This window comes from Trachypithecus francoisi, unplaced genomic scaffold (assembly GCF_009764315.1).
Source record: "Trachypithecus francoisi isolate TF-2019V2 unplaced genomic scaffold, Tfra_2.0 Lachesis_group1, whole genome shotgun sequence".
Lineage (NCBI taxonomy): Eukaryota > Metazoa > Chordata > Mammalia > Primates > Cercopithecidae > Trachypithecus > Trachypithecus francoisi.
Genome location: NW_022681454.1, coordinates 94,874,821 through 95,018,999, shown reverse-complemented (window position 1 = coordinate 95,018,999; position 144,179 = coordinate 94,874,821).

Sequence of the window (144,179 nt, the reverse complement as noted above, 5' to 3'; positions counted from 1 at the left end):
GTATTACTATCTGTGAATGTAATTGCCTGGTATTGCACCTTCAAGCTCCTTCAAACTATTTACTTTTTCTAAAAGTGTTTATTGCTCCATATTTTGTCTAGATTGAAATGAAGATATTGTTATGTAAACAGTGTTACTCGGAGCAGAATCCTTTATCTCCACTTATCTCTTTCTATCATGGTTGTTTTTATCCATGAAAGTCAGACCAAAATTATATCATGTATCAAACAGAGCAGTGTAAAATAACGCATATTATTAGAGATGTCGAACATCATTAGAAATGTTGGCTTTGTTATGGCACCAGCCATGACCAACCTTATGCAAATATGTTACTACACATAGTAAAAATACTTTAAATATTAACCTTAACTCTGCCTTTCAAGCCAGCTGTAAGCAAGAATTTGCCATATTATATTGTTTATTATGTGCAGGTACAATTTTGTTTATTTTTCTATTGCGGACTCTTCAGATGCCAGGGCCATAACAGATCTACAGTTTTCAGCACCATGCACAACTGAAGAATTAAATAGCTATTTCTGTTGCTGATGATACTACTAATAATGATGATTTCATGTAAAGATAGTTCGGGCCACATATCTAACTGCATAATTGGAACATAAAAGTCCTCTGAAATTTTACACTGAAGGAAAGGATGAAGTACAAATTGTGTAAGGGTTGACTTTACCATTTTCTTGGGGCAATAGTCTGCTCTATGAAAAACTGTTAAGCTCTTTTCATGACGGAATATCTTTATGACATCCCATTCATTCCTCATTGCCATCTATGTACTGTCTTCTCATTTTCTAAATCATTTCTGAATCATGATGAAAACAACATTTCATTATTCTGACAGATTTCCAGAGGAAATCACACACATGTTTCTGTGTGCACGCACACAAACACACAGAGCACTATTTATAGGAAAAGAGTAGCTCTGTTAGTTTCATGACTCTGAAGCAAAGTTAGATTCACTTATCAATTCGCGATCCATCATCTTTCACCAGTCTTTGAAGTTCAGGGCTGAACACTGCATGGGCTACTTGCCGTTTAGACCAAGAAAGAAATAAAAAATGATATATACCAATTTCTCTGGACAGCAGAGACACAGATGGAGAAGTTGTTTGGACCATATTGTCTGCTTTAAGGTCATCCCTGAAGCCATTAGCTATCATAATGATGAAACTGGAGTTAACTTATTTTTCCACAATTTTCTGATGTGGCAGAAACAATGTTACACTGGGGGCCTGAGTATTCTTCTAAGAGGTTATGTTGTCCTTGAGAGGAAACAACACACATGACAGAATATTTTTGGCCTTTAGAAGTAAAAATTAGAGATTAAAAACATTATGCAAAATACACTAATATTAAGTTTATTTATTACCATGCAAAATTAGACTTTCATACTATTATTGGAACACTTATGAGGTATATACGCTGTTTTTGGAGTTCTTGACTCAGTACTTTTAGTTGCTTTCATCACTTAAGGGTAGTATTTAACATCCTCTGTTTATTTATCTGTTGATTTTGTTTGTCAGACAGTAAGCAAATATTTCTGATAAACAATCTAACATATACCAGGGTTGGTGATATGTTAGGAAGCAAAACAGACCAAAAAGAAGAAAAAAAATATTACCTGCACTGGTAGAGCTTGAGTCCTAGTAGGAGAGACAGACAGTAAAACACAAAACAAAACATTCATTTTTATAATGATTAAAAGAAGAAAAGTACTATGCAAAAACAGAGTGAAGCAAATGGGAACAGAACCACTATGGCAGAAGAGGAAAGAGAAGGAGGCTTGGAACTGCAATACTATGAGGTTGTCAGGAGAAACTTTCCTGAAAATATGGCATCTGATCCAAGTCCCAAAATAAGGAGTCACCACAGGAATGGCTGGGGAAAGAGCATTCTGGGAGGAAGAACAATCCATGCAAAGGCTGAGAGGTGGGGGTGTGCTTGGCATATTTGAGAAACAGCCAGGAGGCAAGTGTGGCTGAAACAAAGTGAGTAAGGAAGAGAATATAGAAGAAGACAGCACAGAAATACCAGCGTAAAATTAAAAAGGGTATTTTAAGGCCATGGTAATGATTGTGGCTTTTAGTATGAAGGAAATGAGGAGCCATTGAAAGGAGTTCAAAAAGAGCAACTTGATCTTAATTTGTTTTTAACCAACTAAAGGAGGGGCAAAGGTAAGTGCTAGGAAATCCTTTAGGAGCACTGGCAATAGTCCAGATGACGAAAAGAGATAATGTATAAAGAAATAAACACGACGTGTGCCCTTAAGTGCCCTTAAGGCATTCTTTGTAGGAAATACAGGCATGTGAAAATTTCATCTTACTATAGACTATTATATGTTATAACTAGTAAGTGTACTTAACCTGGATTTTGGCACCAGGAAGGAATGATCGATTGTGATTTGGTGGAGAGGAAAACGTTTCATAAAGGAGGAAACAGAACTCCCCCCTCTTTTTTTTTTTTAGAACTATTCACATTATACAAACTAAATTTAGGTTTTATCAAATAATACATCAATGTTCTCAAGTATTACATCAAAATATGCTATTAAGCTCATTGAAGGGGTGAGAATAAGAAACATATGACTTTACAGATTGTAAAATTTGAAAAAATTCCTGAAGTTAGTGCATGCCTCTGTGTGTGTGTGCGTAATAGCTCATTTGGCTCCAAAAGGCTTGTTAAAGTAAAACAAACAAAACTAAACAAAAAATGAAACCTTAGCTATCTATATTCAAGAAATATTTCAATTATAAAATATTAGCTGTATTATAAAGACAGAATGACTTATTTTCTTTGTGTATTTTTTACATGCTTTCCTCTTGACTTGTCATTTAAGTCTCTCTCCTCCTCTTCTTTGAGGTCTTTCTTTCTTCTTGAGTAGCATCAAAATCCATACTAATGATTCAGACTTGCAAATATTTACAAAAGATTAAACAGGCTATCAGAGATGTCAACCAAACCACATTTCTACAGGAGGAAAACAGATTGTACAGAATATAAATTTCATGAATTATTGCTTATTGTAAGTTACCATTGAAAAGGCTTCATAATTCATTGGTTTCTTATTGAAAATGTACTCATTCAACTTTGAGAGATGCTAATGTGTTGAACTCTGAAAGTCAAGATCTGTTTTGTGGTTTCCAAAATGCAAAACTGAAAGAATTAAATTAAGTTCAACTGTATTTTATTTTCAATTAATGACATTCATATTAAAGGTGTCTAATTCTATTGAAGTAGGTAAGGTTACATCATAAATTATATAATATCCATAAAGTGTATTTAGCATGTACTATAAAATATTAAGCAACCAATAGGTTGGATATTACTTTCTGACTCTCTATTACCAAGTGTTCATAGAACATCCATTACTGGTTCTAAAAAAGGACTAAATTTAGAGGTTTAAAAGTGCAACTTATAGCAATCATTCAACCTAGAATTTCATATATGAAATTATCAGAATCATAAAATCTTCTCATCTACATATCATATAATATTTTATTTTATATAAATATGTATTACTAATTATATATTTATAAAGACATTTATAGCTCAATAATTGTAAACATAGTATCATATATTATAATGTTTTCATCAATGAGTACTTATATCTCATATGCAAGTTTATCTGAAAATATTTTTCATCAAATCATCTTTATAATTCGTGATTTTTAATAGCAGAAAATTAGTTTTGTATTTTCACTCAGAAAAATAACGAAATAAAGATCAGACATAAAAAATCTTCATGCAAATGAATCATTTTCAGTGAAGAAGTGGTCTAGCTTGTCATTAGCTCCCTTGGAATAGGCAATCCCATGGTATACTAACATTCAACCACCTTTAGTTAATGAAGTTCAGAGTAGCTACAGCAGTCTTATAGTTTACATATTACGCCCCCAAAAAGTTCAGGAAAACATAAACTGTTTTCACGCAAAAGAGAAGAAGCTTTGGTTCTGAAAGTCCACATCAAAGGTATCTGGCCTCAGGTATGTGTACTACATTTATTCCATTTGGGAAAGTGGCCATTCACAGATTATTTTTTAAGGATGCAATGTCCAATGTCCTTGTGCAGTAGTGGATTTGATTCAAGCATCATCATATACATGTCAAGCATGACTGGACAGAGTAAACTTCCTTCTTTTTTTTTTTTGTTTTGTTTTGTTTTGTTTTTTGAGATCGGTCTTCCTCTGTCACCCAGGCTGGAGTGCAGTGGTTCAATCTCAGCTCACCGCAACCTCTGTCTTCCAGGTTCAAGTGATTCTCCTGCTCCAGCCTCCCAAATAGCTTGGATTACAGGCACATACCACCATGTGGGGCTAATTTTTATATTTTTAGTAGAGATGGGGTTTCACCATATTGGCTAAGCTGGTCTCAAACTCCTAACTTCAAGTGATCCACCCACCTCAGCCTCCCCAAGTGCTGGGATTATAGGCATGAGCCACCATGCCGTGCCAGAGTAAACTTCTTTCTAAATCACACCTTGACTAGAGGACTTGTCTTTCCAATTACAAAATAATTTAAACACTTCTGCAATTCCACATCTGTGTCCTCTTGAATGAAACTACCTACTTGCTCCAATCTATCTTTTAAAGGCTGTTGTTGAAAGGTCAGTTGAAAAAAACAGACCTACTTGACAGACTTTGAAAGTACATTGATTGAGGCCGCCTAGGACTTCTGTTTTACCACTGCAATGGCAATTGCCGGTAAGAATAAAAAAAATGGAGAGCTAAAAAGTAGAACCAACTTTCTTCTTTTAAGAAAAATACTTAATAACGTAATTGACATAAAAGAAGTAAGGTCTTGATAAAGCTTTGATATATTAACAGAATGTATCTTTTTCAGTTCTGAAAATTGTCAAAAGAAAAAAGTCCTTCAATTAAATATTGTTTTTGTGACTCCCTTTTTAGGTAAATAGTTTTAAAACTCTCAGAATTCCACATATTTATTTTAGAATTTTTGACACTTTTATAGAAATTTTGACACTTTTATAGAAAAAATAAGTTGTTCAATGCATGCAGAATTTCTGTTTGAAATGATGAAAAAGTTTTGAAAAATCGTAGTGGTGATGGCTGCCCAATAATGTGAATATACTCAATTCCACTGAATTGTATATGTAAAAATAGTTAAAATGGTACAAAAAAGAAAATTTCTGCAATAAGCAAAAAAAGTAAGGCACATATGTGAATAAAGTTGAAAAAAGCATTCGTTTTTCAAAGTGCACCTTTTTAACTCCTCTAATAATGCTTATTTATAAATAGAAGCTAAAATATACTTAGGAGAGCTGGTTACTTTCACTGAATTGACATTCACTTATGAATTACAGTTGGGTCATTTTATTTGTAATTCATATTAGCTTTTAAATGTGCATTTACAGATCCTAATATCTATATTAGTCCTGAAAGAAGAAACATAAAAAAGAAAATTAAAAGGAAGAAAGGAAGGGAAAGAGAGAGGAAAGGAAAAGAGAAAAGTCTCTCCTGTCCTTCTTGTCCTTTCTCTGGTGACTTGAAGACTCTTCACAGATCTGTTGGATGAAATAATAATTGTGCTTTGTAGACAACGTTTGAAGCACTTCTTAGGTATTAAAAATACATTTTTTTAAAGCTACAAGTTTTAAAATACATTAACTAGTATAAGAGGGCATTAGCACTTCAGTAATCTCTCTTGATTACTATAAAATGTTTTCCCATATATGTCATCATTTGACCATAACTGGGAAGAAGTCTTACAGGAAGAAAAGACATTAATACCTGGGAGATATTACGTGGTTCAAAATAGGGAAGGAAATGGAAGAAGGAAGGAAGGAAGAGAGGGAGGGAGGGAGGAAGGAAGGAAGGAAGGAAGGAAGGAAGGAAGGAGGAAGGGTGGGAGGAAGGGAAGAGGCTAGGCCTAATTGATTACAGAACTAAAAATGCAGTTTGAAATAGCTATATCAAGGATAACCAAAAAGAAAAGATGAATATGTTCCAACACAATGTAGAAAAATTGAATAGTTTTGTCTTTCATGTCAGAACTTCCTTGCAAGAGAAGACAGGAGAAAGAGTAATAGTCAGAGAGGTCAATAATCCAACCATTTACTGATAATTTTTTACAGAGCAAACAAATAAAAAATTAACTAAAGGAGCCATATCATCTGGTTGGGTACCTAAGAAATACGGACATTAAACAATTATAGAACTGGATAATAAATTTTGTAAAAGACAAGAACTGAAAATCTGTTATGCATGAAAAAGCTCAGGAGACCAATGCATTCTCATTTTATCTCTCTTTCTAACTCTTCCTCTTCCTTTCCGTCTTTCTTCCCTTTTCTCTCTTCTTTCCCATTTTCTGTTCCTGCCATGTCTTTTTCTTGAAAGAACTTTATTTCCTCCATAAAAACATCATACAAATACACATGGAAATGGTATACATACGTATAGCAGTGGGACAAAATCAAAGGCTGCCTCCTAGACTCATGCCGTAGAGGTATGAGTTTAGCTTCTTTTGGTTGTTTTTTCTAGTTTGTCTTCGTGACTTTAACAATAAAAATAACAGTTCTTAGTTTATCGATGTAGGCAACATCTATTGTCTTTTACTATGGTTGCAGAAATTTAGCTTCCTTTCTTGAGAAGCTCACCTTTTTGCCATCTTTCCCATACATTGATATCTCAATTTTTGTTTAAATCAATACTAAACTTATGTTATGATAATTAAGTATTAATTACTTCTGGGCAAGTGACACAGTAAATGTTATTTTTTTTTTTTTTTTTTGAGACGGAGTCTTGCTCTGTCGCCCGGGCTGGAGTGCAGTGGCCGGATCTCAGCTCACTGCAAGCTCTGCCTTCCGGGTTTACGCCATTCTCCTGCCTCAGCCTCCGCAGTAGCTGGGACTACAGGCGCCCGCCACCTCGCCCGGCTAGATTTTTGTATTTTTTTTTTAGTAGAGACGGGGTTTCACCGTGTTAGCCAGGATGGTCTCGATCTCCTGACCTCGTGATCCGCCCGTCTCGGCCTCCCAAAGTGCTGGGATTACAGGCTTGAGCCACCGCGCCCGGCACTTTTTGTTGTTTTCATTTGACCTGGATATATAACTACTGTTTTTCATTCGTGATATATTTTATAGCTTAATGGGAAACAGTATCAGGATCCATGGAGAATATAAAATATTCTGTGCCGATAATTCTATGGTGGAACTGGGTGGGGCTGGATTAAAAAGGAAATAATTTTTATAAATTGTCACTTGCTGTTTGATAAGCAGTTTCCATAACTTACAAATTACTTATAATTACCCATTTTATGCAACTGTAGCTCAATCCCACAGGGAACATTTGGAGACCGCATAGAGTAATCCTTGGAGTTGGCTCAGGGACAAACGGTTTGGGGATTTGGACATCAACTCCTATCAGTTAGTGGCTGAAAGATACTCCCAGGAACACAATTTCCCAGAACTTTTAGGATGTATTCACACAGCATAAAATGCTTTCCAGTGGTCAGAGAAACCTTTCAAGCAAAGGTTCACAAGTGTTTGCAGTATAAATCTGTTGGGTTCAAGAACACACACAGGGACAGTGATTGCAAAAGGGAAATGAGTTAGGCACCATCAACTCCTGCTTTTTTCTCTTTCCTTCACACTACTATAAGTAAAAGGGAAGCAGAAAGCCAGATCTCTAATTGTTCCTCAAAGACCTCTGCCTTTCTTTCACCCACAAGACTCATGGCCTTACCAAGTGGTCTGCATGAAGATGGTCAGTCTGAAACTAATTTTGTTCTTCATTCACATTTACTTCAGGCACGATGAGAAACTTCACACTTTTAGATTATGATTTATCACCAGGACTCTCATTCCACAAGAATCTGAACATCTTCTAATAAAACTCTTACACTTAGTCCAAAGTACTCTGATATTTACACCCAATCATCAGGGAATCTCCCATACCCTAAACTTTTCCTCTGGTAGTTCTCTTCATGTTCTTGTTCTGATTGAAACCCTCCCCTCGCTGAGCAAGGAGGCCCAACAATTCATCTGTATGCCATATCTTTGTGCTTTTGCTCTCCCAGCTCACTTTTTTTGTCCTTCTCTCTTAAAATTTTTAACACCCATTTTCCTCCTTCCCACTGTAGTCATTACAATGATTTCAATTTCACTGAGAAAGGAGAGAAATTAGAAGACTTTTCCCACTTATTTCTGCCACCTCATCTGCCAGCTTCCCTGTTATGTACACATCTGTACTCACCTCCACCCCGATAATCTGGAAGAACTGTCGTTACTACTACAGCCTCTCCACCTAACACACAGTAGTTATTCCCTATCGATAACTCAAGATGATCACTTCAGCAATTCTACCCTCTCACATTAATTTTCCTCTTCTGTCATATCATCTCCATTCAACATCTCTAACCTTAAAAAATATATACACATATACATACATGTGCATATACATATATATACATATATGTATACATACGTGGTATACATATATGTATGTTATATATTTACATGTTTATATTATTCATGTGTATATAGAGATATTAAATAATAATGTGATATAACCCATATGAAAATAAATTTTAATTTTAAACAAATCTCAAACTCATATATCCTAGAGGCGACGGCCTCATTTTTATTTCTTTTCTCAGCAAGTTCCTTGAGTTTTCTGTATATATTGTGAGGATTTCTTTACATTCTCACTTAAACTCAATTTCATTCAACTTTTTGATACTATCTGCTCATGCGTTCTACTTAGCTCTATTAAGGTCAAATGATAATATCAAAATAATATCAAAAATGTGAAAAAGAAGAGACAGGTTATGTTTTGGTTGTGCTGAATTGCATGAACTTAACAAAAATACCTTTCTGCTCTTGAAAGTTTTTTATTACCTTTGCCCTTTTGCAGTATCAAGTCCACCTTTGTTCAGTCTCTTCAAACCCCCACTTCACTTCTGCAACTGAACTTTCATACTTATACCCTAAGTGCCAAGGGCAGTGGACATTTTATGGCATTCATACTACCTGTGTTGCTTGCACTACTATAAATACATGAGATTGAGTAATTTAGTAATTTATAAAGAAAACAGGTTTAAGTGGCTCACAATTCTGCAGGCTGTATAGGAAGTGTGGTGCCAATGTCTTCTTGCCTTCTGGGAAGCACTCAGGAGCCTTAAAATCATGGTAGAAGGTGAAAGGGGAGCAGCCATATCACATGATGAAAACAGGAGCAAGAGAGAGCACCCGAGGCGCACATATGTTAAATAATCAGATCTTGTGAGAAGTCACTCACTATCAGAAGTATAGTACCAAGGGGATAGTACTAAACCATACATAAAAAGCCTGCCCTCATGACCCAATCACCTCCCACCAGGCCCCACCTCCAACATTGGGGATTACATTTCAACATGAGATTTGGGTGGGGACACACAACCAAACTATATCACTACCTAAGCCCTCTGTCATATGATGACTTCAGCTTCCTCCTTTAGATTACAGAAAACCATGTTCTATTGTTTCTCCTCATTCTTTCTAACATCTATTTCTAATTTTCCTTTACTGGTTGATTTCTAACGTCAGCCCCCTAAACAGTAATCTGATCTCCACTGCCCCGAGTTTGCGTTCTCTGTCCTCTCCCCTTAGTAGTCACCAGGTGATCTCATTAATTCCCCTTTCTTATTATCTATCTCTTCCTTTCACTGACTCCCAAATATCTGCCTTTCAAATTGTATCTTTATGCTGAGCTTCTGAGTTAAACTTTTAGTTTTGTATTGAGTACTTAAAACCTTTTTTCTTATACAACATTTTAAAACATAAACTCAATCTCTCTCTAACACCTACTTATCTTCTTCTACCCTCTGCCTGAAATGAAAGACTTATCATGCATCCATTACAGGGTCAATTACCAACCATACAAATCATACCACAAATAATTCAAAATCATTATTTTAAATTTCTCTTGAATTACCTCTCTCATCTTCATTCCCGCTAATTTTCCTTTATTTAGGTGCATCCTCATTTCTCACAACAATTATTACAACAGGTTTCCTTCTGGTTTCACTCACTGAAATGGTATCGCCTCATGACAACTCCAGCTGACTTTTTAGGTTAATGATTCAGTCCAGCACTGCCTTGTTTAAATATTCCTGGCCTCTTGTTTGTTCTAAAATAAAGTCCAAGCTTTTTAGCTTGGGACGCATGGTCTTCCTCTACTCTTTTGCTGATCTTTTCCCTCCTTCCTGTGTTGCTTCTGACCACTCCTTCTCTTCTTCCCTATCTTCTCACCAGCCCGACTGGTCTTTCCCCACCTGTCCTCAGGCCTTTACATCTGTATGACTTTGCCATGTTTTTCACCATTATCTGAGTGTTCTTCTAAATTCTTCTTCTCCCAAACCTCTTTTTAAGATCCAAGTGACTACTAACTCTTATGCAAAATCTAAAGAAGCCTTCATTCTTTCTGGAGGTTTGGTCAGAATAAAGAATTATTTCACCTTCCATGCTCCTGAAGCACCATTTATATATCTCTATTATAGCATGTATTTGTTGTTTAATTGTTATTTATAAGTGGATCCCAAATATAATATCTTCAGACTCAGCAACCACATCCTAATCATCCCTTGACAGAGAGAAAGAATAAGCGTGAGTCCTAACTCAACACTGAGCCTTAAAAACTACATTTGTACCTTACTTCTACTGTTTACCAATTATGTAATCTAAACAAAACACATAACCTTGCAGCTACCCAGTTTCTCTTCTACCAAATGAAAATAATAATTATACCTTCTTTTCCAGTTATTTTAAGAATCCTTTGGGAAAATATATGTAAGGTACCACAAATCAGTTCCTAGATCATGGTATATAGTCTTCCTTCTTTGGTTCCTCTTTTTATCCCCAGCACAAAGCGCCATCATCAGCTCACAGGGAGTGTTAAATATAGTAAATATACATGAGTAAAACTATCTGTGTGCTGCATTCAGTGTATCCAAATCTCTCCAAGACTAAATGACTTAAAACAAGGACAACTTTTATTTTGTTCATGAATTTGTGATCTGGGCTTGGCGAGGACAGCTTGGCTGTGTTCCATTCAGCATCAACTGAAGGCTGGGAAGCTTGAATCATTTTAAGATTTCCTTACACATCTGCCTGGCATTTGATGCGGCCTGCTAGATCAGACCTCTGCTGGAGCTGTGGCCAGAACTCCTACACACAGGCATTTCATGTTGCTGTGTGGCTTCCTCACAGAATGGTGAATAGGTGCCAAGAACGCGTGTCCCAAGGGAGAGCAAAGGGGAAGTTGTGTAACCTTTTGTGACCTCGCCTGGAAGTCATACAGCATCACTTCTGCCAAATTCTGTCAGAAGTGAGTAACTAAGGCTGGCCTGTATTTAAGTAAAGAGGAATTACACTTTGTCTCTTAATGGACATAGTGTCAAAGAATTTGCAATTTTTAAGTCCCTGTGCATCCATCTATCAGTGTCAATATCTATACCAGGATGTTGCGTTGAATATAGAAATGAGCCCATTTAAGAATATCAGGGACCCAACATATGAATTAGGGATCTAGTAAGGCGAAAAATAAAACAAAACAAAAAACAAACCTAGACCAGAATTTCAGAGACCTGGGTCTTAATTCCAGATGTGCTCAGCTAAAAGCTAATTGGGTCTTAACTACAAACAAGCTACAACTTTTATTTATTTATTTATTTATTTATTGAGATGGAGTTTCTCTCTTGTTGCCCAGGCTGGGGTGCAATGGCACAATCTTGGCTCACCGCAACCTTCGCCTCCCGGGTTCAAGCGATTCTCGTGCCTCAGCCAACTGAGTAGCTGGGATTACAGGCATGTGCCACCATGCCTGGCTATTTTTGTATTTTCAGTAGAGATGGGGTTCTCCATGTTGATCAAGATGGTCTCAAACTCCTGACCTCAAGTGATCCGCCCACCTCGGCCTCCCAAAGTGCTGGAATTACAGGTGTGAGCCACAGTGCGCAGTCCGCAAGGCACAATTTTTAAGCCTCACTTTTTCCATCTCTAAAATAGTGATAATAATTATTCTGCAGTGAGTCTCACAAAGCTCTGAGAATCAGAAGAGATAACACAAGTAAAGACATTATGAATGCTACTACCTAGGTAAAATGTTCTGTTAGAGTAGGGGATGAAAGAGCAAAACCATTCTTATTTGACACAACAATAGCAATTCACTCTTATCTTCATTAGATTTACTTTTACCTCTTGGGAGTACTAACTCTTTGTTCTTTAATTTTCCTTTGTATAAGAAGTGAATTGTGATAAATGCCACCACTGTTATTTAGGTACGAGAAAAAATATTAAGCTCTTGAAGCAGGTGTTTTGCAAGCATCCATTGTATCATTACATATACCACTGCAGTGATATACCCCATGTATCCTAAGTTATACATTTCAAGGAAGTAAAGCAAGTGACATTTCACAATCTAAGTTTGTCCTGCTTAAAAAAACGGATTCTAGGTTTGCAGAAAATGTCAAAGAACATCAAGGAAAGTATGTGATATTTAAAATATCAAGCACCCCAATATCCAATATATAAAACAAAAAGGGCAACTACGGTGTGCACTCTGAACAATATATGACATTTTCAATCCTTCTGTTTAATCATACCTTGCATTTATATAGCTCTCTTCCTGAAACCAATTTAAATCATTCCATAATTTCCCTGTTAAAGAATATTATGCCTTTTTCTTCACCTTTATCCGATTTATTCATTATTCAACCTATAATACACTTGATGGTTCTTTTGACATTCCTTTATCTATCCAGATGTATACATATGAAGGATTCTAGTAATTGGGAATTAATTGAAATGTTTATGGATCTATGAAAGAAAACATTCTATGTATTTGGCTGCATTTAAATGTAAAATGCCTCTTTGATATAAAATATGGTGAACAAAGTTCAAAGAGAAGCCACAGCCTAGAATGAGATGTATCAAACGCATAATAGGCAAAGAATGTGAATTAAAAATATATGAAATATTACTAAAAATATATGATAAAATAAGAAACAACTAAATCAAATGAGTATAGAATACAAACAAGAAAGTCACAGACAAGAAAGTTCAGATTGCAGTAAACACAGAGAAACATTCCTGAAATTACTAAATGAAGGACCTATGAATTGAAGCAATAAAGGAATGCCATTTCATATCCATCAATGGTCCAAGTTCTAAAACTTGACAAAACCAAGTTTTGCTGTAAAAATTGGAAACTCTCATACACTGTAAAAGTTGGAAGCTCTCATACACTGCTTTATCCTAGCTTGCAATATTACATAATGACAAGTGAAGATGAAAATATGCAATGAAAAATAAATATTTTAAGAAATAGCTCTTAGTAGTAGCTACATCTGTTATAATCATTTGCTCAATCATAAAAGATACATTGAGTGCATTCTATATGACAGAATCCATGTTGGATGTCACCTAGTTCTAAGATAAAATGGCTTTAATGGCTAAGATAAAATGATAATGTATATATAAAGGAATCTCTTAAATGTGGAGCACACAACAGGCACTCAATATAAGGCATATTTAATAATATTTCCTGAAATTTTGGGCTAACAGTTACCAATGTTCAATGTCATTGTACATAAGTCAGTTTGTGATCATTTACAAAAACAATATACTACATAGGTGTGTAAGTTTGGGGGTTAGATTTTGTACTATTTCCAATCCTGTCCTATAGGATAAATTATTTTCAGAAATGGGGTTCTTGCAGCTTGGAATATAATTTCCAATGACAGCTTTAAATATGAATTCACAACGTGTTATATCTCATACAACTTTTACAGAAATGAAGTGACATGCTCAGTGAAAGTATGTTGGCCAACTCAAAAAGCATCTTAAGTGAACTGAAAGGTGTCAGTGCCACAGATACTGAATAGAGAGTTTGAAATGAGAAAGTGAAATAAGGCAATAATTCTAAATCAGTTTGTTATTTTATATAATGTTATACTGCATAAATACATATCTAAAATAATAAAAGTGTACCATCTTTACCATAAGTAGGAAAAACTTATTTTTGTCTGTACATATTTTCCAGCAGTGAAAGTAAAGGATAATCTTAAATTTTGACATGTATTCAGACACACAGTGTACGTCTCCCTTGCTTTAAAATTCTTCAGTGGCTCCTGACAGCTAAGAGGACAAAGTTCAAGCCTCTTACGAAAACATGGAAGGATTCTAGAATCTAGCTTTTACCTAGCCCTCCAGTTTTTATATTTTACTTTCCCTTAAAGTTCAGTAAAACAGGCTATTTGAGATTCTGTTAAAGGGCTAGACTCTCTCGCCACTGTTCTTTGCTCTGTCTTACCTCCTGGCCCAAGGCACTTCAAAGCTTCAATTCCTGTCCTGCCTCCTGTCTGAAAAATTCCCTGAGCAGAACCATTAACCAACTCCTTCTTTTCTTGCAGACCATCCTTTTCATATCTTTTACATAGTACTATATCATAATTTTCTCTAAAACTCTAACATGATTTATAAGAGTACACAGTTCAGAGTCAAGACAGGCAGAAACTAACATTCTAGTTTTGTCACTTAAAAGCTGTGTGACCTTTGTCAATTCACTTAACTTCTCTGATTGTAAAATAGAGATAATAATATTTACTAATGTAGTGTTATGAGGCTTCAATTACTTATAAAAAGATTGAGGACAACACATGACATAAAATGGGTATCAATAAATGAATGGTAGATGTTGTCATCACTATTATTGCTGGTACATCATCATTTTTATTCCTTCCCCAAAATATGTAATATTTGTAATATTTGGCATAGATGGATTTTTTTTAAATTTTTGCATTGCTTGATGTTAATGTTTTGACTGGAAAACATACTTAATTCTTAGGTGGATAAATGAATGAATGAGTAGGACCTCGAGAAATGAGCGAATTCTCGTATTATAGTTTGTCTCAGAGAGCAGTGGAGCATAATCAAGTCTCTTTTCCTCCATTATACATCTACATCACAAACCATGTACTCTTATGGAGGGTATAAAAAAATCTCATTATGTCATTTTACTATGTATTATTGCTGAGAACTCTCACATTACCTAAACATGAGAAGTGTTTTGCACATGCAGAATCCTAAATTTTGTCTTCTGAATTTAGTATCATTTTTAAGGATGATCTGAAATAGTTTGAGTTCTTACTAGGAATGTACGCATCTGAATTCTTTAGGCCAACAGCTCTCTAGCTGGTCTGACACTTAGATGCAGATTCTGAGGATTCCAGGGTGAGGGGAATGAGTGTCACAGTGTCAGGGCTACCAGCCACAGGACAGGTGAGGGAAGGGGTGAAAGGACAACTCAATGATTCATGAACAAATGGATCAAATGGGAAATGGAATAACTGATGACAATAAGAAAAATGAGAAAGCCTCCAAGTCCCAATGCCTCTGTTTCCCAGCATTTTATTTAAAAGGTTTCAACTATGATATTCATGATGTTGACATTGACTTACTTGAATGGATTAAAAGAACTCTGAGACTTTCTCCTTCTTAGGTGGCCAGATTATTGAACAGTCTAGTGTAATTCTGATAAACATTTTCCCAGTGAGGATTGCTAATATCCCCAGTGGACAAACTGGAGATGCCACTGAAGGGCAGATAGATATTCTACTGTAAATAAATTGGCATTGCCATTTATCACTACTCCCTTGAGAGTTTAGTCAGCATTGAATTCACAGAGCATATAAACCCTGGTAGAGCTCAGAAAAATTGAATTTCAGTATCTATAAGATTAAGTAGTCCCTGAAGTAGAATCAGGAACAACAACAACAACCGTCCAACTCTCCCTCCTTTTCCAACTTAAGAAAATCACACAAACACATCATTGTCATTATCCTCTTCAGCTCACTTTAATTAAAACACACATTGCACTTCTCATGTGTCTACTATACACAGGTCTCCTAATTCCAAACTCCTGGAACAAAATGCCCAGTAGATACAGTGATCAGGTACAATGTGTTTAAGTCCAGGTCCACAAGGACAGATATTACAAATAAAAATTGACTTCATTAATTAAGATGTGGTGAAAAAGAAATGACCACAGTCTCCACCATTCTATTAGTATCCTATGAAATCAAGTGTGCCCCAGCCTCTCACATTTCCACAGTAAGAGAAAAGCTGTGGATTTTTGTTTGCTTGTTTCTATCATTATTAGTTGAGTTGTCTCAAACTCATCTCAGAGAGTAAGACAATTGATATGGTTGGACTCTATGTCCCCACCCAAATCTCCTCCTGTAGCTCCCATAATTCCCATGTGTTGTGGAAGGGACCCAGCAGGAGATGACTGAATTATGGGGATGGGTCTCTTCCACGCTGTTCACCTGAGAGTGAATGGGTCTCATGAGATCTGATGGTTTTAAAAATGGGACGTGCCCTGCATAAGCTTTTTGTTTGTTTGTTTGTTTGTTTGTTTTTATTTTTGTTTTGGCTGCTGCCACCCATGTAAGATGTGACTTGCTCCTCCTTGCCTTCCCCCATGATTGCGATGCTTCGCCAGCCATGTGGAACTGTGACTTCTCCATTAAACTTCTTTCCTTCATAAATTGCCCAGTCTCAGGTATGTCATTATCAGCAGCGTGAAAACAGACTAATACAAAAATGAAGGCTTGCTTTGCTTTCCCTGCAGCAAATCACCTTTTACAGCCTGGGCTGTAAAATCTTATTCTTGATTCTCAATAATAGCATTCATTATTACCCCAAGGTGGATCCACCATCACAAATACTATTACAAAGATACAACAGCACAATTTCTCAGAACACTTCTGAAATGCATTCTTATTTATTTTTCATCCGTTTCTAAAAAGAGTAGCTTCACAATGAAGTCCCAAGCTTTCCAAACAGATTTTGGATAAAGTCCCTATCGAATTACATTCATCTAAATGCTATACATAGCTCACCCACTTTTATCAGGGGAGTCTTTCATTTGAAATCAGAAGTTCTAACAAGGAATTTCTGGGACCATGTGTATTACATCTATCACTAGAGTGCACTGCTTTGTTTCAGGGCTCTCATTTAAAACTCTGTTTAACCATCCTCAAATCATCTTATTCCTTATGAGGACCATATGAATAGCCAGTAGGTCCCTTTCATGAGTGTGAAACTGATCCCTTTATTGATGTGGCCCCATTGTTTTGTCTACTCTCCTGGAGTGATGCTCTGGAAAAACAAAGTTGCCTGCAATGCAATTTCATGTCAAATTAGCATATGGCATAGCATATGGAATGACAACTAGAGGACTGGTTTCTCAGACCTGAGAAGGTACCAAAAACACATTTTCAGAAGAGACACATCTCTCACTGAAAAGGCAGCTGCCCAACACACAATTGTCTCCCAGTAGACTGGTACTGGCAAAGACAACTGTCTTGACTGAAAGAACACTGCCAAGAAACTGACCTTAGGGGGAATGGAAGAGAGCAGAGCATGATATTTACATTTCTTTGAAGTCTCTTTCAAGTTTTGAAAATCACTCCTAAAAATACACTCAACTGTGACTAGAAGTATATATTTTCTAATATTTTGCACAGCCTGGCTTAAAATAAAGCAATTCAACAGATTAACAGTGTTAAACCTATGCAATTAGGTTTTTTTTAATCTTTCTCAATTTAATAGTTTAGGGCTTTTTTGGAAAACTGCTAAACCGATGGTGTACTTTGGTATCCCACACATTCTGAAGAAAGAGCACTAATCTTCTCTGATTCTTTCTTTAATTTATAACTATTGCAAAGTATTTCAGCATCACACCCTTTATCATACAACTGTCAGTAAAGAATATTTTGAAGATATTGTCAAATCCGTCATGTGAGTGACAAGTTGTTTCACAGCTTTTTATTTCAATCAACTTTTTAAATCTCATTAACCAGAAAACTCATTCTGTCTCAAAGAAATGAATTTTAATGTATTAAATATGATACGCTATAGAGACTTTCAGTGGGAAGAACATATGTACAAAAACCTATAATACGTAGACAGACTATCACAGCACATTTATGAAATTCTTGTCTCTATGAGCCCTTAATAAAATGCCTCTGGTTGCCCAGGATACTCCTCATAAACCTTTCCCTAAAATTCTAGTTCACATAGACTTGCCTCAAAAGGTTTCTTTCCTTTGCTACCAAATGATGACTCATTTCCACAGCATCTAATTAATATTTACAACTCGAATTGCCTTAATAGATAAGCCTAATTTTTTAAGTACTACAGTGCTCATTCTCCCATTTCAGTAAGGCTGACCTTCATTTATATGATATTCTAATATTTCAACCACCACACCTTAGTCATTTTCAACATCTCACTGCCTAGTTTAATATGTAAAACACAGAAGAGGTTCAATTTAAGTGTACCGAATGATATTGAACTTTAATATCTGATCCTTTCCAGTTGTCCTAACACATGTTCAACTTTGTCTTCTTTTTTTCCCCATCTAGTCAGGATTCTAAGATAAGCCATTTCATTAATACATCAAATAATCTGAAAACCAATGTCATTTTATAAACTATTTGGCCTTCCTCAAGTTACTTAGCCATTTGAGCCTCAATTTCCTCACCTGTAAAATTAGAATATTATCTTTAGTCTTAGAGTTTTTGTGGGAATCATAGAGTCATACTACACGGGTTATTTAACTTACCTAAAGTGAAATACATTTGCTTGAGAAAGAGAATAAAGTAAATGGAATGAATGGTTCTATCAGTTTTTCTACCCAATAAGTCTCTGCCCTGGAGTAAGCCTGAGATGAGGGATGTAAATCTGTTAATCTCTTTCTCTTAGTCAAAGATAAATATTTTTTATGCAACATAGTTCCAAAATGTAAGCTGCCAATTTCAAACAGAACTAGCAATCTGTTTCAGTGCTGAAGGAAAAGCTGGCTGCATTAGATTTAATGAAAAGTGTTCAATCTATGTCTTTCTTTGGAAATTCTCCAAGAAATTCTCCATTTCAGTATATGAAATGTTCATGCTGACTGACTTTAGAATCTAATACTTGTGAATGATACAATTTTGTTTTATTTTGCAATATTGTTTATTAGGCAGGGCGCAGTGGCTCATGCCTGTAATCCCAGCACTTTGGGCACTTTAGGAGGCCAAGATGGATGGATCACGAGGTCAAGAGATTGAGACCATCCCGGCCAAAATGGTGAAACCCTGTCTCTACTAAAAATACAAAAACTAGCTGGGTGTGGTGGTGCGTACCTGTAGTCCCAGCTACTTGGGAGGCTGAGGCAGATGAATCACTGGAACCTGGGAGGCAGAGATTGTAGTGAGCAGAGATCGCACCACTGCACTCCAACCTGGAGACAGAGTGAGACTCCATCTCAAAAATAATAATAATAATAATAATTTTTATAAATTGCCCTGCTCATCACCTCTCACACATTAATGACATTCAATCACATTCGAGGATTATGATTCATTGTTTTATTACACAATAAAATAACTGCAACTGCTAGGCATTTTAGCTCCTTGATGGTTTATCATGTTTCTTACAGTGAAATTTCCAGTTTTCTCAAGTCCTCTGTTTATTTCTCTCCTTTCTTTTGTAACAGATATTCAATATCCATTGTCACTCTTCAAATTAAGGTTATCCAGCATGAATATACCATTTTTACATGTTTCCATGACAAAGCATTCCTTTATATTTAACCCACTCTCTTACATTGGCTAGTCTATGAGAAAAAATAAAGCTTGTCCAACTTAAGTCAATGACTCAAGATCTGTGTGTGGATCCCACCCACTCATACATCCTCAAAGGCTTTGTTTTACTCACTTTCATAATTTAATCTATATTGTCTTCCTATTATGTGAAACCACCATCAGGTCTTCTTGGTACTAACAGCAAACTTCCTTCAATCTTGCTTAAAAGGAAGGAACAGCAGCTGGTCTATAACCCATTGCCTCTACCTTGGACACATCTGGGGAAGGAATCTGTTACTCAAAAAAGAAGAAAGTTCTGGGAAAATCTCCTCACAAACACACTAACCAGACCTCTTGGTAGTATGCACTAAAATACCTTTATAGGAATATATCTATTCTATCTAGGTTGGAATTATTCTACTTTTGTCTGCTAGAATTTATCTGTGTCCACTATATAATTATCAGAGGGCAAAATTATTAGAGTATGAAATGGAGATGTTTTGTGATCAAAATAGTACACTTTGTGTGACTGATGTCATGCATGTATAATTCAGATACCCCACATGTTAAATCTGGGTTGGTAAGCATTTTAATGCAGAAATATAGACCTGGAAAGCTGCATTAAGTATTTTCATATTTCATCATTCTTTCCCTGTGGCTTGTGATTACTCATTATTTTTTAAGAAAGGGTCAACAAATAACAGCCTATGAGTTAAAGAGTTGTTTAAAAATGAAAAGAAAAAATGTGATATCAACCATTTGTATCCTGTAAAGTCTAAAGTATTTACTATCTAGCCATTTGTAAAAAAAAATTTTCATCAACCTCTGCTTTAAATTATTAGTGAAAATTATTCTGTGGGTAATACTCTGCATTTAGTAAATCTGACTTCACAATTGACGCTTTGTGCCATCATACCTCCTATCCTCACTGAACTTCTTGAAAGCAGCAAGAGTCAGCACCACAAGTTCAAAGTACTCATGAAAATAATAATTATTTAATTTGCCCAGATACAGATCCACTTATGCATAGTCATTTGATTTTCAACAAAGATGCTAAATCTTCAAATAGGAAAAAAATGTATTTTCAACAATGGAGCTGGAATAAATAGTGTGATGGTTAATTTTATGTTTTGACTTGACAGAGCCACGGGGTGCGCAGATATTCGGTCAAACATTATTCTAGATAAGTCTGTGATGGTGCTTCTGGATAAGATTAACATTTGAATCACAGACTGATTAAACCAGAATACCCTCCTTGATGTGAATGTGCCTCATCCAATCAACTGAATAGCTGAATAGAACAAAGACATTGAGTAAGAAGAAACTGTGCCTGCCTGACTACTAAGTTTGGACATCAGTCTTTTCCTGCCTTTGAACTGGAACTTACACTATAATTATACTGGAACTTACATCATCATTTATCTTAGTTCTCAGACCTTCTGACTCCAGCTGGAACAGTATTAGCTCTCTTGTCTTCAGCTTGTTGAATACAATTGTTGGGACTTCTTAGTCCCCATTATTATATGAGCAAATTTTTCATAATATCTATCTATCTATCTATCTATCTATCTAGCATCTATTTGTCATCTATCTATCATTTAGATTCTTTCTCTGGAGAACCCTGACTAATACAAATGGGAATTTTTTCCCTTTGAGGGAAAAAAAAATGTACCTCAACCTTGATTTCAAACAATACACAAAAAGTACATTAGAATGGAAAGTAAGCCTACAGATAAAAGGTAAAGCATAAAGCCATAAGACAAAAACATAACAAAGTATCTTAGTGACTTAGTGTAGGCAAATCATTTTGAGAAATCACAGAAAACAATATTCATAAATAATTAGTAAATTAAATTTTCAACAAAATGTACAACTTCTGTTCATCAAAAGACACCATGAAGAAAATGAATTAGCAAGATACAGGCACAGAAAGAAAAATATGAAACAGATATATGTGAGAGAGTACTGATATCCAGGATATACAATGAATTTTTATAGCTCAAAATAAAAAGTTTCTACAATTAAAAATACAAGACAAATATCTTACTAGACATCTCATAAAAGGAGATACAGGCATACCTTGGAGATATTGTGGTTCAGTTCCAGACCATGGCAATAAGCAAATATCACAATAAAGGAAGTCATGCAACTTTTTTCATTTCAAGGGCATGTAAAAGTTATGTTTACACTGCATTATAGTCAACTAAGTGTATAATAGCATTATGTCTAAAAAATCCAATGTGTTTACCTGATTTGTTGTAAAAAGTGCTAACAATCATTTGAGACTTTAGCAAGTCATAATCTTTTTGCTGATGAAGGATCAGCCTCATGTTGATGGTTGCTGACTGATCAAGGTGGTAGTTGCTGAAGGTTAGGATGACGGTGACAATTTCTTAAAATAAGACAATAATGAAGCTTGCCATATCAATTGACTATTTTTCATAAACAGTCTCTCTGTGGTATGTTGTGTTATTTGAAAGCTTTTACCAATGGTAGAAACTTCTTTCCAAACTGGAGTCAATCTTTTCAAATTTTGCCTCTGCTTTATTAGGCTTATGTAATATTCTAAATTTTTTGTGATTATTTCAACAATATTCACAGCATCTTCACCAGGAGTAGTTTCCATTTCAAGAAACCACTTTTTTTGCTCATCTGTAGAAGCAACTCCTCATGCATTGAAGTTTTATCATGAGATTGCAGTAATTCAGGCCCACGTTCAGTCTCCACCTCTAATTCTAGTTCTTCTTCCATTTCCATCCCATCTGCAGTTACTTCCTCCACTGAAGTCCTGAACACCTTAAAGTCTTGCATGAGAGTTGGAATCAACTTCTCCCAAATTCCTGTTAATGTTGATATTTTGACCCCCTCCCATGAATCACAAATGTTCTCAGTGGCATCTAGAATGGTGAATCCTTTTCAGAAGGTTTAAAATGTATTTTGCCCAGATCTCAGAAAATTCATTATCTATGTCAGCTGTACTTTTATGAAATATGTTTTTTAACAATAAGACTTGAAAGTTGAAATTACCCTTTGACTCATGAGCTGCAGAGTTGATACTGTGTGAGCAGGCATGAAAACATTATTCTTCTTATACATCTCCATCAGAATTCTTGGATGACTAGGCACATTGTCAATGAGCAGTAATATTTTGAAAGAAATCTTTTTTTCTGAACAGCATTTCTCAACAGGAGGCTTACATTTTTCAGTAAACCAAGTTGTAAACAAATGTTCGATCATTGATGCTTTGTTGTTCTATTTCTAAAGCACAGGGAGGTGTAGATTTAGCATAATTCCTAAGGTACTTAAGATTTTCAGAATGATAGGTGAGCACTGGCTTCAACTTAAAGTCACTAGCTGCTTTAGCCCATAACAAGAGAGTCAGTTTGTCCTTTGAATCTTCAAAGGCAGGCATTGACTTCTTTTTAACTATAAAAGTCTTAAACAGCATCTTCTTCCAACAGAAGGCTATTTCACCTATGTTTAAAATCTGTTGTGTGGTGTAGTTACCCTTGACAATAATCTTAGCTAGATCTTCTGGATAACTTGCTGCAGCTTCTATACCGGCAATTGCTGCTTCACCTTGCACTTTTATGTTATGGAAATGGCTTCTTTCCTTAAATCTGAGGCCCAACATCTGCTAGCTTCTAACTTTTCTTCTGCAGCTTTTTCACCTTTCTCAGCCATCATAGAATTAAAGATAGTTAGGGCCTTGCTCTGAATTAGATGTTGGTTTAAGGGAATGTTGTGGTTAATTTGATCTATCCAGACCACTAAAACTTTCTCCATATCATCAATAAGGCTGTTTCACTTTCTTCTCATTCACATGTTCACTGGAGGGGTACTTCTAAAGTCCTTCAAGAACTTTTCCTTTCACAACTTGGTTAACGGGCCCAAGAGGCCTAGCTGTCAGTCTATCCTGGCTTTGGACATCTTTTCTCAGTAAGCTTAATCATTGCTAGCTTTTGATTTAAAATACAAAATGTACCATACTTTTTTTCACTCGAACACATACGGGCATTGTAGGGTTATCAACTATTCTAATATGAGTATTGTTTTGTCTTAGGTAATAGGCCCAAAGAGAGAGGGAGAGGAGAGATGGGGGAATGGCCATTTGGTGGTGCAGTTAGAACTTATGGATTGTTTGCCATCTCACATGGGCACAGTTTGTGGTGCCCCAAAACAATTAATTAACAATAGTAACATCAAAGTCACTGACCACATATCACATAACATATATAACAATAGTGGAAAAATTTGAAATATTGTAAGAAATACCAAAAACTAACACAGAGACACAAACAGGGCACAAGCTGTGAAAAAAATAATAAAAAATAAAAAAATAAAAAAAAAATGCTGATAGACTTGCTCAAGGCAGGGTTGCCACAAACCTTCAATTTGTAAAACACACACTATCTGTGTAGCACAATAAAACAAGTTATGCCTATACAAATGGACTATAAGCACATAAGAAAGTGCTCAACATAATTATCATCAGGGAAATTTGAATTAAACCAACAATGAGATATTACTATGCATTCATCAGAATGGCTAAAATTTTTAAAGACTGATAACAACAACTAGATGTGAGGATGTGGAGGTGGTATCACACAGTGTTTGCTGGGAGTACAAAATGGTATATGCACTTTGAAAAAAATCTGGCGTTGCTTTTCAAAACTAAATATATACTTAAGACCCAGCAACCTGACGTTACATTGTTACCTAAAAGAAAAGAAAATACACGCCCACAGAAAACTTTTGTAACTTTAAAACAGCTTTTTTCATAATACTCACAAACTAGAAATGGCCCAGCTTCCTGTCAATAGGACACTTGGTAAATAATCTATAATATATTCATACAATGGGATACCATTCCACATTTAAAGACTTCAGCTACTGACAAACCCAACGACATGGATAAATCTCAAAAATGTTATGCTCAGTGAAATGAGCTTTACAAAAAACAGTATATTTTGTATTGCTCACTTATGTGAAATTCTAGATCAGGTGACTCTAACTGATGGCAGAAAAGCACTAGAACAATGGTTGCCAGAAGGCAGAAGTAGGAGTTAATTTGAAAAGAGGATGAGAGAAATTTCTGGGATGATAATGACGTTCTATATCTTGATTGAGGTTCAGTTTACTAAGGAACGGGTACTTGCCAAAATTCACTGAATTGTACATTTAAGATTTGTGCATTTTGTTAAACGTAAATTTTACATAAAAGCTATCACATTTTGAGCTCCAATTAATATTGCATATGGTAAGGTATTATGGGAAAACTTATGGCTCTCTATAATGGGGCACTTTCTATGGGAATGTTCATGGCCCTCCTTTAAATGAATCAAATGTAAGATCGCTGGATGGATAAATAAAGGAATGGAGTTGCATAAACATCTAACAAAACATTTTTATCAGCCCCCAGAATTGTGAAAATAAATTTTTGTTGTTTAATCCGCTCAGTCTGTATTATTTGTTATGGCAACCCAAGCCGACTAAGGCAACAGGTGTTTATTGTAAAAATCTTTCAACTCTGTTATATATTTGAAAATTCACATAAAAAAGACTAAAAAATAAACCAAAAATTCAAATGGAGTTAATGATTAAGAGCACCACCTTTGGAATCATAAAGAATTGCACCCTAACTGTAGCTCTGCAACTTGCTAGTCGGGTGAAAATTAGTGTGTTACGTAACCTATCTTAGCCTCTTGTTCTCATATGAAAAATGGGTACTATAATAAAACGCCTCTCTCAGTTTGATGTAAACATGAAATAAAATATTATATATGCTAGCACCTAGCACAATGCCTTTGACATGCAAAGTGCTCAATTAACATTTGCTGCTAACAACATTTTTTACTACTACCTTGCAAATTTTAATATCTTGAAATAAAAGAAAAAAATATGTAAAGTACTGATCTCAGTTTTCGAAGACAAAGCATTATGTGTCATTATATGTGCTTTTATTTCTTCTCTTCAATGTTGGTATACATTGAATCACTTATCAGCACTTTTCATTTGAACCACTCTCAGGGTGAAAAAATGGACTATAAACCAAAATAACAGGAAATTTCATTACCAAATGTGTTAATTTTTAAACACTTTTTTTTACTTCATTAAAGAAAAGTAGACTTCTGTTACCACAGCGATTTGATTAATTCTGCTGAGAGTAGCAAGATTCTCAGATATTCTCTTGTAATTGTGAAATATATAAATCTAAATAAAAATATAAAAATTCGATAAACGCTATATGTAGCATATAAGTGTGTTTTAAAAAGAAATAATAAAATGAACATATATATATATATATATATATACACATATACTGTCTAAAAGAAAAATATCTTTACTTTAAAGCTTTCTCTAAGTCCCTTCCCAAACGCTTTATCCCACTGCTTCCCCAACTCTTCCAAGAAGTAAACACTATGGTGAATTTTGTTGATTATCCGTTCTAGGCTATAGAGGACAATGAAAGAGCACAAACTCACTGAGCCAGGCTCATTGAGCTAGGCTCAGAAACTTGTGAGCTAGGCTGCTAGATTTAAGTCCTGGATCTCCTACTTTATAATTGTGTGACTTAGAGACTGTTGCTTAACCTCTCTGTATGTCATTTCCTATATTTGAATGGGAATCATAATATTAACTAAGAACATATATTGTATTTTGTTGAAAATGTCTGCCACATAGTGCTTTAGATATATTTCTATTATTTTGCCTTTCTACTTAGTTTAACCTATTTGTATGAATCTCTATAAAAAGATATGCCCTCACGCCAGTAATCCCAGCACTTTGGGAGGCCAAGGCGGGTGAATCACGAGGTCAGGAGAGCGAGACCATCCTGGCTAACATGGTGAAACCCCGTCTCAACTAAAGATACAAAAAATTAGCCAGGCATGGTGGTGGGCACCTGTAGTCCCAGCTACTCTGGAGGCTGAGGCAGGAGAATGGTGTGACCCCCAGGAGGCAGAGCTTGTAGTGAGCCGAGATCTCACCACTGCACTCCAGACTGGGTGGCAGAGCAAGACTGTGTCTCAAAAAAAAAAAAAAAAAAAAAAAAAAGTATATATATGTGTGTGTGTGCATACACGTATATATATACGTATATATATTTTTATATGTATTCTTGAATTTTGGCTGGTTTTGACATTTATAGATAAGGGATTATACTGCTATCAAGTAGAATTTGCTTTTACCTTTCAAAACAAATTTTTGATAGTCTTTCAATATGTGTGATTGTTTGGTTTATTCATTTTTTGCTGTCATATAATATTCCACTGTATAAATACACGACTATTATTCTTTCTTTTGTTGATAAATGCTTGAACTACATCTACATTTTTATATTACAAACAGTAGTACTCAGGCCATTTCATGTCAATATCTTGACAAAATGTGTACATGTGGAATGGTAAACATCATCTATCAATTTCCTCTCAATTAATGTAGAACATTATGAGTTACTGAATAACAGTTCTTTTTTGTATTTAAATCCTTATGTATTGATCATCTATAGAAATATTTCTCCACATAAATCAATATTTAAGAAAAAAATCTACCACCTTGGGAAGAGTTATGAATTTTCAATTTGCTTTTCATCAATCCTATTTTATTTTTATAAAAATAACTGAAGAAGTCACAATTAAAGTGTAATTATTGGGTTAGCCAGCCACAAAATGTATTTTGAATGTATTGAACAACTTTAACCTTCATGAAGGACCAACTTTTAATTAACACCCAAATCATTCAAATGCTCCTAAATTTTTGTGTCTGTATGGCTAAAACGTAGTGAATGGTTACAGTGTTTAATGAATGAATCTATTAAGAACTTGTCAATAACACAGATAAATGTTTTATTTGCTTTACTAACAGCCAGTAGAACAAAAAGCTCTCGATATCTTTGACTAAATTAATGGGCTAGTATCTGATATATAGACAGCAAGTGGTTTAATCATTACAACACGTGATTCTGAGTTTAGAGCTGTAGGTTTAAATTCTTTTGAGATTTTTTTCTTAGCCCTATCATTAGCATATATTGATTGCTCTGATTGGCTAACCATTTAATTAGGAAATAGATAACCTTTGTTACAAAACTGGTTCAGTACATAGTTTTCAAACTTTGGGAGAGAATTAGTAGTCAATTTTGTGTAAATATAGCCTTGAGATTTAATGTGTTTTTCAATAGAAGTTATTAAAAAAATAATTCTAGGCCGGGCGCGGTGGCTCAAGCCTGTAATCCCAGCACTTTGGGAGGCCGAGACGGGCGGATCACGAGGTCAGGAGATCGAGACCATCCTGGCTAACACGGTGAAACCCCGTCTCTACTAAAATATACAAAAAACTAGCCGGGCGAGTTGGCGGGCGCCTGTAGTCCCAGCTACTCCGGAGGCTGAGGCGAGAGAATGGTGTAAACCCGGGAGGCGGAGCTTGCAGTGAGCTGAGATCCGGCCACTGCACTCCAGCCTGGGCGACAGAGCGAGACTCCGTCTCAAAAAAAAAAAAAAAAAGAAAAAAAAAAATATATATATATATAATTCTAATATAAATACATAAAACACCTAAATACACAAAATATTGTTATTAGTGAAATAAAATATCTGATTGGAAAACTTGAAACAGCCAGAGATATATGTTGGTTGATTGTGTTTATTATGTATTTGAGCCCTTTATTAAAATCCATCTGTATAACAAAATTCTGTTTTCTAGAATACATTAAACTAAGTAATGATAACTAATCCTATTGCTCGCGTGTAGAAATGTTCTGAGATACAATGAGAAAGGCCTTAAGAGACATTGGTTCACCGAACAATTAAACTATCATATGTATTCCCTAAAGAACTTCTTCTATTACAAATAATACCGACATAAGAGGAGGGGTTGAACATTCTGTTTAAATAATAATGGACGATGCAAAATATAATGCTGTATAGGTATGAATAAGACATAAGGAAATTGTTTCAAAGGCCAGCCCAGTGGCTCTTTGATACAAACCCAGGGGCCCTTCCCTTTCCAATGAGCTCAATTAGCCCTCTGCTCCATGACATCACAAAGTAACTGGTTTAAACTGTGCTTCAAGTGCCTTTTATATACAAAAATTAAACGAGCCTGTCTCATTTAATTTCAGTTAATGTAAGTGAGCTTCCGAAACTGAATTGCTCAGTTATAACACTGAGCTTGAAGCCAGGCTGGCTGATTAATTCCTAGCTGTTTGAAGTGCTTTCTTCTCTTATCTTGAGCTATGCAGGCCTTACTACAGCCTGAGGACAGCTGAGCCTAAGTCTATGGGAGAATTTTGTTTCCTCTCCACAGAGAGGAGTGGAGACCAGATAAGCACTGTGGCATAAAACTGAAAACAACCAAAAACTTGTTGCCAATTTTAAGAAACGTGCGGGATGTAGGGCTGATTAGAGAAACCAAAATGTCCATAATATTGCATCCTTCTATCTGACTTTCAATTCACTGGTACACTGTGCAATTTTAATTGAAAATTACTATTGCCTAGAAACTGACATTACCCTAAAGATGTCCTAGTTAGTTCCAGTTGAGGTTTTTACATAAAATAAGCATTAGTAGCATGAGAAAGGAAGGGAGAGGCTGAATATGGTGAGTCATTAGGGCAACAATTAGGACACTTTCCCAAATTTTACTGTATAACCTTTAGAAATCCTCAGATAATCTGCTTTGCTATTCCCAGGAGAGTTCTTTGATGATCTTCAAAGCAAAATATGCCTCAGGATGAACGTCCTAAAAACATAACATGGTGTATCTTCCAGCTTGCGATGAAAAAGCATTGGCTTTTAGGAGGTAATTTAGTGACTACACCCAAAGATTCCCCCCACCACACACACATACTCACCCCCTTCTCCCGTCTCACACATACTTTTCATATCTTGAGTGCATCTTTTGTTCTAAATAGATGTTGCGATACATGGTGGTGTATTAGTCTGTTCTCACATTACTATAAAGAAATACCTGAGACTGGGTTGGGCATGGTGACTCACTCCTGTAATCCCAGCACTTTGGGAGGCTGAGGCAGGTGGATCACGAGGTCAGGAGATTGAGACTAGCCTGATCAACATGGTGAAACCCTGTCTCTACTAAAAATACAAAAATTGGCCATGCATGGTTGCTTGTGCCCGTAGTCCCAGCTACTCAGGAGGCTGAGGCAGGAGAATCGCTTGAACTCGGGCAGCAGAGATTGCAGTGAGCTGAGATCATACCATTGCACTCCAGCCTGGGTGACAGAGCAAGACCCCAATTAAAAAAAAAAATCAGAGCTCATGATAACTCACTCACTCTCACAAGAACAGCATGGGGGAGACTGCCCCCATGATTTAATCACCTCCCTCCCTCCACAGTGGGGATTACAGGTCCCTCCCTCAACAGGTGGGGATTACAATTCAAGATGAGATTTGGGTGGGGCACAGAGCCAAACCATATCACTCTGCCCCTGGCCCCTTCCTCCCCTGGTCTCTCATGTCCTCACGTTTCAAAACACAATCATGCCTTTCCAACAGTCTCCCAATGTCTTAACTCATTTCAGCATTAACACAAAAAATCCATAGTCCAAAGTCTCATTTGAGACAAGGCAAGTCCCTTCTGCCTGTGAGCCTGTCAAGTAATAAACAAGTTAGTTCCTTCCAAGATACAATGGGGGTACAGACATTGGGTAAACACACCCTTTCCAAATAGGAGAAATTGGCCAAAACAAAGGGGATAGGCCCCATGCAAGTCCAAAATCCAGTTATCAAATCTTAAGTTTCAAAAATTATCTCCTTCACTTCCATGTCTAGCATCTGGACATGCTGATGCAAGGGGTGGGCTCCCATGGCCTTGGGTGGCTCCCTCATGGGCTGGCATTGACTGCCTATGTCTTTACTAGGGGCACAGTGCAAGCTGTTGGTGGATCTGCCATTTTGGATTTTGGAGGGCTGTGACCCTCTTCTCACTACTTCACTAGGCAATATCCCAGTGAGGACTCTGTGTGAGGGCTCCAATCCCACATTTCTCTTGGATAAACGTTTTCCCTGTACTCTCACACTTCTCTTTTCCTTGCCTGCCACCATAGAAGACGTGCCTGCTTCACCTTCCACCATGAGTGTGTTTCCTGAGGCCTCCCCGGCCATATGGAACTGTGAGTCAATTAAAACTCTTTCCTTTATAAATTATCCAGTCTCAAGTATTTCTTTATAGCAGTATGAGAACAAACTAATACAGCAGACTAAGCAGGAAACTTGAGACTATGTAAGCTTTCTTCCTTCCCTCCATTTAGCAATGCTGCCAGGCCAAAGCAACCAAAAGGAACCATACAGCTACTGTCAGTAGAGAGCCCTATGGGGCTGAAGACTTGAACAGCAAACCAGACCATTGCCAGGGAGTCCATCAGAATGGTTTCAGCATCAGAGAGAGCAAAACTATTAAAATAAAGCTGGCTCGAAGGAATGTTCCTTTCCATTGCCTGTGATGTTTGCTGAAATAAACATCTGAAGCACCGTAACAAAATAAGAAAACAAAATACCCAAGGATATAAAACAAACAACAGAACCATTCTTTCAACCACTCTTCCCACCCTGTAAAGAATTTGAAGCTGCAGTAAATCCAGATAGTCGCTGTGCAAAAAGCCAAATATATAAGTTCACTATAGACATTTTTCTTATTTCCTGATCAGCAATGTACTTTCTCATTTTGAGAAATTTTCATAAATCTGATGAGATGCTATGTGATATCATATCAAATTTCCTATAAAAGTACTTCTAGAATGATGCTCACCATAGCAACTGAACACTCCAATTGTGTTATCTGAATGTGGGCTATATGAGGAAGAGAACATTTCTCTCATCTTTATTTCAGGATTGTGTAAGGTTAAAATAGTAATGGTTAGAAAACTATATATATATGGATTGTGATACTTGGAGATTAGCATCAACTTATGAGAAAGGATGTATTTTATGTCACTCCTTAGTAATACACCAATAGTTTAAGAATTCATGTTCATGGAAGAAAATTCTTTACTTAAGGAATTCTGTCCTAGGAGGACATTCAAATTCTGATAAAGTGAAGAGTAAATACCTTAATAATCTGATACCAAAAATTTTAAAGTGTCACAATATAATTGTAACATGAAACTGTATCCACAATTAAATGTTCAAAATCTTGAAATTTCTTTTCTCTGTGTCATAAACACAAAAACCATAATCATGAATTATATTTATAAATTAATGAGACTAATTTATCTATGGTTCATTAGTTAAATTTAAAGTTATTTTCTGAAACTTTTAAAAAATTATTTGATGGTTGGAAAATGTATATAATAATCATAATTAGTATTTATTTAGCATCCACTGTGTAGAGGTGCCTTACCAAATGGTCTCATTTGATGACAACACTATTAGAAGAAAGCTATTTGATCCTGTTTTTAGAAACTGAAGACCTAAACAGCAAACCAGACCATTGCCGGGGAGCCCATCAGAATGGTTTCAGCATCAGAGAGAGCAAAACTATTAAACTATTATGGTGCTGATAGAATAAATAACACATCCAAAGTCACATAGGTAGTTAAAACCAAAGCCTGAAATTTCCTCTCTCAGTTCCTTTCATTATATCCTTCTTTATATTCATCCATTTATTTCTCTTCCTGCTATTGCACCCTCATCTCCTCCCTATTTTTTCCTTTCTTCTGTTGCACTAATTACTCCGTGGCATTCTGTTGAGATTAAACCAAAAAATTTTTGTCTCCGAAAGCACAAGATTACAGGTGACGCCATCTCTAGTAAAGTGTACACTTTCCCAGGGATTTCAGAGATGCTTTTCTTCTAATTTCAAAAGGATAAAGCAAAATGACAATCTGTACCTGAAACCTAATCCAAATGTATGTTCTCCATGGCTAACCTTCATTGGAGGCAGTTTTTCCTTCCAAAACCTCTTTTAGTCTTATGATTACTACAGGAAATAAGTAATATTTTGGGTTTGAAACCACTCTCAATATGAATTTTATAGCTTTAAGTCATTAAAGCCAATACAATTGTAATTTTTGGTATTAATTATGAAATAAGGAATTATTATATTTTGTAAGTTTCCTTATAAAATAACAAGGTGGTTATAATGTTTTATAATACAGCAGTGAGTATAATACTGCAGGATTTACCTGTCAACTTGTAGGATTACATAAATGTGTCTTTCATTTATGTTACTAAAAAAAATCTATCACAGTGAGGGTTTTTGGTTCTGGAAATAAATTTTAATCAACTTAGCAACATAAGTAAAGCAAGTTAGATACCACTGTAGAGTTTAGGCCAATATTTTCTCTCTTTCTTTCATATCCTTGGCTAGTATAAAAACCTCAAGGGAAATTAGACCAAGAATGGTTTCTGTAAAAACTTCTGGAGCTTCTCACAGAGAACCAAGTAATATCTTGAGTAAACCATGGGCTCAGATTTTTTTTTCCTGGCCAGAAACAATTCTCATGTTAGTAAACTAAACCAAAATGACTGGCTAATGACTTAACATATGTAGTTTGTTTTGTTTCTTTTTTCTTTTGCTGACCCATCTACCATGTTCAGCAAATGTATGTTTCATTAGATGTGTAGATCACAAGGAATAATGATGTTGAAGTAGCATAGTGTATTTATAATTTCATTTAATCAATCAGTCAACAGTGTTTTTGTATTAGCTATCTTTCTGACATTTAGAATTTCCCTTTGATCGTTTGTCTGATGTATGAAATACTAGAATTATTGGAAATCTTTTGTGCAATTTGAGGGTTAATAGTATGATTCAAATTAGATCATTTCTTATCTTTTGACTTAAAACACAGAGAATAATCCCAGGAAGAATTCCTCAGAAAGCCTGAAAGAGTAAGGGCCATCTAAATTTCAGGCTTCAAATTTGAGTAGAATGTTTACAAACTTCAAAAAGCAGAAGATACAACATTAAGTCATTTTAAGAGCATAATTGTGTATTTATTATTATTTATCTAGAAGTCATTTAAAAGGTATGTTTTATAATTTGATGTTTTCACAATACCAAATTATTTTCTCATATTATTGAGTGCATTATAAGCAGTGCATGTGTGTAGTGTGCGTATGTGTGTGTGTGTGTGTTCTTGGAGTATTTTTACATTTAACTTGTCCTATGTGCTTGAAGAAAGCACCAATTATAGTCTTTGGAGTTGTATTATCCTGTAAAAAAGTCATATATGTGTATATACATATACATACATACATACGTGTGTGTGTGTATATGTATACACACACACACACACACCACACACACACACACACACACAGGTGGGGCTGTATGGGAAGGTATATGGATGAAACAAGGTGGGCCAAGGTTGATAACTTTTGAAGCTAGATGATGGGTACAAGGAAGTTCATTATACTATTTGCTCTTCTTTTGATTTGTATACAATTTTCTAACACTAAGAAATTTCACATGATATTGGCAAAAATGATCCCATATCTCTAATTCCAAGTTATAATGATTTCAGCCTCCTAGATGCTCAAATAATTCTTACATGCTTTCATTTTATGTATGCACACATACATAGAAAGAAAAAATGCTTTCTCATTTATTTTTTCTATCTCCTTTTAAAACCCTAAAATTTAACACATAGTTAACCATATTCTATGTGGTTCTATTTGCTATACCAAATCACTGCTATTTTTGTAACCATACGATTATTTCTGATTTTTCTCAAAGAGTTTATGCTCAGAATTCAGGTAATTTTCTTCTATGTTCTTTAGTAGTTCCTCAAAGAGTTCTCTTGGCTCTTATCTGTACTTATCAAGTCATAAAGCCTGCTGGACAAATTTACAGTAGGTCAGGCAGTGTCACTGAAATGATTTCCTCATGATATATAATCTTGTTCTTATTGCAGAGCAATCACATGTTTCAGAAAAAGGAATTCCTTGTTCGAGCCAGTTGCCCATTATGGTTCATTATTTAAGACTAAACTTTGTCACTTCAATCAAAATACTCAATTCTAAAATTTTCTTGATAGAACATTACTGTCCTTCTGAAAAATTCAAAGGGTTCAATAATATCTCATGGTATTCATTTAATATGGTCTTTCATATCATTACAGTATGCCAGTTACTACTTTCGTTTCAGTCCCGTTCAGGTTGGGGCAGGGTAAGTTAATATATGTAGCTGCGCTCACATTTTCAAACAGAAGAATCCTAGGTTGAAAAGCTGATTAAAACTTTGCCCCCCTGGAAGAGCATCTAAAGTGAGTGAATGTCTCACAAAGATGAGTATGTTCCCATGAATGGCACACACACAGGCCTCAACAAGCATGAGTACCAGCTGATGCTGCAGCAAAACCAGACTTGGACTCCACAGGAATCAGGTACTGAAAACCATGGTGTTTGAAAAGAGCCTCTGGTGGGAATTTCTAGACAAAAGGCACAAACAGCTTGTAATGTCCTCATTATCTTCAAAACAAAGCATGTTGTTAAATGTGCCAGAGGACTTACCACTTTTCCATAGACATTGTGGTGCAGAATTTCCCTCTTTAAGTCAGGCAGTTAACATGCATCACCACCTTTAAAGAGAAAGAAATATAAGAGGACATTACTCACACATTTCTGGTTATGTAGTAATTTCTTAGAACATCAAATTCCCCAGATGATTTCATCATCCTAATGTAAATATTTTTATGGAATGTTAGATGATATAACTATAAGAAGGTCTCCCTAATAAATCTCAGAATACTTTTATAACTTGATTATCTATTTTATACATTTATCACCATATGTTTGTTTTGCTTTGTGTTTTATTTTTGTTGTTGCTTTAATTTTGATCTACCCTGATTTTCAGCTTAGAACTTCACTGTAGATTTTAATGGTGCTGTTTTCATTTTATAAAGCCTTTCCTTGAGATGTAAATGTTAAGTGTTTAGCCTATTCATTCTTAGAAAAGTAGTTAGTTTCTCAGACTAAGGCTTTCTGGGATATGCATTATAGGTAGATATTTGGGGAAAAACAATATATAAATTTTCTTATTACTTTATGAATCATTTTATATTTGTTAAATGCATAACCTACTAATTCTATATTTTAGGAATTCATTATCTTTATTTATAATAGACACTTATCCAGTACAGACTATAGCATAATTAACTAATGTGTTTTCCAATATTGTCTCTATTTTAGGTTAATGAAATATTTCACTGTGAATTAGACATTAGAATTGTATTTTAGTGCTTCCCAACTCACAAAATTTATCTTATTTTTAATAACCTTAAAAACCATATTGTAGAATGACTAAAAGCTAATAGGACACCTAAACCATTGTCTACAACACAGGCATTACATGCAATATATTTTATTTAATTTCAGTTTCTAATAGGTTTAAAATTATTGATGTATATATTTATTAATTTTTAGGTGTAAAATTTATTAAATTTTAGACATGAACATTGAAGATAAATTATAAATACATATACTCATTTTGATATCTTTAATAATATTTATCAACCAGTTATATTTTCTCTGAATCTGGCTTTATTTATTGTTACAAGAAATATTTATTTAATTTGCGTGATAATCAGTTGACCTATAGAAAGTGGGCATACCAAATTCATTTTGATAGAAAATTTTCAGAGTATTATTTTCCTGATCTGCCTACATGCTTATTCTGTCAAGAAAGTGAAATAATTTACTTCCATATATTTGAAGTAAACTGTGCTAATGTAAACTGTAAACAGGCTGCTTTGTAGGTATCAGTAAGAGAATACTGACTTTCTATTTAGAAATAAATCTTACAAATTGACATTAGTTTAAGAAAAAAAGATCTGTTGTGTTATTAGTTGCCTCAAAAAGATACTGACTGCTGCATATAGACTTTGCCATTATCATAATGACAGTATTCTAGTAATTATTTAATAGAATTATGATTTTGTTATATAAGAAATTTTATCACTTTATACTAAATACATTTGTTTCAGTACTACATGCTAAATGGTTTCATATTTTAGAAACTATACTTTCAGCAAGTTAAGCAAGAAAAATAGTCAACACTTTTTATTTATTCACTCATTCAACCAGTATCACCATTAAGCCACAATTCGCTAGACACTGTGCTAGTTAGTCCCTGAGTGCTCAGTGCTGAGAAGAATAGATAATACCATTGAGGAAAGACAACACCAATGTTCTGTGATACAGGAAAAAATCAATCAAGTATCATTTTTTAAAAAGAGATAGGGAAATAGAGGGAAGGAGGTGAGTTAATGTTTCGATGAAGAAATGCGGCAACTAAGCAAAGTGTCAAAAAAAGAGCAATTCTGGACAGAGTGAACAGCCTGTGCAAAGCTCTAAGTTAAAATATGTCTTTGCATATTTGCAGAACTGAGAGAAGACCAAGATAGAGAAGAGTAAGTGAGTTAAAAAGAAGCACAAAATCAGGTTGGAGAAGTAGGTATATTGAAAATCTTAAATTCAATCATGGTTATTGTTGCTGCTGTTGTAATTTTTATACCTGTGTACCTACTTCCATCACCATTTTATAATTTTTCTTAAAAAAGAAATTAATAATATCCTTTCTTGTTTTAGTTTCCTGGAGTAGAAAATCAAGATTCAGAAAGACGTTGTGAGCAATGGGATTTTTTCTGAATAAAGACATAGGTTACTTTGATGGCTCCACTTGGGGATCTCTCAGCAGGAATCAAACTGATCACCTAAAACTTTAGCAGCTGATGCTTAGCACCATGGTCTACAAAACTTGTGTTTTTTACCAAAACTTTAAATATAAGTTCTTAGATAGATGTTTATTTGGTGATTGTTTTCTCCTTCAGCTTCTGGAATTCTGATTGCTTTTTCATTATTCTTCTCATATTGAAAGACCACTGCACATTGGTTACTTGTTTATATGTTTTTATGTTTGTTTAGAACAACTTAGAAAGGACTTATTAGATACTGTTTTCCTTCTGGGAATTAACTTAATATGACTATAATGAAGTGAATTATATAAGTTGGCTTTAGAGGGTCACTGTCCCTTCTGATGTCAAGGAAAAGAGACCTATCAAAAATGTCACTGAGGACACTATAGCTGCCTCCTCATTTGCTTTCCACATGTTCACGCCTTTCCTGTTTGACAATATCTGCATTTAGTTAATAAAAAAATCTATTTTGCTTACAAATATACTAATTTCTGCTTACTCTAAACCTTTAACTAGAATGCGTAGCACCTCACAATTTGATCCAAAACGATGTCTCTCAGCTTTAAAGATCACCAATCCTTTCTTACACACCATATATCCATATCACATTGAATGAAGAGGGAGTCTTTATGGAATTTTGTAGAATGGCTTTGAAAATCCTATCACCTCAGACATCTAAGGAAGACAGCAGGGAATCGTTTTGTGTGGTGTCAAAGACTGGCCTCTTGTGAGCAATTCAGTTTATCAAAGGTCTCATTCTGAAAGGCTTAGGTTCACTATGTCTTATATTAGGTCCTGGTAAATGCATTATTAATTAACCATCAGCACAAGACCCAATACAAGGCTCTACATCACACAAGATTGTGGGCTCTAGAAATGAACAGGCTGAATAATTCTATTCCTGCCCTCTCCCAACCTTTTCCACTAGAATATAAGCTGTATGAATACATGAAGTGTTTCTGTCTGCTTCACAACATCAAGCAAGGTGACCCTTAACAGTGCCAAGAGAAAATTCAGCATATTTAAAATTATAGTATATTTTTCCATTCATGTTACAGGATAGTTTCATGGTAAAAGTGACTAATAAGGTAGCTGCATAGATTTTGCAGGGACCAAGTTGTTCTGCCATGTTCAATACACAAAATATACTTAATGATCCAAGATGGCTACTTGAGCTCCAGCTACTAAGTTTACATTTCAGTCAACAGAAGGAGCAAGAGAGGAAGAAAGGTTATCATCCTCGTTTGAAACAAGGTAACTGAAAACAGTACACAACACTTTTGCTAATATCAGTCAAAATTTAACCACATCTGGCTATAAAGAGAAGCTAGGAAATGTCTTTCCTCCTGGAGGTTATAAGCGCAGCTAAAGCCCAGAAAATACGTTACTAAGAGGAGACAGATACTTAACACTATTTCCCCTCATTTGTCACAGTATGTAGCATATACATATATCAATTGAGTTAATATCCTGTTGAATTTATGTCTCTGCTCAATCAAGCATGTTATCTTATTAAAACTTCACACCAATCCTCTAAATGATGCATTATTCCAACCATTTTAGAGGAAACAAAACAGAAGTCCAGAACACGTAAGAGACTTGCCCATAATCATGCACTGAAGTAGTATTACAGGTCCTAGCATTGAACCTTAAAGACATTCCTGGTGTCTCAAGGGTAATGACAGTCTTTTTATAGCCTTCCATGGACTCTGGCAGGGAAACTGACGTTTTTTGGCTGTCCCTATTGCACATGGATGGACATGCTTCCAAGAAACCTATGTTTATGTTTGCTTTGTCCTGCCCTCTTTGGCCTGCTGGTTTGCCAACTTGGTGCTATCAACTGCATCTGCACCTGTGCAGGTTTACAAAAATTTTTTGCCAAATTGAATGGAAGATTTGAAACACATAGATAGAGGTGGTTGAAGGATAATGATGATGATGCTGGCTGCTTAGGTGCAGATCTGTGATTCATGCTAACTCTCTTATCAGAATAAAGGTTGGACACAAGTTTATAATATCTATGATACTTATTAAATAACTGCAATTGGCCGGGCGCGGTGGCTCAAGCCTGTAATCCCAGCACTTTGGGAGGCCGAGACGGGCGGATTACGAGGTCAGGAGATCGAGACCATCCTGGCTAACACGGTGAAACCCCGTCTCTACTAAAAACTACAAAAAACTAGCCGGGGGAGGTGGCTGGCGCCTGTAGTCCCAGCTACCTGGGAGGCTGAGACAGGAGAATGGCGTGAACCCGGGAGGCGGAGCTTGCAGTGAGCTGAGATCTGGCCACAGCACTCCAGCCTGGGTGACAGAGCGAGACTCCGTCTCAAAAAAAAAACAAAAAACAAAAAAACAAAACAAAACAAAAAAAACTGCAATTATGTTAAAGAGAAATAGTGAACTTAGAAGAGTTATCTAACGAGAGCCGCTAAAACTAAGATCATCTTCCTAGACCTAAGGTTATACAGAGGAGAAGTTGTAACTCTGAGATTCCATTCTGTCACTTAGTTTATTGAGCCATCTGGCTGCCTTAGTTTCCAACCACTACTTGAAATATGTGTTTATAGAAATAAATATGAAACTGTACCTAAAGTAATATGAAAGCTGCAAATGTAAAAACATGGTTCTGACAAATAAAAAAGTCTACATTCTAAAAGTAATTAGTTACTCTGTTAGCATCAGCCTCTGATGTTATAGCTCATAACTTTTTTGCAAACATGTACTTTTTATGTATCTATCATGGTTGTAATAAGTTCGTTAATTTTTAAGTGTCTTAGTAGTGAATATATTACTTGTCTTTTCCTCTAAATCAACACTTTCCATTGTCCCTTAAGTAAATATTTTTGAAATGAAAATCAATAAAATGACTTCCTATTCAGCTATCTAAGTGTTTTAAATGAGGTTTTCTCTTCGGGCAAAAGACTCTAAGTGTGGTCATGTATTTTTTTAGAATTGAAATTTCAAGTTGCTATGGTAGAGTTGTTTTTTGTTTGTTTGTTTTATCTGGTTTTAAGAAACTAAACTGAAACCTGTATTTGATTAGATAACTTCAGTTTCTAACAGGGTGCTTTGATAGGAGAGAGTTCTGTTTTCCGTATTTCAGTGTACTATATTTGTAATTCAGTGCTAAACAGTAATAGTAACATTGATAATAATAGTAATAATATCAGCCAAGATTGGCCAATATGTGGAGACCCCACATCAACAACACATAGACACACACACACATACTTTTGTGCTATCTTCATAGCCATCTACTAATGGCTACTTTTGAATGCTGTTAGTCTTCTACTTGTACAGAAAACTGTGTGCTTCAATCAACCAGTCTTCTAATCTACTGAAAAAATGAAAAGACCTTGGAAACTCTCTTTTCATAGGTGAAGTAGAGGTGCTTTTTTAGTACCATATGGCAGCTGTAGACATATTTATGGCTGAATAATGCTCTACCACATGGTAGAGTGGCATAAAAAATGTGAGTAAGTGATGACTTCCTCCCTGAAAAAGTTTATGGTCTATAAAAAGAATATAAACAGATACATTAAAATATAAAAAAGTAAATACATTTTGTAACTGCTTCCAGATATAATGGAAGAACCATTAGTAACATTTATTCAGCATTCACTGCAGAGAAGGAGCAACACTTTTTAATGTCAAGAGACATAAGAGGAACAGTACAAATTAGATACCAAGTATATATAAAAAGAAACCTTAGTACATCAAAATCTAGATTGTGCCTAAAGAATTCAACAAACTGGGTTGAACAAAGTTAAAGATCCTTTTACTGTAAGTCTTCTCAGAGCTGACAATATACTATTTTGCACCATGTAACTCTGAAGGGAGAATTTAATTTGAAGCAGTTCTCCCCTCTCCCTCCCCAACCCCCTTTTTATATAGGAGTGTAGAGGCTATTGCTCTACACATTAGCAAAACCCCAAAAGACTGTGAAAGAAGACTTGTTCATTTTCTCTTCAAAAATGTTACAAATTCATGATTTTAAAAGTATAAGTATTCATTTTGACACACTTCATAAATTCATCTTATCTTTTAAGATTTTGTAATAGTATTACATTGTAATAGTATTATGCTTTCTGAAAAAATTTACTGAGGTAAAATATACATATAAAAGTAATCATCTTTTTCATTTTTAAGTGTATAGTTCAATGGTAATAATTATTTTTATATTCTTTCTCTCCTTTCATGCCACCTCCTGCCACCCTTCCTGGCCTCTGGTACCCACCAGTCTGTGCTCTATCTTCATGAGATCCAATTTTTAAGTTCCCACATATGAGTGAAAACAAGCATTATTGATCTTTCTGCGTTTGGCTTATTTCATTTAACATCATGACCCCAGTTTCATTAATGTTGCTGTAAATGACAGTATTTCATTCTTTTTTTATGGCTGAATGATATTCTATCATGTATATATACACTTTTAATCCATTCATCCATTGATGAATAGTTAGGATGATTCCATATTTTGGTTATGGCAAATGGGGCTACAATGAGCATAAGGGTGTAAATACTTCCTGATCATATTATTTTCCTTGCTTTTGGATGTATACTCAGTAGTGGAACTATGGATCATATGGTAGTTCTATTTTTAGTTTTTTTTTGAGAAAACTTCATACTGGTCTCCACAGTGGCAGTAGGAATTAACATTTCCATCAACAGCGTATAAGTGTTCCCCTTTCTCCACATCCTCACCAGCGTCTGTTTCTGCCTGTCTTTTTGATACGAGCCATTTTAACTGGGGTGAGATGATATCACATTTTGTCACATATCCATTGGCCATGAGTATGTCTTATTTTTGAGAAATGTCTGTTCAACCCATCTGTTCATTTTAAAAATCAGATTATTAGCTTTTTCTCCTATTGGGTTATTTCAGCTCCTTATGTAATCTAATTATTAATCTCTTGTCAGATGGGTAGTTTGCAAATATTTTCTTCCATTCTGTGGGTTGTCTCTTCACTTCGTTGATTGTTTCGTTTGCTGTGCAGAAGCTTTGTAGCTCCATGTAGTCCCATTTATCTATATTTGCTTTGGTTGCTTGTACTTTTGAGGTCTCACACACACAAAAAATAGTTGCCAAGACCAATGTCCTCAACTATTTTCCCAATGCTTTCTTCTAGTAGTTTAATGGTTTCAGATCTTACACTTAAGTCTTTAATTCATTTCAACTTGGTTTTCATGTATGGTGAGACAGAGGGGTCTAGTTTCATTCTTCTGTATACAATTTTCCAGTTTTTCCCAGAACAATTTATTGAAAAGACTATACCTTTCCCATTGTATGTTCTTGATGCCTTTGTCACAGATGAGTTGGCTGTAAATGTGTCAATTTATATCTGAGATCTGTTTTCTGTTCTTTTAATCTAAGTGTTTGTTTTTATGCCAGTACCATGCTGTTTGGGTTACCATAGCTTTGTAGTAAATTTTAAAGTCAGGTAATGTGATGCCTCCAGTTTTGTTCTTTTTGCTCAGGATTGCTTTGGCTATTCTGGGTATTTGTGGTTCCATACATATTTTAGGATTTTTTGTTTAATTTCTGTGAAGAATATTATTGATACTTTGATGGGGGTTCCATTGAATCTGTACATTGCTTTGGAAAGTATTGAGACATGAGAATAGGGAACTGTGGTGACCAAGGGTTAAGGTAGAGGCAAAAGAACAGCAGGTGCAGCAGTTCTAGGCAAGACTGGGCAGCATACAGGCCACACCTTCACTCCTGTGACGACACAGACAACAAGACAGAAGTTTCCACTTCAGTCTCTGATTGACCACAGGCCTTCGTAAGTTGTAACTAATTGGAGGATTCAAAACAGCCTCTAGTGGTGTTGCCGGATTCTTTTAGCTTAATAAAAACCCTAATGGTGGAGAAGGGTCCTTGAGCTGCAAGCTCCAGCCCACTCCCGCTCTGTGAATTGTACTTTCACTTTTTTAGTAAATCTGCATCTTTTTTTCTCTTTCCTTTCGTTGTTTTGTCTTTCACTGCTTTGTTCTTTTGTTTCTTTGTGCGTTTTGTTCAATTATTTGTTCAACATGCCCAGAACCTGGACAACTCACAGTAAAGACCTTCCATCAGGTAACAACATTGCCAATTTAACAATATTCATTCTTCTAATCCATAGCATAACATATATTTCCATTTTTTGTGTGTCCTGTTCCATTTCTTTCACCAACGTTTTATAGTTTACCATGGATAGAAATTTTACTTCTTTGGTTAGATTGATTCCTAAGTATTTTATAATTTTTGTAGTTATTTTAAATGGGATTGGTTTCTTGATTTCTCTTTTCATATTGTTCGCTATTAGCACATATAAATGCTTATGAGTTTTGTATGTTAATTTTGTATCATGCAACTTTAATGAATATATCAGTTCTGTTTTTTTTCTAGGTATAAGATTATGTTTTCTATGAACAAATGTTAATTTGACTTCTTCGTTTCCAATGCGGATGCCTTTTATTTTTTTTCTTCTCTTGCCTAATTGCTTTCACCAGCACTTCTAGTGTTTTGTTGAATAAAAGTGGTGAAAGTAGGCATTCTTGTTTTGTTCCAATCCTTAGACGAAAGACTTCAAAATTGCCCCATTCAGCATTATGTTAGCTGTGGGTCTGCCATATATGACTTCTATTATTGTGAGGTATGTTTCTTCCATACCCATTATGATGAGGGGTTTTGATCAAAAAAGGATATTAGAAGTTTATATGAGCTTTTATCTTTAAATTTTTATTTTCTAATTTTATAACTAAAAGATTATAGATATTTTAAGTTTATGATAGCCCAAATAATATGAATTTAGAACATGTTATCTTTTGGAGAGAAACAACAATCTTCCCCATAGAATACATAATAGAAAGTGAAACAGAAGGTGTGAGAGAGTAAAATATAAAAAAACACATACACACGTTTTCAGTAGTGTCTGTGTTGTATTATGTTTATTCCTTTATCTTAAGGACTGTATGTTGTATTATATTTATTCCTTTACCTTAAGAACTATATGTCATATTTATATTTATTCCTTACCTTAAGGACTGTCTAAAGGCAAATATTTAAATTACATTAAGAGCATAATTTTATGTAAAATATCCTAAAGTTGACTCATAGACATGTGGCAGACATTTGCATTATGTGAACTTTTTAAAAATTGGATTTAATTTGGCCTATATATTTTTCTCTTCGCTGATGGAGTAACTTTTTGAAGCTAATTCCCTTTTTATTTTATGATTTCTGAGTCATCCAATTTCACCCAAGTTTTCCTTCATAAAATATTTTCATGAACATATACATAGCAGGAAATTACTGAAATGGCCCAAATTATGAATTATTGTTTGCACATATTTTAAGGCCAACTTTGAAAAGGAATCATCAATGAAGCTTTATGTATCATCAACAAATGCTAAGGAATTACCTATTTCTATCAAATCTTGATCTCTCTGTTAAATTTAAATCACAGATTTCCAACATCTACCATTGCCCCCACCCTACCAGGCCAGGGGTTTTCAACTGGAATGAATCTATTCGCTCAGGGAATATTTGGCAATGTGTGGAAACATTTTTTTATTATCAAAACTGTGTGACTAGCAGAGGCATACTATTGGCATCTACTTGATTGAGGCTAGAAGTGCTGTTCATGCCCCCAACAAAGACTAATCTGGTCCAGACATCAACACAGCAGCCAATGTGAAAATCCACCCTGGACAATACTAGCTGGATATACCAGGGTCATCTCAAATGCACAACTAAGATCAAAGTCATCATTTCTCCTCTCCTCCCAACAAACTCTGCTCCACGTTTTTCTGACAGTCCTCGAATCACCCATTAAGATTTAAAACCATAAACTCAATCATGAGACCTGTCTCCCCATTTGAATAAAATTCCTTTCAGATCAGATTCAACCACTGCAACAGCTCTCATATGCATCTTTCATTCCCTCCTTTCAGAAAGACTCATTGTCCAGTTGTGGACTATGTCATAACTTTTCTAACTCATCCTTCCCCCACCCTCCCTAGCACTCCTTATTTTTCTTCCTTTATATTTATGCCTAGGTAATCTTTCTAAAAAACTAAGCAAATTGTGTAACCTTCTCAAGATTGTACAATGTTTACATGTTGTCTAAATTACAAAAGATGAAAGATGAAACCATTAATTTTAATATCCTTTTTCCCACCTCAGTCTTCACTTTGACCACTTTTTGATCTGTAACATTCACCTCAGCTAAAACGATCTGTGTATGTTATTATGAAACTATAATTTTATATTATAATTATAATATAAATATAAATTATAATTTTATATTTAAAAACTATAATTTTGCACAGAAAATGTTTTGAACAGAAAAATTGGTTTGTATGTTTAGCTATCTGGACTTCTATTTCATCTACATTTTTGAACTGGCAAAATTCTCCTAACATTTAAAGACCATCACCCAGTTGACATGGGTGAAATAAATTTCTTTCTTTTTAGCACTTTTGTAGCACTTTCTCATTCTTATTTTATTATATATAAACATTCTCCTTTATTTTATTGATATACTTATTCATTTTATATCATGTCTCTAGCATAAGCTTTTCAAATATGGCATTTTTTAATTAAACTTTTATTTTTGAGAAAAGTATAGGTTCAAATGCATTTTAAGAAAAAATACAAAATGATTCCATGTATCCTTTACACAGTTTGCAAATAATAAAACTTTGCAAAATTATAATACAATATCACAACCAGGACATTGGTATTGATAGAATATACCAATTTCACATTGGCCCAGTTTTATTGTATTCATTTGTGTTTATATTTTGTTCCTTAAATTTTAACAAATATGTAGCCATGTATCCATCACCAGAATAAAATACATAACAGTTCCATCATCCCAACAATCCTTCATGTTGCCTTTTATACCCACATTCACTTCCTTTGGGCCCTCTCCTATCTGCTCACCCCATGCACACACATACTTTTCTCTAAACCCTAGCAATCGCTAATGTGTTCTCCATTTTTTCTAACTTTGTTTTCCCAAAAGTGTTATAGAAATACAATTATAGACTATGTAAACTTTTGGAATTGGCTTTTTCACTTAGAATTTCTGGAGATTTATCTAAGTTATTAAGCAGATAAATGGTCTATTCCTCTTTCTTGCTGAGTAGTCTTCCATGGTATGTATATACCACTGTTCAGTTTAAGTATTCTTCCACTGAAGGACATTTGAGTTGTTTCTGGTTGTGGGGTAATATTAATAATGTTCTATAAACATTGGTGTAAATATTTTTGTATGATCACAGTTATCAATTTCTCTGGACTAAGTGCCCAGAAGTATAATTGTTGGACCATATGATAATTGTATTTTTTGTCATATGATAAATTGCACTGTATTTTATAATCTGATAATTGTTTATTTTTATGAGAAACTAACATGTGTTTCAGAGTGACTGTACCATTTTACATTCCCATCAGGAATGTATGATCCAGTTGATGCAGCTTCTCTTGATGTTCTCCAGCATTTGGTGCTGTCACTATATTTTTATTTTAACCATTCTGATAGGTGTATAGGGATCTCTTGGTGGTTTTAGTTTGCATTTCCCTAATGGCCAATGGCATTGAACATATTTTCATGTGCTTATTTGCCATCTTTATATCCTCTTGAGTGAAATGTCTGTTTGTGTCTTCTGACCATTTTCTAAATTGTGTCATTGGTTTCTTTTAATGTTAAGTTTTGAAAGCTTGTTGTGGATTCTAGATAGCAGTCCTTTTTGGACACGTGGTTTGTAAATATTTTTTGCCAGCTTATGGTTTGTCTTTTCATCTTGTTAACAGTCTTTCACAGAACATTTTTTATTTATTTTAATGAGGTCCATTTAATTCATTTTTCCTTCTATCAGTTGTACACTTGGTATTAAGTCTGAGAACGCTTTGCATATACTTAGACTCTGAAGATACTCTCTTTTGTTTTTACGTAAAAATTTTATAATTGCAGATTTCTCATTTAAGTTAATAATCAATTTTGGGTAATTTTTGGATAAGGTGTTAAGTTTAGGTCCAGGTTCAATTTTTTTTTTTTTTTTTTTTTTGTAAGTGCAGTGGCAAGATTTATCGCGAAGAGTGAAAGAACAAAGCTTCCACAGTGTGGAAGGGGACCAGAGCGAGTTGCCCTCAATATTTTTTGATACTTGTGGATGTCCAATTATTCTAACACCTTCTGTTTACAATTCTAACCTTCCTCCATTGAATTGCTCTTACACATTTGTCAAATTCAGTTGGCATATTTAAGTGGATCTCTTTTTACATTTTCTATTTGTCCCATTAATCTATGTGTATATTCCTTCAATAGTACTATACAGTCTTGATTGTTGTAATTATGTAGCAAGCCTAAATATTAGATAGAATAATTTCTCTCAATGTATTAACTTTTTTTCAAGATTGTTTTAGTTGCTGTAGGTTTGTGCCTTTCCATATAAATTGTAGGGAAAGCTTGTTTACGTTTACAAAAATTTCTGTTGAGATTTTGATGGCAATTACATTTAACATATTAATCAACCTGGGAGAAATGCTTCATAGAATCTTTATTTTGTTGAGTCTTCTAATCTATGAACATGCTACATCACTCCATTTATTTAGATTTTCTTTAACGTCATTCATCACCAACTGCCACATTGCCCACAGTATCCGCATTGTCACTTTCTGCTTTTCATTGATATATTAAAATTATTTAGATTTTCAGTAATTATTGATATATTTGTACCTAGCATGTCGTTTTCAACTTTTTTTCTTTTTGTTTTCTTTGCTTGGGGATTATTTTTTTAAATATACTTTAAGTTCTGGGATACATGTGCAGAACCTGCAGGTTTGTTACATAGATATGCATGTGCCATGGTGGTTTGCTACACCCATCAACTTATATACATTAGGTATTTCTCCTAATGCTATCCCTCCCCTGGCCCCCCAACCCTCAACAGGCCCCGGTGTGGGATGTTCCCCTCCCCGTGTCCATGTGTTCTCATTGTTCAGCTCCCACTTATGAGTGAGAACACACAGTGTTTGGTTTTCTGTTCCTGTGTTAGTTTGCTGAGAATGATGATTTCCAGCTTCATACGTGTCCCTGCAAAGGACATGAACTCATCCATTTTTATGGCTGCATAGTATTCTGTGGTGTATATGTGCCACATTTTCTTAATCCAGTCTATCATCGATGGCCATTTGGGTTGGTTCCAAGTATTTGCTATTGTGAATAGCGCTGCAGTACACATATATGTGCATGTGTCTTTATAGTAGAATTATTTATAATCCTTTGGGTATATACTCAGTAATGGGATTGCTGAATCAAATGGTGTTTCTGGTTCTAGATCCTTGAGGAATCACCACACTGTCTTCCACAATGGTTGAAATAATTTACACTCCCACCAACAGTGTAAAAGTATTACTATTTCTCCACATCCTCTCCCACATCTGTTGTTTCCTGACTTTTTTTTTTGTATTTTTAGCAATAAAGCATTTTTTTTATTATTATACTTTAAGTTCTAGGGTACATGTGCATAACGTGCAGGTTTGTTACATATGTATACTTGTGCCATGTTAGTGTGCTGCACCCATCAACTCGTCAGCACCCATCAATTCGTCATTTATATCAGGTATAACTCCCAATGCAATCCCTCCCCTCTCTCCTCTCCCCATGATAGGCCCCGATGTGTGATGTTCCCCTTCCCGAGTCCAAGTGATGTCATTGTTCAGTTCCCACCTATGAGTGAGCATATGCGGTGTTTGGTTTTCTGTTCTTGTAATAGTTTGCTAAGAATGATGGTTTCCAGCTGCATCCATGTCCCTACAAAGGATGCAAACTCATCTTTTTTTATGGCTGCATAATATTCCATGGTGTATATGTGCCACATTTTCTTAATCCAGTCTGTCACAGATGGACATTTGGGTTGATTCCAAGTCTTTGCTATTGTGAATAGTGCCGCAATAAACATATGTGTGCGTGTGTCTTTATAGCAGCATGATTTATAATCCTTTGGGTATATACCCAGTAATGGGATGGCTGGGTCACATTGTAACAAACCTGCACGTTATGCACATGTACCCTAGAACTTAAAGTATAATTTAAAAAAAAAATACTTTATTGCTAAAAATGCAAAAAAAAAGGGGGGGGCGGAGCAAGATGGCCAAATAGGAACAGCTCCAGTCTCCAACTCCCAGCGCAAGCGACACAGAAGACTGGTGATTTCTGCATTTCAAGTGAGGTACTGGGGTCATCTCACTGGGGAGTGCTGGACAATTGGTGCTGGTCAGCTGCTGCAGCCCGACCAGCGAGAGCTGAAGCAGGGCTAGGCATTGCCTCACCTGGGAAGCGCAAGGGGGAAGGGAATCCCTTTTCCTAGCCAGGGGAACTGAGACACACAACACCTGGAAAATCGGGTAATTCCCACCCCAATACTGCGCTTTAAGCAAACGGGCACACCAGGAGATTATACCCACACCTGGCCAGGAGGGTCCCACGCCCACAGAGCCTCCCTCACTGCTAGCACAGCAGTCTGCGATCTAACCGCAAGGCAGCAGCGAGGCTGGGGGAGGGGTGCCCGCCATTGCTGAGGCTTAAGTAGGTAAACAAAGCCACTGGGAAGCTCGAACTGGGTGGATCTCACAGCAGCTCAAGGAAACCTGCCTGTCTCTGTAGACTCCACCCCTGGGGACAGGGCACAGCTAAACAACAAAAGGGGAAGCAGCAGAGGCCTGTGCAGACGCCAACGACTATGTCTGACAGCTTTGAAGAGAGCAGTGGATCTCCCAACACGGAGGTTGAGATCTGAGAACGGACAGACTGCCTGCTCAAGTGGGTCCCTGACCCCTGAGTAGCCCAACTGGGAGACATCCCCCACTAGGGGCAGTCTGACACCCCACACCTCACAGGGTGGAGTACACCCCTGATAGGAAGTTTCCTGACTTTTTAATGATTGCTATTCTAACTGGCCTGAGATGGTATCTCATAGTGGTTTTGATTTGCATTCTCTAATGACCAGTGATGATAAGCTTTTTCTTATATGTTTGTTGGCTGCATAAATGTCTTCTTTTGAGAAGTCTCTGTTCATATCCTTTGCCCAGTTTTTGATGGGGTTCTTTCTTTTTTTCTTGTAAATTTGTTTAAGTTCCTTGTAGATTCTGGACATTAGCCCTTTGTCAGATGGGTAGATTGCAAAAATTTTCTCCCATTCTGTATGTAGGATACCTGTTCATTCTGATGATAGTTTCTTTTTCTGTGCAGAAGCTCTTTAGTTTAATGAGATCCCATTTGTCAATTTTGTATTTTGTTGCCATTGCTTTTGGTGTTTTAGTCATGAAGTCCTTGACCATGCCTATGTCCTGAATGGTACTGCCTAGGTTTTCTTCTAGGGTTTTTATGGTTTTAGGCCTTACATTTAAGTCTTTAATCCATCATCAGTTAATTTTTGTATCTCACTTTTATTGGCTTACCATGAGGTACTTACACTTTTTTTAGGATTTTATCTTGATTTATTTGTAGTGCTTTTAAATGCACCTTCTTTGTACATATTTCTTGGTGGTTGCTATGTGTATCACAATATACATGTGTTATGGACACCTTTATTTCTAATTTTTCTCTTTACCTTCCCCACTTTTAAATATCATCACTTTGTGTATTACATGATGCTACAATTGTTCTTTCTGTCATCAAATACAATTTCTAATACTTGAGGAAAGGGAAAGTCTACTCTATGGACTTATATTTTTGTTCTTTTCATTATTTTTCTTACTTTCTGATATTTCAGGATTCTTTTTTATTACTTTTCTGTACCAAAAAAAAACTTCTTTCACCCATTCTTTAAGGATGGATTTGCTAGCTGCAAAATCTTTTAGTTTTCTTACATTTTAAAAGGTCTTTACTTTCCTTTCATTTATAAAGATTAATTTTATAGCATATATACTTTACTGCAAATTTTTTTTTTCTTTTAGCACTTGAAATATATGCAATTTCTGGCCACCGTCATTTCAGATGAGTCTGCCATCATGCAAATTGTTCTTTCCCTGTAGGTAATGTGTTATTTCTTTCTGTGTGCTTTCTGGATTCTCTTTTGATCTTTAGTTTTTAGAAGTTTAATAGTGATGTTTGTGTTTTGGCATGGGTATTTTGTGTTTCTCATTTGAGGTTCAGTCACCATCTTGAATCTGTAGTTTACATCTTACATCAATGAAAACTTAACTTTTAGAACTTTTGTGGCAGTCTTTTGGTCTGCTTGGTTTATTTGGTGCCATTGGGACTCCTACTGGGCCTTCTCATGCTGCCTGAAGGGGAAGAAGGAACTTCCCCAGGCCATGTCACCTCTAGGTTGGAGTCACCATCCCTTAGCAAAAAAAGGTTTCACATGTGGACCATTTTTTGTGTGTGGCTGGATCCGCCTTACTGTTACTGTCCAGTTGCCTTGGGTGAAGGACAGTGTTCCCAGGCCCACAGGAAGAAGTTTCCTGTGGTTGGTGATTGCTGTAGCAAAATTTTCCTAGTTGATGCTGCCCAGTCAGCTGTGTCATTTCAGTGGGTGAAAGGATTCCCCATTCCTGCTGAGGAAGGAGAGGGTGTACTTCCCCTGACTGTTTGTTAATCGAAGGACTCCCAGGTGATGTCCTTGCTGGTGTCGCCAGGCTTGTCTGGTGTCGACACGACTCCTATTAGATCCAGGGAGGAGCCTATGTGAGCTGCCTCCTCTTGCTAGATGGATAGTCACAAAGGCCAAGCTTAGGCTACTTTATTCTGTTAAGTTAAAAGGCACCTGCTGCTCTATTGCTCCTCCAGTCTGGGTTTCCTAACCATTGCCACCTTTTTCTTCATGCAGTTTCGAAGTCTCATTTGGTTGCCTCTTGCATTGTTTCCAGGAGTTAGACTTGTACTTTACTGAAAGGATCTGGAAAAATAATATCTAGGTCATACTATCTGGATCAAAAAACTCTCATATTATTTGGAAACTGTCATAGCACCTTCTGCATAGTATATACCAAGTATATATGTGTGGAGTAAACACATGAAGAATGCCAAACTAAAATTTGTTGATGTTGGACCACAAGTATTTCTTGAAAGTTGCTAAAAATCACCAGCTTTTGCTTTACTATAATTCTTATTATGGCTGGGGAAAAATAGACCTCTAGTTATCTACCCTTTTGCACATCTCATAATAGATTCTAACTCCTGGCTATTCACCACTGATTTACCTTGGTTAACATACCAGTCTACTGATTGTCTGCATACCAATCATAAAGCTAAATTTCCCTCAGAGGGATTGATTGCTACAAAGCTCACCTTACACCTTGAACATGTATTGAATCTATGGCTCAGCTATGATAACAAAAATCCAGTAAAACTCTAGTAAGTGAAATTGTAAGAATATGTCTACAAATACTTTGCTCCTTTTGACCCCACTCTAAGGTCCGTGTTCATTAGCATAAAACATCAGATTTATTATCAGATAAAACATAATGCTAAACAGATTTGCATGCTTAATTTCTCACACTGCAAAATTACCAACTTCTAGTGTCTAGTTAATGTGTATTTTGTATGTTTTTTCATTATCCTCAGTGATTAAATTACTTTCACAATTTATAACTTAAAATATAAATAACCAAAATCATAAATAACTTCAGGATCCCTATAAGGAAAATGTTAAATGATCTTAATAAACATTTTATTCTAGTATTAGAAAACGTGTTTTTTGCCATAAAACCAGAGGTATCCTATGGTAGAGTATATTACTTTCTACTCTAGGGATCATATTTTCTATCCTAAATAACAGAAATATGATTAAAAACATTAAGTGGACATCTGATATCAGACATGAAGCTATCATATTATTCAGTAGTTTGCATGACAGTTCTTAAATGTTACCTCATATTAGTGTATTCATTTGATTACTCAAATTGAGCATATCAATATGATGCCTTTCACAGTATACAGAATTAAATTTTATTCATCATTAAATGGTTTTGCAAATTTGTTAGATTCTAATTATATTTTAATTGTACTCAGCAGGTAAAGTGTGTGTTTTTCATTCTTTCTTAGTAAAAACTACATTAAAATCTTGCTGAAAAGGCACCCTCTTTGCATTTAACTGGGGTTTCAATAAAAATGTTGACTGGATATAACAAATAAATGGCCTAATGGCAGAGATCTTTTTGACTAACAGGATTAGAAAAGACTGGATATAGTAAGTGGTATATATGCAATATAAAGAGACATTATACATCGTCTTTCCTATCTGTTTTAATTAGTTAAAGCACTCACTGCAGACTTATTTCTCAATTTAGGGAAAGTAATTCTGCTCTCATTACTAGCATAATACCCACCCAGTAAAAATTGCTTCCCCAAGTGCTAGAGAAAAGAAAATATCTCTATAGAATTTCAACCTTTAAAAATTAGTAGCACTTCTGAATATGACTCCAGATGATAGAAATCATCTGTATCTTCATAGATTTGCATTTCCATCCACAAACACTAAAATGATACAAATTTGACAAATAACACTTTATATTTTAAACATGAGATTTATTTTGTCTTTGTAACCATTAGCAGGCACACGGACTGAAGAGTCCTTAATCAGAACCTATTTGATTGCAATTACTAGATAGTTTAAAACAGTGGAGGTAATTTTTAACCAGAAATAAGAAAGGTTTTTCTTTACTTTGGAATTTCAAAAGAGACACACAGAACATATATTTGAAAATAGAAACAAAAAATCCAATCTATGAAATCAACTCTCTGTAGTGTACTAAAGAATTAAACATAGTTCCTAAACAGTTAAATATATATCCACCAATTTATATATAATGTCTTTTATAACTATGGTGTTGTTCTTATATTAACAACCAAACACAAACTACTAAGGAAAAAAAGGTCTTATTTGTACAAGAGAGTTTTTAATAGAGCTTCTAATTTGGGGCATTTTGCCCCCATTAAATGTCCTTCTGGTTCCTTCAACATACCATAGTGAATCTATAAGCTGCAAAACACCAGTTTTGTTTTTGCCTCAATAGCTCAAACCTCAGACTTTAGGTTCACAGTCTTCCTTCTTTGCTGCCAATTGCAATGGCAATGATAAGGATATGATGCTTTCCAGCCATGTCATCAGTACAATGACAAAACTTAAGGAAATTAACTTTCCTATCCCTGTACTTTATATAATCCTTTCTATAGTTCTGTCACTTAGGAATAGCCTTTCTAAAGTGTTAGCTTAATCTGGCATAGTAGTGGCTAAGGTGGGAGATAAGGATGGTTGAAATCTACCCTGATATTTGCAGAAGGAAGCTTGTCTATCTTCTTGAGTTAGTATATAACTTGGAGACTCCTCCAAACTATGTAAATATCTAAAATTTTCTATACTACTCTCTCATTTTCTCGTTAACTTTTCAATTTCATCATTTATGTTCCTTCTCATCTTTATTGCACTCTAATCGCACTGGCCTCCATGCTGTTCCCCTGCTTCAGGGCCTTTGTACCAGCTGAACCTTCTGTCTGTGATACTCTGTCTCCTGATCTTCAGATGACTTGCTTCTTCAGCCCTTTCAAGTTTTTATTCAAATGCATCAATACAGATTTTTCTGAGTACCCACTATAAACGGTAAACTCTCTACACAGAGCATTCCTCATTGCTTTCCCTAGCTTTATTTTAGCCATAATACATAATAGCTTTCAATATACTATATAATTCATTCAGCTACTTGTTGATTGTCTACCACATCCATGGTAACTAGAGCTCTACAAAGAAAACCGTTTTGATCTCTTTTGTTTAACTCTGTATCCCTAGTGTCCAGACAAGTACCTGGAACATAAGAGATGCTCAACAAACATTTCTGGAATAAATGAATAAAATGTCAATTGAAAGTCAATATATATGGGTATAATGAAAGATATAAAAAATACATTATTTTTAATATATGACATGTATACATGTAAGAAAAGGAACTACTCCTATTAAAACTTTAAAACCAACAAGAATACTATTAAAAATTTAGAACTCTCAACAAAGTGAAAAAGACTCTGAAATATTTACATTTGAATTTATTTTTACAATAAAATGTAAACAAAAGAATTCCATGTTAATAAATCTAAGCATCTAAAAGAGAAGAACATTAAAATTGACATCTTCTTTTTACCTCAAAATGGTAATTATAAGAACCACATTTCCCGCTGATAGATGAATAATCTGAAGGAGATTTAGCCTCATTGGTATCTTTCCTTTAGTTAGAAGAAATTTGCCTATTTAATATTTAGGGAAATCCCAACACCCATGAAAAATTCTTCTTCTTTTTTTCCCTTCATTATTATATTATGTCCTTCAAGTTGTTAATAAGGTATATTGATTTATTATGGGTTTTACTTTTGCTATACTTTAGTCATTTATTCACAAACTATATGTTACCTGTTTTTAAGAGATTCTTGTTCTTCGAAGCATTCCATTTAAAATAATTATTTCTCCTAATTCCTATCAGCATTTCTATATTGGATATATTCTCTATTTTTCTAACTATGAAGCAACAACAACAAAAAACCTTGCCAATGAGTCAGTAATCACAAATTACTCAGAAAGCTAGTATAGTAAAATCCTGTAAAACAGCATTGTGGGCTGAATTGTGACCCCTCCAAAAGTTTGTAATTTGAAGTCCTGACCCTTAGCAATCAAAATGTCACCTTGGAAGTAGGGCCTTTTCCAGACGTAATCAAGTTACAATGAGGTCACTAAAAAAAGAGGAAGTTGGCTGGGCGCGGTGGCTCAAGCCTGTAATCCCAGCACTTTGGGAGGCCGAGACGGTTGGATCACGAGGTCAGGAGATCGAGACCATCCTGGCGAACACGGTGAAACCCCGTCTCTACTAAAAAATACAAAAAAAAAACTAGCCGGGTGACGTGGCGACCGCCTGTAGTCCCAGCTACTCGGGAGGCTGAGGCAGGAGAATGGCGTGAACCCGGGAGGCGGAGCTTGCAGTGAGCTGAGATCCGGCCACTGCACTCCAGCCTGGGCGACAGAGCGAGACTCCGTCTCAAAAAAAAAAATAAAAATAAAAAAAAAGAGGAAGTTTAGAGACAGACTCATTCAGGGAGAATGCCAAACAAACTTGAAGACAGTCACTTATATGCCCAAACAGATCCTTCTGTCATACCTCTTAGAAGGAATCAACACTGTTGACACCTTGATTTCTAGCCTCTAGAACTGTTGAAATAAATTTCTGTTGTTTTAGCCACCCAGCTTATGGTACTTTGTTATGTCAGTCTGTGAATATATAAAAAAAATACATTTATATGCAGAAAAGTCATTTAAATCATGTTTTAAATTTGGTTCAAGGTCAAACATTATCTGGAAGATAGAAGTGTTTCTAATCTGCTAAAAAGAATGGCAATAAGGAAGATATTTCAAAGATATTTTTCTCTATTTTCTCAAATCATTAAGAGAATTCTGTCAAAGTTGTATGTTAATATACACATGGGGGAAGTCCACAAAACTTTAAAGTTGTCATTTTAGAAAATCAGCAATGTCATAGAAAGTAATCTTTTTCAGGAAGGCCTATAACATTAGATCATTCCCAAAATAAACCCCTAAGCATTTGACTTTCCATAGTTTTCAGATATGAATTGTGATAACTGCCTTGGCTAGCAGCTCAGAAACTTGAAAGGGATCCACCTTCACTAACACCATGGAACTGTGCATTATGTTAACCAGTGAAAAAACTGAAAATAGCAGAAATATATAGGTACCAATCCCTTAGGCTTGATGTGCTTGCCACTCCTCTGGGGACTTTTCTTGTCCTTCATCCTCATACCGAAGGCTGGTCTCCAATGTTTTCTTTCTTCCTCACAGCCAAAGGTGAATCAGACATGAAATGCACAAGTAGGAAAATAAAGCTCTCTCTCACACACACACACACACACAGAGAATTGTAGTTCCTCTCCAGTTTTTTTCTGAAATTGCAGGGTTTCTAAGTAGACTAACTACTTAGAGTTTCTTAAGTTGTGAAACAGTAAATTTTGAAAATAGAGAATTTTCTGGTGCCCAGAAAGTGTGCCTCTGTTCCTTATATTCTGTGGATGGTTTCAATGCATTTATTTCTAAATTATTAAATAAAATTATTTTTTCTTTCACATGTTTTTTGTGACATTCATATGAGATACTATAAAAGAACTCTAAAAGAACCTATATGAATATTAATTATAAATATGTTATTAAATTTTTATTTAATCACATCAAATTTAATTCTAATTATTGCAATATCATATTTAATTATGATTGAATTAATTTTCTTAGAGCTTGTCTTAGTCTGTTTGGGCTGCAATAACAAAATGCCATAGATTGAGTGGCTAATAAACAACAGAAATCTGTTTCTCACATTCTGGAGACTGGGATGTTCAAGATCAAGGTGCCCAAATATCTGCCCTCTTCCTCGTTCTCAGATGGCAGCCTTCTCCCTGTTTCTTCACATGGCAGAGACAGTAACAAACCACCCTGGTGTCCCTTCTACAGGGGACCTAATCTTAATCATCTTTTAAAGTTTCCACTTCCTAATACCATACCTTGGGGATTAGGATTAAAATACATGCATTTTTAGAGGACGCAAACATTCAGTCTATGGCAGGGCTCTTTAATTTGTTTCGGTTACATTATTGAGAATAATATATGTTTCCCTAATGCTCCAAAATGTAAGCCAACCTGAAAAAGTTAGTTCTTATATTCATACTGAAGTAGTTGAGAGAAGGTTCTAGAGCCAGACTGCCTAGGTTTAAATACCACCTTTTCTATCAATACCTAAGTGAATTTTTAATTTTCCTCATCAGTAGAATGGAGTTGTCACATACAGAAATGAAGAGCAAATGAGGTAGTAAACGTAATATTTTACAAAACATAGTGAATAATAAAAAGCTAAGCATTGGTTGCTAATTCATTATTATGATGTCCTCTTTATTAATATGCCTACACTGAATTTCATTCTCAAATAAATTAGTCCTAACTAGGTGTTGCAACTGTCTTTTAAAGTAAGCCCTTAAAATAAGAAAGAACTGCTACTTTCTTTTTAAGAAACAAATCCTGTTAAGTTTTGTAAGTATTTGGGAGATGAACTTTTCTGATGCGTTCAAACAAGTGTATAGCTTGAAGGAAAGTTGAGCAGGCATAGGAGAGGCACAGGGGTGCTGCCTCAGGGATCAGCACGGGGAAGGTGTTCTGAGCAGGGGGAATGGACAAGGATAGAAAGCTGCAAGGAGTTTGCTTTCACTGGATTACAAAGCAAGAAAGATGCAGTGAAGGAAGTTGGTATATTTGGATCAAGAGGCACCGTACCAAAAATCCAAATGGGCTTTTGATGCTATAGAAGTAAATTGAAACTTCATCCTGGTGCTGAGGAAGATTTAAACAGGCGAGTATAATCATTATATCTGTTTTTTTTTTTTTTTTTCTAAAACTCTCAGGAGTAATGAGAATATTTCATTTGAATACTTTATTGTGAGCAGGGTGGATGTGTGTGTATGTGTGTGTATGTGTGTGTACGTGTATGTGTGCGTGGCAGGGGGAGGTGGCTGGCAAAGGCAGAAATGGAAGAGGCTGAAAACATGAAGAGTAGTAAAGATACTATATTAAAGGTATAGAACAGTGAGGGTGTAGTGGGCTTAATGATGGGTATTCCCTAAAAATAACAAGTCCTAATCCTGGGACCTGTGAATGTTACCTTATATGGTAAAGTTTTACAGATTTGCTTAAGTTAAAGATTTGGGGATAAGGAGATCATTCAACTATCCAGAATTATCTGGGTGAGCCCTGAATGCCATAAAATACGTTCATATGAGAGAGAAGCAGATGACTTTGATATACACAGAGGGAGGAGGAGGAATCAGAGTGACCATGGAGACAGAGACTAGTTGATGTGTCCAAAAGCCAGGCAATGCCAGCAAACACCTGAAATTGGAAGAGGCAAGGAACTAATTTTCCCTAGAGCTTCTAGAGAGAGCACAGCCCTGCTAAAACCATAATTTCAGCTAATTGAAGTTGATGTCTGATTTCTGGACTTCATTACCGTGAGAGAAAAATTTTTGTTGTTTTAAGCTACCAGGTTTGAGGTAATTTGTTACACTGGTCACAGAAAACTAATACAGGTGTTCAATAAAATTTGTCATAAGTGATAAATCTACTTGGTTTTGGCACTTTTGTTTCTCAGATTGAGAAGGCTTTGGAGTGCCTGAGACAAAAATAACTAAGTTATGAATGCCTTTATTACTCATTTAAAGGTTTTGACAAACAAAGCTAGAACATTGAGTAAAAAGAGGTGAATATGAGGACTGTGAATCAATTTAATTTACTATAAGCTACTCTAATATTTGTAAAATAAAAAATACTATCAGTCACTTTTCTTCACTAGTAAAGCCTTTTGCTGACTAGCTTCTTGTGAGAATCAAAGACATTGTCTAGTAAATGACTCATTCAATTCACATATGTAAGAAACAATCAATTTCATATCCATATGCCTTCTTTTGAAATATTCTGCCCTTTTATTCTTATTGATGAGCCTTACAAAGTTGCTTGAGTTTTGTTTTTAACCATCATGTGTATCTATGTACAGTCTTTCCTGAGTATCCGTAGGGGATTGGTTCCCAGACCCCCTGGATACTAAAGTCCTCAGATGCTGAAATCCCTTATATAAAATAATGTAGTATTTTCATATAACATACACATATTCTCTAGTATACTTCAATCATATCTAGATTGTTTATAATAAAGTATAAACAGTTAATATGTCATTTTTATTGTTGCATTGTTATTTTTATTGTTTTTTTCCTGAGTGTTTTTGATCCATATGTAACTCTAATATTGGTAAAATAAAGAATACCATCAGTCTCTCATTTGAATTCACTGATGCGGAACTTGCAGATATGGAAGGCCAACTCTATACATTTAGGAGACTGAGTTCTAAGAAACTAGGTACTGATGCAGACATTTGTTTTGTATCAACACTCTTTAATCAATTTAATTATCAGAAAGTGAAGGCTAAGTGCAACCCTGTTTCACCAATCACCCACCTAGATATATATGTAGAAGTCTTTATTTCCAGGATGTAAGCATTGTAATTTAAGGTCAATCCATAACCAAATCATCCTTTTCCTTCTCAGGAATCTTCCAATACTGATTATTTCTTATATTTCCTGGATCTTCAGCAAATATATTTCTATGAGCATCTTCTAATGTATATATAATTATGCTGGAATTTTCCCAACTTAAAGATAAAACTCCCCGGCCGGGCGCGGTGGCTCAAGCCTGTAATCCCAGCACTTTGGGAGGACGAGACGGGCGGATCACGGCGTCAGGAGATCGAGACCGTCCTGGCTAACCCGGTGAAACCCCGTCTCTACTAAAAAATACAAAAAAAAAAAAAAAAACAAAAAACACACACACACACACAAAACTAGCCGGGCGAGGTGGCAGGCGCCTATAGTCCCAGCTGCTCGGGAGGCTGAGACAGGAGAATGGCGTAAACCCGGGAGGCGGAGCTTGCAGTGAGCCGAGATCGCGCCACTGCACTGCAGCCTGGGCGACAGAGCGAGACTCCGTCTCAAAAAAAAAAAAAAAAAAAAAAAAAAGATAAAAATCCCCTTATCCTGATTTATCTCTAATTAAAATTAAAATCACACCCAGCATCAGCAAAGAGATTTTACTGTTACTGTCACCACATCCTCCCATGCAAATACTTACTGCTCAGAAAATTCTAATAATTATTATCCATCACCTTTCCCACCACTATTGCACAAAACGTCTCTCTTTGAGGTAATAATGACTTCTGAATCATTCAGTACAATGAATGTTTTTCAGACAACATCCTACTTGATTTCATTCAAAACTATCTACACATCTACACATACTCTTTCTTAAAACTCTCATTATTGACTTCCTTAAAACTGCAGCCCTAAATCCTCTGTTTTATACTTCTTGTCTCATTGCTCCTTCTCAAACTTTTCCATGGACTCACCTTCATCTACTTAATCTCTATGTATATGAATTCCCACAGTTTTTATTCTTGGCCTTAGTTAAGCATATTTCCTCAATATCACCAACAACTTCAGCGGCAATCTAGTCACAAATGACTTCAAATGCCTTTCTTCTGTCCAGGAATCTTCTCTAAGTTCTAATTGCTGAGATTCTCAAAGACATTTTAAACCACTTTACTGAGATATAATCACACAAATTCAATGAATTTTAGTATATTCAAGATATAGTTGTCCCTGGGTATCTGTGGGAAATTGGTTCCAGGATCTTCCATAGATACCAAGATCTGTGGTTACTCAGTCTTTTATATAAAATGTGTAATATTTGCATATAACCTATACACATCCCCTTCTATAGTTTTAAATAATCTGTAGATGACCTATAATACCTGTATGTTGCCTACATTTCACTTCATTTATGTGGATTCAACATAGTACTCAGCATGCAGCAAATTTAAATCTTGCTTTTTGGAACTTTGTGAATTTTATTGTTTGAATATTTTTGCTTCATAGTTGGTTGAATCCACAAGGTGCTGAACCCATATACACCGAAGGCCAGCTATATGTGCAACAATCACTACAAACTAATTTTAGAATATTTTACATCTTCTCAGAAAATAATACATAACCTTTATCTATCATCTCTCAATTCTCCCAATCACCTTTCCAGGCTTACAGAACTACTAATCTACTTTCTGCCTATAGATTTCACTGTTCTGGGCACTTTGTATGAGATGGAATCATGCTGTGTTGTTTTCTGTGACTGTCTTTTTCCTAGTTACATTATGCTGGAATAATATTTCATTGTATGAATATACTACATTTTATTTATCATTTGTTACTTAATAGACACTTAGGTTGTTTCCATCATTCGGCTGCCATCACATTGAGTACAGGTTTTTATATGGAAATATATTTTCTTTTATTTTGGGTATATGCTTGGGAGTAAAATTGCTGGGTCATATGGTAACTCTACATGAAATCACTTGGGGAACTGCCAGACCATTTCCTGAACTGGCTGCACCATTTTGCCTTCCCACTGGCTGTGTTTGAGGGTTCTGATTTTTCCATATTCTCACCTTCACTTGTCATTATCTAATTTTTAAAATTCTAGCCATCCTAGTGGATGTGGAGAGATCCTCCAAATTTAACATGACTCAGTCTTAACTCATCATCTTTTCCAATCATTTAAGTTTGGTCTTCCTTCAGGGCTTCAAGTTTCAGACAATGGTACTTAAGCTAAGAAAAAATATTGCTTGTTCCATCTCTGTCATTCTCTATATTTTCATCAATCATGGAGTCCTGCCCAATGCACTCTTTAAATATCTATGGAATTTATTTTTCTTTTTTCAAGTGTGTCTACCCTTATTCAAGCTATGACCATGGCTCACCTAGACCAGTAAAGATCCTCTTAACCAGTCTTCTCAGATCTGTTCTCTTTCAATTCATTTTCTGCTGCAAAGGCACACATTTTTCAAAGAAAATATATGTTACTCTGATGCCTAAAAGTCCTCATTAACTCTCCATTGTTACTTATGTAAGGAATAAGGGCCTTAAATTAACCTTCAAGTTGTCAGCATGATCTGGACTGCCTCATAGCCACTCACTGTCCTGCATTCATTTTTCTTCATCACACCATGTTACTCTCAGGACTTTTTAGTAATCACTTTCCTATGACTTGAAGATTTTTCATCCACTTCTCTCTGTGGATTTATTTCTTATTCTTCCTTAAAAGTTCAATTAAATTGTTATTTCCTCAAGAATAGTTCCCTATGATAAACTTTAATAGCAATATTTATATATCTGTAACATTCATCATAATTAAAATTTCATGCTAATTGCATAATGAATGCTCACTTATTTTACCACTAGAATGTAAGTCCTGTGAAGGCAGGGGAAAAGAGAATGTTTGTCTTCTTATCTGCTCTAATTCTAGTCATTAATGATATATAGAGATAGATAGATAAAATGTGTTTGCTGAATGATTAAGTTAATAACATTTTTATCTTAAGCAAACTGATATAATTTGAGGAGTTTGCATGATATTTCATACTTAAATTTCTTACCTTCAAAAATGATCAAATGATTTATTGTGATGCTGAGTTATAATGATGACTAATAATTATAAAGGGATACAATCTTGCCTCTTCTTAATTCTTTAAGTCTTTTGATTCAAATGTGCTTTATAGGAACAAGAAGCAATGTTGGACTCTTAGCAGAGTACTCAGTAATATTCCAAGTAAGGAAAACAAAGATATCTATGTAATTCAATATAATTGCCTATGTTAAATATCACTATGCATGTAGATAGTATTTTTCTGAGTTTTTTATTTCAATTCACGTAAAGCTAAAAGCTTATAAAACAATTCAGTATTTATTCAATGCATATATGCCTATCTCTGCACTGTACAATGAATTGTAATTGCACATTCATAAATATTTTGTTACCAGTGGTTTTAAGCCCAATTCATTCCAGAAGCAACTATACTGAATTATGAGAATGGCTGAAGAGGTTATTTAATGTATTTAACCTGAATGCATTTTCATTTTAGCTATTTTAATAACAATTATTCATTTAAATTACAAAGATACCATTTTAATAAAAAAAAAAGTCCCATATATTATCTCTTCCCTCGAGGGTCATTATATAAAATTTCCCAATTAATTTAGGCTTGCATCTTGAGTGAGTCTTTCAAACTACTCTGATTTTGAATGTCAAAGCTTTCTGGGTCAAACCAGTATATCGTTCATGATTCCAAGCTTTTTATTAGAAATCATGCTGTGAAGGGTGGAAAGACTATCTTAAGTACATGAAAATATAGAACAACATTGTGCAAAGATTTTAATAAGGAATCCTAGAAACAGATAATACACATTTACAGCACAAAAGAAAAAGGTTCTATACATATATTCATATAGTTTTTCCGTCTACTCAAGTTTTACCAAAACAATGCTGATCCCATTCTCTCTCTCTCTCTCTCTCATTAGATGCTATGGAAAATATTATAAAATAATGAACAAATAATAATCATAAAAGTTCCCTTTTATATTCAAAACAGAGGCACAATATTCATTTTTTACAGAGTATCAGATATTTGTATAATAAAAATTCTAAAATACAGTGTTTTTGACCAATAATTTCTATTGAATCAAGTGACTACTTAGTGAAATAACATTCCATCCAGTCAGGTATTTTCACATGAAGTAAAGTAATATTTTAGCACCAAAATTTTAAAGTAAAGAAGTTGCTTTTCTTTCTAAATAAACAATTTTCATTTGTATGATATGTAGTTTTGGAGAATCAAACAATGATTAACTGAGATAGATATTTTAAGATACTCTTCATTAATTAGGCATTTTTGCTACCATATACATAATAGGTATAACAGTAGAAAAAAGTTGCCAAGGAGAAAATACCATAACTTAAAAAATAATAACGAATAAATTTCTAAGAAACAATAGCAAATGTAAAAATATCTTCAGAGTACTAAGACAAAAAAAGTCTACAGTTGTCTGCCTTTTGTGCCTACAAAACCTTACTAAATGAACTTCTGAGGCATGTGCTTTAGAAAGAAGAAAATTATTCTATAAAGCAAATATGAAATTCTTTTAAAAATAGAAGTATTAGTAACCAAAAATTTTACTCTTTCAAAATATCCTGTGTATTCTATTTTACAAAATGGCTTTGTCTTTTCCCCTCATTTGCCATGACTTATAATGCTATGAAGACCTGGAGATAGCAGCACTAATTAAACCACACATGTGTGCTAAAATACAATTTGTCAGTGATATGGTTTGGCTATGTGTTCCCATCCAAATCTCAACTTAAATTGTAATAAATCTCATGTGTTGCAGGAGGGACCTGCTGGGAGGTAAATGAATCATGGGGCAGGTTTTTGCTATGCCCTTCTTGTGACAGTGAATAAGCCTCACAAGATCTGACGGTTTTATGAAGGGGAGTTACCCTACACATGCTCTCTTGCCTGCTGCCATATAAGGCATATCTTGCTTCCCCTTCACCTTCCACCATGATTGTGAGGCCTCCCCAGTCATGTGGAACTGTGAGTCCACTAAACCTCTTTTCTTTATAAATTTCCCAATTAGCAGCATGAGAACAGACTAATAAAGTAAATTGGTACTGGTAGAGTGGGGTGCTGCTGTAAAGATACCCGAAAATGTGGAATCGACTTTGGAACGAGGTAACAGCCAGAGGTTAGAACAGTTTAGAGGGCTCAGAAGAAGACAGGAAGATGTGGGAATGTTTGGAACTTCCCAGAGACTTGTTGGATGACTTTAACCAAATTCTGCATATCTCAGATGGAGATGGGCAACTTGTTGGCAACTGGAAGAAAGTTGACTCTTACTATGTTTTAGCAAAGAAGCTGGCAACATTTTGCCCCTGCCCTAGATATCTGTGGGGCTTTGAACTTGAGAGAGATGATTTAGGGTATCTGGCAGAATAAATTTCTAAGGAGGAAAGTTTGTGAGAGGTGACTTGGGTGATGTTAAAAGCATTCAGCTTTACATATTCAAAAAAGGGTTTGGAATTGGAACTTACGTTTAAAAGCTAAGTAGAGCATAAAAGTTCAGAAAATTTGCAGCCTGACAATGAAGTAGAAAAGAAAAATCTGTTTCCTGAGGAAAATTCAAGTCAGCTGCGGAAATTGCATAAGTAATGAGGAGCCAAGTATCAATCCCCAAGAAAATGGGTAAAATGTCTTCAGGGCATGTCAGAGACCTTTGCAGCAGCCCCTCCCATTACAGACCCAGAGGTCTAGGAGGAAAAAATTGTTTTCTTGGGCCAGGTGCACGGCCCCCTTGCTGTGTGAAGCCTAGGGACTTGGTGCCATGCGTCCCAGCTGCTCCAGCCATCGTTAAAAGAGACCAAGGTACTGCTTGGGCCATGGATTTGGAGGGTGCAAGCCTCAATCCTTGGCAACTTACAAATGGTGTCAAGTCTGTGGGCACACAAAAGTTAAGAATTGAGGTTTGCGAGACTCCACCTAGATTTCAGAGAATGTATGGAAAAACCTGGAAGTCCAGGCAAAAGTTTGCAGTGGGGCAGAGCCCTCATGGAGGACCCCTGCTAGGGCAGTGTGGAAGGGAAATGTGGGGTTGGATCCCCGACACAGAGTCCCCACTGGGGCACTGCCTAGTGGAATTGTAAGAAGAAGACCACTGTCTTCAGACCTCGGAATGGTAGATCTACCAACAGCTTGCTCCATGCACCTAGAAAACCCACAGACACTCAATGCCAGGCCTTGAAAGCAGCCAGTAGGGGAGGCTGTACCCTGCAAAGCCACAAGGGTAGAGCTGCCTAAGACCATGGGAACCCACCTTTTGCATCAACATGATCTGGGTTTGAGACATGGAGTCAAAAGAGATTGTTTTTGAAACTTTAAGTTTTGACTGCCTTGCTCGATTTCAGACTTGCATGGGGCCTATAGCCCCTTGATTTTAGCCAATGTCTCCCATTTGGAATGTGTATATTTACCTAATGCCAGTACCCTCGTTGTATCTAGGAAGTAACTAACTTTCTTTTGATTTTACAGGTTCATAGGCAGAAGTGACTTGCCTTATCTCAGATAAGTCTTTGGACTCATCTAGGTTGAGTTAATACTGGAATGAGTTAAGACTTTGAGGGACTGCTGGAAAGGCATTATTGGTTTTGAAATATGATGACATGAGATCTTGGAGGGACCAGGGCAGAACGATATGGTTTGGCTCTGTGTCCCTACCCAAATCTCACTTTGAATTGTAATAATACCCATGTGTCATGGGAGGGGCTGATTGGGAGGTAATTCAAACATGGGGGAAAGTTTTTACCATGCTGTTCTCCTAATAGTGAGTAAGTTTCATGAGATCTGATGGTTTTAGAAAGCGGAGTTCCCCTGCACATGCTCTCTTGCCTGCTGCCATGCAAGACATGTCTTGCTTCCCCTTCACTTTCCACTATGATTGTGAGGCCTCCCCAGCCATGTGGAACTGTGAGTCAGTTAAACCTCTTTTATTTATAAATTATCCAGTCTCAGATATGTCTTTATTAGCCGCATGAGAGCAGACTAATACAGTCAAACTCACTCTACAATCTTCATCACTATTTGGCTTACTTACTATAGCCGCTAAGTTCTTATTAAACATGTACTCATTCCATTTTTATCCTAAGTTACCTCTTCCTTCATGTCAATGTCCTTCACTATGCATTTGTCCAATCTGTGTCATCACATTAAGGGAAAGCTTGCCTGCCTCTTGTGTTCATTTTTTTCTTTTTTTAAGAGTGTCATACACCAAAGTTCACTTTCATTCCTAGTACTAAACATTTTTCATTTCTGCTTTATTGTACAAGCCTTCCCTTCTCTTTGTTTTTTTTTTTTCTTCCAAAACCCTTAAAACAATCTGTATTTTGTTCTCTGACTTTTTTTATTACCTTTTTCTATTCTTTTTGCAGTCAAATTTCTGACATGGTTTGTGTCCCTTACCCCAATATTCTATGCACACACACCTTCAACCCCTGTACAATATCTTCTGCTCCTACCCACTAAAGTGGAACTGTTCAAGGTCATCACCCAAGTTGGTTCACAAAATCTAACAACACTTTAAATGGCATATCTTTCTTTCCTTTTGCTCTCCATTTCATTCAGTTGGTGACCTTTCTCTATCATAAGAAAAAGAAAACAAAACACCTTTATTACATTTTTATCAATGGGTTCTCTTCCTAGTGTCCTATCCTGTATCTTTTCATGTTCTCAACAATCTGTTTATGACAAGGATTTCATAGTAGTGCCTTCACCTCAAGGAAAATGGAACCAGCTGATTCTTTAATTTCTGTACAAATCTTCAAGTCCTGGATCCTCTATTTTTGTGTTCATCTGGATGTCTGTGAGATTAAGAAATACTTTCTAATAACATGTACTGCAAAGACTTGTTGTCTGCATTCAGAGAGATAGTGTGCACACAAAATTCCTGACACATATTAAGCATTCAATAAATGCCAGATAAGATTGCTACTAGTGGTTGGGCACGGTGGCTCATGCCTGTAATCCCAGCACTTTGGGAGGCTGAGGCAGGTGGATCACGAGGTCAAGAGGTCGAGACCATCCTGTCCAACATGGTGAAACCTTATCTCTACTAAAAATGCAAAAAATTAGCTGGGCATGGTGACACGCACCTGTAGTCCCAGCTATTTGGGAGGCTGAGGTAGGGGAATTGCTTGAACCCAGGAGGCAGAGGCGGAGGTTGCAGTGAGCTGAGATAACACCAATGCACTCCAGCCTGGTGACAGAGTGAGACTCCATCTCAAAAAAAAAAAAAGATCGCTACTAGTATTGTTTGTCAAATACACAAATACATAAAAACTAGTTTCTTCTTTTGTTGTCTATCACTTCTACCATGCCAAAATATTATATCACCTCTTTTCAACATAGTAATTATCAACATCCACTCATTGTTATCCAATAGGCCCAATGAATTGTTCTGTCTTCCAATTTTATAGTGTAAAGACTTTTTGAAATAAAATATAGGACCAAAGTAAAATATCCATTTGTATTTATGTCAATGGTGGTATTTAGTATTGGTAGGGCAGGTGTTGGTTCCCATTTACTGTCTATTTTATTCATGCCATATTTATATTTTGGCATTAATTGCATATGGTTCTATGTATTCTATAGCTCCAGACATATTGAGCTATTAATAGCAATATTCTGAGTGCCTCTGATTGACTAAATTGACCAGATGAGGATCCACTTAAGAGCAATGAGGACTTCAGCACACTTTTCCCCATTTCTTGATTAATACGTGGTACAAGACTGAATCAAATTCTTTCTGAAGTCAAGATAAATTACATCTAATGCTTCTCCCTGATTTACTATCCCATTATTCTGTCAATAGAAAGATACCTGCTACCACTGTGACAGAATTTGTTCTTCATAAAGACCCGTGTGTTTCCCAGTATATCATTCCAGTCTAGGTGTTTAAAAATAGGATTTTAGCTCCTTTTTTGAATATTATTTTATAGCTGTAATTTTAAGGGTGGTGCCTCTTTACTTTTCTTTTTAAAAAAAGTCTTTATTTTAACCCCAAGAGCTCTCAAAGAAGCTGAAGACTCAAATTCTACTAGACACTCCTTGTTTAATTTTAGCAGCTTAATTAAACAATCTTTATATATTCTTCCTGTACTTGCATTTTTCATTTTGCTCTCATAAATTCTGTATAGCTCCCCATAGTTTTCAGATAAAAATGGACTGTTTCTGTAAAGATTCAAAGAAAGCACTAATTTTTTATTTTTAAGTAAGCACAGTCATACTTTAAATAAAGACTAATGCTTTTTTTAACCTTTTGCGCATGACTAATATGTTTACAGAATGTCTGTCGTATATTGCATCCCTTACTTTTCTGTATTTTATCTAAAGAATGATATTGATATTTTGTATATCTTTACTTATTCTATATTTTGTATGATAACTTCACTTCAGCTCTGATTTATTAAACAAGTTGTCATTTTTGCATGGCATTCATTTTTTGGCAAATATTTGTTCACTACATTCAATTGAGTATTAATAATAGAAGATGATGAAAGAACAAAGATTTTATTTAATGGGAAATACCAGTTAAGGTATTCAACTATCAGCTGAATCTATACAATGTTAATTCCTACCTTAGCATTAATTTTCTTCATTTTTATTTATATGTTGTTTATATTTGATATTTATATTTATTTTCTGCCTTTTGCTGTAGATAAATTCAAGGTGATACACATAAATATATAGATTAGCAAGAAGAATGAAAAGCATTTAAAGTTAGGACAAAGAGAAAATAAAGTTTGGAAAGAAACAGAACCAAAATGACCTTAGAATAAAACACCTGTTCAGACATGAGCCTCAGTTTTAAGTATAAGCTTCTGGCAGCCAACACGGAGAAGGAGACCAATCAATTACAAAATATAAAAAGCACCTATTGATTCTTCAGGACAATGCTAATATTGCCAAACTGATATTGGAGAAGAATTTCCATTGTTCGATGTCAACCCCAGGGCCTGGCTCCTAAAAATTCTTCAAAGATTAGAAATTTTAAAAATGAATGGATAAATATGTTAATTTTTATTATCACGTTTATAAAGTACAGCAATGAGCTTTAAAAAGCAATTTCTTATGAGAGACTTCATAATGGGCTGATGCCATTACTCCAAACCCTATTGTTTGAGAGCGGGTCCAGAATGAGGTGAGAAGGATTCATTCTTTGTAGTGGCTTTCTAATGGATAGATGTTAGAATAGCTGAGGAAGCAAGGCACGGCTTTCAGGTGTACCTTCATAACTATTCAGGCAGTGAGTTTAAGATCTCTGCTCACATTCAGGCCAGTATGGGCCTTGCATTAAACAGCCAGATAAGAGTGAGAAAACTGACCTCCTGAAAAATTTCAAAGAATCTGATACAAACACAAATGGACAGAAAGGTTATTTCATTCAGAAGATAGTCTTAGTCTGCTCAGACTGCCATAACAAAACACCACAGACTAGACGGCTTAAACCACAGTCGTTTATCTCTCAGAGTTCTGGAGGCCAGAAAGTCCAAGATCAAGGTACAGGCCGATTTGATTTCTGGTGAGGGCTCTCTTCCTAGCTTACAGACATCCCTGTTCTCACTGTGCCTTCATATGGTGGAGAGAGAGAGCAACCTCTGGCCTCTCTTCCCTTTTCTATAAACACTCCAGTTCACCCTCAAAACCTCATCTAAACCCAATTACCTCCCAAGTCCCTATCTCTAAATACCATCACATTGGTAGTGAGGGCTTCAATGCATGAATTTATGGGGAGGACAGGAGCGCACAAACATTCAGTCCATAACACACAGAAAGGGTATTCCTTTCTCCACAGTTTGACAACAGTGATTAAATAATGTTTACTACATTTAAGTATCATTGGTTGGATATTTTCTTTGCTTATTTCAGCCCCTAAGTTATCAATCTTAATCTTGCTATATGATTATGACAAAGAGGGTAGGCATTTAATTGATACATAGTATTAAAACACCTATTTATTATTATTATTTTTTTTTAGATAGAGTCTCGCTCTGTCATCCAAGTTGAAGCCCAGTGGAGCTATCATAGCTCACTGCAGCCTGCAGCCTCGAACTCCTGGGCTCAAGCAATCCTCCTATTCTGGCCTCCCAAAGTGCAAGGATTACAGGCATGAGCCACCATGCCTGGCCTTATTGTTAAAAATAGTGAACCAGGAGCAGTGGCATGCTCCCATCATTTTGGCTACTCAAGAGGCTGAAGTGGGAGGAATGTTTGAGCCCAGGATTTTGAGGCCAGCCTGGGCAACATATTGAGACCCCATCAAAAAAAAAAATTGATGGAAATTTTATGATTCCTGCTCACCTGACACTCCCTAAAGTTTTTCCACCCTTAGACTACCAGAAACTATTGTGTGATCATCAAGAACTAAATGGTAAGCACTTGACCAAACATTTAGGTGGTCCAGAATTCTTGCACACAGTACTTAATAAGTGATTATTATTATCCTCAGTTGTCAGGAAAGATTAAATTAAAAATACTTCCAAACAAAACGGGAACCAATAAATTGGACCTTAGCTTACAGGTTAAATAATATTGATTCTTCTTCATAATGTCAGTCATCATCATCATCATCATCATCATCGTCATCATTATCACTGTCATTATTGTTTAAGTCCTTATTTTGTATCAGATCTTTTCCTAGGATTTTCATATTTGATTATCTCATCTAATAGTTAGAAAATATATCTGGAGTGGATGTTATTATGCCAATTTTACAGATAGAGAAACTGAAACACAGATACTAATTATTTGCTAATATGTGACAGAGGTTGGGTTGGAACTTACAGCTTCCGAACAGGAAATGGTTATCTTAAGTAACCTCAAATGAGAATCAAATGAAAAAGAGACAATCTACCCCTTTTCTGTATTTACACTTTAGTGAAAAACACCTATAGGTCTAATTAGGTTAGGGTTAGAGATTACAAGAAACTAGCCTGCTCTCCCTCTAATATTCTAAAAAGCTTAGCAAAATTCTTTAAAGTAGATTTTGTTTAGCATAACTGAATAACTGAACAAATGAAATGATCAACTGAATGATCTGACATTTTATTCCATGTAGACATATACATGAGAGTGGTAGGTACAGAAAGCCACTTGCTGGCAGATTTTGGAGAAAATAGTAGTATTGTACAGGGCACTTTTGGAAAATGATTCCATGCTATCAACAAAGAGTGGGAGTTACTGTTAAACTTGTATTATTTCTGGGTATAACCAAGTGATTCAGGTACCAGAGCTATAAATCTGGCCTTTGTCAAGTACAATAAATTTACCTGCAAATATAATTTCAACAGGGAAAAATTTGAGCTTATGGTGCTGGATACTAAATGTAAAATCTTTATCTTAAAAGATGACAAATTGAGAATCAACACTGAAAATGTTTGTCCTGGAGACAGTCATAAATTTTAGAAAAATTCCATAAGTTAAAATGTAGTCCCAGTAATAGTGTTTTGTGGCTCTCATATATTTTTTGATAGCAACTTTTAACCCAAATATCAAGCCTTTTATGACCATTACAAATCTCTGACTCTCTATTTTCCTGGTTAAGGCTTTAATCTTGTCAACTTCCTATCCTTCATCCACAGAGAAAAATTTTACTTTTGAGCATGTTTGAGTTATAGATGAATCGAACCAGATGTTGACACAGAGCAGAATGTTCTAGTGGCCTCGTTCTGAGTTCAGAAAAACTCATTCATTCATTCATCATTCAGCAATATTAACTGAGCATCTAAAGATTCTACTATTCTTTGGAAGGGCTCCATAAATAAACAGGGAAACACTTGAGTATATAACTTGCTTCTCCTTTGTATCTTTTTTGTTCACATCCTCTTGTTTTGATTCTGTCCATGGGGATTCATAACTTGGAAATTAAGCAAATCTTAACTTTCTATGACCCAACTTCTCTGTCTCCCCCATTGTTACCAAAATTCCAACAAACGAGTAATAATCTAATGATTTCCAAAGGAGAAAGATGCTATTGGTAAAATGGTTAATCAAATTTCCAGGACTCAGAGAGAGGAAAAACAAATAGCTTAGCTTAAATATAAACTGGATAGGCATCGTCTATTAAAATATGTTTTTAAATGTGTTTTTAAATATCTTGAATATTCATGAAATTTTCTAGAATTGTGTTTTTAAAATAACCTATAAATTATAGTTCCCTTCAGGTAGAGACATTGAGGGGCTAGGGATCAAGAGTAGGAGAAAAACTTTTTTGTGCTATTTGAATTTTTACCCTGAACTTAATTTACTATTCTAAAAATACAAGAGAGAATTAATTTATTATTTATTTTCTATGTAAATTTACCAAAATATTTTCCCCAAATCTCCAACAAACTAAACAGCTTTTTGCATAATCCAAATGCAAAATTATATAAATTCCAGTAGTATATAGTCAAAATATGACAATTAATAACAACCCCAATATATGCACAAGTAAATATTCCTTAAAATGCCACTTATAACCAAAGGTAATTATTCATTTCAATACTTCAAATTTTAATTTGATTTATACAATTTGCCATTATTTTTATTTCAAAAAAGTATGTGTTAATTTTATATTCATGGTAAAGATGTTGAATATATTATAGACAACTTTCCTGTTGCTTGAAAACAAAGTTGACATGTCTATATAAAGATAAAAAAAGTAATATATATTTCTGAGAATTATCTTAAATGCATACATTTTACAGGTCAGGTGAAAAATTTAAAGATAAGAAAAAGGAAAAACTTTCTTTTGCACAAGGTCAAAATAAGTAAAATGACTTACATGTTAAAATTGTTCAGTGGCTCATGCCTGTAATCCCAGCACTTTGGGAGACCAAGGAAGGTAGATCACTTGAGGTCAGGAGTTCAAGATCAACCTGGCCCACATGGCAAAACCCCGTCTCTACAAAAAATACAAAAATTAGCCAGGTGTGGTGGCACATGCCTGTGGCCTCCGCTACTTGGGAGGCTGGGGCAGGAGAATTGCTTGAACCCAGGAGGTAGAGGTTGTGCTGAGCCAAGATTGCACCACTGCACTCCAGCCTAGGCAACAGAGTGAGACTCTGTCTCAAAAAAAAAAAAAAAATTGTTAATATGGAAATAAATCAGAAATAACATATCTTCTTACATGTAAATTGCTAATAAAGTTGCATTTGGATATATTTCATATTATTTGATTATTTTAACTGTGGACCCCAGTATTCAAATGACACAGTAACAAGTATTTTCTAGTCTCTAAATTGCTCTATAAAGAAGTAACTGATGGCCACAGTGTTTCAAATATCAAAAACAAGATAATATCCAATTTCACTATTTTTTCTTCAAATAACATAAGAAGAGAGTTTGAGTTAATAATCAGTTTGCTTCGTTTGCTGAGGTTGCATTCACTAGATTACACATGTCAAAATATGCACAAATGTGAACACATGAATACTTCTTATGAAAAGAAAAATGAAAGCCCCTCCCTCATAAATGATTTTCTCACCAGCAACAGATTTTATATGAAAGGGATAGTAATTTCTCTACCAACTTTTTTATATTGCTTTTCAGGTAGCAAATAGAGACTTACTAAAGTTAATAATAGATATGATACAGTATTTGCTTTACTCTAACTGAAATAATGTGATATGCTTCAGTCCCTTCCCCCACCAGGTTTTTTTTTTTTTTTTTTTTTTTTTTTAGTTCTGAGTAATGTTTGTTCAGTCACCATAATGGAAAGACGCTACTAATATGGACTGCGGCCAAAGACCCTATGTGCCTATGGTGTTCAGGACAGTTTCATACTATGAGGGGTACTATTTAGGTGGATCACTTTGGTGCAGGTGTATTGGTTGTTAAAATATTGAAATGGTCTCTTACAGGTAGACAAATAAAAGCTGTTCTGCTAAGTGCAGGCCTCTACCAGGTGCCCAGGTCCTGCCAGCATGTAACCATCTGGCTACTTTATGCTATTGTCTGGCCTCACAGAAGTCCCTTGTATCCAGTTCCAGCAATAACAGTGCTCTCAATCCTGATTGGATAGAATGGTAAGTATTTTGAATATCTTCTCATTGAACAATGAAAACTATTTTCATGTCCTACAATGACTTTGAAGTGTCCAGACATTCAGACACCAGAGCTTTTACTTGGGCTCTCTGTGATATATTTTACTGCAATCACATCATAACATAATGCAATTTTAAATGATACTACACATACAAATACAGTGTGACACATTTGCATGAATACAGTACCTCATTTTTTTCTTCACTTCAAGTAATGTATCTTGGAGTGTAAATTCTACTTCAATTGGTGTTATATTCTGCTTTCTTCTCCAAGTAGTATGTCATTACTCATTATAACACTAATTTTATTTCAATATTCTATGCCGTTGCACTTTTTCTTTTTCTATATTCTTGAATGTAAAAGGTTATGACCTTTTTTAAATTTAAATTTACTTGTTACAAGCAAATAAAAACATCAGACTACACTTTGTCTTCTAGTGTATTCATGCCTGGGATTATGTTTATATCAAAATTTATATTAATTTATGATAAATTATTTTTCTTTTACATTTATATTTTACATCAACCACTATATTTTTCTATAATTATTTTTAATGTAGATTATGTTATTTAGGGACTTTAAGTTAGTAGATGAGTCATTAAAATTGCCTTTTAAAAAGAGGACAATGAGTTTAATAGGATTAAGAACTATTAGGATAAGTTAATTTATTACAAGCAAGAACCTTTTCAAATTAGTATATGAAATGAAAGATTATCTATACAAATAATCTGATTTCCTGTGCTCTGAAGTTGTCTTCAATTAGAATAGCTAACACTTACTATCCCATCTCTTACTGTCACCAAGTACCACTGTAAGCATTTTACATATATTGACTCATCCAATTCTCACAATACTTTTATGAGACAGTATTCTGATTAGCTTTATTTAATGGATATGAAACTGAGGCATAGAGAAAGTCAAAGCACTTAGCTAAAATACCTATCTAAAGATTTTTTTAAAAAATAAAATCTAGTGGGTTGGTTAGAGTAGTTAGGCAAACACTCTGAGAACAACTAGGAGGAAAGTATATGTATATGTGGTACCTATTAGCCCCTATGCTCACTACCTGGGTGCAATACACCTATGTAACAAACATGCACATGTACTCCATGGACCTAAAATAAAAGTTGAAATAAGTTAATAAAGCAGTACTTACTGTAGAAACAAAGATGAGACAGAGTACAATTTCAGAGAGGTGAGTTGAGGGCTCAAATTTTTCCAGGGGACAGTTTTTAATTCTAAACTCTGCTAGAGACTGAGATTCTGGGCACTAAGCAGACCAAGAGGGACATGGAAAACAGGAGAGGTTTAGGTGGCCCCACTCACTGGAGTGGACAAAATGGGGAAATTAAGGACACTCAGCTACATGGCTGGGTTTCCCCTCAAGACATTTGATAAATTATGCAAATTCATAAAGCAGGAAATTAGGAAGCTAAGCCAAAACCTCAGAAAAGCAGAGTGGTATTTCCTAAAGTACTTGAAAAACAATTCTGTTGGGAGGACCCAAGAATGCTAAGTAAAACAGCTGGCAAGGAAGTGGTGAATTAGGGTCTGCAGTGGCTCTTCACCTGGTCACATTTGCCAATTGGCCACAGCTAGTAACTGAGAGTCCAGGCTTGACCCCTGGTAGAGAGTCACTGCTGCAGGGAAGTAATACTTTGAAATAAAAAGTTATTACAACAATGAATCTATGCCTTTTTGGTCCCATTGAATTATTGTTTTTTCTGCTGAAGCTTTCTGTTCACTTTCCGTGGCTTTTCTTCCCTTTTCATTGTCCATCCTTTGCTTGTCTCACATATGCCATATGCAGTCAAAACTAGTATTTAGTTATTTTTGGATAAGAAACAATAGCTTAGATTTGTTTATTTTTCCCTATGCTATGGCAATATTCTACACACTTTAAATGTAGAAACTAACCACAAAACAACACCATGAAGGGGTGCAATTACTCTTTTTACATAGACGTAGAGATTGCAGCACAGAAAGGTGAAACAACTTGCCCAAAGTCAAAAGCTAATATATAGCAAAATTGGGATTCAAGTCAGGAAATCTTGCTCCATAGTCCATGCTCATAACTAAGGGTCTGTACATTCCAACTCAACAAAAGTCTGAAAAGAGAGGTACGGAAAGGGAAAGTTTCAATAAGTAGAATAAATAAAGAAATACATAGTATTACAACCACATCAATGACAGAATCAGAGCATTCATCCTGTACTAACATAAAGATTTTTCACTCCACAGGCTATAGTTGGTCTATAAACCAAAGTTCAGTTTATTAATATGCCTTTTAAGATAGGGGTTGTGCTGGATATTCAGTCAACAGTTTTTTAGTGAAGTACAGAGTTGCTTTTGAAGGCATGTGAATCAGAAATACTACATTGGAAACCCTTACTATTGTATTTGTCCGTGTGACAATGGGCTAAACTTAGCCTCTCGGAGCTTTGGTTTTCTACTGAAGCGGGATCTTTCCCTGACACCTTCATGGGACTCATTATAGGGGTGCTCCATTTACTCAGCCTACAGCTCTCAACTCCTCCCGTGAAGTAGCACAGGAGCAAACGAGGCGGGAACTAGAGTACATGATGGCTGGAGTCAGCCAGCCACTCTGGTACCAGCAGGAGAGAGCTCTGCTCACTCAGACCTGTGTGTTCCATCCCTCACGGGAGGGGGCACACAGGTGAGTGGATGCAGGGGCTGGTACATGTGTTGTTGGGCGCCAGCAGGAACCAACTCCATGCCAGCCCTGCCACAGCATCTAGGGGGCTGCTCATGACCCCTGAAGCCCCAGAGGGAGTGTTACAGTGCTCTTTTTGCTCAGCCATCCATGGATAGCTTAAGTGTTAATAGTTCAGTGGACCCTCTGTATTTTCACATGAGGCAGCTTTCTTCCACCAGTGAGGGCAAAGGGTCAATGTGACAGCCTTTGCATCTGATCTGCACTTATGGCTTCCAAGCTCTTGTCTGGTGGCCAGGGGAAATTAGGTTGCATGAACGAATTGAAGGATGGTAAATGTGGGGGATTTTATTGCTGATGAAGGCGACTCTCAACAGGAAGGGGAGCTAAAAAGGGGACAGGACAAGAAAGTAATCTTCCACTGAAGTCCAGCCATCTCTGTCTGGATTCTTCTCTGCAGTCAAGCTGCTTCTCTCCAATATCCAGCCATAGTCTCCAATGTTCAGCTGCTACCTCTCTCTGCCAGCTGAGTTCTGGGGTTTTATAAGCACAGGATGGGTGGGGTGGGCTGGGCCATGGGTGGTTTTGGAAAAGGCAACATTTGAGCAAGAAAACAGGAATGTAAGTTTTCACTTGGGGCTGTGGTCTCAAGCCTTTCAATTTGAGGTTGGGACTTCACCAGGGACCTGCACTTTTCTACCTAGAATTTCTCTGCCTCCTGTCCCTATCATTATCTATAAAATTAGAAAAAGAATAATTTCATCTAATAAATTTGTTTTGAGGATTTAACAAAATTATATAAAAGACCCTTTTAGTGCAGTGCCTGTCAAAAGTGCTTAATATGAAGTAGTTATTTTATTATATGTGTGTGTAGGTAGATACATGGCTAAGAAAACAATAATTTCTTATAAGAAATGCCAATGAAACAATAAAACACCTTAAAAATAAAATGCATTTTAGCATGCTTTTCCTCTGGAGAAATAAAGAAAAATCTTTAGATCTATGATTTATAGCAATCCTCATGTAGACAGTATAGTAATTGGAACTATGATATTCTTGTATCATGATAATCATACTTTCCAAGAATGTGTGAGAATCCTTTTATGTTGGCTAATAGAGCTTCAGCTAACACATTATGAACTTGGAAGAAGCAAAGCTGCAGGATAGAAATATGACTGTGAAAGCATAATTTCTTAAATAATAAATTTAGAACTCTCCCCTAAATAACTTTTGCTTCATTTTAATGTAATTGCCTCTCTTTTTGCCTCTTTCTTTTTCTCAAAAAGCTGAAAAATGCAATGCAAGAGGTTACATGAATATTTTGAGAGAATGCCAATGACTGAAAATAAAATTTATTCCATGCTTGATGTATTTCAATATTGCTTTCATATTTTTATTGTATTTGTTCCTCAGATGGAGAGACAGAGGTATAGAGGGGCTTGCTTTATGTCGGATTTTGTGCTAGGAAACAAAGAAGGAAATTTGAATTAGTCATGATCTCAGCCTTCAAGGAACTCTTATTCTAGCAATGCATATAGGCACATACTAGAAATGATTATAAAACTGGATGGATATATAATGGGAATGAAAGAGACAAGCAGGATGGGTCTCAGGCATTCCAAAGAAAAGGCACCAAAGGCATCATGGAGAATCAGAAAAGGCAAGTTAGCAGACGGGTAGACCAGTTTTACTTTAAATCCTCTCCTGTTAAGAGATTTTCAGCATTGGGGAGTTATACATGATATAAACGTCATGCACATGTACCCTAGAACTTAAAGTATAATAAAAAAAAAAAAAAAAAAAAAAAAAGAGATTTTCAGAAGCCATTAAACCTGAGAATCTATACATTCAGTATTGCTACCGTGAGGAGTCACTCTTTGTTATTTAATTCAGGTATTTTGACTCAGAAGAATGATGTGAAGGATCTTTTGAGCTATTCATTCCTTCTTGGTTCTCAAAGAGAAAAGGAAGAGATTTCAAAGAGATCTCAAGAAGTTAGTAATGAACTGTTCACTTGTCTGGCATATCCTTTTTACTGCCTTCTTTTTACTCAATACATATGTCTGGTTATAATTCTAGGACATTTGGTATATATAAAAGCATAGTTCCTGATAAAGCACGTTTTGCAGAAAAATAGCCAGTTCCTGCTCCTAATCTATTTATTTTCTAATTGGAGAACTTACATGAATACAGTAAATAGGAAACAAAAACTATTTTATATCTGTTAGAATGGCTTATTAAATTTGACTATTAAGTGAGCAGAAGGAAATTTTTACACAATAGATTCATTATATAAAATACTAAATCTTGACTGGGCACAGTGGCTCACGCCTGTAATCCCAGCACTTTGGGAGGCCGAGGCCCATGGATCATGAGGTCAGGAGATCGAGACCATCCGGACTAACACGGTGAAACCTCGTCTCTACTAAAAATACAAATAATTAGCTGAGCGTGGTGGCGGGCACCTGTAGTCCCAGTTACTCAGGAGGCTGAGGCTGGAGAATGGCATGAACCTAGGAGGCGGAGTTTGCAGTGAGCCGGGATCATGACGCTGCACTCCAGCCTGGGTGACAGAGTGAGACTCTGTCTCAAAAAATAATAATAAAAATTAAAAATAAATAAATAAAAAACCTATATCTTTCATATTCCAACTAAAAGTATAAACAAAATAAACTAACAATGGCAGATACCCAGTTGACAGTCCTCTGCTCTAGCTATCTATTGAAGGTAGTAAGGAAGAGAAAGGAAGGGATGAACAGAGGGAGTATAGGGGATTTTTCAGGCAGTGAAATTCTTCTGTGTGATACTAAAATGGTGGACAGGTAACATTACACATTTGATTAAACTCAAAGAACCTTAGCATAAACTGTAGACTCGACTTAATAATGTTCCAATATTGCTCCATCAATTGTAACAAATGTACTACATTAATGCAAGATGCTAAAAATAAGGGAAACTGATGGTGAGGCGAGAGGGAGTATAAGGGAATTCTCTATACTGTCAGCTCAGTTTTTCTATAAACTGAAAACTACTCTACAAAATGAAGTCTATTTAAAAATTAAAATGGCAAACCAAGGGAAGTTTTCTAATGAATTGATAAAGAATAAGTAATATTCTTGACAAATAGAGATCTAATAAATTGATGATTTCAAACATACTAAGGACATAAGCAGATAAATAAATCAATAATAAACATGAAAAATGTTGATATCATTAATGAAAATTAATGAAAAATTACACATTTTTCACTTATTAAACATTTTATAAAAATATGAATTATATAATTTTAAAATGTTTGAGTACAAAAATGCTCAATATACTTAAATGTGCAGATAAATGGGCACTTTCAAATCTGCAAGAAAAGCATAAATTAAGTTTGTAAAAGTTTAGAAAGCAATTTGGTAATATATATCCAGAACATTTATTCACTCTTCTCCACATACTTTTTTTTATTCATTTATCCAACAACTATTCTGAAGTACCCAATGAGTCTATAGAATTAGAACACAGCAGGAAGCATGGCAAAAATTGTCCCCCAATATCATGAAGCTTAAAATTTAGTGGAAAAGACAGATGTTTAAAAAAATTCAAAAAAAATAATTCTTCATTATGATTGCTGTGAAGAAGGGGTACAAAAGGGTTTAACTTGATCTGGATTGTTAAAGAGAAGGGAATCAAGTTCGAGGGGAGACTAGAAAGATAAGCAGGAGTTAACTAGATGAAGGGAGGGTGACTCACTATATGAAAAATAAGAGCATAATTGAAACACTGTGTCATAGAAGAGCATGGTACACTCAGGGGAATGAAAGGGCAGTACAACTGAAGGGAGACAGCTGTAAGGAGGATTTTGCCACTGTGAAACTCTCGGATACTAAGACCTATCAGGGCATGTGGAGACCTGAAGTCTCATGGCAAGTGTGCCTAAGAGTCTTGAGAGAGGAAATTGGTACATGTGGTGAGGGTTGGGGCATGTGAGGAATGCTGTAAGGGCACCATAGTGGAACAGACACATAAAGAATAATTTCCAGTCTACACTCCAATATTCAGAGGCTCGGTGTGTCTTAGTTGAAATTTTCTGGGCAACTATATGCCTTAGATTGAAGTAGGTGATCCTGTGACAAAAGAGAATAGGCCACAGTCCCATAGAGATTATATTTAAGATGCTGGGATGAGAGAATATGAGATGAAACTATGGACTATGGTGTTTAGCAGGAGTAAAACTGTGTGCAGTTTGTGGGTGGGGAGAGGAAAGGAGACATTAAAGTCTATTTCAGAGAAATTTTAGAAAGCTAGGCTTTGAGTTGTAAATACCACTGACTAGGAACTTGGTATGTGTACATTGATGGGAAACATGCCAGTCACAGACTGTTTGTAAAATATAATTAAAGGGGAGGGTTTCTAGATGGGTGGAGCCCAGGGTTCTCTAGAAAGTGGTATAACAGTTGGGAGTAAATGGTGCTGTCTTCCCAGCATATCATGCTGGAGGATTTTTTTTTTTCTTATGCTGGAATCTGCATCTTTGTTCTTTAAATGATTTGGTGGGAAAATTTTACTGTAGAAAATGCTTGATGCCTGTATGGAACAAACTAAAATTTAACTGGGTCAAAGGCTTCTAAAATGGGAAATGGGAGAGGGTGGTGAAATGTTTATATGCTACCAACTGTTCTGTATTTGAGCTTGAATATTGTGCTTTCTCCTAATATATTATTATTGAAAGTAAAATATTCTGAACCACTTTGCTTATTTTTGTCCCTTGGCCCTTTATCTGACATCTATCAGCTACAAGCAATGCGTAAATCACAAGTGGTATAGTTTTTCTCCATCTTGTAGGCATTTGTAGATAAGCTCAGATCCACACTACCATTTTTAACATTCCTTACTGCCCTTTATCCCCACCCAGGAGCATCCAATTTCTGGGTTCTAAAGAAACTTAGCTGTAAGTTAGGGACCACCCATAGCTGACTGCTTAACTCAGCTAGCCAAAAAGAAAAAAGAAAAGAAAAGAAAAGAAAAGGAAAAAGAGAAAGAAAGAAAGAAAGAAAGAAAGAAAGAAAGAAGAAAGAAAGAAGAAAGAAAGAAGAGAGAGAGAGAAAGAAAGAAAGAAAGAGAGAGAGAGAAAGAAAGAAAGAAGAAAGAAGAAAGAAAGAAAGAAAGAGAAAGAAAGAAAGAGAGGGAGAGAGAAAGGGAAAATGTGAAGAATAAATCAAAGTAGTACAGAAAAGTCGTATTTTTAAGATCAGATATTAATAAAATGTTTAAAAATAGAAAAATTAGCACTATGCAGTCCATCATGATGTACTACCTGTTATTTCAAAAATGTAGTTGCATGCTTTTCACAAAAGTCTAGCATTATTTCTTTAGGAGTTTGCTCTCAAATTATTTAGAGAAAGAGTGATCTGTAGATTTCTGAGTCCAGCTCAGTTTGCAATATGAGCAAATGATTTCTCTATTCAATGTCAGAAATTAAAGACTGGATATTTTCCAAAAGATGGTTGTCTAGTACATTTGTTTTGAATTGAGGGTTATATTTTTTCCTTTTAGTGTCTGTGCATGTGTGTGTGTATGTACTTTTTATACCTATTTTTGTCAATGTGTTTTCTTTGTAACTATGCATAGAAATCTAGAACTGTGGGAGTTTACGGGAAATCTTAAACTAAGGGAAATCTAGTATTTATGTGTTAGGCAAGTTCAATGCCAAATGTCACAGCGCAATTACCTGCCTCCTTCCATCTTTGACTGTTTCTGGTATAATAGTGGACCACCTGCGTTCTCCACAGAAGAATGCCAAAATGGATTTAAGACAATTATTTCTTTCAAGCAAAGTCAACCCCCAGACCATCCTGAACTGAAATCACAAAGTACATATTGGATTTCCAGACCCGCTCTCCATTGTATTGCTTAAGGGACACAGCTGAGTTCTCTCAATCCATTGTATTCACAATTTCTCTCTGCATTCAGACTGAGAAAACTGGGGATAAGAAGGTGTGACATTTCCTTCATTCAAATCATAGCCCTGAAAGTAACATTTTCAACAAAGTATTCAGACATTGCCTTAGGAAATCATTGAAAAGGCAAAACATTAGAGGTTTTAAGGTTAACAGTACAATCTAAATAGAAGTTGGTACTGAATACAGGAGCTTTTACTTGAAAGGAGTCAATGGCTCAGAAATATGATCTGCATGCAGCCTAAGTGACAACTTAAACAAAGAAAGCTGCTAGGCTTAATTCGAATGGATTCCATGAATGTGTTGTGGTATTATGAACTTGTTTATAATAATAACACTAATGCATCTGCTCCATCTTTGTGCAGTTACCTAGACTACATTGTTTGACACTACCATTTTGTATTAACCTCCATCTGCTGTGCTATGTCTGTCATTTCTTTCACTATAACATAATGTGACAGAAGCTTCATTTACCTAAACTTATCTTGGCAACTTGTACTTCATTAAAGAGAATCCTGCAAGCATCAGTTAAAGCTTTCTTATCTGGCCATGCATAGCCAGGCTTCATAAATCATTCTTTCACTTTCCATTTTGCAGCTTCTCAAAAGGTAACATTATTGAATTCAGATCACTGGAAAAGAGCAGTACTAAAATGTTTATTGAACAGCTTTTAGACACTAAACTCAGCTTTAAACGTGAATGGTAATATTAACCAAAGCTTTTGAATGTAAAACTCAAGTCACTAGTTTACACAATCCTATAAATACTCTTGATAGCAGTCACTTTAGCAAGTTGGTATCAACCTAGTGAAGAAAAGAATATTGTTAGCCCTTGGCTGCCCATTTCTTACTGCCTGAAGTTCTTTAATATATTTATATTAATTTAAGAAGATAGTGTTATCATTTACCTATGACCATCCACTTCGACTACTCTAATGGTTGGATAGTAAAATCCACGTATATTTTTTAGTTTCTCCATGTACGTGAGATCATGCTGTATTTGTTATTCAGTGCTTGGCTTATTTCACTTAACATCGTGTCATCTAGGTTCATCCATGTTGTGGCAAATGACAGGACTTTATTCATTTTATGACTTAATATTATTCCACTGTGTATATATCACATTTTGAAATTTATTCATCTGTTGATGAACACGTAGGTTGACTTCCTATCTTGGCTATTGTGAATAGTGTAGCAATAAACATGAGATGGAAGATATCTATTCGACACACTGATTTTCCTTTGGATATATACCCAGTAATGTGATTATTGGATCATATCATAGTTGTATTTTTAATTTTTTGAGGAATCTCTGTATTGTTGTCCATAATGGTTGTACTAATTTAGATTCCCACCAACAGCACGTAAAAGTTCTCCTTTCTCCAAATCCTCCTCAGCATTTATTTTTTGTCTTTTTGAAAATTGCCATTCTAACCGGAGAGAGATGATATATCATCATGGCTTGATTAGCATTTCCCTGATGATTAGTGATGTTGAGCATTTTTGCATATACTTTGATCAACTGCATATCTTATTTTGAGACATGTCTGTTCAGATCTTTTTCCTATTTTTTAATCTGATTATTTGGTTTTTTCTTTTTGCTATCAGATTGTTTGGGTTCCTTACATGTTCTGAATATTAACCCCTTGTCAAATGCGGAGTTTTTGAATATTTTCTCCCATTCTGTAGGTTGTCTCTTTACTCGGTTGATTGTTTCCTTTGCTGTAATAAGCTTTTAAATTTGGATGTACCCTCGTTTTTCTATTTTGCTCTTGTTGCCTGTGTTTTTGAGGACTTATCCAAATAATTCTTGCCCAGAACAATGTCTTGAAGCATTCCCCTATGTTTTGTTCTAGTAGTTTCATAGTTGTTTCAGGTCTTCCATGTAAGTCTATAATCCATTTTGAGTTGATTTTTATAAGAGGTAAACTAAAACAGTGGTTGTCAGAGTCTGGCGAGAAAAGTGGGGGAATGGGAGAGGTTGGCCAATATACAAATTACAGTTAAAGAGGAAGAACATATTGCACAACAGGGAACATAGTTAACAATAATATATATTTCAAAATAGCTAGAAGAGAGGATTTTGAATATTCTTATCACAAAGAAATGACAAGCATGTGAGGTGATGGATGAGCTAATTACCCTGATTTGATCATTACATAATTTATATATATATCGAAACATCTCACTGTACCTCATGAATATGCACAATTATGTGTCCACTAAAGGTAAAATAAAACTGAAAAAAAAAACACACATATGAAGTCCCTTTTATGTCCACTTACTGGTATAATGTGCACTCTGCTTTACCAAAGTTTGTGCGTCGGGTTTGTTTAACTGAGAATCAACAATGAGTCTTCTTCAGCACATTCTGGCTGGCCTTTTACTAAAAGGCACCAAGGACAAATCTCATCCCATAGGCTTGTATGCATATCTGTAGAAGCATTATCATGTTTATGCTTGAAAATGTATGGTCTTTGAGAGCACTAAAGATTTGTAATCATAGAAAAAGGAAAAAACCTTGAGAGCCAGAAATTGTATGAAGTTTGTTTTTGTGGGAAAATAATTATTTTCATGTATCTAATATATTAGTCTGATCAAACAAGAAGTACTGTCTTGCTGCCTTCATCTTCATACCTGAGTCTCTTGATATAAAGTCCTTAAATGAGTACATGCCAAGTAATTAAGGTTTATTTACTTTGGGTCATGTAGGTGAAACTCTATTTTCTGCTGCATGTATGTCTAGTCAGCTGCAATAGACTTGTGTTTTTATTGACAAAATGAATGGAATTGTGATTTTAACACTGTTCATTGTTTTAAAAGCAAATAATTACATTATGATTTTAAAGGAAATCCCTAAAATGATAGATTACAATCACTAAAAAATTGTATCTAAATAATGTAACTTTGAAATCATAGGACTTTAGATCTGGAAGTAAACTTATGGAAGATCTGGCTCAGTTGAGTTGTTGTAACTATGAGGAAAAGGCTTTTAGGTTTTTGTTTGTTCATTCATTTAGAAACAGGGTCCCATTCTGTCAAACAGGGTGGTCGTAGCATAGGTCACTGTATCCTCGAATTCCTGGGCTCAAATAATTCTCTCACTTCAGCCTCCCAAGTTGCTGGGACTACAGGCACACCCAACAATACTCAGTATTTTTTTTTTTTTTTTTTTTTTGTAGTGATGGGGTCTCACTACATTGTCAAGGCTGGTCTGGAACTCCTGGCCCCAAGAGGTCCTCCTCAGCCTCGCAAAGTGCTGGGATTTCAGGTGTGAGCCACCACACCTGACCTCAGGTTCTTAGTTTTAAATGATTAGCCCAATGTCATAGAGCAAGCAGATGGCAAAGGTGGAACTTATAAAATTCTGACAACAATTACAACGTTGTGATCCAGATTATTTTTAGGTGCTAAAGAATATCAAGATGATAATTTAATCTCTTAAAAATGAGACTTTGGTAAGGAATATCAACTACAAACATGTGTATTTGTAACATAAAGGTTATTTCTATTGATGGATTTGCAATTATTACAGGCAAAGAAAATCAGAACTGCATACAGAAAATTACTTTTTTTCCTTATGCTACATCTGTAGACATTTGATTTTTATCATGATAGAGAAGGTTTGAGTTCTTATATTGCTTGGCATAGTAGAAATAGCAAAAATAAATAAATGTAGCAAAAGGTCATTTCTCAGTGATTTCTATGTATGCTTTCTAGTGACAGTAAAAACAGCACTTGGGTAAATCAGACAACAGTAGATTTAGAAATAATATTGGAAAGTATCTAGCCCAACACCCACCACTTACAGAAGAGAAAATAGAGGTCTGGTTAAATGACTCATGCAATTATAGTGTTCTTGCCATTATAACACACTATCCCTTTAATCCACATAAATGAGAGAGATTTATCACCCGTTTATTAACCCACTGACTGTGAGCAACAATTGTGAAGGGCACTGAGGAATTCCTCAAGGAACTCAAAATCCAGCTGGGAAAATGAACATTTAAATAACGAACAATAACATAACACATTTCTAATAGATCCAAATTGCAAAGAAAACACAATAGGAGCAATGAATTATTCAAAGGATGAAAAGAAAGAGTGCAGAAACAAAAAGAAGAAGAGTGAGAGTTTATCAGGCAGAGAAGGGGAGAAAGGCTTTCTAGATAAGAAAATACACAGGCAAAGGTACTACATGGGAAACCTTGATAGTGTTACCAAATAATCAACGATCACAAGGGACACTTTAGACTGCTAGATCATTATCTTTTAAAGAGTCTAATTTCCAACACTAAATAAATGTAAAACCACGATTTGCTTAGTTTCAACTTCCTATGCTATCTCCAATATATTAAATGGATGGTAATATCTTTTTTTTTTTTTTAATGTGGCTGATTGGGAACAGATTGTGGAGTGAGACAGACCTGGGGTTCAATCCCTGCTCTGTTTAATATTTGTTTGGGTTTTGGTGATAAAATTTTAGTTCCCCATTTCTCTGGGATTTAAAGTTGAACTAAATAGTACTTAATCCCTAGGGTTATTTGTGCCTCGTTTTTGCTACATTGCCTACCTAAGAATAGATTCTCAAAACATGGTAGCTGTAAACATTCACTTTAATGATGCTTTAATCTACAATTAGAGGTAAGATATTTTTTAATAGAGAGTACAGCCAGATACTAGAAAAACCATCTGCTCCTAAAATTAACATTGAAAGATATGGCATAAAAAGAATGTCCAGATACATGAGACAACCTCTATATCTGTTCCCTGCAGAGTAATTGTTATGCAATTAATATTAACAAATTCTTTGAATATCTCAAATGAAATATCTATGTAAGTTCTAAGTATAATTTTTATTTCCTCTAATTATACAAATTAGAGGAAAACATTATTGCTAGTGTTTCTAATTATAGCAGTCTGGATTACTAAAATTATCAAGTGAACTGTTTCCTTTAACCAGTGTAGCCTTAAACAGATACATATAAAGTGAGTTTTCCAAATAGAACTATGCACAATGTCTAAAATTAATATGGACCCTAGGTGCAAAGCAATTCACAAACACCCTCATATTTCCTCAGAAGCATTCCTTTTTAACAGCAACCTCAATATATATTTTAGTGCACTCAATGAAAATCAAAACCTTGTCCATTTTGTAGCAGTCTTTTACAACCAAAAGATAGCAAATACTGGGGAATAGGTATTTTCTTATCACATATTCTGCAAGAAGATGGTTCTCACATTGCCTGTGATACCAAAGTTTTTCATACAGCGTTACTCAAATAACATTTGTTGTATATAATGTTCCCATATTCTGATTCCCACTCAATAGAAAATTTTTAAAAATATATTTATTCCTGCTTTGCTGAGATTACAAAAGTCTAGAAAACTATTTAACAAAATGACCCTCTCTTTCATCTGGATCCTAATCCTCTGAAACATATGCGAATTTATCCCTTAAATTAATATTCTCTTCCTGAGTCAAAGGGCCCTTTGTAGCAGACAATGAGATTTACTTATAATAAAAATGAAATTACTTCAATAAATAAAAGTTTATTCTTCACATACTCAGGTTATCAGGAAGCTATGGAGTTGAGAGAGGGAATATTTCTCTATGTAGTCAAAAGCAGTAAGCTAATAATTCACCATTCGATAAATCATTTTGACTTCTTCAACATAAAGTGTTAAGAGGTTTTGTTGACTTTTCTAGAGTTAATGACCTCTTTGTCTCTATTAAGGGACTTTCTGTGAAGTCAGAAGGAAGTGTAGTGAGATGTTTTGCTTAAAGAATTAGAGTTCATTTAATCTGTGAATAATTACCAGAAGTCTATTCACCACTTTTTCCTAGGTATTAGTGAAATTTCTCAACCTCTCTTGCAGTGAGGTGTGGCAGAATGACTGCATTTTTGTCAATGAAATATAAATGGAAGAGATGTCATCACTTTCAGACCTGGGCCATAGGATTTTCCTATGTGTAAGCCTTATGCTTTCTCTCAATCCAGCAGCTGCTTGAAGACTCTGGAGTGGGATAGAGTCAAAAAATGCAAGAGAACTGGGTCTCCAAATGATGATGTGGAACAGATCACTGGAGAAACACAGCTGTGTGCATGTATCTACACACACATGGGTGTGTACACATATGCATTCATGTGCAGTCACACAGTGACAGGAGCAATGCATTTGTGTGTGTGAAGTCACTGAAATATTTGGTTGTTTTGGAGAAGGCCTTACAACTGCTCACAAATATTTCTTTTCTTATGTTTCTATGTTCGTGAGAAAAATGTTCTTCTCCCCTCCTTTGAAGTTAATTGTGCTCATGGGAACTGTTTTGGCCAATGACATGGGTGTAGAAATGATGAGGGTCACTCATTTTAATGCATTTAATTGGTGATATAATGGTCTCCAGCGAAATAAATCAGTGTTTCTTTAAGTCTCTGAATTGCATAGGTTTCATATTTCTGTAGAATAAGCTAGTGTATCTGAATTTTTTTTTAAATTTTAATTTTAGATTGAGGAGGTACATGTGCAGGTTTGTTACCAGTGTATATTGCGTGATGCTGAGGTTTGGGCTTCTATTGATCCCATCACCTAGTGCCCAAAGGAAGTTTTTCAGCCCTTTCTCTTCTTCCCTTTCTTCCTCCTTTTGGAGTCCCCAGTGTGTATTGTTCCCATCTTTACGTCCAACTGTAACCAACATTTAGCTTCCGCTTATAAGTAAGAACATATGGCATTTAGTTTTCTGTTTCTGCATTAATTTTCTGAAGACAATTTCCTCCAGCTGCATAAATATTGCTTCAAACGACATGATTTTGTTCTTTTTATGGTTGTGTAGTACTCCATGGGGTATATGTACCACATTTTCTTTATCCAGTCCACCACTGATTAGCACCTAGTTTGATTCTGTATCTTTGTTACTGTAAATAGTGCTGTGACAAATATGCAAGTTAATATGTCTTTTTGGTAGAACAATTTATTTTCCAGTAATGGGATTTCTGGATCAAATGATAGTACTGTCTTAAGTTCTTTGAGCAGGGGACACTATTCTTGTATCAGATAAGACAGACGTTAAACAAACAACAATACAAATAGACAAAGAAGGTAACTACATAATGATAAAGGGTTCAATGCGGTACAAAGACATACCTATCCTTAATACATATGACTTGCAAAGTTTGTTTCAGTAGTAGCCTGTCTTGACTAAAGTCTCAAGACTCACTTCTGAAATTTGATTTCCCATCTTATAAACTGCTGAATATACCTTGCAAAAGTGAATACCCTACTCTGAGAAAGGTAGTATTCTAATTCTGAAATTTAGAATCTCATCTTAAGAGAAGGACTCTTCTTTGGTTAGTAATTTTAAAATCTAAGACAATAGTAAGAAAAATTCTCATTGATTAAACTATGTGGAAAATTAAGCTGTACATTTCTCACTTCTTTCCAAATTCCTCTCTCACCATGTAGGTGCCTCAACTCTGTGGAAACATACAAAATATCATACATGTTACATGCTAGGTGGTATCTAAGGAACACCTTTTAAAATAGCCTGACGGATTCCTTACACATCGATTCTAATTCATGAACTCTCATCATGCTAGTGCATTTCTTCTCTTCAAGCACCTTTCTCTTTACTTTGGAATTCTATTCTCATTCCTAAGGCTTATTGAAGAGGCCTTACCCCTTATTCCAATGACGTCAGCCACATTCCAAAATAGAAGCCTCTCTAGCATGCATCATCACACTGTTCTCTTCCCAACACTGCTCTGTTCTGCTTCTGTAGTGTCTCAAGGTCCCACTGTTGCCTGCATCTGACTCTTTCTGGATGCAATATAGTAGAGTGGAGAACAGGCTCTGGAGTCAGATACAACTTTAAATTGCAGTCATGCCATTGATCAATTGCACAAATGTGAATAAACTGCCTAACCATTGCAATCTCATGTATAGAATGACAGACTCCTTTTCCATGTATACAACAACTGATTTGTCAATAACTTTATCATTTAGTTATAGCAATAGCTACCAAATTTGCTACCCTTTCCCCAGCTTAACACTATGCTTTTATTCAATGCAATCTACAGACTATAACAAAATAAATTTCCCTCATGTTAAAATGCCTTATACTTTCCTACTTTAAATCCCTCATTTCAAATCTTTAGCATGCTATACCAAATATGCTATTTTTTTTTTTTTTTTTTAATTTCAGCTTGTTCTGTCTTGGCCTCTTATCTTTCCAAAGACTCTTCCTATAACATCCCTAAGCCAAACCTAAGTCAAATAACCTGCTTACAATTTCCAAAAGGAATCACAACTTCCTATACTCTCTCGGTTTTATAATCCACCCTATCTAGACTACAGACGTTTTGTTTTCTATCTTGCTCATTCCTATTTTAAGACTCAGCTCTGAGGTCCTGACTTCCCTGGTTCCCTAGCTGAGTTAGTCTGTTCCTCTTCTGTGCATCTAAACTGTCTTGGACATCCCTCTGCTCAGCATATGGCACAACAATTGCATTTGTTTATGTTCTTGCCTCTTTTCTCTTTACTGGAAACGTCAGAGCATAATACAATATTTTCATATCTGTCTCTTGACCACTTAGAATATTATCTGTCACTTGATAGGTTTCTGTATTAGTTTTTTAGGACTGCCTTAACAAACTACCACAAACTGGTGGTTTAAGCAACACAACTTTACTATCTTTCAGGTCAGGTGTCTAGAAGTTGGAAATCAAGGTGTTCTAGGATTGGTTTCTTTTAAGGGCTGTGAAAAAACGATCTGCTCCAGGCTTCTCGTGCTTGCAGATGACTATTCATGTTCACATGGAATTCTCCCTCTAAGCATGTCTCATGTTCACATGACATTCTCCCTCTAAACGAGTCTGGCTTCAGATTTCTTGTTTTTATAAGTATACTAACGATATTGGATTAAGGCCCATCTTAATGACCTCATTTTACTTGATTACTCTGTGATCACATTCTGAGATACTGGGCATTAGGACTTCAATATTGGACATTTTAGGAGACGCAATTCCACCCACAACAGTGACCAACACTTATTGAATTCATAGATATATGGAAGTTAAGGGAAGGCATTAGTAAATTTGTTACATACAAATTTACCAACTTAGATCATATACGTATTAGTTACATGGCTATATATCACAAAGAAAACATAAGAACTATCTTATACCCCAATATAAGATCCTGAGATAGAGAAGGAAAAAAGCCTTTAACAGGTGTCTTTAGCCATTGGATGTAACCTCTTTTGCTGCACTGATTCAAAGTTTATGAAGCCATTTACTTCTCCCTCAGCTGAGACTTCTCTGCTCTGTTAATTTTCATCCCGTTCCTCCTTTATTCAATTTTTAAGTGTTTAGAACTACAGTGGACCCCGAGTATACCACAGAGAAGAAAATTCAATACTCTGTCCACTCAGCAAGCCCATCATATGGAATAATGGCATTCATATAAGAAAATAACACTTATACAAATTATAGTTTGTCATAGGTTTGCAAAACCTGTAAAGCCTCTGGGAATCAAGATATATTGAAAAATCCATTCTGCTAGCTACATAAAAACACTTAAAAGCACCACGATTCTTTGTGCCAAGTGGAGAAATTGCAAGGAAAGGTGAAAGGATATTACTACCTAGTAAGGCATTTGCCTTTAACAGGTTTTCCTTTATTTTTATTAAATGTCCATGGTTCCGGCATAGTGATTTCACTTTGTATAAAAGCCTAATGTGTCACAGCATAATATATATGTGAAAATCATTACTGGATTTTTAGATAGGATCCAATTTTGTTCTCATCTAATCATCACAAGTAACCTAAAGTAGATCATGCATTAAAAATGTATATACATGAGATTGGTACCTAGAGCTTCATGCTGTACATAATGGTTCTTCAAGAGTTCAGAATAAATATTTGAGTCATGTAATAATCATGTGTTTCCTCCAATGTTGATTATGGGGAAAATAGCAACACTTATGTACTGTGTACATTACAGTGATCCTGTTTCATTGCCAAAAATGTAAGTGGCATGTTAGATCTAATTATTTAATGTGTGAGTACATCTATCACACATAAACATGTTTTATTTGATATGAATTCATAAGCACACACATCTTTTTAAATATATTAGCCAGTGAGAAAATCACCTAGATTCCTTTTGAGCATGTTTCTTATGAGAGTAGATCACCCCAACTGTTCTAGATTGGAATCTCATGGAGGCAAGGAGAACATTTACCCAAGGATGAAGAGGGGTGGGCACAGAACCAGCCCCTGAGCTCTTACTGCCATCTCAGTGCCACCATGACACTCAGCAGATGTATGTATTTGGAAACAGAAAAAACTGCCTTATGAGAACCTAGGTGAAAGGCAGTCATACTCTGCCAGCTTGAGCCATGGGAGAATTAGACTGTGCCACGCATTGTGCAGCAGCAAGAAGCTATGATAGTGATAAGCTGATCCTGGATTTTCTCAGCATTTGGTTTGGGAAGCCCAGATGAACCCTTTGTTAGATTGTGTAATTGCTTGAAGTACTGGGAGAGGGTTTCCTCAAGAAGATAATAATAAACTTCTTATTAATGAGAAGTAGGGTTGCTCAAGCATTTAAGAAGAAATATAGAAGAGATGTGAGAGCATTTGCAGTTAGAACTTGCGGAGTTCAGGACAGATGTACATATGTTCAGGCATCACATGCGAGTACATATTCACACACACATTTCCATGATCTGGCTTTTTTGTCCCAGCTACTCAATCAACCAAACCTGAAGCAATAAAAATTTCAAGAATAAAAAAGAATTACAAATAGCCATAATATAATTAGCATCAGATGGTTCTACCCAATGTAAAAGATTAGAGATCTCCCACATCAGCAGTATAGTCTCTGCTTGCACTTTAGTTAGAGAGACAGGTGGATATTTTGAGCTCTGTTAAGCAGTAAAGTTTTTATGTGTATCTCTGGAAATGAATTTGGATTGACAACTAGTCTGTCATCGGTTGCTTGGAAATACTGAAGCATTTGGTAAATAATGCAGACAGATTCCCATCAACCTTCTCTATATTGCTGTCTTTGTTGCTTATCTAACACAAAGATTTGTTTGTAATTAAACTGGAGTTTTGAAAGAAGTCAAGTTGAGGAGTGGATACAAATTAATTTGATCATGGAGTGGAAATACTAGATAAATTAAAAAAGCTTCCAATGTCAAGAGACAAAGAACAGAGCATGAGAAATAACAGAAAGGATTACCCTGTGTTGTGCCATAGTAATTCAGGAGACAGAAGATAAAGCTTTATTCTGTCACTGTTTCTAAAATGAAGTGGAATATAGCCTAGTGTTTAAAAGAGGCTTCACTTTCTTCTACAAAGTCCTATTTGGCAAATCCAGATGGAATCATTTGAATCTGAGCTGACCGAATAGCTACAATTAATTCGAGAATTGCTTTTAGCAAAATTTGAGCATTTTGCAAGCTAAGGGGTTGGACTGACTCACCAGAGTAATGTGCTGTCATTAACGCACTGACCTTGAAATAGAGGACACGTCTTGGTAAAGGGGGCTCTCTGAGGAAACAAAAATATATTGATACTAGTTACAGTGTGATTTATTTTAGTGGACAGTAGCAAAATAGAGGCTGAGAATATTATAAAATGCCACTTCTTCATTCTAACCTACAAACTGAGGATTTAATCTAAATATTAACAAAAGTGTCTATACTTATATCTGTATATTTATGTATAAATAATAAATAAGTTGACCATTTTTGCTTATGAATTTAACAAATTCTGTCAATCTTCTGGCAAATTTTTATCAAACTGAGAAAAGTAACACTACTTATTTAGTGCTATTTATTATCATTATGCTAACTTTCTGACAATTATGGAAGGCAATAAAGAGAGCACCAATTAAAAAATATTTTTATTCTAAAATCTCATTATTAATTCCAAAATGTAGTTTGGACAACCAGTGACAATGAAATTTTTCTATGTCCACGTAAAATCATTTAGGTGTGTATGGGTTTGATTTAAATTATTTCTTCCTATTTGTGCATCACTATAAACAGATGTGGAGGATGAGATATAGGATACCTTTTAAATTGAAATATTGTATTGCTTTGGGAAAATTCAAGACATTTAGTGCCTCAAGACCTCCAGATCTTGAGATTTAAGAAAATGGGATCCCACAGCATTAACGGTTGAGCCAGCATCCTCAGTATTCTTGCCGATATTCCTGCCCCTACGTTATCAACTTCAATTTCTGCAAAGAGAAGCACCTAGGACAGAGTTTGGAGACAGCAAGAAATATAGCAAATTGGCCAGTCTGCTGACTTACTTTAGGATTTGGCTACTTCTCATGTCTTTCTTTTGAAAAGGAGGAAAACATTTACCTAGAGGTTAAGACCTCTTATTTAGCACAGAAGCTTCCAATTTTTAATAGCATAAACTTCATAATGAACAATTCTAGGCCCCTTACATTGTAGTAGTTGTTCTCTTAGAATCTACTGATTAAGACAATTCATAATGATATAAAAGTCTCTATTAAACCACTATGCACTTAAAGAATATAGATTTTGTTAATATCCATGCGTCCATATTCATTATTCATGCTACATATTTTATTAGAGCTAAATTAAGACCAAACTGACAGTGCTATGGGTACATATGAATTGTTGGACGCTCTTCTTCGAGTACCTGGTACCCTACTGATTCTGAACTCTTGCTCTAGCCCATTCACTTTGCAGTAAGTTATTTTTCTCACTCAGAATTGCTCTGAGTCACTTACCCTATTCTCATCTCACCGTAGTCTGTCCTCAAGCATAGTGATTATCTTAAATTGTCAGTCTGATCCTGGCATTCCTCTTCTCATAACCTCCTATCTTAGAATAGAAGCGATACCATTGCCATGGCCTATAAGATATACAGGATGGTGTTTCACCCCTTGGCATCATCGTCTAGTGCTCTCTCACTCTCTCACCCAGTTCCAGACACATTGTCCTCATTGCTCTTTCCTGGATAACTGACCTCAACCACTCCCACCACAAAGCTTGAATGGGAAATGACCATTGTCTGGAATATTATTTCACTTCCTAATCATATGAAACAATATAAAAGTGATTTGTCTATAGTTTATTGTCTGAGTTTAGCGATTTTATTGAATGTGTTAGACAATGAGAGATATTTTATTGAAGGCTTTACAGGGCAGAGAGGCATACACGTATATGTTTGTATTCACCACTCTATCTCTCCTGGTTAGAACAGTGTCTGGCACATGGTAAGCACTCAATAAATATTTGTGAATAAATGAATAAATAAATGAATCAGTGAAAAATATATAATATGTCTTTGAAAGTTTTTGGAGAGCCTGAAACACTTTGAGGGTGTGAAAGGACGTTTTTCTAAAAACATTGATTTTCTGCTAACTTAAAGTGCAATTCTTGATTAAGAAATATTTTTAAATCTTTTTTTAAGATGGGGTGGAGAGACAAATATTAAAAATACAACACAGTTCTTCATTTAAAAATAATAATACTTAACATGTATACAGGATTTGTTATTTCCAGACACTGTTGTAACTCCTTTACATCTGTTAACTCGCTTGAATGATAAAATTATCCTGTGGGGTATGAATTGCTATTTAATCTAAATTTTACAAAAAAGGAAACTGAGGCATAGAGATGTTGTATGACTTTCCCAAATTCAGTGATTATAAGGGCTAAAGATGAAATTAACATGTGGACCATCTGGCTTCTGCATTTTTACTCTTGTATTACATTACTCAGGATTCTCCAGAGAAACAGAAACAATAGGAGATATATATTAGAGGAGAGTTATTGTGGGAATTGGCTTACATGATTATGGAGGCTGGAAATACCCACAATATGCCATCTGCAAGCTGGAGACCCAGGAAAGCCAGTGGTGTACTTTGTTCCTAGTCCAACACCCTAAAAACTTGAGTGATGGAGTGTAGGGGTGGAGGAGGAGACACTCGTGTGAATACTGGAGTCCAAAGGCCAGAGAACCAGGAGATCTGCTGTCCGAGTGTAGGAGATGAAGTTCCCAGCTCAAGAAGAGAAAGAATTTTCCCTTCTTCCATGTTGGAGCCCTATCATATTGGACGACACCCACCGACATTGGTGAGGAATGATTTTCTTTACTCAGTCTACTGATTTAACCACTAATCTCTTCCAGAAACATCATAACTGTTAACCACCATATTGCAACACTGATTATTTTAGCTTTCGTTCTCTCTTTCTTCTTCTTTCTTTACTCTAAGCTCCACTGCATATATTAGGCAAAGGTAAAATGTATTTGAACTGCAAGTCTCTGTATATCTGGTTACCTAAAGTATAGTCTGGAAATTATCATTTTAGTTCAGTTAATATTATATTACATTACAATCCTAAGTCACTCACAACTTTAATTCTAAAACCAAATCTAATGAGAAAGAAAAAAAAAAAAAACCTTATATATCAAGTATGGTTCTTCTACAATCAGATTGTTACTTTAAAAGTATCAATAATTATACCTTTTAAATTTCCTATTATAATAGCTTATAACTATTTAAATATAAGTGAATATGTGTAAATGCTCTCATTTGAGTGACTATTCCGTTTAATTTGATATTTACCTGTAGGTAAGTGCTATGTTTCCTAATTACTTCTAAATAGGATAAATATTAAAACATATCTGCCATCTATTAACCAGCCAAAAATGTCTATAAAAATTAAGAATTCAATACCGAATAAAATTAAAATGGAAAGCAAGACTGTTATTTCATTACAAGAGAAGAGAACACCAAAAAGTCAAATGAGGTGGAACTAAGATAAATCTGAGAGTGCACTTAAGATAGGAAGCCTTTATACAATGGTCAAGTTCATCTGAGTCAGAAAAGCTTGAATGGTCCATTAACTGTGGACCTTTCTACCCTAATCCCTATAGGAAGGTATCCTAGGATATAAGAAAGGAATTTACTTACCTTAACTAAGTCCACAATAAGCAGATGGACTCCTTATTACATACAACTCACAGAATAGTTACAACCCATAGGGGGCAGCATAATGTTTTAAACTGTTACTCTACTGAGCCCTCAATAACTATTGTGCCTTATTCTATCCTAAGATACTATCATTCTACCATTCCTCGTTTTTCAATACACTAACATTTACCTACTTCTATCATGTGAATCACATTTTCCTGTGTATTTTCTTATTTATTCCATCCGTAAACCTTGTTTTATTGCAAAGATGGAAATATGATATTCTTTCAGGAACTCATAGCTTAGTTGGGGAGGCTGATATGACTGTTTTTGTGTCCTGGTGATAAATGCAAAAATAAGCACATATACATTTTACAGAGGTAAGGTAGAGGATGTATGGATTGGCCTGTGGAGGTATTATCTGCAAAGATTTTTTAACAATGCAATGTCTAAGTTGGAGTGTGAATGTACTTTTTTAAAAAATTTTCTTAAGTAGGAAGGATAGAAAAACATTCCAGAAAGAGGTAACAAATAGTGTGAAAAATGTAAAAGTGTAAAAGGAATATAATGTATAGGAAACTTGAAAAAAATCAGATTTCCTGAAGTGTAAGTGAAATAAAAAGCATTAGACCTGTGGAAAATGATTTTTGGGAGATAGTAGTTAAATATAAAAACACTTCAGATGTCATGGTGGCGGGCGATGTCGTCTTCTCCAGCACTCAGAAGGTAAAGACTAGACTTGAGTTTTAGAGCGGTCTCTTTGGCAGCAGGATGAATTATGGATGATTTCTCAGTAAGAAAGTAGCAGTGGAAATAGGAAGTAACAGAAAGCATTTGAAGGTAAAAGAGATTTGCTAAATAGTTAGCTACTGGGTAGGAAGGATTTATATAAGATGGTTCTCAATTTTCTTGTATGGGAATTAGAATGAATCTACATTATTGTTTACTAAGAGAGTGAATATGAGAGAAAATAGTTGGGAGAAAAAAGAAATTTTCTTATTTTAGACATTTTATATTTGTAGGCTATCCACATTAAAATCCATTTGGATATTAAGTTTATGTATTTATTTTTGTTTTAAAAACCTTAATTTCCAGGATGAACGAGTAATTAAAGCTAAAGAGTTTTAAGTCTTGAAAGTAACATTATATTTATGCAGGAATTTTCAATATAAAAAGTTCTTGTTTGCTTTTTCTCAGAATTGTTATTGCTTAATAATGATTATAATGCAGCCATAGAAAAGAATGAGTTCATGTCCTTTGCAGGGACAGGGATGAAGCTGGAAACCATCTTTCTCAGCAAACTAACACAGGAACAAAAAAACAAACACCGCATGTTCTAATGCATAAGTGGGAGGTGAACAATGGGAACACATGAACACAGGGAGAGGAACATCCCACACAGGGGCCTGTCTGGGGATAGGGGGCAAAGGAAGGGAGAGCATTAGGACAAATACCTAATGCATGCAGGGCTTAAAACCTAGGTGACGGGTTGATGGGTACAGCAAACCACCACGGCATATGTATACTTATGTAACAAACCTGCATGTTCAGCACATGTAACCCAGAATTTAAAATAAATTAATAATAACGATAATTATTATAAGTATGTAGCTATGAAATATAAACCCTGTGCAACCAGCTTTTAGAGACATTTAACTTTGAAAAATCTTTTTTTCCTGTCACTCTAGGACCAGGATGAATAACAGTTTCTCTTAGGTTCTTCACCTTTGTTCATGAATATCATGAAAAACAAAGTCTCTCAAATAACTCAGCTGAATGTCAGCACAAAAGCATTTTTATTTTTAGGAAAAGTGCTAGTTTCTAACCTTGTGACAACTATTATAAAAAGTAAAGTAACCTGTAGGCTTTTCTGGATACCTAATTTATCCATCTGAATAGCTATGTAATAGGAATACTTGAATGGACCTGAAATCTGGAAGGGAGGGATGGATTTGGGATCTAGATTAGGGTGGGATCAGATTCACAAACCGTTTTGCAAGCAGAAGGAGGTAATAATGACTATTGAATTAGCTAAAGGCAAGGCAGCAAGAAAAAAGCAGGGGCATGACGAGAAAAGCCCAGAATAACAACGTGATGGTATTATTTCATGTTTCTGAAAGAAATAAGAAAACGACAAAAAGTACAAAAGCTAATTCAAAAGTCTTTGTACTTTGACAAAAAGTACAAAAGACACACTATGTGTGTCTCTGGGTTTTATGAATATCAACATTGTTCATGAATAAAATAAGAAAATTATTTGCTTTCATGGAACCCTTTTGGTGTAACCTGCTATTCTTTTATAAGTTTGGGTTCAGTTTTCTTTTGTATTTTAATATCCCTCTTCCCTATGGAGGTATGATTCCGAATTTGATATGTGGAAGAAAGAATCACGCAGATGTCTAGAACTCTTATCTCTCCTCCCAGTAGGTTTGTTTTTAATTCACTCTCCCACACTTGTACTTCTAACCTCCTTAATAAAAAATGAAATCCCTTTTTATTCATTAGCATTTTAATAGAAAAAGAAGACTACAATAATAGTATATTCTATGTCCATATGCTATGTTAAATAGGACAGAGCATTCTGTAATTCCCAGAAGAAAAGTTTCGTGCAGACTAAATACAGCATTTTGATTGTATCAGCACTGGATATGACACTATTTTCTATCCACAAAGCAATTATGATTAAGGCACCTAAATTTCTAAAATTAACATTTGATAATTTTCCCTATGTTGTAAGAGTATATGGCATTCCCAAAATTCTTTGAACTATTATGAGGCACAATTGAAATATAACTATTTTAGATCTAATGAAATCCTAAAGTAAAATAGCCATTGCAGTTCTCCCTCAGGCTATACAGGGCTGTGTCAGCCATCCCAACAATGCTCCAAATGTATTACCTTGGAAAAGCTAATATATTAACATGTTTCAAAATCTGTCTTTCTCTTTGAAAGGCATATGTATGGAAAGCTTCTTGTCAAACCCATTATAGTTTACAATGGCCATCATGAGTCAAATAAATTATTCAACTGTGATCCATCCAATGATTCTCTAAGTACTAGACTGTGACACATACACTCCATTGGCTTGGGGTTGGAGTTCTCGTCAAGGAAAAAAATAGATAAAGGACTAATAAATAACTTGCCATGATGTATAGGCTTTATTAATACAAACCAGATAAGTAAATAGAAAAAGCAAAACCTAGGTCTACCAGACTATTTTTATTTGATATTTTAATTTATTCTTTTAAAGCATGTTTGGGATTACAACAGTTTTCACTTTCTGGTCAATTGATAGCTGCCTTATGATTAATATTTGAAGCAGTCAGACAGGTATTCCCAGTTTAGAAATAGTGCTATCTCTCCAGCTTTGAAATAGCATCGTCTTATATGTCCAGTGGGCCTCTATGAAAAAGCCTTACAAAAATGAAGGATTTAATACAGATCTGCATGAGAAGAATGAGCATCTCGTTACCTTAGACCCTTTTGCTTTCAAGATATCTTTATTGGTTGCCTTATAGCTCCTATTTATCTATTAACAATAATAAAAACAATCAAAAATAATAATCTTTGGAGTGATATGTTTTATACATTCACAATAATAAAAACAATCAAAAATAATAATCTTTGGAGTGATATGTTTTATACATAATAATGACCCAAATAAATTTTCTTATTTTGATTTCTGACAAATAAATGGCACAGGTTTAATTATTACCATATTATAGATAATTAAACTGAGACTCAATAATCCATCCACTGTCACTCAGCAATTAATGGCAAAGATTAAACATGAATCCAAATCTTCAAATTCCTGATTCCAATCTCTTCTTTGTGTATGTATCAAATATTTCATGTCAAAGAACTTAGAATGAACCAATCGAAAGCTTACTAGTTGAATAGAGTTGCTCTGCTTGGGACATAACATTTCTACCTCATTTCTCTTTCTCCTTCTAGGTCATTTTTAGTCATAATTCTTCTCAAGACTGCTTTGCTTTTATATGGATCTCTTGTTCACATGATTAGTGTATTAGGGTTCTCTAGAGGGACAGAAGTAATAGGATATATATATAGAGAGAGATATAGATTTATATAGATATACATTTCTCTCTCCATATACATGTGTGGGTATGTGTGTGTGTATATATATACACACACATATATGTATATATACACGTATATAAATAGGATATATATGTGTATATATACACAATATGTACATATATAATTATATATACACACATATATGTATATATACATATACATATACATATATCATTCTTACATGTTGAATGGCATTTTTTATTTTTAAGCTATTGCAAATAAATATGTATATGTATATATGTATATGTGCATCTATACACATATATATGAAATAGGATATATATGTGTATGTATATATATCTACACACATACATATATAAATACACACACACACACATATATATATCCTACTTTTACAATGAGTTTTCTCATTGTTGTTTACCACATGATATGTGGTCTGGACTCCCAGATATCATGTAGCAAGTGAAAACTGCCCAGTCAGAGTCATTACTGTCTAATGGATGTTAGCCACAGACCAGTGAATGTAGACTGGGAAGAGAAGACAGTGTTCCTTTCCTTGCAGTTCCCACCATCCAAACTTCTGTTTTTGACCATAAAGAACCCTGGCATTCAACCTCCCTCTTCTTTCCAGTTCTCTACTCACTTATTCTCAGGCTTTATATCTTCAAATTCTATCTATCTATCTATCTATCTATCTATCTGTCTGTCTGTCTGTCTATCTATCTATCTATCTATCTATCTATCTATCTACAGAGAGAGAGAGAAAGATTCATTCTGTCACCTGGACTGGAGTGCAGTGGCACAATCATGGCTCACTGCAGCCTCAATCTCTTTGGCTCAAGCGATACTCCCATCTCAGCCTCCTGAGTAGTTGGGACCACAGACATACAACATCATGCCTAATTGATTTTTATACTTTGTAGAGACAGGGTCTCTCTATGTTGCCCAGGCTGATCTCAAATTCCTGTGCTTAAGTAATCCTCTCACCTCAGCTTCCCAAAATTCTAGATTACAGGCATAGGCCACCACACTCAGCTGAGGCTCATTTATGGAAGCTTTGTGAAGTTTTTTTCTTTGAATCCGTCTTGAAAAGTGGTCTTTGAGGGAGTCCAGATACCATGCGGTAAACAACAATGAGCAAACTGAAAGTGAAGACTGCCCAGCCAGTCTTAGACCAGTGAATGTAGATCGGAAAGAGAAGAAAGTGTTGCAGATGGGACATTGAGATACCAGAAGAATGGAAAAATGCTCAAAGATGTTGGCTAAGATTTGTGATGTTTTGGTTAAAGTCTTAAAGAGAACTGGAACACTAGGAGTTAAAGAGTAAAGCCAAATGCTGATCTTTAATTCCTGGTCATCCTGGGTCAACTCTGGACCTGGCATTGCAAAGCCACAGCAGGCCTCTAGGGTACACCCTGACCCCAAATCTTCCTCATCCCAAACCTAGTAATCATTGATATGGTTTGGTTCTGTGTCCCCACCCAATCTCATACTGAATTGTGATCCTGAGTGTTAGAGGTGGGGTCTGGTGGGAGGTGATTGGATCATGGGAGTGGTTTCTAAATATTTAGCACCATCTTCCTAATGCTGTTTCATGATGGAGTTCTCACAACATCTGGTTGTTTGAAAGTGTGTAGTACTTCCCCTTTGCTCTCTCTTCCTCCTACTCTAGCCTTGTAGGACATGCCAGCTTCCCCTTCACCTTCAGCTATGATTGTACATTTTCTAAGACTTCCCCAACCATACCCCCTGTACAGCTTCTGAAACTGTGAGCCAATTAAACCTCTTTTCTTTATAAATTACCCAGTTTCAGGTAGTTCTTTATAGCAGTGTGAGAATAGACTAATATAATCACCTTGCTGTGGAAACTGCCCCCTGCATCCTCTGGAATAGCCAGCTTCCTGACCAAGGAGCCCTCAGCAACCTTGCAGTTCCCACCATCAAAATTTCTGTTTTTGGCCATAAAGAACCCTGCCATTCAACCTCCCTGTTCTTCCCAGTTCTCTACTCACTTATTCCCACTCTTTATATCTTCAAACTGTCTATTTGTTTCTTCCCATCAACACTAAAACATATTTAATTTTTCCATCTGCAGATAATACTTTTGGACTACAAATTTCCATACAGCCCCCATTATTTTCCCATTCACAGTCAGACTTTTGAAATAATTGCCTTCACCCTGTCTTGCTATGTTGCCTCCTACTCATCATGCAACTGGCAATGATTAATCTGCATTCAGTCACTATAGATTAGTCTGCCTTTTCCAAAATTTTACATAAATTGAATAATGTAGTATGTTCTCATTTTTATCTGGCTACATGCAAACAACATAATTTATTTGACATTCATCCATACTGTTGCATGTATCGATAATTCATTATTTCTTCTTTTAAGGATAATTTTTTATCATTTTTACCTGTTGAATGCCATTATTTTATTTTTGAGCTATTACAAATAAAGCTGTTAAGAATATTTCTGTATAAATCTTTGTATGAATGTATGTTTTATTTTATTGACACATGTGGATTATGGGGATTAAGAGGATTATAATTCAAGATGAAATTTGGATGGGGACACAAAGCCTAACCATATCAATCTTAATGTAATTTTCGTTTGTATTTTCTTAATGACTGATAATGTTAAACCAGCTTTTCACATATTGACATCTGTATATCATCTTGCATAAATACCAAGATTTGAAATGGCTGTATCATATGTTTGTTGTAAGTTTAACTTTTCAAACTAGTTACTAAACTGTTTTCTCAAAGTTGTTAAATTTCCACCAGGTATGTATCAGCATTCCTTTGCTTCACACCAATGGCAAAACTACGTATGGTCAGACTTTTTAATTGTAGACATTATGGTTAGTATATATAGGAATATCTTTCTATTAGTCTATTTTCATACTACTATAAAGAACTACCCAAGACTGGGTAATTTATTAATATAAAGGAAAGAGGTTTAATTGACTCACAGTTCAGCATAGCTGGGTAGGCCTCAGGAAACTTACAAACACGGAGGGAGGCAAAGGGGAAGTAAGTACCTTTTTCACAAGGCAGCAGAAAGAAGAAATGCTGAGTAAAGGGGGAAGAGCCCTGCATGAAACTATCAGATCTCATGAGCACTCACTCCCTGCAGTGAGAATAGCATGGGTGGAATTGCCTTATGATTTAATTACCTCCACCTCGTCTCTCCCTTGACACGTGAGGATTATGGGGATTATGAGGATTGTAATTCAAGATGAAACTTGGGTGGGGACACAAAGCCTAACCATATCAATCTTAATGAAGTTTTAGTTTGTATTTTCTTAATGACTGTTAATGTTAAACCAACTTTTCACATATTGACATCTGTATGTCATCTTTGATGAAGTGGTACAGATTTCAGCCCATTTTGCACTAGGTTGTATATTTAGCCCATTTTATACTAGGTTGTAGGTACAGATTTTAGCCCATTTTATGTTGGCTAGTATGTTTTGTAATTATTTATTTGTGAGAAATCTTAAAATATTTAGAGTACAAGTCCTTTATCAGATATTTGATTTGTAAATATTTTCTCTGTGCCGATGTTTGGTCTTTCTACTCTACAGTGTCTTTTAAAGAGCAGCAGTTTTTAATTTTGATGAAATCCCATTCAATTCATCAATCCTTTGTCTTGTGAATCATGGCTTTGGTGCTATATATAAGAAATCTTTGTCTGACCCAATGTCACAAAAAATTATCTTGTGTTTTCTTCTACAAGTTATACCAGTATTATACTAAGTTTTACCATTAAGTCAGTGATTCACCTTGAATTATGTTTTCCATATGGTGTTAGGTGTAAATTAAACAATAATTTATTTGTAATGGTGGTATTGTCATTTTCTTTCCATGGTTTTACTGTTGTGCCAGCAACACCTATTGAATAAAGAAACTGTCCATTTATTTGTTATATTTTTTTGTTTCTCTCACCAGTGTTTTATAGTTCCCAGTGCATAGCTATTGAACATTTTTTGTCAGATAGATCCTTAAGTATTTCATACATTTTGATACTATTTTAAATGATATTCTTTTTAAAAATTATGTTCTCTATTCATTGCTACTATATAGAAATATAGTTCAGTTTTATGTATTGATTTTGTATTATACAACCTTGTAAAACTCACTTATTGATTCTAGTAGCTATTTTGCAGATTCGTAGATTTTTCACATAGATTATTGTGTCATCTGCAAGTAAAGCCAGTTTTACTTCTTTCTGCACAGGATATCTGTCTATCTCTCTGATCTGTCTATTTATCTGTGTATTCACCTTATTGCACTGACTAGAATGTTAAATTCAATATTGAATAAAAGTCATGAGATCAGAGATCTATTCTTTCTTTTTAATATATGGTAAAAGCATTTAATCTTTCAATATTAACTAGAATTTTTTGTAGAATGCCCTATCAGGTTGAAGAAGTTTCACATTCCTAATTCAATATATATATATATATTTTTTTGGTCAGGAATTTATGTTGAATATTTTAAGTGCTTTTTCTACACCTACTAAGATGATTGTACAGTTTTTCTTTTCTAATCTTTTAATATGACTATAGCAGTCTGGGTCCAATCAGAAGACAGGAATCACAGAGGAGGTTAAATGTAGCAGAAGTTTAAAATAAATAATTATTAACTATGATAAAAGATTAACCAAAAAATGCAAAGAAACTAGATATTGTAACCTAGGGCTATGGTAGAGCACTGAAGGAGAAAAAATTTGGAAGCAGTTTAGAACAGGATGGAGGAGGTATAGTTTAGCACCTCAAAAAGAAGAGAAGTTTGCTGCTTTGGCCAAGTTTCTGGAGCTGACCTTTTGTAACAGGACAAACAATGGGAAACTCTCCAGAACATAGGTGGAGAGCAGAAAATCAGTAACAGGGTATGAACACTCAGTGGGCACACAGAGGGAATGTGATCCTTCTAAACACCAGGTGAGCTGCACAAGGGCTTGCAGAAAGAGCAGTAGTTTGGCTGGTGTAAAACTTCTGAGCGGCAAACAGGCTGCACTGGGACCATACAGGAACTAGAAGAGAGAGTGAGGGTCCAGGTGTAGGACGGAGGTCTTTGGTTGTCAGTTTCCATGCTGAAAGGGTTTTGGAAAGATTATTTTGAAGCTGCACAGCTCCAGAGGGACCTGGTTCTAGGCTCATGGTTCATGAAGGTAAACCAGATATACTCGCAACCACCCTTTCAACTCCTGTGCTGCAGCCAGAAACTGCAGGAGAGCTTCTTCCTTCTGCAATGTCCCTCCAGTGCCTTTTACCAAGAAAAATTGATATTGTGTTCACTTTAATTGAGTAAATGCTAAATATAATTCCCTTGTTTATCACGGGGCATATATTAGAAGTTGCACTGAGACCTAAGGGGCAAATTGATTATTGATGTAGTCTACCCCTTTGGCTATTTAGCTTGGATATGTGTCTTCCACACATATTTTAACTCTCTTGTAACAGTAAAACAATATAACCAGTTATTCTCACTTAACAAGAAGGGTATATCTTTTTTTTTTTTTTTAAGGTGAAGAAGTTCTCACTCTACTCCAAGTTCAAAACGCACAAAATCCCAACAGGTTTGGTTTCCATTGAGGACAATATTGTTTACCTTTTGAATTTAGACATGGTCCTACTGAATATTCTGTTACCTAAAGACTGAATTGTAAATTTCATCTCTAATAATTCATGCAGAAAATAAATTTTGAAAAAAGAAGTGGGAAGAAGAGAGAAAATAGCCAGCATAGAGAAAATATGCAAAGCAAATACATTCCCTGTTGCAACTACATTGTCCACAAGGTTATAGTTGATATCCAGGGCTTTCTTCTTTAACTATCCATTCAATATTTTCTTTGACTTCAGCCAGAACATATACTTCCCTTGTTTCTTTTACCTGGTGGAGCAACCCAAATATTTATTTCCAAATGTTGTGAATCTTCAGTCACCATGCTTTTACTTAGGTTGCTTTAGTTTTTCATTTACCTTTACTATTAGATGTGACAGTGCTAAGAGGCACCCTAGATAATCTCATTGGTTCCAGACTTGGTTCTGTTGTGCAAGCAGCAACCACAATTTCCCCTTGGTAATTAGGATCAATCATTTCATCTAGTAGATTATTTCCCTTTTTCTTTTTTAAAGAGATGGAAGTCTTATTCTGTCACTCATACAAGAGTGCAGTAGTGGGATCCTAGCTTACTGAAACCTCAAACTCCTGGGCTCAAGCGATCCTCCCACCTCAACCTCCCAAGTAGCTGGGATTACAGGCATATACTACCATGCCCAGCTAATTTTTAAAATTGTTTGTAGAGACAGGCTCTTGCTCTGTTGCCCAAAGCTGGTCTAAAACTCCTGGCTTCAACAATCCTCCAACCTTGGCCTCTCAAAGTACTGGGATTACAGGAATGAGCTACTGTAACTGGCCTATCTCTCTTTTTGCCTTTTTGGTTCAATGACATAAGAAGCCCAAAATGGTCCGATGGAATTCTTAGCTTCTGATTCAGCAAAATCTTTGTTGTTTCTCTGTTGAAAGCATTTTCCTTTTGGGGACTAAAGTCTTCAAGCCAGTAGAATGTATAGCTGCCAGGGTAAGAAAACCCTGGAAGTATAATTAGTTGTAATTGTGAGAGTCACCATTCCCACTTCTGTCACTTAATTCCTGGACTCATGTATTCTGCCTGTGGGAAAAGTAGCACCATAAAACAATCTGTGATTCAAAGCATAAAAGATATTCTCTAAAAGATAACTCCATCCTTTCAAGGTGTTGTTTCTTAAGTGGAGCCATAACTGTGTCTTTACTAAACCATTCTACCATTCAATATGGATAGCTACTTATGGATGATGGGATGTATGAGAAGATAGTTGATTCCATAGATAGGAGCTCATCACTTCACTTTCTTTGCATGGAATGACTTTCTTGATTTGCCACAATGCTGCATGAAACATCATAATGGTATATAAGACATTCTATAACTCTACAGACAATGGTGCTTGTAGAAGCATTATGAGAAGTGAAGGAAAATCCACATCCAGAATATATGTCTACTCCACTGAGGTAAAATCTTTGTATGCTTTGTTCATCATGGATGAATTAAAATGTAATCAATCTGCCACCAGATGGTAGGCTTATCTTCTGATCACCCCATGAAATGGTGTTGTATAGGAGATTTAAGGTTTAGCCCAGTGTGGACAGATTAGTCACTTGGCAGTAGTGATAGCCAGGTCAGAGTTTGTCTAAGAAAGTCCTGGATGTTTAGCCTATGAATAGCTTCTGTGCATACAATTGTGACCACTTTGCTCTTGAACCCATTGAGTAAGAGCTAATATAGTGAGGCAAACAAGCTGACTGACATCCACACACTTGTCATTTTGTCTATCAATTTATTTATTTACTCCTTCTTGTTGTTGTTTGTCAACTCTGACTATTAAGAGTTTACTCTGTGATGGATGCCCTTTGTGGTGGGCACTCACAGAGGACACAAAATTTTTATAGTCTCTGTCTATTCTGAGAGATCTATCTACATACTTCTTTGTCACACTTTCTTTTCATCAATCTTCAAATTTTTTTATATTTCAAATCAATGATGATCCATCCAAATTATTACCAACTGCCCATAAAGGATTATAGTTTTGTCCATGTAACAACTCTCACTTAGTACATAGCAGTAAACATCTGATTAAAGTTTTGATAGTTCAATCATTCATCTGATTTCTGCATGGTTCAAACTGGGGAATTAAGTGGGGATGTGATAGGCATTGCCACCCCTGCCTCTTTTAAGTCTTCATAGTGGCACTAATTTCTACATTCACCCAGGTATGTGGGATTGCTTCTAATTTCAAATTCTATATTGGCAGGGAGAGGAAGTTCAGAGGGCTTCTATGTAGCCCTTCCCACATCATGGCTCACCACATAAGTCAAAGAGCCAGTGTGGGTATTCTAACAGTTGTCAAGTTAGTTTATTCTAGTTATATATTCAGGATCTGGGAAAATAACAAAAGGATTTGTATGCAGACCTACTGGGATAACTATGATTCACACATAAGACACCATTTGGTGATTGTAGACCCATTTTTGACAGGTGGACCACAGTAGCATTGCAAGTCACCAGGATTGAGCTTCAATTCAGAGCCAGTGTCTAATAATCCCTGAAAGGTCTGGTTATCTCCTTTCCCCAGTGCACAGTCACTTTAGTAAATGGCTGCAGGTCCCTTTGGGAAGGCCTACAGAAAGATTTTAATATGTACTTGCAGCAATAGTGCAGTGTTCTTCAAAGAAACTAGGACTTGCCTGCAGTCAAGAGGCTCTGGATCTGTGAATAGACTTAGATTTGGAAACTGGGTGAGAAGCTACAAGAAGCTACGTTTTTTACTTCAGCAACCCAAGTCAGTTTTCTTGCTACCAGACTTAAAGTTTTTCCTATTATGCAAATCAAGGAATGTGCTACCAAGCTGTCTATCTCATTCCTAGGGACACTGTGATCAATTAGCTATCATTAAAATTCTCTGCAAGTCAAAGCATTCTAATTACTGGCATGTCCCTGTTTCCATTTTTGGATGATGTGTCTACCTTGATGTTGATGACTAAATGTGGCTGTTTTGCTTCTGCTCTTCTGTCATCTTTTTTTGAAATCAAGTAGCCTGTCTCAATGGTGACATTTCCTACAGCCATTCATGGCTTGCAATGGAGTCAATCACAGAGCCTTTTAGAGCTGCTTCTGTCACTTATGTATTTATCAATACCTTAGTGAAAAGATTGTTTTCCAGATCTTATGGAACGTAGTTGTGAGATACCCATCTCACATGTGGATCATACATGATAAATTCAGCCCAACATTTCTATCTCCCCAAGCCTTAAGATTCTCTTCTCATATAATGTCAGAAAAGCTCTGGCATCTCAGTCTCACTAAATGGATGCTCCAGTGAGTTCACAGTCACTCAAATATCCAAGTAAGTGTTTAAAAACACATCTAACTGCACAAGCCAATACATTAAATCTGGAGTCTCTATTAAGTACATCCATATCAATGAATTTAGCCCAATCTAGTTTATATTCTGCCTTACTTGGTCTAACAACTTTAAAATCCATTACCACTCATGCTTCCTAGATAGAGTTCTGCAAATATATATTACTTAGGTTGGTGCAAAAGTAATTATGGTCTTGAACTGTGAATTTTAAATTATTATAACTAGGCTCAAACACATCTTTATTAATCAAAATAGGAACCATTACAATCAACACATTTTTGCCAGTGAGAAATGTTAGTTTATTCCTGTAGCATCAAAGTTTGTGCTTCGAAATTCAATGAACACTTGGAAAGCATTTTCTGCATTCTGCTGATTGTGGAAGCATTTTCCCTGCAAAAAGTTGTCAAGATGCTTGAAGAAGTTGTAGTCAGTTGGCAAGAGGTCAGATGAATATGGCAGATGAGGCAATACTTTGTAGCCCAATTTGTTCAACTTTTAAAGCATTGGTTGTGCAATGTGCAGTGGGCATTTTCATGGAGGAGAATTGGGCCCTTTATGTTGACCAATGCCGGCTGCAGGAGTTGCAGTTTTCAGTGCATCGCATCCGTTTGCTAAGCATACTTCTCAGATGTAATGGCTTCACCAGGATTCAGAAAGCTGTAGTGGATCAGACCAGCAGCAGACCACCAAAGACTGACCATGATCTTTTTTTGGTGCAGGTTTGGCTTTCGGAAGTACTTTGGAGCATCTCCTAGGTCCAACCACTCAGCTGGTCATCACCAGTTGTCATATAAAACCACTTTCATTGCACATCACAATCTGATCAAGAAATGGTTCATTGTTGCTGCATAGAATAAGAGAAGATGACAGTTCAAAATGACGATTTTTAAAAAATTTTCACTCAGCTCATGAGGCAGCCACTTATTAAGCTTTTCAACCTTTCTCATTTGTTTCAAATTCAATTTGCTTCCAATATCAAACAGTAAATTCCAACAATGCCAAACTGCAAGTACTTTTGCACTCACCTAATAGCATGGTCTGGCCACCTTTTAACATACAAGCTATTTCCATTTCCTCCTGAAGTATGGAAGACAGAAATACATGTCCTCCTGAAGCATACTGAGACTTGATCCTTAGTGTGGGTTTATAGCAGTGGGGTGGTTATAGTGGCTTGAGGAAAATGAGCAAGGGCTTGCATGGTTGTCACAGAGCTTTCCACATGAGGAAGGCTGGTCTTTTTAGCCTTTGGAGGGCTAGCTTCTTGTACTTCTAAGGGAGTATAAGAATGACAAGAAGATTCAAGATTGTCAGTTTCATCTGAATCCAATGGGAGATCCCCATTTAGAGTTTTGGCATTTAATTCTTTCCTGATTCATGGCTTAACGCTCATATGAGAAACTAGGCGAGACTGAATTCAACTATTATTGTGATAAAGAAACTCACATGATTAAAAATTGAATTCGATTTTCAGCAATATCAGCCCCGTGGCTACTAGAAATAAGAGGTTCTCTTTCGGTTGTTGTGGAAGCTATCTGGTTATTACAGTCACAATTCCAGTGACATTGTATCAATTCCAGTATAAAATAAGAATCTCACAACATTATACTTTCATTTATCCTTTCCTACCCTACATGCTATTTTTACTATACAGTTTATTTCTACCTACATTATAAAGTAGATATTGTTGTCTACAGTATGGTGTTAGTTTCACTTGAAACAATAAATTATCTTTTCAAAAATTTAAAACAAAAAAGAGTGTTTATATTTATGCTCATATAAGTTAGGTCCAGTAATCGTTTGTTTATGAAGAACCACATTTTTATCTGATACCATTTTCCTTCCCCTTGAAGGACTTCATCAAATATTTGGTAGTACTTGTTGGCTATTGGTAAATTCTTTAAGTTTTTGTATATCTGAAAATTATCTTTATTTTTATTGTATATTTTGAAAAATATTTTCCCTGGACACACAATCATAGGTTATCAGATTTTTTTGTTTTATCTTGTTTTTATTTTCTCTTAAAATTTTAAATGCCTTATGCCTTTTGGTTTACATCATTTCTGATAACAAATCTGCTATGGATCATCTTTGTCATTTGTCATCTGACATTCCTAATGTAATATGTAATTTTGTTCAGGATACTTTTAGGATATTTTTCTTATCACTGGTTTTAATGCACTTCAGTTATAATGTCTAATAGTATATTGTTATGCTTGGGGTTTGTTGAGATTCTTATGTCTGTAGCTTCATAGTTTTCAACAAATTCACTCATCATTTCTTCTTTAAAAGTTGCTCAGCTTTCCTTAGAGGACTCCAGTTATATTAGGTCACTTGAACTTTTGCCACAGCTCACTAATGCTGTACTCACTTTTTCTTAGTGTGCTTTATTTGGGATATTTTCTATTGTTGTGTCTTTAAGTTCACTGATCTTTTCTTCAGAAATGTCTTATCTGCCATTCGTCTCATCTAGTATATTTTTTATCTCAGACATTTTAATTTTCACATCTAAAATTCTAAATTGGACTTTTATATCCTCTTATGGTTCTACTTAGTATGTTCAATATTTACTCTACAAAGCATATATAAGAATATTACATAATTTCCTCACAGCATGCATTATGACTTCTTCTCCAATCATGTTTCTTTTTGTTCATCTAGCAATACTTGGGATATAGTTTTACTAAAATAATTATGTGTGGCTTTTTAATTGAAATCCAAATATAATTAAATATATCATATTTCATCTGCCATTCCTAAAGCAAACCTCACCTCATGGCATTTCTTAACTTCTTTACTGACTTTATACATCTACTTAGCACTGGTCATCAATAGATCTCCTATATACTTTACTTATTTATTTGCTAATCATCTATCTTCTCCCACCAGGAGTTAAGCTCTGGGAAGGTATTTGTATTTGTTTCAACATCTACTGTATTCCAGTGTCTATAACCAGGCCAACACGTATTTGCTGACTGAGTAAATGGGTGAATAAACACACATTTAATTGATTGAGTGACTGATTGATTAAACTTGTTGAAAAATTCATGAACAATAAAATGGAGGATGAGAGAAGATTGGAGAAAGAAAAACAGAGGCCATTACACGTTACAGTGCCTTTTATCATTATCTTCTACTTTCCTGATTACATTTCAGAAACTATTATTTAGAAGCAAACACTGATATATTTTGTGGTTTCCTGAGCACTGTGTTTTAATCTGAATGTCCTATCAGAAACAGTCACCTAATGAAATGAACCATTTGCTCCACATTTTGTTTACTTTTATTCTTTAGGGTACACTTTTGTTGACTGCTTCTGTGAACTACTTTTTTTTTTTTTTTTTACCACATATCAGAAGAACTTTAAACCACTTGACTTCTTTGCCCTCTGATTCAGATTGAAGGGTGAATGGAAGGACAGTTTTGTACACAAATGAATGGATGATGTTTTAATTTTCTTTCCCTTGTTTCTGAGAAAGTCAGCTCTGTAAATCCTGCTATCTAAGTAATGAGAATTTTGAGTTTAGATTACACTTAAGGATTCCACAAAGAGAATATTATATTACAGCTTCTTTCTCTAGTTTCTAAATGCTCGCACTGATATTACCAGGCAGTGTAAAGATATCAGTCATCAGAAAGCTTATTGACTGTTCAGAATAGTTCTATCAATATCTAATTTGCTGTCTGATCTAATGCATAGTCAGTCGGTACAGTGCCAACATACTATTCTGCCTTTCAGAATATGCTATCTTTCCTTTCAGACAATCAGAAAAGCTTTCACTTTATCCTTGGATCCTACACACATAGAGATCCTCATTATGTAACAAGAAGAAACATGTTAAAAAACAAACAGCTTCTCTGTTCTTGTTTCTCTCTTATCTTGTTTATCCATTATCTTGTTTAGCTTTTAAAATAATAGTGTATCTTCACAAGCTTCACATTAATAGGCTACTTTAAAACATCCTGTAAGATTATTATTGAACTCATTAATAGCAAACACCTGAGGAAATCTTACCTATTTGCAACTACATATCTAACTCTCTTGGCCACTCTGACTTTTATCTTGAAATGGCTCCTCAGAAGGACAATTTGGGCAAAAGTTGAGAGTAGCACATATACACTTCCCAGGATTCATATCTGATTCCAAATCCTTCTCTCATATAGTCTTCTGTTCATCCATGTGTATAGTCATGTTCTTGGCCAGGAAACCCTGGCCAAAGTATAGTCAGTGGAACCTCCATTTTAATGGAAATAGTCTTATTTTATCCATAAATAATCCATGGTAACTAAAGTACTACTCAGATGTTCACTGATTCTAATTCACCAAATATATTTATCGATCATTGATACATGTTTCAAGGCCTACACTAATGACTGTGGACAAAACACTAATCAACAAAGATCTGGTCTTATCTACATAGGGTTTAGGGTGTAATGAAAGAAAACCCCAGAAGTTCAAAGCCTAACAGTTAATCTGAACTTGCCACATCTCTTTTATCATATGCATCCTATTTTCTCCTACTGCTATGTATAATTGGAAAGTGTTTACTAATTTAAGAAGCCCCATTTTAGAGCATGTTACAATTTTTAAACGATTAAATTCTGTTTTCTCAACCTACTTTTTCACTTTTCATTCTTTTCATTTCCCTAAAGTGAAAGAATAGTTACAAATACCTACAAAGTTATGTCTTATCAGTCTTCCTGAAAAATATCTTATGGTGAATTGGCCTCTGAATTGAACAGAAATTGGTGGTAAGGGGCTTTTTTTCTTCCACTGCTACAGGGAAACTACAAATCTTTAAAATGTTCCTCAATTTCCAATGCTTACCTCAGTGATAGCAAAAGAATTTGCTCCTCAGCTGGCACTAGTTCATTTCAGAAACTTTATCAGAAAGAATATATATAACATAGGCAGGCATCCAGGATATCAGCAGAGAGGATTAAGGTACAAAAATGTAAATGTCAATTTAAATACTGACTAAAATAGCAAACTTTATGATGAAATTCCAAAAAATATGTATGTCTAAGATCCTCAGGGGATGTTGGAGGGCAGTTATGTTTAATAAAAGCCTGACCTTTCTAAAGCAGAAAAGTAAGAAAACTTCGCAGACTGTCAGTCTGGAGGAAAGATTGTTGGTGAGAAGAACTGAGCTTTAGCAGCTTCCAGATTTAGGCCTCCAAGTAAAACGTTGGTCATTATCGCATGACAGTTGCTATGATGCATCACTTTATGCCACAAAAAATGTGAAACGAAGCAGAACAAAAAGCCTTAGATAGGAGCTGTATGAATTTGCTATTGAAGCATAACAAAGAACACCAAAACTCAGTATCTTAAAACAACAATCACTTATTTATTCTCACATGTTTGAGGGTCAGTTGTGTTTAGCTGATCTGGGCTGAGCTTGGATTGGGCAATTTTCCCCTTTGCTATGTGACATTCACCCTCTTCCAGGGAACAGCAGATTAGACGGGACACACCTTTCTCATAGTGATGTCAGAATGCAAAAGGAAAACTCCAAGGTCTCTTGAGGCCTGGTCTGACTCTGCATCCTCTCACTTCTGCTTCATCATCTTAGCTAAAGCAAATCACATGATGAAATCCAAAGGCAAAGATTCGTAAAATATACTCAGCTTCTTGTGGGAAAGGAATTATCTAAATAGAAGGAGAGGTGAAAACGTGTCAATTTGTGCAATATTCCCAGGCACCAACATGAATTCATGTGTTCTGTCTCCTTTGCAAAGGCCTTCAAACTGTCATGAACTGAATTTCTAGTCAAACCACGTAAAGATGTTACTAGTTTTCTATTGGTGTTGTGAAAAATGGTGACAAATTTAGGGGCTTAAAACCACACACATTTATTCATTTACAGTTCTGTAGGTCAGAATACAAACCAATATCCTACAAGGCTAAAATCAAGGTGCAGGCAGTTCTGTGTTCTATCTGCAGGCTCCAGGGTGCAGTTGGCTGTCTTGCCTTTTCCAACTTCTAAAAGCTGATTGCAAACCTTGGCTCTGGTCCCGTTCTCCATTTTCAAAGCCAGCAAATTCAAGCTGAGTCTTTTTCATATTGCCACCTCTCTGGTTATCACCTGCCTCCCTCTTTCTCTCTTAATGGCCCTTGTGATAACATTGGCATTGCCTGGATAATCCAGGATCACTTCCCAGTATTAAGGTCAACTGATGAACATCCTTGATTTCACTTGCAAACTTATTCCTCTTTTCCCTTGTAAACTAACGTATACACTGTTTCTGATAAATAGAATGTGAAAATTTGGATAGGGTGGGAGACATTAATCTGCTAACTATAGGAATCATATTATTTTATATTCCTAATAGCTTCTAAGAAACAAGAGATTCTATGTTGATGGTTTGGATATTTGTCCCCTCCAAATCTCGTGTTGAAATGTGATACCCAATGTTGGAGGTGGGGTGTGGTGGGAGGTGATTGGATCATGGAGGTGGATCCCTTATGAATGAACTAGAACCATTCTCTCTTTTTTTTTTTTCCACTATTATACTTTAAGTTCTAGGGTACATGTGCGTAATGTGCAGGTTTGTTACATATGTATACTTGTGCCATGTTGGTGTGCTGCACCCATCAACTCGTCAGCACCCATCAACTTGTCATTTACATCAGGTATAACTCCCAATGCAATCCTCCCCACTCCCTCATCCCCATGATAGGCCCAAGTGTGTGATGTTCCCCTTCCCGAGTCCGAGTGATCTCATTGTTCAGTTGCCACCTATGAGTGAGAACATGCGGTGTTTGGTTTTCTGTTCCTGTGATAGTTTGCTGAGAATGATGGTTTCCAGCTGCATCCATGTCCCTACAAAGGACACAAACTCATCCTTTTTTATGGCTGCATAGTATTCCATGGTGTATATGTGCCACATTTTCTTAATCCAGTCTGTCACTGATGGACATTTGGGTCGATTCCAAGTCTTTGCTATTGTGAATAGTGCCGCAATAAACATACGTGTGCATGTGTCTTTATAGCAGCATGATTTATAATCCTTTGGGTATATACCCAGTAATGGGATGGCTGGGTCATATGGTACTTCTAGTTCTAGATCCTTGAGGAATCGCCATACTGTTTTCCACAATGGTTGAACTAGTTCACAATCCCGCCAACAGTGTAAAAATGTTCCTATTTCTCCACATCCTCTCCAGCATCTGTTGTTTCCTGACTTTTTAATGATTGCCATTCTAACTGGTGTGAGATGGTATCTCATTGTGGTTTTGATTTGCATTTCTCTGATGGCCAGTGACAATGAGCATTTTTTCATGTGTCTGTTGGCTGCATAAATGTCTTCTTTTGAGAAGTGTCTATTCATATCCTTTGCCCACTTTTTGATGGGGTTGTTTGTTTTTTTCTTGTAAATTTGTTTGAGTTCTTTGTAGGTTCTGGATATTAGCCCTTTGTCAGATGAGTAGATTGCAAACATTCTCTCCCATGCTGTAGGTTGCCTGTTCACTCTGATGGTAGTTTCTTTTGCTGTGCAGCAGCTCTTTAGTTTAATCATACCCCATTTGTCAATTTTGGCTTTTGTTGCCATTGCTTTTGGTGTTTTAGACATGAAGTCCTTGCCCATGCCTATGTCCTGAATGGTATTCCCTAGGTTTTCTTCTAGGGTTTTTATGGTATTAGGTCTAACATTTAAGTCTCTAATCCATCTTGAATTAATTTTCATATAAGGAGTAAGGAAAGGATCCAATTTCAGCTTTCTACTTATGGCTAGCCAATTTTCCCAGCACCATTTGTTAAATAGGGAATCCTTTCCCCATTTCTTGTTTCTCTCAGGTTTGTCAAAGATCAGATGGCTGTAGATGTGTGGTATTATTTCTGAGGACTCTGTTCTGTTCCATTGGTCTATATCTCTGTTTTGGTCCCAGTACCGTGCTGTTTTGATTACTGTAGCCTTGTAGTATAGTTTGAAGTCAGGTAACGTGATGCCTCCAGCTTTGTTCTTTTCACTTAGGATTGTCTTGGCAATGCGGGCTCTTTTTTGATTCCATATGAACTTTAAAGCAGTTTTTTCCAATTCTGTGAAGAAAGTCATGGGTAGCTTGATGCGGATGGCATTGAATCTATAAATAACCTTGGGCAGTATGGCCATTTTCACGATATTGATTCTTCCTATCCATGAGCATGATATGTTCTTCCATTTGTTTGTGTCCTCTTTTATTTCACTGAGCAGTGGTTTGTAGTTCTCCTTGAAGAGGTCCTTTACATCCCTTGTAAGTTGTATTCCTAGGTATTTTATTCTCTTTGAAGCAATTGTGAATGGAAGTTCATTCATGATTTGGCTCTCTGTTTGTCTGTTACTGGTGTATAAGAATGCTTGTGTTTTTGCACATTAATTTTGTATCCTGAGACTTTGCTGAAGTTGCTTATCAGCTTAAGGAGATTTTGGTCTGAGATAATGGGGTTTTCTAAATGTACAATCATGTCATCTGCAAACAGGGACAATTTGACTTCTTCTTTTCCTAACTGAATACCCTTGATTTCTTTCTCTTGCTTGATTACCGTAGCCAGAGCTTCCAACACTATGTTGAATAGGAGTGGTGAGAGAGGGCATCCCTGTCTTGTGCCAGTTTTCAAAGGGAATTTTTTCAGTTTTTGCCCATTCAGTATGATATTAGCTGTGGGTTTGTCATAAATAGCTCTTATTATTTTGAGTTACATTCCATCAATACCGAATTTATTGAGCGTTTTTAGCATGAAGGGCTGTTGAATTTTGTCAAAGGCCTTTTCTGCATCTATTGAGATAATCATGTGGTTCTTGTCTTTGGTTCTGTTTATATGCTGGATTACATTTATTGAGTTGCGAATGTTGAACCAGCCTTGCATCCCAGGGATGAAGCCCACTTGACCATGATGGATAAGCTTTTTGATGTGCTGCTGGATCCGGTTTGTCAGCATTTTATTGAGGATTTTTGCATTGATGTTCATCAGGGATATTGGTCTAAAATTGACTTTTTTTGTTGTGTCTCTGCCAGGCTTTGGTATCAGGATGATGTTACCCTCATAAAATGAGTTAGGGAGGATTCCCTCTTTTTCTATTGATTGGAATAGTTTCAGAAGGAATGGTAGCAGCTCCTCCTTGTACCTCTGGTAGAATTCAGCTGTGAATCCATCTGGTCCTGGACTTTTTTTGGTTGGTAGGCTATTAATTATTGCCTCAATTTCAGAGCCTGCTATTGGTCTATTCAGAGATTCAGCTTCTTCCTGGTTTAGTCTTGGGAGAGTGTAAGTGTCCAGGAAATTATCCATTTCTTCTAGATTTTCTAGTTTTTTTGTGTAGAGGTGTTTATAGCATTCTCTGATGGTAGTTTGTATTTCTGTGGGGTCGGTGGTGATATCCCCTTTATCATTTTTTATTGCATCTATTTGATTCTTCTCTCTTTTCTTTTTTATTATTCTTGCTAGCGGTCTATGAATTTTGTTGATCTTTTCAAAAAAACAACTCCTGTATTCACTGATTTTTTGGAGGGTTTTTTGTGTCTCTATCTCCTTCAGTTCTGCTCTGATCTTAGTTATTTCTTGCCTTCTGCTAGCTTTTGAATGTGTTTGCTCTTGCTTCTCTAGTTCTTTTAATTGTGATGTTAAAGTGTCAATTTTAGATCTTTCCAGTGTTCTCTTGTGGGCATTTAGTGCTACAAATTTCCCTCTACACACTGCCTTAAATGTGTCCCAGGGATTCTTGTATGTTGTATCTTTGTTCTCATTGGTTTCAAAGAACATCTTTATTTCTACCTTCATTTCATTATGTACCCAGTAGTCATTCAGGAGCAGGTTATTCCGTTTCCATGTAGTTGAGCAGTTTTGATTGAGTTTCTTAGTCCTGAGTTCTAGTTTGATTGCACTGTGGTCTGAGAGACAATTTGTTATAATTTCTGTTTTTGTACATTTGCTGAGGAGTGCTTTACTTCCAATTATGTGGTCAATTTGTAATAAGTATGATGTGGTGCTGAGAAGAATGTATATTCTGTTGATTTGGGGTGGAGAGTTCTATAGATGTCTATTAGGTCTGCTTGCTGCAGAGATGAGTTCAATTCCTGGATATCCTTGTTAACTTTATGTCTCGTTGATCTGTCTAATGTCGACAGTGGGATGTTGAAGTCTCCCATTATTATTGTATGGGAGCCTAAGTCTCTTTGTAAGTCTCTAAGGACTTGCTTTATGAATCTGGGTGCTCCTGTATTGGGTGCATATATATTTAGGATAGTTAGTTCTTCCTGTTGAATTGATCCCTTTACCATTATGTAATGACCTTCTTTTTCTCTTTTGATCTTTGATGGTTTAAAGTCTGTTTTATCAGAGACTAGGACTGCAACCCCTGCTCTTTTTTTGTTCTCCATTTGCTTGGTAGATCTTCTTCCATCCCTTTATTTTGAGCCTATGTATGTCTCTGCATATGAGATGGTTCTCCTGAATACAGAAAACTGATGGGTCTTGACTGTTTATCCAGTTTGCCAGTCTGTGTCTTTTAATTGGAGCATTTAGTCCATTTACATTTAAGGTTAATATTGTTATGTGTGAACTTGATCCTGTCATTATGATATTAAGTGGTTATTTTGCTCGTTAGTTGATGTAGTTTTTTCCTAGCCTTGATGGTCTTTACATTTTGGCATGTTTTTGCAATGGCTGGTACCGGTTGTTCCTTTCCATGTTTAGTGCTTCCTTCAGGGTCTCTTGTAAGGCAGGCCTGGTGGTGACAAAATCTCTAAGCATTTGCTTATCTGTAAAGGATTTTATTTCTCCTTCACTTATGAAACTTAGTTTGGCTGGATATGAAATTCTGGGTTGAAAATTCTTTTCTTAAGAATGTTGAATATTGGCCCCCACTCTCTTCTGGCTTGTAGAGTTTCTGCCGAGAGATCTGCTGTTAGTCTGATGGGCTTCCCTTTGTGGGTAACTCGACCTTTCTCTCTGGCTGCCCTTAAGATTTTTTTCCTTCATTTCAACTTTGGTGAATCTGGCAATGATGTGTCTTGGAGTTGCTCTTCTGGAGGAGTATCTTTGTGGCGTTCTCTGTATTTCCTGAATTTGAATGTTGGCCTGCCCTACTAGGTTGGGGAATTTCTCCCGGATGATATCCTGAAGAGTGTTTTCCAACTTGGTTCCATTTTCCCCCTCACTTTCAGGCACCCAAATCAGACGTCGATTTGGTCTTTTTACATAATCCCATGCTTCTTGAAGGCTTTGTTCATTTCTTTTTCTTCTTTTTTCTTTAGATTTCTCTTCTCGCTTCATTTCATTCATTTGATCCTCAATTGCTGATACTCTTTCTTCCAGTTGATCAAGTCAGTTACTGAAGCTTGTGCATTTGTCACGTATTTCTCGTGTCATGGTTTCCATCTCATGTCATGTTTATGGCCTTCTCTGCATTAATTATTCTAGTTATCAATTCTTCCACTCTTTTTTCAAGACTTTTAGTTTCTTTGCGCTGGGTACATAATTCCTCCTTTAGCTCTGAGAAGTTTGATGGACTGAAGCCTTCTTCTCTCATCTCATCAACGTCATTCTCCATCCAGCTTTGATCCATTGCTGGTGATGAGCTGCGTTCCTTTGGAGGGGGAGATGCGCTCTTATTTGGTGAATTTCCAGCTTTTCTGCCCTGCTTTTTCCCCATCTTTGTGGTTTTATCTGCCTCTGGTCTTTGATGATGGTGATGTACTGATGGGGTTTTGGTGTGGGTGTCCTTCCTGTTTGTTAGTTTTCCTTCTAACAGTCAGGACCCTCAACTGTAGGTCTGTTGGAGATTGCTTGAGGTCCACTCCAGACCCTGTTTGCCTGGGTATCAGTAGCAGAGGCTGCAGAAGATAGAATATTGCTGAACAGCGAGTGTACCTGTCTGATTCTTGCTTTGGAAGCTTCCTCTCAGGGGTGTACTCCACCGTGTGAGGTGTGGGGTGTCAGTCTACCCCTAGTGGGGGTACCCCTGCCCCCTGCTCAGGGGTCAGGGATCCACTTGAGCAGGCAGTCTATCCCTTCTCAGATCTGAACCTCCGTGTTGGGAGAACCACTGCTCTCTTCAAAGCTGTCAGACAGAGTCATTTGTGTGTGCAGAGGTTTCTGCTGCTTTGTTGTTGTTGTTGTTGTTTAGCTGTGCCCTGTCCCCAGAGGTGGAGTCTACAGACACAGGCAGGGCTCCTTGAGCTGCTGTGAGCTCCACCCAGTTAGAGCTTCCCAGGGCTTTATTTACCTACTTAAGCCTCAGCAATGGCGGGTGCCCCTCCCCCAGCCTCGCTGCTGCCTTGCCGTTAGATCGCAGACTGCTGTGCTAGCAATGAGGGACGCTCCATGGGCATGGGACCCTCCTGGCCAGGTGTGGGATATAATCTCCTGGTGTGCCCGTTTGCTAAGACCCTTGGTAAAGTGCAGTATTGGGGTGGGAGTTACCCAATTTTCCAGGTGTTGTGTGTCTCAGTTTCCCTGGCTAGGAAAAGGGATTCCCTTCCCCCTTGCACTTCCCAGGTGACGCGATGCCTCACCCTGCTTCAGCTGTCACTGGTCGGGCTGCAGTAGCTGACCAGCACCGATTGTCCGGCACTCCCTAGTGAGATGAACCCAGTACCTCAGTTGAAAATGCAGAAATCACCTGTCTTCTGTGTTGCTAGTGCTGGGAGCTGGAGACTGGAGCTCTTCCTATTTGGCCCTCTTGCTCCACCCCCTCAGAACCGTTGTCTTGTTGATAAGTGAGTTCTCCCTCAATTCATGCAAGATCTGGTTGTTTAAAAGAGTCTAGAAACTCCCTTTTATCCTCTCTTGCTTCTGCTGTCACCATCTAATGGGCTTGCTCCCAGTTCACTTTCTGCCATGATTTTAAGCTTCCTGAGGCCCTCCCCAGAAGCTGAGCAGATATGGCTGCTATGCTTGCACAGCCTGCAGAATCATGAGCCAATTTTACCTCCTTTTATAAATTGCCCAGTTTCAGGCATTCCTTTATGGAAATACAAAAATGACTAACTCACATGTTCTTGGAGGATGGTGAAATGTTCTCCCCTTGTGGCCTATATTTTTTTAAATAGCATTTATTGTTATTCTGATTATATAAATAATTTGAGTTCTCAGTGAATATTTTTGTGAATAAAGAAAATGAGAAACAAACATTATCTTATCAATTTGGCAGCTACTTTTCATATTTTTGAGAATATACTTTCTATACAAAATGTATATTTATATTTATGTATTTTAATTTAAATATCATACTAATATACAGTCAGTTAATTAACTTATGTGATTGACTGATAGAATTGTTCTTGATGTGATTAGGGGAAGGAATTAAAAACAAGCAAACATAGGGCCAAACTGGATGTAAAAGATGGAAGTCTTTGAATAATCTGGAGAAAGCAGTGGTTGCCACTTACTGCACCCATGTTCCAAACTTTAAACTCTTGTCTTTCTTTGCTTCTTCAACTGTGTTCAGACAAAATTTCTAGGTGAGTGTAGATGTATGAGAAGTCAGGGTGGGACACACTGTTTAAGGACCCTCATAACAGCATAATCTAATAGGACCTTCACTATTCAGCCTTATTTCATATGCCAATAATGTTTTACAGTATTTAAGAAAAATATATTTTTAATTTTTCTTTTCTTTCGTAAGTTAGCAATCTGCTTCCTCCAAGGAGTATGAACCAACTTCAGAAATATAATGGAAGTTCTGTGATTTATTAGACCAATTGTATCATTAATGTAGTATGGAGAAAACAAGGTACATTTTTCTAGCAACCAGTTATTATCTCTGGGAGCTTGAGCCTACAATTCAAGGTAACAGAACACAAATTGAAATAATGCATTCAGTTTTTTTGGCGAGGAAGCTAAACATGATAACTGAAATCTGGCATAAATCATAGCCCAGACATTAGAAAACACTGAATATAAGAGTGGAAATTCAGTAACTACATAGTAGCAAATCTCAATTTTTTTTTTTCCTGAGACAGAGTCCCACTCTGTCACCCAGCATGGATGTGGCACAATCTCAGCTCACTGCAACCTCTGTCTCCCAGGTTCAAGTGATTCTCCTGCCTCAGCTTCCTGAGTAGCTGAGATTACAGGCGCCTGCCACCACGCTGGGCTAAATTTTTGTATCTTTAGTAGAGACAGGGTTTCGCCATGTTGGTCAGGCTGGTCTCGACCTCCTGACCTCAGATGATCTGCCCACCTCGGCCTCCCAAAGTCCTGGGATTACATGAGTGAGCCAACAGAGCTGGCCAGCGAATCTCATTTTGGTATTCGCATGTATACTTTTCAGTTTGTTAAGTTTTTTTTTAGAAACAGTTCTTGCCTTTAAGAAATTCATAATCAAATGTGGGAGATTAACATATACGTAAATTTAGCATAATAGAGATATGAACAAGGTACCCTGAAAGAAGAGAAGAAGGTAGTTCATTGTCCCTGGAGGTGTTCAAATCCAAATGGTTCCACAAAACTATTATTGTTAGGATGGTGGTTAAGAGTACAAATTTCCCAATTCCCAACACATACTCACTGCTTTCATAGTACTGCTTTTAAAACACAAAATGCAAACGAAGTGCATGCATGAATTAACATCAATCATATACATACATGTGTCACCTAGATATGATGCTTTTGGGAGCAAGCTATGAAGAATAGCCTCAGGATTCCCACTGATTCTCTATGTGGCCTTGAGCAAGCCAGTTGTTCTCTCACATCCATTTTTCACATCCCTAAAATGAAGGAACAGAATCAGTGGCTTCTAAAATCCACTAATTGCTCCCACATTGCATGTTTCTATCATTTGCTATTTAGTGATCCAAGCTGGAATCTACCATATATTGAGAGATAGTCCTCCATAGCATTTCTGTGTACCTGATATCAGATTTTGTTCCAGACTATCTTTTTAAGGATGTTTATATAGCAAATAGCTTTTGAAGAGAGAAATAGTGTCACTCTCTGGGGACACAGGCAGATTTAGTTCTAAACAGGATTATACAGACAATACTTCTGCTCTGGGGCAAAGTCGAGCAGTTTGCTGGCAGTCCTCTTTTAGAAGATCGAACAGTCCTAGATTCAGAGTTCCTCAGCTTTGACAAAAACTGTGTGCATGGGCAGAATTCATCTGGGCCCACATCTACTATCACCTCTATGGGAAGTAGGGGCAAGGCAACTGGAGGCAGTACTACCTGCTGTGCTATGAATAAAAGAGTCCTTTCCTCTCACCAGGGGTCCTGTCACTTCTGCTAGCCTTTATAAAGTTGTGGCAGGCTAACTTGTCAGCTTGCAAGTAAGGCAAGAATCTCAAACCCTTTACAATCTTGGCAAACTATTACACATCACAGAAACCTATGAGAGGAGAGACAGGTTTTGCGTAGGGCTGTCCGTCCCTTGATATTGATCTTAATGTTTCAGAAACACTCAGGTCACTAAGTAATTTACATTCTCCGGGTTCAGGTAATAATTTTATGTTAGCTGCCAAAATACACAAACCATAAATTCTCAGTGGTTTACACAATTGACAACTATTTTTGCGCATTTAAATTTCAAAGTGAGTGTGCCTATAATCTGTGAGAGACTGGGTAAGCATTCCAGGACCCAGGCTGCTTTCATCTGGTATCTCCGCTATGTTCTAGGTCAGTGTAGTCCTCTGCATTGTGTGATGATATGAAAACACTCAGGGTCATGAGTGACAGCTTGCTATGGGTGATGCCTAGAATGGTATATATCATTTCATTTTATCTTTAGTTGGTCAACACTCAGATTTATGACCATACTTACCTGCAACGGAGGCTACAAAATGTGATCTGGCTATACATCAGAGAGAAACAAAAATGGTATTGGTGACCAATAAGTCATCCTCTGCCAGAGCTAGGCAAAACCAATGTCCGCCCTCCCTCCCTCCCTCCCTTCCTTCCTTCCTCCCTTCCTTCCTTCTTTCCTTCCTTCCTTCTTTCCTTCCTTCTTACTCTTTTCTTTCTTCCTTTCTTTTCTTTCTCTTTCTCTTTCTCTCTTTTCTTTTCTTTTCTTTTCTTTCTTTTCTTTCTTTCTTTCTTTCTTTCTTTCTTTCTTTCTTTCTTTCTTTCTTTTTTCTTTCTTTCTCTCTTCCTTCCTTTCCTTCCTTTTTTTGTCTTTCTTTTCTCCCTTCCCTTCCCTTCCCTACTTTTCTTTTCTTTCCTCTTCTCTCTCTCTCTTTTTTTCCCAAGCAGTGTCTTGCTCTGTCACCCAGACTGGAGTTCAGTGGCACTATCATGGCTCACTGAGGCCTTAACCTCCCAAGCTTAAGCAGTTCCCCCACCTCAGCCTCCAAAGTAGCTGAAACTACAGGTGTGTGCCACCATGCCTGGCTAATTTCTTAAATTATTTTTGTAAAGACGGGGTTTCCCTATGTTGCTCAGGCTAGTCTTGAACTCCTGGGCTCAAGTAATCCTCCTGCCTCAGCCTCTCAAAGTGCTGGGATTACAGTTGTGAGGCACAGAACCTGGCCCCAGCCCCTTTACTTCTGAAGTTCAGATCTATTAGCAAGTAATAGTTCCCTAATTGATTATTTACAGCCAAACTACTCAAACCATTTGCCTCCATTTGTAAAAATAATCATTATTATATCTTTAAATGTATCTCGATAATTGTTTTATATTTGCATAGCAAATAGATTTTTCCTTTATGGAAATTTTAAAATGTTATTCAAGTTTCTCTTCACCCACGTGAGGAAAACAATTTGATTTTGGTAAAACCAGAGGAGCTACAGCATGTGAGTCTTACCACCTGGCCCCATGGTGGTAGGAGGGTCGATTGCTCACAGTTACCTAAATGTTATATAAGAAATATTCAGGTCCAGAAACCACCAGCTTCTCCAGGACTTAACAAGGGACCTGGTGTGCCTGTGGTCCTGAAGACTGTAATCTATTGAACTTTGAGATGCCACTAGAGAAGAAGTGTGTTGTCTCACATCATGCAATGAAGGTATCTCTGTGTTCTGGGAAGCTTCTTATTGTGAAATAGTTCAATAATTTAGGTTAAAAACATTACTGGAAAGATATTCTGGGATGATTTTAGGATCCCTCAAACTTGAAAGCATGATTCCCCAGCTCCTTTGGTAGATCCCATTTATATTTGCTCGGAAACTTTAGAATCATTATTACCTCCTTCCTCTGCCTTTTCTCTCCTGGGCTCAATAATTCTCATCCCAACAACCAGGTTTCGTGCCCCATAATGTTAACCAACTGATTTCGCTCTAAAATGCAAATAGTATATCATTCTCTTAATTTAAAGTGATTAATGCAGTCAAAGGTAATGTTTAAATTTCTTAGCTCTGATGCGCATGGGGGCTCACGCCTGTAATCCCAGCACTTTGGGAGGCTGAGGTAGGCAGATCACCTGAGGTCAAGAGTTTGAGACCAGCCTGGCCAATATGGTGAAACCATGTCTCTACTTAAAATACAAAAATTAGCGGAACGTGGTGGCGGGCACCTGTAATCTCAGCTACTCAGGAGGCTGAGGCAGGAGAACCCCTTGAACCTGGGAGGCAGAGGTTCCTGTGAGCTGAATCGTACCATGCACTCCAGCCTGGGCAACAGATCAAGATTCTGCCTAAAAAAAATAAAATAAGGTAAATTAAATGAATAAATAAATTTCTTAGCTAAATAGAAGAAGCCTCTTAGGATATGATTCCTGTTTATTGTTTTACGCCATCTCTTGCCACTCGGGCATTGCAAGCATTAACCACTCTAGCCATGATATAGTGTTTACAACTTGAAAACTATCATGCTGTTTCAAATGGCTATGCTTCTCTCCAGGCTGCTCTGTCTCCCTGAAAAGAGCACCCTGCCTTCTTCCATCTAATCATTCTCCATCATCTTTTAAATCTTAGTTTAAGCATCTTTTCTTCTAAGAAAAATTATATAATCTCAAGCCCACTTAAAATTTCTTTTTTGAGTTTCTGTAAAACATTGTGAAAAAATAAATACAATACCACTTATCAGGTACTATTACTGTCGGGTTTTGTTTTTCCTTTCACAAAGCTCTAATATTGTGAAAAGACACCATGTCTTATTCTACTTAAATTGGAGGTTCACATAATTCTTAAAGTAGAAATAATCTCTCATCCAAAAATGTATTAATCAGTCATTGTTTGACATTCAAAACTTATTCCCCTTAGAATCAATTTTACATACTTCAAAGATGTTCTTTCCAAAAGGTACTTTCCTGAATAAATTAAAGACTTTAAGGAAGATATTCTATGTGAAGCACATTTTTAAATAAAAACTATAGGTTTCTGGAGTTGAACAGTTAATTCTTTGAATGTGACATCAAATAGAGATTGAACCACAATAGAACCTATGGTTATTTTAAAATCACATTTGAGAGATTTCCACATTATAGTTGGAAATTATAGTTGTACCATAGGTACAAATTAGAAGGGCATAACAGATTAAACTCATCAGTTTAAGACTGAATTAGGGTATATATTTATCATGACTTCCTAAGTGTTGGACAAAGATATTAAAGCACATACATTCCTAAGACATGAGTCATGTGGCTCTTAGTACTTAACCAAAGATTGGAGAACTATCCTGGTTCCAATGCTAAATTAAGAACTGCACTTTAAGGAGAGAGTGAGACTGAAAAAAATGATTTATATGGTATTAAATATTCAATGTAAATTTGCAAATTGGGAAGTTTTATTTTTACTCAAGTTATTATCTATACTTTTTTTGGATGGAGAAAAGAGATAAATCTCAGATCTGCTCATATTTGTTCATAGCTTCTGCTTAGATCCGACAGCTGGCCTCAGATATCCTAAGGATTTTTCAATGCTCTGGGACATGCAATCAAGCAGAGTTTAAAACTACTGCAGTTCAAGTGACTGAAAGAAGCCAGAGGAATTTCAGGAGGATACTGTGACAAGAAGCAGAGAAAGAGACATTGATTTATTGTTAGAACACATCACTACAGAGGTCTAGGAAGAGCAATTTTGGCAGAGGACAAGGGCTAACATCCAGTGAGCCTAGCACTAGGGTGATTCATGAATATCAAGCTGTGAAGACCATCCGATCTTCAGCCGCCAGATAGAATGCCCGAGAGATCCCAGGGGGCTGCAATTCTTATGTCCAATTCCTAGCCATGCATTATTGAAAAAAAGGAGGCTGAGCATGGTGGCTCATGCCTGTAATCCCAACACTTTAGGAGGCTGAGCAGGGGGCAGTGGCGGGGCATGGATCACTTGAGGCCAGGAGTTCAAGACCAGCCTGACCAACAGGGTGAAACCCCATCTCTAGTAAAAATACAAAAATTAGCTGGACTTGGTGGCACATGCCAGTAATCCCAGCTACTCAGGGGGCTGAGACAGGAGAATCACTTGAACCCAGGGGGTGGAGGTTGCAGTGAGCCAAGATCGTACCACTGCACTCCACCCTGGGCAACAGAGTGAGACTCCATCTCAAAAAAAAGAAAAAAAGAAAGAAAAGAAAAGAAAAAGAAGCTACTACTTTCTTTAAGGACAGGAATAACTACTTCTTGGGGATGCAGAACACAACTTGAAACCTTGGATTTTCAGTAGTTGATTTAGTACTAATTTATTGAACATATGAAGCTTAAAACAAAGAATATGTTCCAAATAGCAGAGCAAAAACACAAATTACAGTAATTATGATGATGGTGAATTTCCCAAAGGGAAACATGGAAATCAGGATACACTGAAATAATGTTAAAATACTAGAGAAAGTTGCTGCTATTAGATTGTCGCAAAAGTAATTGCAGTTTTTGCTTTTGAAAGTAATGGCAAAAACTGCAATTACCGCTTATCTAATGGCATTAACTTTGCATTTAAATTAATGGCAAAAACCACAATAACTTTTGCAACAACCTAATAACTTAAATTTTTTACTCAGTAAAAATAATTTTGGAAGATGAGGGTGAAGTAAAGGTGGTTTAAGAAAAATGAACACTGACAGTGTTTAGCATAAATAGGCCCTTACCATGAGAAATCCTAAAAGATATATGTTAAGAAAATGAAAAATAATCTGAAGAGGAATGTGAAATGAAAGAAGGAATGGCAAGGGAAAACAGTAAACATTAGTATAAGTCTGAAGAAACATTAACTGAAAATAATAACAGTGATTTTTTTTTTCTTTTTAGTGACATTAAAAAAACCCATATAGGCGGGTGCGGTGGCTCAAGCCTGTAATCCCAGCACTTTGGGAGGCCGAGACGGGCGGATCACGAGATCAGGAGATCGAGACTATCCTGGCTAACACGGTGAAACCCCGTCTCTACTAAAAAATACAAAAAACTAGCCGGGCGAGGTGGCGGGCACCTGTAGTCCCAGCTACTTGGGAGGCTGAGGCAGGAGAAGGGCGTAAACCCGGGAGGCAGAGCATGCAGTGAGCTGAGATCTGGCCACTGCACTCCAGCCCGGGTGACAGAGCAAGACTCCGTCTCAAAAAAAAAAAAAAAAAAAAAACCATATAATCAAAATGACAAAATGCACCAGCAGAAATCTGAGTGTGAGGTGATAATCCAAATTTAAACACTGCAGATTTTCTTTAAGTTCAAAAGAACAGTAAGCATATTATTCAAGTTCAGTCTTTGTTATGATAGCTATGGACATAAATGTCTATGGTAATCACTAATAAAACCCCACAGAGTGCATAACTTTCTTTTTTTTTTTTTTTTTTTTTTTTTTTGAGGCAGAGTCTTGCTCTGTCGCCCGGATTGGAGTGCAGTGGCCGGATCTCAGCTCACTGCAAGCTCCGCCTCCAGGGTTTACGCCATTCTCCTGCCTCAGCCTCCCGAGTAGCTGGGACTACAGGCACCCGCCACCTCGCCTGTCTAGTTTTTTTTGTATTTTTAGTAGAGACGGGGTTTCACCGTGTTAGCCAGGATGGTCTCGATCTCCGGACCTCGTGATCCGCCCGTCTCGGCCTCCCAAAGTGCTGAGATTACAGGCTTGAGCCACCGCGCCCGGCCCAGAGTGCATAACTTTCAAAATAATATGGACATAAGCAGTATGGGGGGAAAATCAACAAAATGAAATTAATTAAAGGAGGCAGAAAAATAGGGAAGAAAATATAATAAATAAAATAGTAAAAAAAAAATGCATGTATGTGACATCACAATGAATGTTCTGTTTAGTTGGCAGAATTTCAGCTGTATGGATAAAACTATGTGCTGCTTACAATAAACATACTTAACACTAAAATTGAGAGAAAAAGGATGAAAATAGAAATATCAGTCATTACTAATAAAATCTTTTATCACTGTATTAAAACCAGACAAGTAGACTTTAAGGAAAAAATAATTGTTATTTTTTTAAGTTACCATCTAATGATAAACCTTCACCTCACCAAGATGGTCCTTTCATGAGTCAATTAATGTTATACACATTTATACAAAGCTATTATACACACGGCATAGTTCTTAATACTGGACATATGACAATAAAAAAGCAAATGCAAAGCCCTACCCTCATAAGACTAACTTTCTAGTGTAAAACTTCTTACAGTCTACTGGGAAAACAAATTACAGTTCTAACCTGTATACAACTAATAAATACATTAAAATTTTTGACATAATTAAAGGAAACTGATAAATCCATGCTCATGGTAGAAGACATTCACACATCTCTTCCTCTAATTGTTATAACCAAATATACACAAAATCTCTAAGGAGGTATGGTTATAGAATACTTGAACACCACAAATTATATGCTTAATATAATGGCCTTACATAAAACACTGCACCCAGTAATCCATCTCAAGCACACATGAAATATTTATGTTAAATGACATGTAATAGAACATAGTTGTAGGACCAGTGTCAGCAAATTTCAAAGCATCGGCTTTATACAGAGTAAACTGACTAAAATATAATAAAAAGAGGCATTAATAATTTAAAAATACACAAAACTATAAAAAACCTATGTATCTAATAGCTTGTGTGTTAATGGAGTCAACATAGCAGAAATTAGAGAACACTTGAAACAGAGTGATAATGATTATTACATATCAAAACATGTGACATGCAGCTAAAAGTCCTTAGAAGACTTAAGGGCTTTTATTAAAAACAAAGAAGCCTGCAAATTAAGGAATTAACCACTTAAGCCACTTAAGATATGAAAAAGGTGAAAAAAATAATATGTGAAAAAATAAAATGAGGAAATAATAAGTAATACAATTGTATAATGTATAGCTGAAAATGAGCAATAAGCATAAGAAACTGTAAAAATTGAGTGTAACTTCCAAAATGAGAGAAAAACTATAAATTTGGAGAGCTAAATTTTAAAAAAAGAAAATGAAAAAGTATTGACATAGGAATATGAGATGTAATAATCACGCCAAATACACTGTAGATATTTCAAAAATAAGAGACTATCATAAGTAATTCTTTGTAAATACAGTTTAAAATGTCAAAAATGTAGCTAAATTTATAGAAAAATTAAATATAATAAAACTGGTTCAAGAAGAAACTGAAACAATAAATGGTATCATACACATAAATCAGCTTAAAATCTTTCCACAAAGAAAAAAGTCTTAACTTAGACTATTTTAAAGGTATTCAGGAATAGATCATTCAAAATTTTAACTTATTCCAGAGGAAAAAAAGTCACACCATACTCAGAACATACCTCAAACATTTTAAGATAGTATTATAACCTTAATACTATAATCAAGCAAAAACTATCCATTAGAGAAAAAGCATGGATAAATGTTAGCAATGAATGTATATGCTAAAATGTTACATAAAGTATTAGCAAATTAAGTTTAGCTATATTTTTAAATGTATGTATCAGGTATAAAAATAACATGATGAAATTGGGTTTATCCCAGTAATACAAGAATATTTGTCTTTATAAAAGCTAGCATTATGCTTCACCATATTAACAAATTCAAGGGAAAAAACCACAGCAACTCTTTAAAAGATTCAAGTAAAATGCATTTTCAAAAATCAATATCTATTCTTGATAAAGCTCTTAATAAACCAAGAGTATGTCTAAATCATACAGAAGAATTTGCAGTGACTCAATGGCTGAACTAATAAAGAGCACCAACAGGTTCTGATATTAATATTGTCTTGAATTTGTATTTCTATTGTAAAAAGATATAAGATTAATTTTAAATATAGTTTCAACTTACATGACTTCAGTAAATTTGATTGCTATAAATAGATATGTAAAAGCCTGCTAATTTTAAATCTATATTCAGGAATTGTTTACGAAGAAATAGTAGAACTATAATATGTGTTGATAGATTATGTTTAAAAGCAAACTGAGCATCTCCCATTTTTCTTCATGCTTGTTGAGTCTTAACGTAGCACTTTATATATTTAAAATCCCTAACAACCATTTTTACTTGCTATTTATTGCAACATCACCTGCAGAGACACAAGAGAAGTGATGTAACTTGTCTAAGGTATCGCAGTATATTGGTGTTGGTGATCACCGCACATATCACTTAAAATGAACCCCTTTGTTGAGTCCCTTTTTTCCTACCAAATATGGTATGTTTATGGCAGTCTTAGATGATTTATTTCCTTAGTAGGTTAGTGTAAATTTATTGTTTAGGAAAGTCATTTCTCATTTCTATTTGAAGCCCAATTTATTTCATTTATTTATGAATGAGATATATATTATTATATTTAAGTTTAAATATATATAAAATATTTACCACATCCTATTAAATAGAAATATTTAAAGAGAAAAGAGAAAAGGAACTATGAAATTTAAAATGCACATAGTTTAAATACTGTGCTTAGTTGGTAACCTAATGGCTTCAGATATTTGTAAACATATTGGTTATGTACTCATCTGTATTGCCCTACAAATTTATATCTGCATTTGTATATTTTATATTTACATGCCAAGCTAAGACACTTGGTACTGGTGTGTCCATTGAGATCAGTGTCAATTTCCATTTCTCCTATAATGCTGGAACAATACTAACACATAATGTTCTATATTTTTTCTCTGGGGAAAGATTGTAGAAAGGATTACAGTAATTATCTACTGTGAGGAATTTAAGGTGTGTTTCAGCTGAAATCTTGCCATTCATTTAAAAATTTTGCCATTTTAATTGACAAACATCAATGTAATTGTTTATTAAAACAAGTAAACATCATTAAAACACAGGTAAAGACATTATAGAGCAAGCTAAGTGCAACTGTATAATGTATCCCTTAACTTTTTGGCCATAAGTAAAATATAACTGTTATAAGCACACATTGTTATACTGTGAAAAGTCAATACTTAATTAATTAATTGGTTATTATGTATCATTGATCAAGGGGCACATGTATGTTTTAAGTGCTGTGTATTGCCAAAATGCTTTTTTAAACAAGTCATAATCCAGCTTCAAGTATGAGAGTGGCTGTCCCACAATACTCATAGCCTCAAAACATTCCTGGCATTTTTTTTTTAATTGTAGGTTATTTGACCAGTAAAAGTGTCTTCTAATGTTGTTTTAGTGCTATTCATTAAAAGATAGTCATTGTATGCCTACTGAGAGTAAGGCCTTGTTATGGCTCCTTCATACACACTAGTGAGGGAGACAGACAAGACACTGTTCTCAACAGCTGGTCTTCCAATAGAAAGAGAAAGATCCCAGTCTAGTGGAACAACAGATAAGGAGATAAGACTTTTTCAAATACCAAGAAGACAAACAACTAGGAAAATGTAATTGAAATAGAAGGATCTCATGGATAAATGGTTGGCAAAGTCCTCCCTGATGATATTTTAACTTTAGAACTAAAGTACAGAAAAAAAACAAAAAGATCCTTTTGAGGATCTGGGAATAAAAGATTTCCTGGACAGCTAGTGCAAAAGCCCCGAGAAAGATCAAATATTGTCATTTCTGAGAAACCAAAATAACAGCATGCGGCTGGTGTGAAAAACAAGACTACAGTCAGTGGAGACAGGCAGGAGATACAGCTGTTTCACGTAGAAAAATAGTTTTCAACCCTGACTGTGTGTCAGGACAAAGCCCTGCAGCGTGACAGAATTTAGACATTCAGCAGAAGAGAGGAAACCTGAAAATCAGACAAAGATAAAATAACCAGTGAGGCTGGAGCAAAACCAAGGGAAATAATCAATGAAGCAAGGAAAAGAGAGGGTGAAGAAAAAAGAGGGAGTGGTTAGCTGTGCCAAACATTTGTGAGAAAAGAACAGAGAAAGGATGCCAAAGTGATTTTTAAAATGGAATCCAAGCTGAAAAGACGAATGCAAGGACCAAAGGGGAAACAGTGAAAGACATGGAACCAACAGATTAGAGCTCCCAATATACTTTTAAAAAATATGATAAAATAAGTCCTGGTAACTACTGGAAGGAAATTGAGATTTTAGAGGCATCACAGCGATTATGGATAATTCTTTTGAGAATGTTTACCCTAAAAGGGAGAAAGCATGACAGTTAGGAAGAATGAGGGCTCGCTGGATTTGTTGTTGTTGTTTTGGTCTGGGGTTTAATTTGTGTTTTAATGGAAGAAATTGCAACACATTAAAACACATAAGGGAGAGCTATTGTATTGGATATCCACCCCTCCTCAGATTCCCTTATCACCGCTGTCTTCTGACCTCTCAACTATTGCTGACTATAATTTTTAAAATTTCTCATAGGGATTATGTGTTCCATTTGTTTTTCTTTTTTGTCTTCTCTTGCTAATTTCACACTAAGAATAATCCTCCCTGTGACCAAAAGGGTAGAAAGATTTCTTCTAAGTTTTTAGAGTTTATATCATTCACTGAGCACTTCAATCCAGCTGAAACTCAATTTGATATGGTCTGATATGGGATCTAAATGTACTTGTTTAAAACAGAGTTAATAAAGTACTCTATTTTTATTAAAAATCCATCGATTAATGAGTTTCTTTTATTATGTTTAAAATTTTATGTGATTAAGTTTGTTTTAGGTTTTTCTCTCATTTAATACTTTTCACTTATCCTGTTCAGTCTTCAAACTGAACCTAATCACAACATTTTCACACCTAATGGAAACTGTTCTAGATTGTTTTTATTTTTAAAATTTTCTCCCATTTTTAGAATTTTGTTCTTATTCAATATGTACTTAAAAATAATTTTGTCAAATTATAAAAGAAAATTTGCTTCACTGAATAAATTCATTCTAAAAGAGTGTATTTCTTGATAATCTGCCTTTCTGTGTAGGAACATGCTACCCACTTCATTATTTAATCTTTGTGTCTCTCGGAAAATGTATCTAATGTTCTACATGCTATCCCTGTTACCTTTAGGTTACTCCTTGCTCCATCTATTTTGAATAGTTAATAGCTTAAAATTCAAATATACTTGAAAAATTAATGTAAGAGGCTTTAGGTCAAAGCTGATGTTGCTCAGGATGACAACTGTTTTCAAACTGATGAAAGATATAAATTCATGCTCATGAGACAATAAACTGAAATAAAAAATAGGAGATTCACTATTTTAGGTCCTAATAGCATTGCACATATTATATAATTATCTCCCCTTAAAAAACAAAAAGAAGGAAAAGAACATCAGAGCTGTTCCCAAATGACAAAGTCACGATGTGTTTTTCTAGTGTGGTTGTAATCAAAAGCAGCCTTCCTGAAGGAGGCAGTCTCTTCTGGAGCAAGCATGATTTTTTTTTTTTTTTTTTGAGACGGAGTTTTGCTCTGCCGCCCAGGCTGGAGTGCAGTGGCCGGCTCTCAGCTCACTGCAAGCTCCGCCTCCCGGGTTCACGCCATTCTCCTGTCTCAGCCTCCCGAGTAGCTGGGACTACAGGCGCCCGCCTCGTCGCCCGGCTAGTTTTTTGTATTTTTTAGTAGAGACAGGGTTTCACCGTATTAGCCAGGATGGTCTCGATCTCCTGACCTCGTGATCCGCCCGTCTCGGCCTCCCAAAGTGCTGGGATTACAGGCTTGAGCCACCGCGCCCGGCCTGGAGCAAGCATGATTTTAAAGTTACATGTACACTGCTCCTTCATGATTTCATCATTGTGAGTTGATGATGGTTTACTTTAATAAGTTTTGGCATCTGGAAGGAGTAAACAGTACACTTTGTATGAAGCAGTGTCCCTTTAGAATTTTCTGTTCACTCATTTCACCATAGGTAAATTAACCATGACTGAGTTTTAGATGAGACAAAGGGGAAAAGATGTCCTCCTGGTCCTGTCAGCATTTCTGAAAGGTTTAATCCTAACAGCTGAAGTGAAGATGATTAATTACATCATCATTTATGACCAATCAAGCAGAGGAAAGGGCCAAGACAGAAATGAATGCTTTAGCCTTTTTTATGTATCTTTAAAAAAAAAAAAAAAAAGTCACATTACACTTATTTTGAAAAATGTCACTGGTTTCCTCTTGGCTTTATATCTCCAGGGACTACTTTGTTTCTGGTTGCTTTCTCAAATATATATTGAGAAGCTACCCTAGGGAAGAAAACACATGAGTACTCGAAACACAGAAATAAAATCACCTTTCTGCCTTCCTAATAATTCTGAAGTTTTCTAAAATTCAAGAGAAAGGCAATGCTTTAAAATTGCTCTTTTTCTTTTCTATTAAAAATAAGCCATCCACATAAAATTCAATTAGAAGGCCAACATTTTATTTTATTTATTTATTTTTTATTTTTATTTTTATTTACATTTTACTTTTTTAAAATTTTTTATTTCCATAGGTTACTGGGGAATAGGTGGTGTTTGGTTACATGAGTAAGTTCTTTAGTAGTGATTTGTGAGATTTTGTTGCACCCATCACCTAGGCAGTATACACTGCACCCTATTTGTAGTCTTTTATCCCTTACCTCCTTCCCATCCTTTCCCCCTAAGTCCTCAAAGTCCATTGTGTCATTCTTGTGCCTTTGAATCCTAACAGCTTAACTGCCACTTATGAGTGAGAATACATAATGTCTGGTATTCCATTCCTGAGTTACTTTACTTAGAATAATAGTCTCCAATCTCATTCAGTTTGTTGTGAATTCCATAATTCATTTCTTTTTATGGCTGAGTAATATTCCATCATATTAATATACCACAGTTTCTTTATCCACTTGTTGATTGATGGGCATTTGGGTTGGTTCTATGTTTTTGCAATTGTGAATTGTGCTGCTGTAAACATGCATGTGCAAGTATCTTTTTTGTATAATGACTTCTTTTTCTCTCAGTAGATACCCAGTAGTGGTATTACTAGATCAAATGATAATTCTACTTTTAGTTCTTTGAGGAATCTCCACACTGTTTTCCATAGTGGCTGTACTAATTTACATTCCTACCAGCACTGTGGAAGTGTTCCCTGTTCACCGCATCCATGCCAACATCTACTATTTATTGATATTTTGATTATGGCCATTCTTGAAGGAGTAAGGTGGTATCGCATTGTTCTCATGATAATGAGCGAGTCTCCTGAGATCTGATGGTTTTAGAACAGTCTGGCATTTACACTGCTTGCACTCATTCTCTCTCCTGCAACCCTGTGAAGAGCTGTCTTCTACCAAAATTGAAAGTTTCCTGAAGCCTCCTCCACCATGTGGAACTGTGAGTAAATATAAGCTCTTTTGTTTATAAATTACCCAGTCTTGGGTATTTCTTCATAGCAGCATGAGAACAGAGTAATACAGTAATTTGGTTCCACAGAGAGTGAGGTTCAGCTATAAAAACACACAAAAATGTGGAATCGACTTTGGAACTGGGTAACAGGCAAAGGTTGGAACCATTTGGAAGGCTCAGAGGAAGACAGGAAAATGGGAAATTGGAACTTCCTAGAGACTTGGAGGGTTCAGAAGACAGGAAGATGGGAGAAACTTTTGGAACTTTCTAGAGACTTGTTGAAAGGCTTTGGCCAAAATGCTGATAGTGATACGGACAATGACATCCAGGAAGCTCACGTCTTGCATTAGCATGACCTAGATGTGAGACACGGAATCAAAGGAAATAATTGTGAAACTTTAAGTTTTAATGACTGCCCTATTGGATTTTGGACTTCGCTGGGTCTGTACCCCATTGCTTTGGCCAATTTCTCCCATTTGGAATGTTTGTATTTACCCAATGCCTGTACCCCCATTGTATCCAGGAAGTAATTAACTTGCTTTTGATTTTACAGACTCTTATCAGAAGTCTCAGATGAGACTTTAGACTTGGACTTTTGGATTAATGCTGGAGTGAATTAAGACTTTGGGGTGACTGTTGGAAAGGCAAGATTGTGTTTTAAAATGTGAGGACATGAGATATGAGTGGGCCTGGGGCAGGATGATATGGTTTGGCCATGTCCCCACCCAAATATTACCTTGAATTGTAATCGCCATAATCCCCAGGAGTCAAGGGTGGGACCAGGTGGAGATAACTGAATCATGGGAGCAGTTTCCCCATGCTGTTCTCCTGATAATGAGTGCGTTCTCACAAGATCTCGTGGTTTTATAAGCGTCTGGCAATTCCCCTGCTTGCACTTGTTCTCTCTCCTGCCACCCTGCAGAGAGGTGCCTTCCACCAATATTGTAAGTTTCCTGACACCTCCCCAGCCGTTTGGAACTGTGAGTTAATTAAAGCTCTTTTCTTTATAAATTATTCAGCCTTGGTTGTTTCTTCACAGCAGCATGAGAATGGACTAATACAATAGGTAAACAATATAATTCAGTTTACAATAAGTTTTACAGACTTAGGACTTTGAGACAATAAAGAAAAGGAGAAAAAAGAAACAATGTTTAGGCAAAAAAGTCTTGGTGTTTAAGAGTTAAAAATTAAAAGTTAACTTAGCCTATAGGTGACATGTTAACTAAAAACATTTTCCAACATATGAACTAATAATGTTCAAAATGTCACTACCAGGAAGAATGTTTAGGTATTGGTGGAAACATGAAAGGGACAGTATAGTATAGTACACAGAACAGAGACTCTGTAACATAAAGATCTTATTTTAGTAGAGACTCTAATATGTAATATACAGTTCCTGTAAATTTAAATTCAGTGAGCTGAGATGACTAATGAAAATTTTTATTTCAAAACGTAGACTACATTACAGAGAATAATATTCACAAATGTAAGTACCAGACAAACTAACAAAGGTTGTTATGGACTGAATGTTTATATTCCCATTCCCCATTACCACAAAATTCATATGTTGAGGCTCTAACATGGTGGTAATTGGAGGTGGAGCCTTGGGAAGGTAATTGGATTTAAATTAGATCATGAAGGTAAAGCCCCCATGATGGGATTGGTGCCCTTATAAGGGAATAAAGGAACCAGAGCTTGCTCTGCTCCCTTCTGCCATGTTCAAACACAGTGAGAAGATGGCTGTCTATAAACCAGGAAGCAGACCCTTACCAGACATGGACTCTACAAGAGTCTTGATCTTGGAGTTCTCAACCTCTAGAATTGTGAGAAATAAGTGTTTATTATATAAGCCAGAGTCTACAGTATATTTCTTAAAGCAGCCTGAACTAAGATAATTAACAATTTGTCGTATTTGCTTTCTTCAAGAGTAATAAAATAACAAATGGAGTTGAAGTCATATGTGTTCTTGTTTCATATCCCTTCCCCCTCCTCCCTAGAGATAGCCGCTATTGTAAATTGGATGGTTATACTTCTTGTTCATAATTTCATATCTTACTACATATATATCTATGAATTGTATATAGAATTATATGTGTATTGATTTTATGGCCTTTTTCCCTGAATTATTCTGCAAGTTGCTTTCTCCATTAGGGATCTACATATAAAATAATTACATTTATTTATACTGGCCTACAGGATTCCATTATGTGAATCTGCCATATTCTATTGACCTATTATTCTATTAGTATACGCCTAGGATTTCCATATTTTAACTATTTCAAACATTGCTGTCATGAACACCTTGGTGTTTCCTGGCACACATGTGTGAGGGCTGCTCTAGACAATATACCCATAAGTGGCAGATTGGAGTGAGTCACAGGAAGTGCACATCTTCAGCTTTATCAGAAATTGTGAAATTGCTCTTCAAATGGTTTTACTCATTTATATTCTTTCAAGCAGGATACAAGAGTTCTCATTGCATAACGTTATCAAATTTGGCATTTTTAGAGTTTAAAATTAATTTTGGTCATCATAAAATATTTTTTAATGGAAAGTCTCTTGGCACTTTGGGTTAGAACTTTCTTTGTTACAGAGAATTATCCAGTGCATTGTAGGACATTTTGTATCCTTGCCCCATTGACACTAAATGTCAATAGACTACCACACCACAAAAAAAAAAAAAAAAAAAAAGGCAACTCCACTAATTTCAAATTTCCAGTGCCACTGCTCCTGGGGTTGACTGAATGTGGGTGAAACATTCCTCATTATCTTAGTTTTTATCATTCTAGCTTTTTGAGTTGAATAATTACCTCATTGATTTTCTGATTTCTAAAGTCATGAGTTCCTCTAAGTAACACTTTACTTGCATCCCACATTTATTTATTAAAAAGTATTATAATTTTATATATAATAATCTTAAATATTTCTTGTAGTTTGCTTTCTAACCTACAAGTTATTTGAGAGTATTTTCCCTAAAATATGGGAGACTATAGTTGCTCTTTAATTCAACTGCATTCTAGTCAGATAACCTATTGTGTATATCAATTTGGTATATTTTTGTGATTCATAGTGATGGTGGTGGTGGTGACTTGTATACTCACATTTAGTCAATGTTTGTGATTGGTTCATTTGCAATGTAACATTCACCAAACAAATAGAAAATAAATAACTTTCTTAAAACTTAGCTTCTAAAAAAGTGCATTGAATTAACATAAATATGTATTATGATTACTAGTTTAAAAAATTTTTCCTTTAAACTCACAATTTATACATTGAGGCTGTAACATGGTGGTATTTGGAGGTGAGGCCTTGGGAAGGTAATAGGATTTGAATTAGGTCATGGGACTAAAGCCCCCATGAAGAGATTGGTGTCCTTACAAGGAAATGAAGGAACCAGAGCTTGCTCTGCTCCTTTCCACCATGTTATATATAATATACATATATATATAATAAATGTGCATGTATATGCATCTATAAATGTGCATATATATGCATCTATATTTAAATGTGCATATATATTATATATTTTACATATATATAAAGTTGGGGTTTATTTTTGTCAAATATTCTCACTGAAATTTATTATTTTGTAATGAATTAACATTTTCATTTCAAAACTATCATTTTGTATTACCTTTCATATCTATTAAAGCTTTTGAATAAAATTGAATTGAATTTAACATTAACGTTTATAAATTATCCTTCTT